This window comes from Magnolia sinica, unplaced genomic scaffold, assembly GCF_029962835.1.
Source record: "Magnolia sinica isolate HGM2019 unplaced genomic scaffold, MsV1 ctg119, whole genome shotgun sequence".
Lineage (NCBI taxonomy): Eukaryota > Viridiplantae > Streptophyta > Magnoliopsida > Magnoliales > Magnoliaceae > Magnolia > Magnolia sinica.
In genome coordinates this window covers 18,520-138,501 of record NW_026682763.1, presented here as the reverse complement: position 1 = coordinate 138,501, position 119,982 = coordinate 18,520, and the positions used below count along the sequence as shown (strand labels likewise).

General features: G+C 41.0%; 1 protein-coding gene, 1 long non-coding RNA gene and 1 other non-coding gene across 3 annotated transcripts; 2 read left to right on the top strand and 1 right to left on the bottom strand.

Annotated features, from left to right (window-relative positions):
* Nucleotides 1-15,696: 15,696 nt before the first annotated feature.
* LOC131236015 (calmodulin-binding protein 60 D-like) lies at nucleotides 15,697-58,254 on the top strand. The gene is made up of 5 exons (XM_058233107.1): nucleotides 15,697-15,769; nucleotides 15,905-16,398; nucleotides 18,304-18,458; nucleotides 18,833-19,036; nucleotides 57,763-58,254. The coding sequence occupies exons 2-5, from the start codon at nucleotides 15,921-15,923 to the stop codon at nucleotides 58,252-58,254; spliced, it is 1,329 nt and encodes a 442-aa protein (XP_058089090.1). The 5' UTR covers nucleotides 15,697-15,769; nucleotides 15,905-15,920.
* Nucleotides 32,771-36,998, bottom strand: LOC131236021 (uncharacterized). Its single transcript, XR_009166491.1, has 2 exons — nucleotides 36,302-36,998; nucleotides 32,771-32,911 (listed from the first exon to the last, which is right to left on the bottom strand). It is a non-coding gene; the product is annotated as an uncharacterized LOC131236021 (long non-coding RNA).
* Nucleotides 58,255-116,338: 58,084 nt separating the features above from the next.
* On the top strand, nucleotides 116,339-116,446 carry LOC131236023 (small nucleolar RNA R71). Its single transcript, XR_009166492.1, has one exon. It is a non-coding gene; the product is annotated as a small nucleolar RNA R71 (small nucleolar RNA).
* The last annotated feature ends 3,536 nt before the right edge of the window (nucleotides 116,447-119,982 follow it).

Sequence of the window (119,982 nt, the reverse complement as noted above, 5' to 3'; positions counted from 1 at the left end):
CTAACCTATTAATTGGGTCACATTGACATGGATGAAGGGAAAACACACATGTCAGCTTGATCTAAAACCTTTTTAGCCCCCAATAAATTTTTAACGGTGAACATTTAATTATTGTTGTTTTTTATGGTGCAATCCACTTGAGCTTTGGATGTGCCTCATTTTTGGGCTCATGCCCTAAAATTATTTGGCAAAATGAATGGACGTTGTGGATATAACACATTCATCACAGGTGGGGCCCAAAAAACTTTGACACGTGTGCTGCACTTTACATCTGAGTCCCTCCTAATTCAAGCCTTAAAAAATTGTACACGAGACATATATTAACTTAAAATTTGACAATTAAATTATGGACTGCAATTGCTAACTCACAATGCCAAAATCAAATTATTTGAATAGTTTTAATTGTTAATTTGTGAGCTTTTATTTTTTAAAATAGGGCCTTTAGATTTTTTTTATTTTTTTTATGATTCACTATCCAATAAATGTCCACTAATTTATAAGTGGGATAATGACAATAAATGACATGAATTTGAGGCTGATTTGGAGAATAGATTGGTCCTCCAAGTTAGCCCCAAATTGATAATGCCATCTACCTGAATTTAATTTTATTTTTTTTAAAGAACTATTGGGAGAAATGATATCAAGTTGTTAAGTATATAAATTACATATTTAAAAAAATTAAATATATGAATTTTATAGTCAAATTCAAGTTACCTGGTTAAAAAATTAATCAAACAGTCCAATACAACTTCTCACCAAAGAGTGGACCGTTACACCACCATAAACATGTTCCAATTTATAAATGAATGCATATTTGGAATGCTTAGAATATTCCGGATTTAATCAATATTTTTTCATATTTTTTTGGCAAAAAAAAAAATTACGCCTTTACAGGCCGTTACCCCTCCGTATCGCCGTTACGCCCCCGTATCCGTATCGGTTTCGGAGGGTACCGTTACGCCAACCGATACCGATACGGGACACCTTGGCTCGAGCTTATTACTTGGCCCTTAACGGACTTAGATGAAGCATATCAAGTCGTGCAGGAGTTAGAACAATATCTGAAGGCTCCTGTCGTTCGTCATTTTGAGTCCCGAGACTCCAGTGCTAGATCTAGTTCCCAAGGAACTAGACCTAATATTGGTAATCAACCTATGGCACAGGCGACCATTCCGCCTAGGCCTAGGGAAGACAAGGGCAAAGGGGTTCTTGGTGCCGGTCCTAGTAACATGAGCCAAGTGAGGTGCTATGAGTGTGGCAACCTTGGCCACATGTCTAATCAGTGTCCTACGAAGAGCCGTGGGAGAGCCTTAGTTATAGGCGAGTCCCACAATGGTGGAGATGACCAAGGTGATTATGAGGTTGAAGAGTATCACCCTGAAGGAGGACTTATTGATGAAGAAGAAGTGGATGGAGAAGCAACGCTTGCAGTAGTTAGGCGTGTGTTAGCTCAGTCTAGAAGTAGTCCTGACTGGCGTCGAAGCACTATCTTCTACACTATTGCCAAGTGTGGTGAAAAGAATTGTAAGGTGATAGTGGACAGTGGAAGTTGTCAGAATGTGATTTCCACTAGCACCTTAGATCGCTTAAAACTGAAATCAACACCTCATCCAGACCCGTATAAAGTTTCTTGGGTTGACAAGACATCCCTACATGTCACCCAGCAATGTCTAGTCCCCATCGAGTTTGGGTCATACAAAGAGTCCTTGTGGTGTGATGTTTTACCTATGGATGTGGAACATGTTATCCTAAGTAGACCATGGCTATTCGATAATGATGTCACGATCTTTGGCCGTTCGAATGCGTGTACTTTTATGTATAATGGTAAAAAGATCAAACTTAATCCCATGTCACCTGAGAATACACTAGGGAAGAAGAAGGATGAGAAGGCAAGTGAGCTTAGAGAAATGGGGAAATCCAAACCTAAGTCTTTACATATAATCAGCGCAAGAGAGTTTGAAAAAGAGGCTAAGGAGGATTCTATGGTGTATGCCCTTGTGGCTAGAGAAATTACACCTGAGGTTCCATCAGAGTTGCCCCGTGAGGTGACCTCGATCCTGAAGGAATACAGTGATGTATTTCCTGAAGACTTACCGAATGAGTTGCCACCTATGAGGGACATACAGCATGCCATTGATCTTGTCCCAGGGTCTACTCTACCGAACCTTCCTCACTACAGGATGAACCCTGCAGCGCATGCAGAGTTGAAGAAGCAAGTTGATGAGCTTCTGCAAAAGGGTTTCATCCAAGAGAGTATGAGCCCGTGTGTCGTGCCTGCATTGTTGACGCCAAAGAGAGACGGCACGTGGCGCATGTGTGTGGACAGCCGTGCCATAAACAAAATTACTGTCAAGTATAGGTTCCCTATACCTAGACTTGATGATATGCTTGACATGTTGGCCAGGTCCACTATATTCTCTAAGATAGACCTCAAGAGTGGATATCACCAAATCCGTATACGCCCAGGAGATGAGTGGAAGACGGCGTTTAAGACGAAAGATGGGCTGTATGAGTGGTTGGTCATGCCCTTCGGCTTGACTAACGCACCCAGTACTTTCATGCGGGTGATGACACAAGCTTTGAGGCCGTTCATGGAAAAATTCCTAGTGGTGTACTTTGACGATATTCTTATTTATAGTACCACTAAGGAATCACACCTTGAACATTTAAAGAAGGTCTGTAGTGTCCTTAGGAAGGAAAAGTTGTACGCTAATCTTAAGAAATGTGCATTCATGTCTAGCCAAGTTGTGTTCTTAGGATTTATAGTGTCATCTGAAGGGATGCGCGCAGACCCTGAAAAAGTCAGGGCCATAGTTGAGTGGCCAGAACCAAGGAACATTCATGAGGTGCGAAGTTTTCACGGCCTAGCAACTTTTTATCGTCGGTTCATTAGGGGTTTTAGCACGATCATGGCTCCCATTACTGAGTGCATGAAAAAGGGAGAGTTCGTGTGGTCTAAAGCCGTCGTCAAGGCTTTTAAAGAAATTAAGGGCAAGATGGTGGAAGCTCCTGTCATGCGTCTACCTGACTTTTCTAAAGTCTTTGTAGTAGCGTGCGATGCGTCTGGTGTCGGTATAGGTGGAGTGTTGAGTCAAGAAGGACACCCAGCGGCCTATTTAGTGAGAAACTGAATGAGGCAAAATAAAAATACTCCACTTATGATAAAGAATTTTATGCGGTAGTGCAATCCCTGAGACATTAGCGACACTACCTCCTACCGCAAGAATTCGTTTTGTTTTCTGACCATGAGGCTTTGAGATATTTACATTCTCAGAAGAAACTCAACCCAAGGCATGCTAGGTGGGTAGCGTTTCTTCAGGAATATTTGTTTGTTTTGAAACACAAGGCCGGGGTTGAAAATAAACCAGCGGATGCCCTTAGTAGGAGAGTGGCGTTGCTCAACTCCTTAAGTGTAGAGGTAGTCAGATTTGAGCAACTGAAAGATGAATACCCCATATGTCCTGATTTTGGGGGTACTTACGCGTCGCTCTCTAGTGACCAGCATATTATGGGTGAATATGTTCTTAAAGATGGCTTTCTTTTCAAGGGAGACAGACTTTGTATTCCCCGTATGTCCCTTCGTGAATTCCTCATTTGGGAGCTTCATTCAGGAGGGATAGCTGGCCATTTTGATCGTGATAAGACCATTACCCTCGTGGAAGATCGTTTCTATTGGCCAAGCCTCAAGCGAGACGTAGCCAAAGTTTTAGGGCAGTGTCGAACATGTCAGCTGGCAAAGCAAAGAAAGCAAAATACCGGACTGTACACGCCATTGCCAGTGCCACATGCTCCGTGGCAGGACATTAGTATGGACTTCGTGCTCGGGCTTCCCAAGACTATAAAAAAGCACGATTCCGTTTTTGTCGTTGTGGACCGTTTTTCTAAAATGGCGCATTTCCTCCCATGTTCGAAGACGTCAGATGCGTCTCATGTTGCTCGTCTCTTGTTTGATGGTGTGGTGCGTCTCCATGGGTTACCTAAAACCATAGTGTCTGATCGTGATGTTCGATTTACTAGCTATTTTTGGAAGATACTGTGGCACATTATGGGAACTCGTTTGCAATTTTCTACTGCTTACCACCCACAAACAGATAGTCAAACTGAAGTGGTAAACCGTAGCCTTGGAAATCTTCTACGTTGTCTAGTGGGTGAACATGTTAAGACTTGGGACCTAATTTTACCAACTGCTGAACTTGCTTATAATGGGTCAGTTAATAGATCTACAGGGTTGAGTCCTTTTGAAATTGTAAGTGGTTATAAACCTAGAATGCCCATAGATTTCTTACCTATGTCTGTTACCCAAAGGTCTTCTGAGTCAGCCGATGCATTCGCACGCCATCTTCATGATTTGCATACACATATTAGACAGTGGTTAAATAAAAGCAATGATGATTATAAAGTTTCAGCTGATTCTCATCGTAGAGTGTAAGAATTTCAAGAAGGAGACTGTAATGGTGCGAATAAGGCCAGAGCGATTCTCTCAAGGATTTGCAAAGAAATTACAAGCGCGTAGTGCTGGACCATTCAAGATATTACAAAAGGTTGGGTCCAACGCGTATCGGGTTGACCTTCCACCTGAAATGAGCATTAATCCAACTTTTAATGTGGAAGATCTAGTTCGTGCCCATACTCCCATTATTGATACATCGTCCCTTTTATAGCCTTTTTCTGAGTTTGCTACCCAACCCCTTCCACCCCCTCCTCCACCCATTACCCATAAAGAAGCAATTGAGGAAATCTTGGATGACGAGATAGTATCCACGAGAGATGGAGGTTTCCAAAGATATCTTGTCAAGTGGAAGAACAAACCATCGTCTGAATCTACGTGGCTGTCGGGCGACGCATTGCAGGGTATTGATCCAGATCTACTCGAGCGCTACAAAAGTTTCAACTCGTCGGAGTCGAGTTTTTCTCACCCGAGGGAAATTGATGCGGACACAAGCGCATTCAAGGTGTACCAACGAAGAAAGCGCCAACCACAAGTGCCGTCCTTATGGATAGGCGACTATTGAGGAGCTGATGACCTTTCACATGTGATTGGACATATAGAAGACCCCACTCAGGGAAGACACATGTGAAGGAAGATTGGAGAAAGAAGACCGAGCGCCCAAACTTTCTCGTACTTATGTTATTTGCGCGCTTTTGACTTAGTTAGGGGTCTTTTAGTAATTTTATACTTTATTTGCTTATTCTAGGGGTATTTTAGTAATTTTATGTCTTTATTTGCTTATTTAAGTGGGCTAAAGCCCTAAACTCGAATTTCAACTATTGATTAATGAAAAGCAAACCCTTTGGTTGCCTCATTCCTCTCTTCTCTCTAATGGTGCTTCTTCTCTTCCCTTGATCTTCTTCTTCTAATTTCTTCTTGTGCCCCTTCAACTTCTTCAAGGTAATAATTTTCTTCCTTCTATTTTCCAGTTTTGGCTAATCCTTCTTCGATCAAAATCTTGAGAACCGATCTAAACCCTAAATCCCCAAATTCTCAAATCCCTAATCCGAGAAACTTCTTGGTTCTTCAGACTAGTGATCTTCATTGATCGATTGGGTGTGACCATGCAAGATCGAGAGGTCTCATCCCTCGCCGGATCCAACCTAAGTAGTAATTGAATTCCATAATCCATGGTTGTAGTGATGGCCCGCTTTGCATGTTTCCTTTATGATTTTCTCAATTATGATGATTACTGTTAGAATTTTAGATCATTTATTCCTTTTATTTCCGCTGTTTAATTATGTCCATGAGCATGCATCATAATTAGGGTTGTCCTGCGTCAATATTGAACCCATATTATTATATGGCTTGTATTGGACAAATTTTATTTATTTATTTTTATGTGTATCCAATGGTGTATCGTGCTAGAGTGTTAGGTATGGCCCTTGATAGAGTGGACTGTCATAACAATATTCATGTAGACGACCCCATTGAATTAGGATAAGGCTTAGATGATGATAAAGATGTTTCAATGGTGTGTTAGACATTCTTTGATACGAGTGTTGCTTATCAGCTTATCTGGTCGAAAATCAAATAAATAAGGGTCTATTTGGTAAAACTTAATTTTGGACTTATCACTGAAATATTTTCAGTGATTTTGGCAATTCAGACCGTTTGGTAACTAAAAGAAATTAAGTACTTAATTGTAAATATCACTTGAAATTTCAGGGGTTTTTTTTTTTTTTTGTAGCGATTGCCACTACACCTTAAACTTATCACCAAATACGGTAAGTCATTTCCTTTTAAATCTTTTAACAAATTTTGATGAAAATGTCCCTACCAACTTTTGAAAATGACAAGATTACCCTTCGAAAGTTTTTGTTCCCATCTTCTCCCACAAGAACTCGAGGAAAAAAAAAATCTCTAAAGATCCGGAAGTGAAATCCTTCTCAAATCCCTCATTTCCTCCGGTTCATCTTCATTTGATTTAGAGTTTAGATTTCGATCTTTTTCTTTTTTAAAAAAAAGAAAGAAAGAAAAAAAAGACCTTCCTAGGCCCACCATGATGTTTATTTTCCATCCATATTGTTCATAAGGTCACATGGACCTAAATGAAGGGAAAACACAAATATTAGCTTGATCGAAAACTTGTGGCGCCCAAGAAGTTGTGAAAGGTAGAAATTTAATCCCATTGCTTTATGTGGTGTGGTTCCCTTAAGCTTTGGATTTGCCTCATCTTTGAGCTTGTGTGCTAAAATGATCTCGCCAAATGGATGAATGGTTTGGATATAACACATACATCATGGTAGGGCCCACAATACTTGGTGTCATCAACTGAAAGGGAGGTTGGTGGTGTGTGGCACACCAAACCAGACGTGGATTGCCTACTAACACTGGTTATTGGACAGTGCTTTGAGGGACCCACCATGATGATGTTGAGACACAAAAAACTTTTTCAAAGATGTAAGTTGCTCGACCGTGCAACAAGTATGAGTTGCGCGACCGAATAGAAGATAGAATCCAAGAAGGGAGATGAAGGGGAAATGGTTTGAGTTAATGAGAAGAAAACTATAGCGTGGCAACGCAACTAGGGTGAGCTGTGCGACCACGCAATCTTGGTAGAAGGTTGGTCCACCCACGCAACTTGGTTAAGTTGTGCGGAATTAGGGCATCACATTTACGGATGCCTGAGCATACCCCCTTCACCCTCTCATTTGAGTACTTTTTGAGAGTTCAGAGCTTCCTCAGAGATCTTATCTGAAAGGTATAAAGGAAAACTCACGCAACAACTCCTTCCCGGGAGTTATGCACTAACCTTAGTCAGTGTATCCCAGGGTTGGAAGAAATCAGAGAAGAATTGAAGCAGAAGGAAGACTCCTAATGAGTTACATGACCACACAACTCAGTAGTCTTGCGCGGCCCTGCAACTGCTCTATAGTAACATTCAAATGGAAAAGCTTAATTGCATTTACAAACTTATAATGATTTTATTCCTATTTTGGAGCATGTAGGGAGGGTTTTAAACTGGACAACTCTTCTGTCATTTCGATGGATACTCTACAGGAGCCGAGTGTTGCCGAAATTACTATCTTTAATTGTCATTTGTTATTGTACAATTGGTTGTATCCTGTTTTAGAATCAAGGGAAATGTAAGGAATGAAATAAGAACTCATATTAATAAAAATCTTTGACGATGAGCATTCTTCCATTTGATCTTTCCTTGTTATGTTAAAATATAGATATTCCAATTACCAAACTAAAAAAATAAAATTTTATTTTCCTAATAGTATGTGTTTTATCCATTCCGTCCATCCATTTTGGATAAAAATTTTAGGGCATGATCCAAAAAATGACGCTGAACCAAGTCTCAGGCTGTAACGCCCCAGTTCCCGAAACTCCAGTATACGACTCATTTTCCAAAACCCGAGTGTTAACCTTTAAAGATAGCCAAATTTTAGGTTTTTTTCTTTTCTTTTCAGAGTGAGCAGTTTAGCAGAAGAGAAACAAATCAAACTTAAAGGAAATTTGCATACACATTCAGGATATACGAGCGGCTGCCTATAGGGCTTATACAAACCAATGTCTCAATACTTACAATTAGAAAATGAAATAATTTTAGCGTATGAAACAAAATAAATTGCAACTAGTCTTGAGTTGCAAGATCACGCAACTTCTCTTGGCAAACGCAGCCATGCATCCCTGATAATTGTACCCTGCTCCTCATCAATCTGGACATGAATATCATTTAAATCACCTTCACTACTTGTATGGATATATATTTGATGAATGAGTGGTCAGCTCAGTGTGAATTCCCCTCAAGATTATGATAACTGAAGAATTTGGAGATTTCTTCTTGAGTTTTTCTACATTGCTTTAATCCAAAGTTGGGTTTAAATAACCACTATACAAGTCTATACGAGGAAGCCTATTCAGAGCTTCTCTATACATAATATATTACAACTAATGATAACCCATGACAACTCATATACATAATGTTCTCACACCCCCCCTCAAACTAATGTGGGATAATGAACCAACATCAGTTTGCCACGGAGAAACCTATGACGGGATGAGGTCATAGTTTTGGTAAATAAATCAGTAAGTTGTAGTTTTAATGTCACATGAGGAAGAGAAATGATTCCAGCTGTGTATTTTTCTCTCACAAAGTAGCAGTCAACTTCAATGTGTTTAGTGAGCTAGTGAAATACTAGATTGGAAGCCAGCTGAAGAGCACCAAGGTGGTCAGAATATAATGGAGTGAGCAAAGACGAATGAATCCCAAGATTTGTCAACAATCCCCGGAACCAAGTAATTTCACTACATGCCTCTGCTATTGCATAGTATTCAGCTTCTGTGCTGGATCTAAATACCGTGGTTTGCTTCTTACACTTCCAGCTAACCAATGATTGTCCCAAGAAAATACAATAGCCAGTAGTGGACTATCGTGAAATGGGACAACCTGCCCAATCTGTGTCAGAGTAAGCAGATAAAGGGCTAGGGTTGGCTCTATCAGCACCCAACAGCCGCTACTCTTTATCATTGACAACTAGGATGAAGTGGCTGCACTTCTCATTTTTTGTTTGCATGGGAACAATCCATCATGTGGGATGGATTCCTATCATCATGGCCAACTAGACGAGTGCCTGAGATTGGGAAATGGGGCCCACATCATCATGGTGGGTTTCTCGGCTAAACGGAGGAGTTGTTGCTCATGGCATGTTTTTATTCACGGCCAAAACTGATGACCCAAACCATCTGGATGGACCGGATGGGTGCACTGACTTCTTTGGGGCCCACTAATCCCATCAAAATCGCAATGCCCTACATCTCGAGAGATCTCTTCTACCGCGGCTATTTTCTCGCGCCAATAGATTTTTGTGGAAAGTTGGTTGCCCTAACGGCCAAGGTAACAACTTCCTTAGCTTGAACGTTCGAGATTAATCGAACAAAACTCCATCAATCGTTGGAATCACGCCAGCTCGCGCACCCAAAGTGGAAGGCATCTTTCCTCCTTTTACAAGCCACGGAAAAACTTTCCTTCTGTGACGCCGAATAGAGGGCTGAGATTGTCGCTGCATGGAGGGTTAAAATCATAGGGAGGCGACCATACGCGGATAGCCAGCGTGGAGGAAGTTTCCATCCCTCTCTCGGAAATTAACCGCACGTATCCTTGGCTTGGGCTGGGTTCGTGTGCATGTACATGTATCTCATCGATCGAGGACGGGCAGGGTTTGGTTAAATCTCCCGTCCGATCATGATGGACGGCTTGGATTAATGAGCATTGATGGTGGGCCATAGATCAATGAAGACGAACGATGTCCGTTCGTCCACTGTGGCAGGAAATTTTGAAAGGAGGTAGAGTCCCTACCCTTTTCGCGTTTTGTGGGTCAACTAGGTTTGACTGAGCTGCTCCGACTGGTGCAACGCATGTGTACGCCTACTGGCTACACTCACAACAAATGTGGGCCCATCACGACGAGATTTCGAATCTACACCATCCATCCACTTACGAGGTCCCATCCTGGGCCTCTGATTAGAGCTGAGGCAAATACATGGTCTAGGTGGGCCACACTAGGTGATTTGGGTCCTATTTACGGATTTCCATCAATCTAATGGTCGGATCATCTCGAATTTGAACATCAACGGTTAAAAGGGTCCTAAGGATCCTAAGGAATGTTCGAGTGTATTATAGAGGTTGATCTAAAACTTAGGGGGTTAAATTAGGGAAATCAAGTGTTGGGGTGATCGACGAAACATTGTAGATCTCTTTGTTCAGACTCCTAAATCTAAGATGAACGATTTGATGGTCGAGCTTGCAATTAAACAGGTTCCTAATCTGAACTAGTGATTGGTCTTATAACTGTATGGTTGGATTTGTACAAATTTGATTAGATTGTTAACGACCATGATATAAGCTGAACAAATAGTGGAGTGCGTGATCTAATGCCCGCGATAGACACTATGCGGTTCAATTGCCTAACAGGGTGGTTGAAATCCTAAATTATGTTTCTCTGATGACTTGATGATCTATCTTGAAGATCAATCGATGGATGGCTTAATATATGGATGGGGGTTGCTTTTAACAGTCGGATTTAGACAGGAAAGAATGTGAATGTCCAAATCAATTAGGTTGGTATTTATACTAAGGTCACACAGTAACACCCGAGTATTGAAAAGTATGGGGTATTACACAAGCAGTGTTCAAAATATCGATATCGCGTTATGTATTGCACCCTTGGGATGTGGATATGTATCAGTTATAGCATGGGATATATTGGTTGTCTCGCGTAATGTATCGCTATTGTTGGATACATGGGGAAACATTGGGAAATTGGTCGAATTTTTCAACGAAACTTCTGTGATTGTTAAAAAAGACATCAATACACACTTATAAGTCAAAACATTACAAAAAAAAAAAAAAAAACAAGTGCACATAATGGGATTTCTTTGTATGGGGTCCTAATCTATGCATTGTCTATCTAAATTGATGTAAGTATATTCAAGTCTATTCATGTAATTTATAAATGTAAGAAGATATGTGGAAACACAAGCAATACATTTAAAGCAAAAGAAGAATCACCAGATCAAGTTACATAAATAATTGATTTTATGTTTGGACATAAAGATTGCAACCGATTTATGAGAAATTGGGAAATTTTATTTTTTTTTCCAAATTTCTATAACTTTGCCCATCTCCAAATCTCAAAATTGAGTCTCCCAAGCCAGTTTTTTTTTTTTTTTTTTGGAAAAATCATGGATTTGTAAAATTTTGACATTGATTTAACATGATTTATGGAAAAAAGGGATTGAAAATCGAAAATGCTCACTGGATCGAACATTCGGGATATATCCCACTACTTACGTGTTTCATATTGTATAGGTGGGATACAAGATATATTGTGGGATATATTGGCCGATATCGTCGATATTTAAAACACTGGTCTCAGGTAGACCACACCATAGGAAAACAGTGGTGATTGAATGCCCACCATTAAAAACATCCTAGGGCCCATTGTAATGTTTAATCGTCATCTAAACAGATTTTCTATTACTTATAAGTACTTAAATTTAACACTTTTAAGTTTTTAGCACTTAAATTGATTTTCATACCTTATTTTTTCAGTTTACCAAACCCAAGTCTTAATTTAAAAAAAAATCAAGCATAATTTTGGGTCATAACACATAAATACAGCAAAATGAAGAAATTTGACGGTTTACACCTTCTGATACTTCCTATAAATGGTCCATTATGCTTCAATTTGTCGAAACTCACTCAAATCTTATGTTTTGAACCTTAAAATAGGCATAGGTCTAGTAAAATTAGTTTCTAAGCTTCCTTTATGGTTGAAACGAAGAAAGAAGTGGAAAAATGAGAGGAATTTTTTTTAAAATGAGGGCTTTATGGTAGTATTTGGTCTGTAGTCTGTATTGATGCAGATACAGAGCATAGCTATTGGTTCATGTGGGTTGATATGGCCCTTTTTTCTGTAACAGGCTGGTTCATCTTCATAAACAATGTAACAAGGGTGACCAATATCATTACACAACAGCTATCATGAAGGGGTATTTTCACACTGGGATCAAGTGGGGTGGCCTATGGGATGTAGGGGCACACTCGGGGTGGGCGGCCCATGTAAGGTGGGTGGCTCGTGTGAGAAAGAACTCATGTGATGTGGGGCCCACGAGGGGGTTCGACTAAGGACCTAACTCATGGGATGTGGGGCCTAGACTATGAGATAAAGGGATTGATTCACCACGCTTTATTAATTTGAGCTTTTAGAACAAGTGGTTGGTTGTCCTGCATCAAAGTGGTATCAGAGGAGGTCTTGTGTTCAAGACTCCTCACCAGGGGCAAGTGGCTCGTATGAGGTGGGTTGTGGGCCCCACTCGTGTCAGGCCAGTGGCTCCTGTGAGGTGAAACCCATGTGATATGGGGCCCACGATGGGGGTTCGGTCAAGAACTTAACCCATGAGACGTAGGGCCTGGGCTATGAGATAAAGGGATTGATTTGTCATGCTATATCAGTTTGAGCTTTTAGAGCAAGTGGTTAAAGTGGATATGGCTGTAATGTAACAGATATTCAAAACCATGCTAGTAGTTGAATTGTGCTCGTCGCAAAGTGTCATTGCTCAGGTTTAGGGTTGCTGGTTCAAGTGGTGCTTGTAAACAAAGTGATGCAGGACACATGATTTAATGCTAGCATGCAACATGAAAATTATGAAAGAGTTCATAAAGTAATTCAATTAACAAAAGATGCTAACCTATCAATTAATTAAGAGTAAACAATAGGAAATAAAATCTGATTTAACCTAAATCACATGCTCGCATGCTAAGAAATCACATAAATCAATTAAAACTAGGACTAATAGAATGATAAAACTTCCAATTTAGCATGGGCACATTCCACACTCAATGGACAGATTTGTAGGTTTCATGATTAAGGTTAAGGAAGGGGAAAATATGAAATTAGGAAAATTAAGGTTCATGGGAATTGGAGATTTTGGAATTAGGGTTTTTAGAAATTGGAGAAAATAGGAAATTGAAGATCTAGAGTTTAGAAGGTTGCAATGGGAAGGAAAAGAGGAAGACAAGAGAAGAAGAAGAAGAATACCTTGGGGAATCTACCACCAAACAAGTTTGTACCCTTCTACAAATCAATTGGAAGGGACGATTTAAAATTTATTATTAAAAAAAAATAAAAATAAAAAAATAAAAAATAAAAAAAAAACCTAGAAAGCAATAAGTAAAATTCCTTCACACAAGAGAGCCTCTCTCTCTCTCTCTCTCTCTCTCTTCTTAATAATACCATTAGGGTTGGAACTTCACCCCCCTGTGCTTTTATCATTGAAAATTTGGAATTAAAATCCAGCATAATTACAACTATGTCACTCACTTTAGTGAAGTGGCCCATCATCCAAAATAAGAAAACTAAAACATTTATTATCAATCTAAATCATCAAATAAATCTTAAAAATAACAAAAAACATAAAGAGAGCAAGAACAGAGTCCAGGGGGCCTAGATTAGGAAGTTCTGGTAACCCGATGGCCTGATTGACAAGATCCAATGGTTGGATCGACACGAAATAGAAATCCTATGACTAGAATGCTCTCCTAAGCAGCCCACATTCATCATCCCAAAGTGGGATCTTTCTGATGCACGTCTATTGCATGTGGAGTCTTCAAAATGGCCCAGCGGACCCCATCTAGAACTCGTCTCCCATTCACAAAGAAAGCTGCGCTGAGTTGGGTGGTTGTCTCCATCTCTGGTACATCCGAGTAGGTCCTCCAATATCCTCATCACAAAGTATCGAAGACTCGGTGATTATCTAAGATAGTCTACAGAGTAGCCGAGCTTTACGTCGTTACATGCCTAAACCACTACCTAAAATTACTTAACCCGATCTAGTTAGTAGAATGTGTGAGCAGTCTCACAGGCAACTCTTGGGCCCTTAGCCATGTGCCTCAACATTAGGAAGATGAAATTAAATGTCACTACTTTAATGTTCAATCACAATAGTCACGAGTGATGCATTCGAATTGCATGCACTGTTACGAACGCATCATAATTGATTATGAATACATATTTGCGTGGTGAAGATCTAATGATCGTGACACCATGGTCATAGGAATCTAGTACACACTTATGATGCTTACCTTTATGGGCTCTATTGAGCTTTTGTATTTGTTTTTGCCATGATTTTCAAATATTATAAGAATATGTAAATATCGTATTAGCGTATATTCAAAATTTTTGTTTGTGAAACAAGATTTACTCAATAAGTTGGATAAGTATGTACATGTTTTAGATTTTGATTCTAGACTAAGAGTCTATTCACCCGGTTTGGTCACGGTGGTATGAGGTAGCCATTACAGATCATGGGATGTTATGTCTAGGAAGATGGTGGCTTAATACACCACAATCTCTGTTATAGAGATAGTTGAATCCTGGATGATCACTTCAGATTCATGTGCGAGAGACTGGGTTTATCATCTAAACTTGAGATATTTGCCACCCCTGTGGGATCGAGTATGACATGGTGGATGTGGGACACTGTGAGTCACTTGTACTAGAGTGTGTGGATCCGACATTACATGTGTACCATGTTTGGAAATTTCATTGTTCCTCTCTTTTGTTGTTTTTTTTTTTCTTTATACCAAATCTACTCTCATCTCCACTTTCCTTTATTGGACAAATCTCTGCTCTTACTCTAAGTAGTGCTTTCTCAAAATCCTATGCGGAGGAATCCCTCTCATATTTATGAAAGAGAGAAAAGGAAAGAAGTGTTTGAAACAGAGGAAAAGATAGAAAATAATTAAAAACAAGAGAGAGAAAGTGCCATTTTCTCTAGTCAATCTTGTCCATTGATCAATTTTGACCTTCCCCTTTGATTACATCCACACTGTAGATCACTGCACTGCTCCATGGTTTCGGCTTTGCATGTGGTCTAATTATCTTATCATTGTTGTGGCAGTTTAGATCCAAAAGCTTCTGTGGTTTGCACAATGCCTCTTATCTCTTAATGTGTGATGGTATTTCGATATGGAAACAATTGGATGAAGCTAGGAACTAAATTATTTGCTCACTAGACATGTTATGCTAAGAAACTTATCTCTCACATGAAATGTTTAACTAAATATCTACGTTACTATTGAAGTCTTTGTACTTGCAAAGAAGGATGCAGTAGAAGAAATATTTGAGAAAAAGGTGGATGCAGTAAAGTACAAGAGAATCATCTTAGGCTCCTCAATTACAGTGATGTTGACAGCATAAGGAAGGAAGAGAAAATTAAAAATCAAAATTCTTCTTCCCAAGAGATGAAAGAAGCAATATATAAGAAGTATGTGACAAGTCATCCCAAATACCAATGCAACAAGAACATTAAATACCAGACAGCATTCTTCTCTTCGGTCAGTAGGGGAATTATTTATTTACAACTGTTCATAAAATTAATTTATCTGATACTCTGGCTTCACCATTGAATTTGTATCATTTTCAGTACATGGCTGGATGCAGAAGTCGAAAATCTTGCTATAAACTAGATGTTTGTTTTATTGCATGGAAAGTTGATGCTTTCCCATGTACGTGCTTGTTCCTTATGGTTTCATGCAAAAGCATCTTTCTTTACTTTGAGTCTGTACTAGTAGTGAACAATAGTCTATATAGAGTAAAGGCAAAAAAAAGGCAAAAAAGGAAGTAAATAGCAAACAACCTCAAATTCATAGATCATTGATTTTATTTTTTTAAATTTTTTTTTTTTTCAGGTAAAAAAGGAAGTAAAGAAGGAATTAAAAAAGAAATTCGGACGGTTTCTACGAAAGTACCGTGCTTCCAAGAAAGGGTAAGGACTAATGCTTGTTGGTGAAAATTAATATTCTGTAAGAAGCCAATGGAAAGAACCCTTGTTCATGCTTTAAAAAGTATGAGATAATAGTTATGGTCAATAACTGTTTTTTTTTTCCTTTCTTTCTTGCAGGCTTCATGGGAGGCAGATGCGCAAGTCGGCCTCAAGAACGTTACAACTCAAGTTTAGGAACAACATCTCTCTTCCAATCTTCACTTTGACAGAAATTGAAGGAAAGGACCCTTCTGCCTTAACTATAGCTCTAGTTGATGCTATGACTGGGCAAGTTGTTAGCTCAGGTCCCGAATCCTCGATGAAGGTGGAAATAGTAATTCTTGAAGGAAATTTTAAAGGCGATGAAGACAACAACTGGACATTTGAGCATTTTAGAGATAATATTGTAAGAGAAGGAAAAGACAATCAGACACTTCTTACTGGGGATGTGTTTCTGACTCTGAATGAGGGAATTGGTGTAGCAAGCAAGCTGAAAATTACAGATAATTCAAGCAGGACAAAGAAACGTAAATTCAGGTTAGCTGCAAGAGTTCCAGATGGTTATTTTAATGAAATGAGAGTGAAAGAAGCAATCACTGAACCTTTCGCAGTCAAGGAGCGTCGTGGAAAATGTGAGTATATTTTATTTGTGTTAATCTTTATCACTGTTTTCTTTTATAGAAAGGTGGGGAGCACACCACTGGAAATTTATGAAAGAAATAGAGAGATATCTCTGATATTATCTCCAATATTATCGAAATATCTCTGATATTATCTTTATCTCCAACTCAGCGATACCGATAATGCTGGCAATATTAGAAATTCCAGGTATTAGCAATGTATCACTAAGTATTGCTAATGTATCAATATCACTAATGTAATCACCAATATTTTTAACTATGTAAATTCTAGGTGTCGCTTGTATTGCCAATGCATCAATATTTTCGACTGTAAATTCTAGGTAATGCTTGTATCATAAGTGTATCGATGATATTTCAATAGTAAATTTTTATTTCAAATTTTTTTTTTTTCATGGGCACATGGTTTTATGTAGTGTTCAATTTGTCATTGATAATATCTTGATATTATTGATATCGCAACATGTGCAATATTGAGACCACAATCTTTCGTTTCCTTTCCAATTGTTAATGATTTCTCGGTGAAATATCATGTGTTGTTGATATTTTGCAATATTGATAGAAGGTTGGATGGTTAAATAACTGGATGGGATGGTTGGACTGCTTATAATAGCACATGCTTTTAAGGCCCCATTAAATGGAAACTTGTTATGTATGCATTCTTTTGGCAATTTTTATTTTTATTTTTTACATATGCAAATATGTCTATTTCTACATATGCAATTTTTTTTTAAAAAAAAATTTTGATTTCGATTATTAGCGATATTATCGGCGATATCGATATTGTTTCCGTATCCCTGGCTAGCGAAACTTTTAGCGATACCGATACTTCGAACACTGCCAACAGCATATAATACATTAATGATTTAGCTGACCAGTCCACCTTGGATGCTAATTACGTCATCTTCCATGAAAATAGAAAATTACAAGGATTTATTTAAACAAAGAAACTGTTTAAACACCCAAATCTTTACAACCCTTTAATTTCTCAAACCTAGAAAAATTAAAATAATCCATTAGTTATTGATTGCATCCATTCCATCCATTCATCACCTCACATAATTGTAATCATAATAGAAAAAAACCACCCCTTAAAATTATTACATATGCCCAAATTAGCCCATGATGCAATTTTGACAGACGGTGATACAGAAAATTGAATCTAGCGGATCCAATCATACAAAACCCTGACCTAGCTGAATTTGAAACTCATGTTGCTTAGAACATGCTCTTCAAATTACAAATCAATTTAAGAAAAGCTCATCATCTTTAAAAAAAAAAAAAAAAATACAGTCCAAATCAATTCAGGAAAAACGGATTCAAATGTATGAGGTCAAGAAACTAGATACCAAAGATTGTGCCTCTAAAACGGTTCTTCATGGTGTTTTAGAAAGACAAACATAAACATGATTCTTGTAATTATTCTCTTTAACCTGAATAAGGACCAACCCAATGTGTATATCTTGAATTTCTAGAACAGAACAAAAAATGAATGGCTCATATCATATACTTCAGAACAACGTAGCAAAGGACAAGATTGCTGATGTCATCTTCTTGGAATTGAAGAAGTCACTCTATGATCTATCCACAATGAAGAACGAATGCCCATACGAATCCAGATCCCGCCACAGGACTGCAATCTGTATCCAAGGGTTGGGAGCCACCCAAAAGATGGACCTCACTTTCATAAACTAAAACCATGAGTATTCATGGGTATCCTCATGTCAAGTGTATCATATAATTCCTCCTTATCAAAATGGTCAATCTTGTATCTACTATGGGGTTGTTCTTCATAAATTCTTCTTTGTAATGTGCATAACTTGTAAACCCAGTATCCTCAAGTAGAAGTCATCTAACAGTTGGAAGGTATAAAACCAAACCCCTGGTTTCTCTTTGCAGCATACATGAAGAAGCATCCCCCATCATTGGATGATAAAGTATGGCGCTTGGAGAAAATTGGTAAAGAGCTTAACAATCGTCTAAAGAGTGAGAAAGTCTATACTGTAAAGGACTTTCTGATAATGCTACATACAGATACTCCAAGGCTTCAAAAAGTATGACCTCATGTCACCTTCCTTGTAACTCACACCATCCGATTATGAATATACACGCACAGATATACACATGTGCATCTACATAATTGTGTCTGTGTCAAAGTTCTGATCCATTCATCAGGTGATACCCACCAAGTTGGTCCACTTATTTAGTGGGCAGCTGTGTACAAAATTAAATGGATTACTAAACCAAAACTTTTTAGCCACCCGTTAGTTACATATGCTATGGCCCACCTGATGAGCTGGTCAGTGGTCCGCCTGATTATTGGTCATGGACATCTCCACAATGTGGCTTGCTGATGTATGGATTAGATGTTCCATATAGGCACATGCATGGGAAAAGGAAACCTCATTGTTTAGGAAAACATGTGCAGGTCTTACGCCTTGGAATGAATGACAAGAGGTGGGAAGTTATAAAGAACCATGCAGAAGAATGTAATCCTGGTAGCGAAATGTGTGTCTACTACTCCAAGGATGAACCGGGAAAGGGAGTTGTCTTCAACATTGTGGGAACAGTGATAGGGTTCCTCCTCAAAGGGCAACTCATTCCCATCAACGAATTTTCAGAAATCCAAGAGGTACAACATTCTTCTATCTTTTTCATTCATGAAGTTTCTTTTCCATACTCAAGTGATTACTTATGATAACTAGAATCTTCAAGTTACATGGGACAATATGGGTATAGACGTGGGATCATGTGGCTCAACCTTACCGGAATATTTTACATTCAAGAACATATAGAGATCCATTGAAAACCAAGAAAGTACGAAATCAGCAAGTATTTCCATTTCTTGTGCTTGGATCCCTAAAAATAATTAACAATGGCTTTTGTTGGGATCATTCAAGCAAAAGAGGTATTTTTCATCTTTTTTCTTTCTTTATTTTCATAAAGGCTAGCTCGAAAATTTTAGAGAAATAGATTCCTTACCAACTTTCAGTTTTAAAGACTACCTCTCTGCACATGTTTTTTTTAATTTTTTTTTTCGAAAATCCAAAGAATAACTTTCCTAGTACCAAATCACACTAAGCACAATTCCACCTCCTAAGTTTATAGGGGGCTAAGAGTTGGGACGCTGACCTAAATTACACCTGAATATGCGTGGTTCTGTATTGAGGTTTTCTAATATATATCCCTAATGGCCCAACTTTTACCTTGATCAAAAGCTCTGGTGGGCTATGGCAAAAGGAAATAGATTCCTTCCTTCATTTGCCTCTCTCTTTCGTCATGGCCCACCAAAGTTTTGGATCAGGGTAAATGTAACGCTCTGAAAATCGATCGGGGGTCAAACAGGAGCCCAACTCCCGAGTTCCAACACATCACTTATGCAACATAGATAAAGATGATTAAATGTTGTCCGTATTAGTGCATTAAGCATGAGTGGGATTATACCAAATCAGCATATCATACTCCAGAGACAGATTACGCAGGTGGAAGACTGTGATAGACATGTAAAGCATATAAGTAGTTGTAAGTCCCCAGAGTATGAACATGCCACCAGGTCAAATAGTTACATGTATAATTCTAAAATATACAAAAAAAAAAATGATAAAGTGTAACATCATCTATCCATATCCCTGTACCCCCGATGCGCAACTCTAGGTCTACATAGACCCGCCAAAGAGTTGCATGTAGGAGAACTCTTCGTCGTCATCATAAAAGTCAGGCTCCGCCCTATAAGCATCGCCGTTATCTGAAACTAAAACAGGGTCTGGTTGGTGTTTTAAAACACCGTCCCAGAACATGGGAGTGAATGATCAACTCAGTGGAGTTATAAGACAAAGGTTAACATGTTATCAATTCAATCAAGCAGTAATGATAAAGCAATACAACAAGCATTCCTAGGTACTCTGGTTAATGCAAAGATGATATGAGTTGATGATGCATGCCCTTGCCTACACTCCCTCTGCAACATCATCTCACGATTGCGGCATGCACCCCTTTCTCTGTGCTCAACTCCAACGCCAAAGGCACATGCAAATGCGGTGCATGTACATGATTAGCCAAGTTCTTAATTAGACTTATTCATACAGCAAGTTTGGGAAGCTAAGGTACCTCCCTTGTATCATTTGCCCAAACAATGATCCATCTAGGGTCATCAATCCTAGTTAATCACATACGTTAGGCAAGTTCATGTCACTACTACCAACGCCCTACCAACTGACAGTATATTTTTGAAGGCTTGTCACCAACCCGACTGGGGACCACAGCCAGGCTGCGACAAGGTAGGCTTATTAATTCATACTCAAGGTCACTCCACCAACGCCCTACCAACTGGCAGTCTATTTTCGAAGGCTCGTCACTAACCCGACTGGAGACCACAGTCAGGCTGCGCCAGTGCAGGCCGACAACTCGAATACAGTGTCTCATACCATTGTATTCGGCTCACGAGTTTGGGTTGCTTACTGGTCACTACGGGGAGGCTCATCGCCTTAGTGTAGGCCGACAGTTCGACCATGGTGTCTCATACCACCATGCCTGGCTCATGAGTCTTAGCGGATCGTAGTACCATAGTTAAGACGAGTCTTTACATTGGTAAGGGGTACCTTAGGTTCAAGCAGTAATGTTCATACATGGTAAACACACAGTGGGCAAATCGGGTTACTTGACAAGTTCCATTGGTACGAGCGTACGCTGAATTAATCAACATGGAGCGCTAACCACTGTTGACTATCATTGTACGACTCGGATTCCCCAAACGCAACAAATGTGGTGAGACTAGCTCGGCCACTCAAACAGGAATTATTATCGATTAGATGACTACGTCGTAGTCTCGATCACAGTCAAATGCTAGAAGTAAGCATACATGATAGTCATACGGCATTTAACAACCAATTTCAACGTACATATCATTTGAGCATATTATTTAACACATATAACATGATATTCTACATATACATTTGCAACACAAACATACACTTGAAATTAAAGCTGTATGAAGAAAAGTACACATATAGCTAAGGTAGTTGAGAATGCTATCTCAACAACCCTCGTAATTACAAAGCATCAACCAATTACTCATGCAGGCATTTTGTCAAACACTTATACTACATATTACACATACGTGTAATATACTAGTTCCAACAGACATTAGGGCAAATCCTTTCACAAAGGAGCTGCCACTCATACAACGATCATATATTCTCAATTTACAAGCATGACAAGCACAAATCATATTTCCATAGTCATTCAGACATTTCAACAAACACATAGAACGCATTATACTCAACATAGTTTATATCTATATGTAATATATGGAAAACATCGTATCTAAGCACATGTGACAGCTATCAAGTCAGTCATAAACCATTACTGACATTGAAAGCCTTGAAAACCATAACCTAAACATTTATAGTCCGCACCTTTCACCGGTAGACTCGTAACGAACTCAGTTTAAACACTAAGTCCTCACCTACGGCACAACGACAACCTATAGCATGAAATAGGTTAGCTATTTCACCATTTACTCTACTTAAATCCCTAAAACAGATAAGGGTTAGGATTTCTTACTTAAGAACGGAGTCGGAATCGCCGGAATAGCAATACAGATAGGGTGGTTAAGCACGTGGAGCAATGGGATCGAATCCCAGGAACTCTCTCCCACTTTCTCTCTCACTTTCTCTCTCTTTCCTTCTCTCTTTGCTCTCTTCTCTCTCTTAGGGTTGCAAATTCGTATGTGAAGGGAGAGAGAGGATTTAAGGCACTTATATAGGCCCAGAATTGATGGGAATAGCCCCATGGCCATGGTATACTTAGGTTATAGCCAAATGATGGCCGTTTCGGTCCAACGAAGTACATCTGGAGGCCCCTTTTCTACATGCGGTCGGACTTAAGCTTCCTGACATTGGATCTAGGTCAGGCTAAGATCTCGGCCCAATCGGATTAGTGGATCGGCCGCGAGGGACCTGTTTCAGTTCAACGATCATCGATACTCGATCAGGGCCACGAGTAACTGACATGTGTTGGAAATTTTCCCTGATCCGAGGGTGTGATTGGGTCAGAATCTGACAGTCTGAAACCTCAGATTTGGCCTACAAGCGAACGGCTCAATTCACTTAAGTTTCAATTCATTTTCTAAAGATATTTGCGTTTCTCACACACTTCGCTTCGGGATCAAGTTGTGCATTTCTGGATACCTTTAGGACTTGATTTCCGAGATGGTGGTTAAGTCCAACAAGGCAGTCATAACCGTATAGTTTCGCAGTCATCGGACTTTCGACGCGTGGTCTAGGTCCGATACGGAATTTCAACGCGCTCCCAAGAGCAACTGGGTTTTGAGATTGATCCTAAGTTTTTACATTATATAGCGTTAACGGTTCTACTCGTTTTGGGTCTTACAGATCATATTTAAAGTGATTAGTGCTAATTTCACAGGTAATCTAGTTTAACACTTAATAATTTTCGTCTAATTTCTAAAGGGTTCGATCCTTAATGATCTTTGCTTGAGGTGGTACTCGGGTCTTTGTACGGATTTTTTTGGGACGTTACAATCTACCCCCCTTAAAGAAAAATTTCGTCCCCGAAATTGCCTAAGGGTAATAAGGTTTATTATTTCATTTGCTTAGCTCTGTTGGTTTCAGGTTTATATACGTGTTAGGGCATATAATAACTGCACTAGCCTAGCTCATACTGGTCTACCCCCCTTAAAGAGTTTCTACCTTTGAGGTTTGAAAACAATTGTCCAAATCATCATTATCGTGCTAAATGTTTGATGATAAAGTTTACCTAAGGGTTGTATAATCTACTCTTTATGATTAGGCTAATACAGAAAGACAATTGTGGTAGGCTCAAATCCAATACGTCGATTGTCCACCTGACCAGGGCAGACAACGTTGTATCTCTTCCTAATCCTGATGGATCCTGGTCTTCTGCTCAGTCAAAGCAGTGAGTCCTTTGGTAATCACCTAGGATTGAGAATCGAGTTTAAGCCGCGAATGCCCCGTAGGGATATGGTTCTGAATTTCCGAAATCTGATCATCCTAAGTATTTAAGGAGTATTATAATTCATTAAGAGGTTCAAGCCTCATGTTTATAAGGTTGTCCTTTGGGTCTTGTTCAATGAGAGTTCTTGTTTAACCTATGTTTAACTTGGTGGATAATAAGTTCTTCCATGGTGCTCATAATAAAAGATTATACTAGAAGGGTTCTCAATCTCTTAAAATTGTATTTGTATGTCACCATTTCGATCATACGGCCAGGGGGTTATGGACAGATTGCACTTCGGTTTCATTAACTTCGGGAGGGAAGGAAGAGTCAAGAGTTCTAAAATATTTCAGAAGTTTGGGGTGTTAGCAACATAAGGCCGCGGGAAAGGAAAGAAGAGGGACATCTCCTTGATGCGGTATAAACCTTGACTTTACAAGGGAATAAGAAACTTATAATATTTTACTGTAGTCCACCTCTAACATGAGCTTACGGAGTATCAAACTATGAAACTCAAATCATACTCGAGGGTCCTAATTTAATTGTACAAAAACAATTAAAAATATATATATCTTTACGTAATCAAATTTAATCATAGGATAATTCCTAGTATGATTACAAATAATTCCTAAAAAGACACCACATACTAAACTTTAATATGAAAAGATATGACCAGTCTATTGGTAACTCGAAGTTGTAGAAATTTTTCCGTTTCAACCTTTCTATTATTTATAACATATTTGTCACCTCTAGATACCATATTATTTTTATAATTTTTATAGTAATCCATTGTTAGGCCTATTCTTTCACATGAATTGGTTTAATACTTGGATCCTAATTGCTTTCCTTCGACGACTTCATTATTGACCTTCTAAGGAAGATCCAGCTCCTGCTTAGTGACCTAACCTTAATATAACTTAGATCAATTTCCTTCGATCCTGGGCCAGTGGGCTATTAGCCCACCAAGCTCCCGTCGCGCCTATGAGCAGTTAGACTATCAGGTCAATGTGCATCGTTCTGTTTCCTAAGTCTATCGGGCAATCCTTACAAGGTTTGGTAGTGTTGGAGAAGGTCCCTGTTGTAATAAGGACTCTCAACACACCCATAAGGGTAGTGTTTAACCCCAAACGCTTGACTATAGAGCATGACACTATCAAAATAATTGACCCAATGCTACTAATAGGAATACAGGTGTACCTTGACCATGGGCAGTGACCTCAAAAGTCAAAGGCGCTGCAGTTGCTAACTCAGGTGTTCAGCTACAAGTGCATGCACATGGGCTTGTTGAGGATAATTTGGTTGCGCTGCCATAGGTCGTTGAGGTGGCCTATTCTGAGGTATAGGCGATCGGTAATATGGTTGCACTGGTGGTGCAGATTGTAGAGGTGGAGTCGTTATACCACTTGGTGGCTGACGGTCAATCTTCTGAGGTGGTGTGATACCATTGTCTTTCATCTTGGTAAAATAAAAGGGGTCAGTGTGTCCCCCTTTGTTGCAATATGTACACTAATGTTTTATTCGCCTTTGCTCGGTCGGCGGAGCCACGAGCCTGGGAGGCGAGTCTACAGGTGGCCTCTTACCTAGGACTGGCGGGTGCTACAATTCGGGCTGAGGCCTCGGGCCCATTGGAATACGTGTCTGAGAATCTCTGTCTCTATCTTGTTCTGCTTATAGAGATATATTGACTAACTTAGCATAGTTGGAAATGCTAGCACAACACATCTTAGCGCAGATTTCAAGCCGCAGACCATCTGAAAAACGCCGCATTTTCATCGGCTCATCTACTAGAATCAAAGGAGCGTATTTGGCTAGCTCCGTGAATTTGTTCTCATATTCTGACACAGTCATCCCTTCCTATCGGAGGCGAAGAAACTCTCCCTCTTTCTCATGGCGATACGTGAGGGGGAAATACTTCTCGTGGAAGCGTGTCTCGAAGGCCTCCCACGTCCATACGTAACCGACAGCAATGGTCCGAAGAACGCTATCCCACTAGAGGTTGGCCTCCTTCTCAAACTTGTGGGTGACCAACTCCACCTGCTCTGCCTCAGTGCAGTGCAGCGGCTTCAGCATCTTAGAAATGCGATTGAGCCAATACTCGGCCTCCTCAGGTCTGTAAGAACCTCAAAAGTAGGAGGTCGAAAGCGCCAGAATTGCTCAAATAGGCCACTAGCGCTCATATTGCCCGCAGGCTGCACAAGAGGTACAGGTGGAACCACACCCATGCTCTGGGCAAAGACCCCTGCGATGGTGGTCAAAAATTGTTGCTGCTGTTGTTGTTGCTGCATCAAGAGCATCATCTGCTCCAACCTATCAGTAAGGGGAGTCGACTGAGGCACGTTCGACGCCGAAGTAGACTGTTTTGCTCAGGAACTGGTGGTGCAACAAGTGTCGGCCCATTAGTGGGGCCAGTGGCCGGCTGAAAATCCGGCATAGGGCCCGAAATGGGGTCCGTCTGGCTATCACTTAGGGGAGGTGCCCTGTCAATCGAATTGCCAAGTGTGAGATGTGTCGTACTCCGTGTGGCCTTAGGTAGCATTCCCTATATACAACTTAGGGTGCAACCCAGGTCAGATTCAGCATACTCACAAACTCAACTACACAGCATTCACCTTTCAGATCAAAGAAACTCCATGCATTTCATTTAACAAAATTGTCACAGTACATGAGATACAACATTACATGAATCATGACAAAAGATGCATGTGAGCTAATCTAAGCAAGGTTCCTTACATTAAAACCTACAAACTGCTCTACCACCTTACTAAGCCTATCAAGGCTATACATGGAAACAAGCAAACAAGCAGCAAAGCAAACTAAAAGATGACCGCATGTATGGCTAGTCGTCCGAATCTGGCGATGGTGGAGGTGCATCCTTGTCCTGCACACAGCATAGGATAGCCCTCAGGGTGCGAGACACCTTCTTGAATTTTCGTTTCATGAAGGCCTCGTTCTCTTCAAGCTTCTGCTTCACTTCGGCCCGAGTCTCCTGGATCTCCTGTCTCAGGGCGACTTGGCCCTCCTCGAGTTGAGCCAAGCGGGCTTTCATGGCAGCCCGATCATTGTCACACACCTGCATAGTAGGAGGAGAGCCCTCATCAGTGTCCTGGGCTTCCTCTTCTTCTTCCTGCTCTCCTTCTTCCCTTATCTCATCTCCTTCTTCATCACTCTCCTCTTCTTCGCTCTCTGTCTCATCCTCACTCTCGTCGAGTCGGGCTTGACGCTGTCGTGGCCCAATCTCCATATTGTTGAGAGTAGTGTCGTTGATGAAATGGATCAGCACAGGAACTTCTGCGCCAAGTCTGTAGCCGAATTCACGTGCAAGCTTGCATATGAGTCGGTCGAATGGGAGTGAAATGGTCGTCCTAGTAGAGCGTGCGGTCAGAATAATCTATCGTAGTACATACGTAGGCACGCACAGCTTCTCTCCCTGCCCAGCATGGTACAAATAGTCTACCATCAGGTGCCTACATTCGCTGCGATTGCTCCACTTGGGGTACATATTGTACGTGAAGATTTAGTGGAGCAGGCGGAAGTCGTCGGTCATATTGGACGCTAGGAGGCTATTGTTTGGATTCCAGTGGGCCAGTTGGCCACAAAGGAATCGCGTAGGACGATCCCTTTCATGTGCACTCCGAAGACTCTTCTCACTAGTAACTGGGTTTTGAGATTGATCCTAAGTTTTTACGTGATATACAAGGTGTCCCATATCAGTATCGGTTGGCGTAACGGTGCCCTCCGAAACCGATACGGATACGGGGGCGTAACGGTCCGTAACGGCGCAAATTTTTTTTTTTGCCAAAACAATATGAAAAAATATGGATTAAATCCAGAATATTCTAAGCATTCCAAATATACATTCATTTATAAATTGGAACATGTTTATGGTGGTGTAACGGTCCACTCTTTGGTGAGAAGTTGTATCGGACTGTCTGATTAATTTTTTAACCAGGTAACTTGAATTTGACTACAAAATTCATATATTTAATTTTTTAAATATGTAATTTATATACTTAACATCTTGATATCATTTCTCCCAATAGTTCTTTAAAAAAATTAAATTAAATTCAGGTAGATGGCGTTGCCAATTTGGGGCTGACTTGGAGGACCAATTTATTCTCCAAATCAGCCTCAAATTCATGCCATTTATTGTCATTATCCCACTTATAAATTGGTGGACATTTATTGGATAGTGAATCATAAAAATTTCAAAAATCAAAAGGCCCTATTTTAAAAAATAAAAGTTCACAAATTAACAATTAAAACTATTCAAATAATTTGATTTTGGCATTGTGAGTTAGCAATTGCAGTCCATAATTTAATTGTCAAATTTCAAGTTAATATATGTCTCGTGTACAATTTTTTAAGGTTTGAATTAGGAGGGACTCGAATGTAAAGTGCAGCACACGTGTCAAAGTTTTTTGGGCCTCACCCGTGATGAATGTGTTATATCTACACCATTCATCCATTTTGCCAAATAATTTTAGGGCATGAGCCCAAAAATGAGGCATATCCAAAGCTCGGGTGGATTGCACCGTAAGAAACAATAATAATTAAACGTTCACCATTAAAAATTTATTGAGGGCTAGAAAAGTTTTAGATCAAGCTGACATGGGTGTTTTCCCTTCATCCACGTCAATGTGACCCAATTAACAGGTTAGATTGAAAATAAACATTACAGTGGACTTTAGGAAATTTTTAATGGTGAGCATTCTATAACCACTATTTCCTATGGTGTGGTCCACCTGAGATTTGGATATTACTAATTTTTTGAATCCTGACTTAAAATGACGTTGCAAAATGGATGGACGATATGGATAAAATATATACATTATGGTGAGGCCCACTCGGGTCTGATATGATTGGATGGAAAATAAACGTTACGTGCGCCCTAGAAATTATTTAACCGTGAAAATCATTATCCCTGCTGCTATTTTTGGTGTGGTCCAGATGATCTCTGGATATAATTCATTTTTTTAGCTGGTGCTCTAAAATGATCTCTGAAAATAGGTGAACGGTGTAGATGTAATAAATACATCACCGTGGAGCCCATATAACTTTGATCTCCTTTGAACCGTTCGTACAACTCGGAGCTCGAGGAGTGTCAGCGCTCGTCTTTGCGTGACACGTACCGCCGTCAGCTGCGGCAAATAAAAAAAAACGGAGAGAGAGGGAAACGAAAAGAAAAAAAGAGGGAAAGATAGAAAAGAAAAAAAGAGGGAAACGGGAAAGAAGAGATTGAGAGAGAGACAGAGAGAGAGTGAGAGAGAGAGGAAGAAGAAGAAGAAGAAGAAGAAGAAGCTCGAGAAGAAGAAGAAGAAGAAGAAGAAGAAGAAAAGAAAGGAAAAAAAAGGTAAGGTTTTTTTTTTTGTTTTTTGTTTTTTTTTTTTTTTTTCAGGGCCCGTAATAGCCGTTGCGGGTCTGTAACGGCCGTTATGGCCCGTAACGGCCGTTACGGTCACAGAATTCCATAACGGCTGTTTCGACCCCATATCGCGTAACGGGTCCCACCGTTACCATTACGTATCGCCGTTACGGCCGATACGTAACCGATTTGGGATACCCTGGTGATATAGCGTTAACGGTTCTACTCGTTTTGGGTCTTACAGATCGTATTTAAAGTGATTAGTGCTAATTTCACAAGTAATCTAGTTTAGCACTAAATAATTTTCGTCTAATTTCTAAAGGGTTCGATCCTTAGTGATCTCTGCTTGAGGTGGTACTCAGGTCTTTGTACGGATTTTTTTGGGACGTTAAAATCTACCCCCCTTAAAGAAAAATTTCATCCCCGAAATTGTCTAAGGGTAATAAGTAAGGTTTTATTATTTCATTTGTTTAGCTCTGTTGGTTTCAGGTTTATTTACGTGTTAGGGCATATAATAACTACACTAACCTAGCTTATACTAGTCTACCCCCCTTAAAGAGTTTCTACCTTTGAGGTTTGAAAAAAAATGTCCAAATCATCATTATCGTGCTAAATGTTTGAAGATAAAGTTTACGTAAGGGTAGTATAATCTACTCTTTATGATTGGGCTAATACGGAAAGACAGTTGTGGTATGCTCAAATCCTACACTAAACATGGAACAATTGTAAGAGTCATTAAACAAGTTGTCTCAGAAGTCGGAGTCTTTGATTAAGCGCTTGGAAATGGACTAATGCTTTGAACAGCTTGATGTACGCATTACCCGACTAAAGACTATCGCCAGGACAAACCCTACCATTGGGGTAGATGTCCAATCTCAGGCAGGTAGCCTAAAGGATAGACCAATGAATGGAGTTGGTTTAGGAATCAATTATGGGTGTGCACCCGTGCACCCACCCCATGAGAGACATCAAGACCACTATTTTGAGGGGTACGTGTGTGGCCTTGTGGCTGGAGAGAGTGCACCAGAGGCTAGTGTAGAGTTACCCACTGAGGCGATTCCAGTAATGGATGAGTTACGTGATATCTTTCCTAATGATCTACCGAATGAGTCTCCCCCTAGGAGAGATATAAAACACACCAGAACATGGGACACCGTAATACCTATAGCCGAGTTTGCGTTTAATAGTTTTGTCAATAGATTCACTGGTCTCAGTCCTTATGAAGTCGTTACTGGTTATAAACTTAGGAAACCTATTGATCTTGTCCCTATGTCACCGTCCCATAGGTCGTCAGAGCCTGCGGAGTCTTTTGCACATTACATTCATTCATGGCATCAAGAAATTAGGCAGAAGATCATGACTAGTAATAAACATTACACACTTTTTGCAGGCCAACATAAATGTTTCAAGGAATTAAATGTAAGGGACTGTCATGATCCGCATCAAGTTAGAGCGGTACCCTCACGGAACCGTTCGTAAGTTACACGCGCTTAGCACTGGACCCTTCAAAATTATAAAACGAAACGGTCTCAATGTGTATGAGGTAGATCTTCTATCTTCCATGGGAATTAGTTTCACATTCGATGTTGAGGATCTAGTTACTTTTTAGGAGACCATTGATACTTTGTCCAGCCCTTCGTCCACCCATCCTGATTCTCCATATTTATCCCTTGAACCATGGCCCCTTCCTGACCCATTTTCCCAGCCTCTACCTCCCATACCCAGTCTTCCTGACCTTTCTTCCCAGCCTCTACCTCCCATACTTACTCGTCCTGACCCATTTTTCCAGCCTCTACCTCCCATACCTACTCTTTCTGACATTTCTTCTTAGCCTCTGCCTCCCATACTTAACCTTCACACACCTAGAGAGGAAATAGAAGATATCCTAGACCATTAGATAGTTTCAACGTCGGACGGTGGGTTTCAGAAGTACCTAATCAAGTGGAAGTCAGTCCAGCTTCAACCAATACGTGGCTCGCTGAGGAGGAGCTTCAGAGACTTGATCCTTACATCTCGGAGCGGTTCAGGAGTTTTATTTCGCCAGTGGCGAAATCTTCGCAGCCAGCGAGAAATGATGGGGACATCCCACGTACGCCGTCCACACGTGCACGCACACCACCCCCCTACGCTCGTACGTAAAAAGGAGGGCCCCACCGTTGATCCGAATTGATGACGACGTCTAGGGAGGGCCTCCTAGCAAGAAGATGAAGTTTTGATTCAAAAGAGTGAGCCCGTTAGTTAAGAAAAGCCCATCATGGGATCTCATGATCGTGGTCGGCCTACTAGTCAGATTGATTTCATATTTTAGGTTTTGCTTACTAATATTATTTAGGACATCATGGACGCTTTAGATTTCTTTGATTGGTTTTTATTTTAGTTTACTTCATCGTCAAGTAATAGGTTGCGCACATGGCGCGAGTTTTGAGGTATGGGATTTTTTTATAAATAGGCACCCCTTGTAGTTTTTTCATTCATTGAAGATTAATAAAAATTCTGCATTTTCCTACTCTCTGAGTTGTGAAATTTAATTGGGTGTGAAGCCCTCCCTTCATCGAAGAGTTAACTACCGTAGTGCGAAGCTACATCTATCCTGATTAGCCCCCATCCATCGCCATTTCTACTGCCCATTTTCTACTATCCATTCTTCTCACCTTACCCCATCATCTACACTTCAAATCAATTATCTATTGCAGCAATTCTCCTCCCCACATCAGAATTTCAGAATCTGGCCCTACAGGAGGGCTGAAACTTCGGCGGAGCACCACACACTAACCGTACATCGGATCGAGCTGAGATTTGGGAGTTTTGGAGTCCACCCCTGGCTGACCATGGCTAAGGTAGCCTTCTTCTAAATAGTGGGCCCCACACACGTGCGGCCGTGATCACATGCACATGCGTCTGGGCCATTGTTGTTGTCCACACGTGCGGTACTTCTCTGGTTTCTCTCTCTCCTCTCTGTCACTCCGCTTTCACCCAAAATCCCTAAACTTAACCCTAAATAATTCAAATTTCTAATTTTATGCTCCTTTTCTCACTCTAGGGTTCCCTGAATTGGAATTTCTGAATCCCTTGGATTAGGGACTGATTACCATGCATGTGTGGATGATTATTTCTTATCTTTGAGTATCGTTTGGTTCATAATTTTTATTGATCCAGCCCTATCATGTGTAGGCCTAGACTCGCATAGATTCCCCTTAATTGAATGTTTGGACTTTCATATGGGATATGGAATTTGTGTAATTGTTTATGAACTAACTTGATCTTAAGTCTGAAATCTTGCACATTTCATGTCCTGCATCAAATTTGGTATCAGAGCCTTGAGTTCTTGTAGGGGAATTCATTACATGTTTAGGGTTTGGTTGTTTATGTCCATTACACATCAATTCTCATCATATATGGATGTTTAGAGGTCCATAAACCCTGACATGAGCTGCTGAAATTTTCTGTTATCCTCGTATTTGAATTATTTTAGAAATTAACTTAGCTTTCTATTTCTAGGTTTAGAAACTTTCCTTTTCTGTTTTTTAGCAACTAATTTTTTAGAAACTTTCTTAATCTGTTTTTAGAAACTAATTTCCTTTCCTTTTTCTTTTTTAGAAACTAGTTTACTTTCCTTTTTCTTTTTTAGAAACGAACTTACTTTTTATTTTTAGAAACTTTCCTTTTTCTTTTTCTTTAGAAACTAGGTTGTTTTTTTTAGAAACTTTTCTAATTTGTTTTTTTTTTAGAAGCTTTCCTAATATGCTTCTTTAGAAACTTCCCTAATATGTTATTAGAAACTTTCCTTTTTCATTTTTAGAAACTAGGTTACTTTTCTTTAGAAACTTTCCTAATTTAATTTTTTAGAAACTTTCCTAATTTGTTTTTTTTAGAAACTTTTCTAATTTGTTTTTCTTAGAAACTTTTCTTTTTCGTTTTTAGAAACTAGGTTGCTTTTTTTTTTATCAAAACTTTCCTAACCTGTTTTAAAAACTTTCCTTTTTCGTTTTTAGAAACTAGGTTGTTTTTTTAAAAAATAAAAATAAAAAATAAAAAAAATAAAAAAAATAAAAATTCTTATATTTTGACAACTATATTGCTGAATTTTGGTTGGCACCCTACACTAAACATGGAACAATTGCAAGAGTCACTAAACAAGTTGTCTCAGAAGTTGGAGTCTTTGATTAAGCGCTTGAAAATGGACCAATGCTTTGAACAGCTTGATGTACGCATTACCCGACTAAAGACCATTGCTAGGACAAACCCTACCATTGGGGTAGATGTCCAATCTTAGGCAGGTGGCCTGGATGATAGACCAATGAATGGAGTTGGTCAAGAAATCAATTATGGGTATGCACCCGTGCACCCACCCCATAAAAGACATCAAGACCACTATTTTGAGGGGTACAACATGTGCGGCCTTGTGGCTAGAGAGACTACACCAGAGGCTAGTGTAGAGTTACTGAGGCTATTCCGTTAATAGATGAGTTACGTGATATCCTTCATGATGATCTACCGGATGAGTCTCCCCTTAGGAGGGATATAGAGCACACCAGAACATGGGACACCGTAATACCTATAGCCGAGTTTGCGTTTAATAGTTCGGTCGATAGGTCCACAGGTCTCAGTCCTTATTAAGTCGTAACTGGTTATAAACCTGGGAAACCTATTGATCTTGTCCCTGTGTCACTATCCCATAGGCCGTCAGAGCCTGCGGAGTCTTTTGCACATCACATTCATTCATGGCATTAAGAAATCAGGCAGAAGATCATGACTAGTAATGAACATTACTCACTTTCTACAGACCAACATTAATGTTTCAAGGATTCAATGTAAGGGACTCTGTCATGATTCGTATCAGGTCAGAGCGGTACCCTCAGGGAGCCGTTCGTAAGTTACACGCGCATAGCGCTGGACCCTTCAAAATTATAAAACGAAACGATCTCAATGTGTATGAGGTAGATCTTCCATCTTCCATGAGAATTAGTTTCACATTCGATGTTGAGGATCTAATTACTTTTCAGGAGACCACTAATACTTTGTCCGGCCCTTTGCCCGCCCATCTTGATTCCCCATATTTATCCCTTGAACCATGGCCCCTTCCTAACCCATTTTCCCAGCTTCTACCTCCCATACCCATTCTTTCTGACCTGTCTTCTCAGCCTCTACCTCCCATACCTACCATTCCCAACCTCTACATCCCATACTTACCTGTCCCAACTCATTTTCCCAGCCTCTACCTCCTATACCTACCCGTCCCGACCCATTTTTCCAGCCTCTACCTCCCATACCTACTCTTCCTGATATTTCTTCTTAGCCTCTGCCTCCCATACCTAACCTTCACACAACCAGAGAGGAAATAGAAGATATCGTGGACCATCAGATAGTTTCAACATCAGATGGTGGGTTTCAGAAGTACCTAGTCAAGTGGAAATTACGTCCAGCTTCAACCAATACGTGGCTCGCTTGGGAGGAGCTTCAGAGACTCGATCCTTACATCTCGGAGCGGTTCAGGACTTTTATTTCACCAGTGGCGAAATCTTCGCAGCCGGGGAGAATTGATGGGGACATCCCGCGCACACCGTCCACACATGCACGCACACCACCCCGCTATGCTCGTACTCCAGAAGGAGGGCCCACCGTAGATCTGGAACGATGACGACGTCCAGGGAGGGCCTCCTAACTAGAAGATGAAGTTTTAATTCAAAAGAGTGAGCTTGTTAGTCAAGAAAAGTCTATCATGGGATCTCATGATCGTGGCCGGCACACTAGTTAAATTAATTTTATATTTTAGGTTTTGCTTATTAATGTTATTTAGAACATCATTGACGCTTTAGATTTCTTTAATTAGTTTTTATTTTAGTTTACTTTATCGCCAAGTAATAGGTTGCGCACATGGCGCGGGTTTTGAGGTATATTGTTTTCTTATAAATAGGCACCCCTTGTAGCTTCTTTCATTCATTGAAGATTAATAAAAATTCTGCGTTTTCCTACTCTCTGAGTTGTGAAGCCTAATTAGGTATGAAGCCCTCCCTTCATCGAAAGGTTAACTACCGTGGTGCGAAGCCACATCTATCCCAATTTGCCCCCATCCATCGCCATCTCTACTACCCATCTTCTACCATCCCTTCTTCTCACCTTACCCCATCATCTACACTTCAAATCAATCATCTATTGCAACAATTCTCCTCCCCACATCAGAATTTCAGAATCTGGCCTTACAGGATGGATGAAACTTCGGCGGAGTACCACGCACAAACCGTACATTGGATCGAGCTGAGATTTGGGGGTTTTGGAGTCCATCCCTGGTCGACCATCGCCAACGTGGCCTTTTTCTAAATAGTGGGCCCCACACACGTGCGGTCGTGATCACATGCACGTCCGTCTGGGCCATTGTTGTTGTCCACGCGTGTGGTACTTCTCTAGTTCGTCTCTCTCCTCTCTTTCACTCCGGTTTAACCCAAAATCCCTAAACCTAACCCTAAATTACTCAAATCTCCAATTTTATGCTCCTTTTCTCATTCTAGGGTTCCCCAAATTGGAATTTCTGAATCCCTTGAATTAGGGACTGATTACTACGCATGTGTGGATGATTATTTCTTATCTTTGAGTATCGTTTTGTTCATAATTTTTGTTGATCCAGCCCTATCATGTGTAGGCCTGGACTCGCATAAATTTCCCTTAATTGAATGTTTGGACTTTCATGCGGGATATGGAATTTGTGTAATTGTTTATGAACTAACGTGATCTTAAGCCTAAAATCTTGCACATCATATCTAAATTTCATGTCCTGCTTCAAATTTGGTATCAAAGCCTCGGGTTCTTGTAAAGGAATTCATTACATGTTTAGGGTTTGGTTGTTTATGTCCATTACACATTAATTCTCATCATATATGGATGTTTAGAGGTCCATAAACCCTGACATAAGCTGCTGAAATTTTTTGTTATCCCCTTATTTGAATTATTTTAGAAATTACCTTAGCTTTCTATTTATAGGTTTAGAAACTTTCCTTTTCTGTTTTTACAAACTAATTTTTTTGAAACTTTCTTAATCTGTTTTTATAAACTAATTTCCTTTCCTTTTTCTTTTTTAGAAACTAGTTTACTTTCCTTTTTCTTTTTTAGAAACTTACTTTCTATTTTTTAGAAACTTTCCTTTTTTTTTTCTTTACAAACTAGGTTGTTTTTTCTAGAAACTTTTCTAATTTGTTTTTTTTAGAAACTTTCCTAATATGTTTTTAGTAACTTTCCATTTTCATTTTTAGAAACTAGGATGCTTTTCTTTAGAAACTTTCCTAATTTGTTTTTTTAGAAAGTTTCCTAATTTGTTTTTTTAGAAACTTTCCTTATTTGTTTTTCTTAAAAACTTTCCTTTTTCGTTTTTAGAAACTAGGTTGCTTCATATATATATATATATATATATATATATATATATATATATATATAGAGAGAGAGAGAGAGAGAGAGAGAGAGAGAGACTTTCTTTTTTTGTTTTTAGAAACTAGGTTGTTTCTAAAATAAATAAATAAATAATTCTTATATTTTGACAACTATATTGCCGAATTTTGGTTGGCACCCTACACTAAACATGGAACAATTGCAAGAGTCACTAAACAAGTTGTCTCAGAAGTTGGAGTCTTTGATTAAGCGCTTGGAAATGGACCAATGCTTTGAACAGCTTGATGTACGCATTACCCGACTAAAGACCATCGCCAGGACAAACCCCACCATTGGGGTAGATGTCCAATCTCAGGCAGGTGGCCTGGAGGATAGACCAATGAATGGAGTTGGTCAGGGAATCAATTATGAGTGTGCACCTGTGCACCCACCCCATGAGAGACATCAAGACCACTATTTTAAGGGGTACAACATGTGCGGCCTTGTGGCTGGAGAGAGTGCACCAGAGGCTACTGTAGAGTTACCCACTAAGGTCATTCCAGTAATGGATGAGTTACGTGATATCTTTCCTAATGTTCTACCGGATGAGTCTCCCCCTAAGAGGGATATAGAGCACACCAGAACATGAGACACCGTAATACCTATAGCCGAGTTTACGTTTAATAATTCCGTCGATAGGTCCACAAGTCTCAGTCCTTATGAAGTCGTTACTGGTTATAAACCTGGGAAATCTATTGATCTTGTCCCTATGTCACTGTCCCATAAGTCGTCAGAGCCTGCGGAGTCTTTTGCACATCACATCCATTCATGGCATCAAGAAATCAGGCAGAAGATCATGACTAGTAATGAACATTACTCACTTTCTACAGACCAACATAAATGTTTCAAGGAATTCAATGTAAGGGACTCTGTCATGATCCGCATCAGGTCAGAGCGGTACCCTTAGGGAGTCGTTCGTAAGTTACACGCGTTAGCGCTAAACCCTTCAAAATTATAAAACGAAACGGTCTCAATGTGTATGAGGTAGATCTTCCATCTTCCATGGGAATTAGTTTCACATTCGATGTTGAAGATCTAGTTACTTTTCAGGAGACCACTGATACTTTGTCCGGCCCTTCGCCCACCCATCCTGATTCCCCATATTTATCCCTTGAACCATGACCCCTTCCTGAACCATTTTCCCAGCCTCTACCTCCCAGACCCATTCTTCCTGACCTTTCTTCCCAGCCTCTACCTCCCATACCTACCATTTCCGACCCATTTTTCCAGCCACTATATCCCATACATACCCGTCCCGACCCATTTTACCAGCCTCTACCTCCCATACCTACCCGTACCGACCCATTTTCCCAGCCTCTACCTCCCATACCTACTCTTCCTGACATTTCTTCTCAGCCTCTGCCTCTTATACCTAACCTTCACATATCCAGAGAGGAAATAGAAGATATCCTGGACCATCAGATTGTTTCAACATCGGACGGTGGGTTTCAGAAGTACCTGGTCAAGTGAAAGTCACGTCCAGCTTCAACCAATACGTGGCTCGCTGAGGAGGAGCTTTAGAGACTTGATCCTTACATCTCGGAGCGGTTCAGGAGTTTTATTTCGCCAGTAGTGAAATCTTCGCAGCTAGGGAGAATTGATGGAGACATCCCGCGCACGGCTTCTACACGTGCAAGCACACCACCCCCTACGCTCGTACGCCAGAAGGAGGGCCCCACCGTCGATCTGGATCGATGACGTCATTCAGGGAGGACCTCCTACCTAGAAGATGAAGTTTTGATTCAAAAGAGTGGGCCCGTTAGTCAAGAAAAGCCCGTCATGGGATCTTTTGATCGTGACTGGCCCACCAGTCAAATTGATTTCATATTTTAGGTTTTGCTTATTAATGTTATTTAGAACATCATAAACACTTTAGAATTCTTTGATTAGTTTTTATTTTAGTTTAATTCATCGCCAAGTAATAGGTTGCACACTTGGTGCGAGTTTTAGGGTATAGGGTTTTCTTATAAATAGACACCCCTTGTAACTTTTTTCATTCATTGAAGATTAATAAAAATTCTGCATTTTCCTACTCTCTGAGTTGTGAAGCCTAATTGGGTATGAAGCCCTCCCTTCATCAAAGGGTTGACTACGGTGGTGCGAAGCCACGTCTATCCTGATTCGCCCCCATCCATCATCATCTCTACTACCCATCTTCTACCATCCATTCTTCTCACCTTACCCCATCATCTACACTTCAAATCAATCATCTATTGCAGCAATTCTCCTCCCCACATCAGAATTTCAGAATCTGGCCCTACAGGAGGGCTGAAATTTCGTCGAAGCACCACGCACTAACCGTACATCGGATCGAGCTAAGATTTGGGGGTTTTGGAGTCCATCCCTGGCCGACCAGGGCTAAGGTGGCCTTTTTCTGAATAGTGGGCCCCACACACGTGCGGTCGTGATCACACGCACGTGCGTCCGAGCCATTATTGTTGTCCACTCGTGCGATACTTCTCTGGTTCGTCTCTCTCCTCTCTTTCACTCCGCTTTCACCCAAAATTCCTAAACCTAACCCTAAATTACTCAAATCTCCAATTTTATGCTCCTTTTCTCACTCTAGGGTTCCCCAAATTGGAATTTCTGAATCTCTTGGATTAGGGACTGATTACTATGCATGTGTGGATGATTATTTCTTATCTTCGAGTATCATTTGGTTCATAATTTTTATTGATCCAGCCCTATCATGTGTAGGCCTGGACTCGCATAGATTCCCCTTAATTGAATGTTTGGACTTTCATGTGGGATATGGAATTTGTGTAATTGTTTATGAACTAACGTGATCTTAAGCCTGAAATCTTGCACATCATATCTAAATTTCATGTCCTGCTTCAAATTTGGTATCAGAGCCTCGGGTTCTTGTAGGGGAATTCATTACATGTTTAGGGTTTGGTTGTTTATGTCCATTACACATCAATTCTCATTATATATGGATGTTTAGAGGTCCATAAACCCTGACATAAGCTGCTGAAATTTTCTATTATCCCCTTATTTGAATTATTTTAGAAATTAACTTAGCTTTCTATTTATATGTTTAGAAACTTTCCTTTTCTGTTTTTTGGAAACTTTCTTATTCTGTTTTTAGAAACTAAGTTCCTTTCCTTTTTCTTGTTTAGAAACTAGTTTACTTTCCTTTTTCTTTTTTGAAAACTAACTTACTTTCTATTTTTAGAAACTTTCCTTTTTTTTTCCTTTAAAAGCTAGGTTGTTTTTTTTTTTTAGAAACTTTTCTAATTTGGTTTTTTTAGAAGCTTTCCTAATTTATTTCTTTAGAAACTTTCCTAATATGTTTTAAGAAACTTTCCTTTTTCATTTTTAGAAACTAGGTTGCTTTTCTTTAGAAACTTTCCTAATTTGTTTTTTTAGAAACTTTCCTAATTTGTTTTTTTTAGAAACTTTCCTAATTTGTCTTTCTTAGAAACTTTCCTTTTTCGTTTTTACAAACTAGGTTACTTATATATATATATATATATATATATATATATATATATATATAGAAACTTTCCTAATTTGTTTTAAGAACTTTCCTTTTTCGTTTTTAGAAACTAGGTTGTTTCTAAAATAAATAAATAAATAATTCTTATATTTTGACAACTATATTGCTGAATTTTGGTTGGCACCCTACACTAAACATGGAACAATTGCAAGAGTCACTAAACAAGTTATTTCAGAAGTTGGACCCTTTGATTAAGCGCTTGGAAATAGACCAATGCTTTGAACAGCTTGATGTACGCATTACTCGACTAAAGACCATCACCAGGACAAACTCTACCATTGGGTAGATGTCCAATCTCAGGCCGGTAGCTGGGAGGAGAGACCAATGAATGGAGTTAGTCAAGGAATCAATTATGGGTGTGCACTCGTGCACCCACCCCATGAGAGACATCAAGACTACTATTTTGAGGGGTACAACATGTGCGGCCTTGTGGTCTGAGAGTGCACCAGAGGCTAGTGTAAATTTACCCACTGAGGCCATTCCGGTAATGGATGAGTTACGTGATATTTTTCCTGATGATCTACCGGATGAGTCTCCCCTAGGAGGGATATAGAGCACACCAGAACATGGGACACCGTAATACCTATAGCCGAGTTTGCATTTAATACTTCTGTCGATAAGTCCACAGGTCTCAGTCCTTATGAAGTTGTTACTGGTTATAAACCTGAGAAACCTATTGATCTTGTTCATATGTCATTGTCTCATAGGCCGTCAGAGCCTACGGAGTCTTTTGCACATCACATTCATTCATGGCATCAAGAAACCAGGCAGAAGATCATGACTAGTAATAAACATTACACACTTTCTGCAGACCAACATAAATGTTTCAAGGAATTCAATATAAGGGACTCTGTCATGATCCGCATTAGGTCAGAGCGGTACCCTCAGGGAGCCATTCGTAAGTTACATGCGCGTAGCGCTGGATCCTTCAAAATTATAAAACGAAACGGTCTCAATGTGTATGAGGTAGATCTTCCATCTTCCATGAGAATTAGTTTCACATTCGATGTGGAGGATCTAACTATTTTTCAGGAGATCACTGATACTTTGTCCGGCCCTTCGCCCACCCATCCTGCTCCCCATATTTATCCCTTGAACCATGGCCCCTTTCCGACCCATTTTCCCAGCCTCTACCTCCCATACCCTCTCTTCCTGACATTTCTTCCCGGCGTCTACTTCCCATACCAATCCTTCCCAACCCATTTTCCCAGCCTCTACGTCCCATACCTACCCGTCCCGACCCATTTTCCCAGCCTTTACCTCCCATACCTACCTGTCCCGACCCATTTTTCCAGCCTCTACCTCCCATACCTACTCTTCCTGACATTTCTTCTCAGCCTTTGCCTCCCATACCTAACCTTCACACACCCAGAGAGGAAATAGAAGATATCCTGGACCATCAGATAGTTTCAACGTCGGACGGCGGGTTTCAGAAGTACCTGGTCAAGTGGAAGTCACACCCAGCTTCAACCAATACGTGGCTCACTGAGGAGGAGCTTCAAAGACTTGATCCTTACATCTTAGAGTGGTTCAGGAGTTTTTTTTTGCCAGTGGCGAAATCTTCGCAGCCGGGGAGAATTGATGGGGACATCCCGTGCACGCACATCACCCACCTACGCTTGTACGCTAGAAGGAGGGCCCCACCGTCGATCTGAATTGATGATGACGTCCAAGGAGGGCCTCCTAGTTAGAAGATGAAGTTTTGATTCAAAAGAGTGGGCCCGTTAGTCAAGAAAAGCTCATCATGAGATCTTATGATCGTGGCGCACTAGTCAGATTGATTTCATATTTTAGGTTTTGCTTATTCATATTATTTAGAACATCATGGACGCTCTAGATTTCTTTGATTAGTTTTTATTTTGGTTTACTTCATCGCCAAGTAATAGGTTGCGCACATGGCGCGAGTTTTGGGGTATAGGGTTTTCTTATATATAAGCACCCCTTGTAGCTTTTTTCATTCATTGAAGATTAATAAAAATTCTGTGTTTTCCCACTCTCTGAGTTGTGAAGCCTAATTGGGTGTGAAGCCCTCCCTTCATCAAAGGGTTAACTACCGTGGTGCGAAGCCACATCATCCCGATTCGCCCCCATCCATCGTCATCTCTACTACCCATCTTCCATCATCTTTTCTTCTTACCTTACCCCATCATCTACACTTTAAATCAATCATCTATTGCAGCAATTCTCCTCCCCACATCAGAATTTCAGAATCTGGTCCTATATGAGGGCTGAAACTTCGGCGGAGCACTACACATAAACCGTATATCGGATCGAGCTGAGATTTGGGAGTTTTAGAGTCCATCCTTGGCCGACCATGGGCAAGGTGGCCTTTTTCTAAATAGTGGGCCCCACACATGTGCGGCTGTGATCACATGTACGTGGGTCTGGGCCATTGTTGTTGTCCATGCAAGCGGTACTTCTCTGGTTCGTCTCTCTCCTCTCTTTCACTCCGCTTTCACCCAAAATCAATAAACCTAACCCTAAATTACTCAAATATCCAATTTTATGCTCCTTTTCTCACTCTAGGGTTTCCCGAATTGGAATTTCTGAATCCCTTGGATTAGGGACTGATTACTATGCATGTGTGGATGATTATTTCTTATCTTTGAGTATCGTTTGGTTCATAATTTTTATTGATCCAGCCCTATCATGTGTAGGCCTGGACTCGCATAGATTCCCCTTAATTGAATGTTTGGACTTTCATGTGGGGTATGGAATTTGTGTAATTGTTTATGAACTAACGTGATCTTAAGCCTGAAATCTTGCACATCATATCTGAATTTCATGTCCTGCATCAGGCCTTGCACCCAAACATTCCAATAACGTCGCATAATCTAACAATTTGTTGATGGCATAAAACAGTAAGGGTAGGTATAGACTATTTAAGATGAAGATAGAGAGAAAGTAGGTGTGGAACATATTTACCTCGTTACCAAAGGTGCCTTTACCCGAACAATGGGGGAATAACTTATAATACACCCAACACACACACACACACACACACACACACACACACACACACACACACACATATATATACCTCATTACCAAAGGTGTCTTTACTGTTATCACCGGCTAGCGAGACAAAACCCATCAAAAGTCAAAACCCATCAAAAGTCCTAGAAATAATTTATATATATATATATATATATATATAACAGATTTTTTTTGTATCGTGTGATATATCATACAATATCGCACATTTTTTTGCGAAATCCCCAATATTAGCAATACTATCGCACATTACAGAGCCAACAACCATTGGAGGAGAGAATTCCGACAATAAAAGGCCGGGAATGTCGGGTTGGCAATATTATCAAAAAAATTTATAAAAAAATCCAAAAAAAAAGTGGAAAATCTATGTAATAGAGGGGATTTCGGTACCTGCAGAAGATGTGAGTGTGATTGGAAGTTGAATCTGGTGGGCCACTTGATCGAGAGGTAGTGGTGCACCGTAAGTGCAAAAAAAAACCTCGATTTTCCTTTTTTTTTCGTCGAATAGGAGAGATTTTCTGCGAAATGGAGATTTCAGCCAAAATCGTAGGGATTTGGGATTTGGGATTTGAGATTCAGGGTTCCGGAAAGACCCAAACCCTTTCTTGCTACAAAATTGGCTTCTGATGCCATTTATGGAAGCAGATCGGGTGGCGTACCGCACACCAACAACCTGGCTGGTGAGTTGGCTAGTTCTGTGGGCCCTACCATGAGGTATATGTTATATCCAAACCGTTTGTCCATTTTCATGAGATCGTTCCAGGAGCTGACCTAAAAATAAGACAGATCCAAAGAACAAGTGGACCACACCGCATTAAGTAGTAGGAGATTAAACGTCTACCATTGAAACTTTCTTGGGGTCGCAGGAGTTTTTTATCAATCTGATATTTGTTTTTTCTCTTCATCTAGTGTGGCCTTATGAATAGATTGGATGGAGAAGAAACATTACGGTGGGCCCTACAAATGTTTTAACAGTGGGAATCATTGTCTCGCTGCTATTTGTGATGTGGTCCACTTGAGCTTTGGATATGACTCATTTTTGGTTACTTGCCCTAAAATGATCTCGCCAAATGGATGGTTGGTATAGATATAATAAATACATCATGATGGGGCCCATAGAGCTTTAATCCTCTTTCCATCGTTCATACGTACGTACAAACAATGCCTCTGGTGTGCGGTACAACAACTAATTCGCTTACTTTACAAACGGGCTTTGTGGGGTCCACCTTGATGTATATGTTTTATCCATGTTGTCCATCCGGTTTTTCATATCCTTTTAAGGACGTTAGGCCAAAACTTCAGCAGATCCCAATCTCAGGTGAACCACACCATAAAAAGTGGTGAATAACCATTAAAAGCATTTTATAGGCCACGAAAGTTTTAAGTTAAGCTCATCTTTGTATATTCCCTCCATTCACTTCTGGTTGACCTTATTAACGGGTTGGATGACAAATAAACATGATGGATCTACTTAAAGTGGGCTTTCGTATGTTTTTATTGGTGAACGTTTAATCATCGTTGTTTCATGTGGTGTGGTCCACTTAAAATTTAGATGTACTTAATGTTTGGGACAACATCCAAAAATGAGTTGAAAAATTGGATGGACGGAGTGGATATACAACATATCATCATGGTGGGCCCTACAGTAACACCTAATTCGCGCTTCTAAGGAGTTTGGATTATGCACTCAAGACAGTGCAACCCTTACAGTGGGGCTCGCATTTATGTATGTATTGTCTATCCATTCTGTCCATTCATAGGGAGAGAGAATTTTATATCATGAGAAGAAAAAAAAATGTGTCAAATCCAAAGCGCAAGTGGACCCCACCACATAAAACAATGGGGATTGAATGCCTACCATTAAAAACTTTGTGAGGGCCATAGAAGTTTTCGATCAAGTTGATATTTGTGTGTTCCCTTTGCCCATATCTACATGAACTTATGAATAGGATGGATCTCAAATAAACATCATGGTGGGCCCCACATAAGTGGTTTAAAGTTTCAACAGTGTGTGTCATTGTCCCCACTGTTTTCTGTGGTAGGGTCCACTTGAGTATTGGATCGGCCTCATTCTTTGGCTTGGGCCCTAAAATGGTCTCTCCAAATGGATGGACAGTGTGGATATAACACATAATGGGTGGGGCCACAATCAAGGTTCAACGCACATCATTCTCTGGCTCATGCTCTAAATTGATCTCTTAAAATGGATGGATGGTATGGATAAAATACATACATCATGGTGGGCCCATAGTCAAGGTCCACCCTCAGTGCGGCCTTGAGAAGTTTTTAATGGTGGCATTCAAGAATCACTGTTTCCTGTGGTGTGGTCCACATGAGATTTGAATTTGCCTCATGGTTCTATCGGGCCGTAGTGGGGCCCACCATGATGTTTGTGAGAAATCCACTATGTTCATCCTTTTTTTTAATGGCATATTAGTTGTCCATTATGTATCATATTTGAATATAGTTAGTTGTCTTAGTTCAATCGGACAATGCATAGCTTAGGACCCTATACAAAGGAAACCTATTATGTGCACTTCTTTTTCAAGATTTTATAATTTAAAAGTGTGTATTAAGGTATTTTTTAATAATTCTTGAAGTTTCATTGAAAAATTCAACCATTTTCCCAATGTTTCCCCATGTTTCCCAAAAAGTGCAATAAATTACGCGATACAAATGATATATCCTGTGCGATAACTGATACGTATCTGTATCCCAAGGATGAGATACATTGCGCGATACCGATATTTCAAACACTGTATACAACCTTCTTCAATTATTGTCTTTGTAGAATCTCCGGTTGTAGTGGCACTTGGGATTCAAGAAGTAAGTTGAAACCCAACATGATATAAATATTTACACATCCCTACAATAAAATAGCCATACATGCTACGTGAAGAAATAACAAAGTATTGAAACATATAAATAAAAAAATAAATCATGTAACAACTTACCAGCCTGATGAAATGGGTGAGAAAGAGTCATTGTCCGATGGTAGTTGATTATTGTTGCATCCATTTATATAACATGGAGGCTTTATCATGCATGGTGTCTTTCATCAACTGTGTGGATGCATACAACGATCTCATCGACGAATATATCTCATTATTGACCGTCCTTAACACTGCATAAATAGACTCCAGAATAGCCATCACATTGCACATGCGCTCCTAGAATGCATTGCTCAACACAAGCTCCTCAATTCTCCAAGCTACTCTCTTTTCATTCTAACTCCAATATCTGCATTCCCAAGAGCCAAAAAGCTCACATAGGCCCTGCCTATGTTTAAGGAAGCTATTTAAGGCAATATAATTTCTGGTGAACCGCTTTGTCCCGGGACGTACTATATCCTCACATTACCTTCCGCATATCTCGAATAATAACCATGAGTGGTTGTCTATAAAAGCCATGATGCATCGTACGCTGGTAATAATGGCTTTCAATAAAGGCCTATCCCCCGATCACCTCCAATATAAAATCTATGCAATGGGCTAAGGGTCCAATACATATAATACTTACTCATTATATCCTTCCATGTCCTCACAAATGCACTCCCATTGTCTATAATAAACTGCAAGATGTTCCTCCTAACATTTTTCATGACATAGTGCATCAGTTTCTAGATGTAATCTGTGTTTTCAATCTGATTACTTGCATTTATGGACTTTAGGAACACCGTCCGTCTCCTGTAGAAGATCATAAAATTTATGATCGACATCCTTGTTGGTTTGGTCCAACTGTCACACATCACAGTGCAGCCATACATCTCTCATGGATGATAATATCCCTCCACATAATTCTTCATCTCTGTGTACTCATCATCCAAGTATTTTCCCATGATCTCACAATTAGTGGGCAGCACCACACCCCAACCTCATGTTGCACTTCACTTGTTATATTCTTGAAGTGTGGACTCGTTGCAACATTCATGAGGACGTGGCCATATAATTAACAAAAAAAAAAAAAACTTTGTTAGCACTTTGAAAATATAGCTAACCTCATCTCTTGATTTCATCAAATAAATCCATTTTAGATGATATGCATGATCAATAAATGAAATAAAGTATTTAAATCTATTAAAAGACAATAGAACTAGACCCTAAACATCCAAATGAACCAAAGAAAAACTTCTACTAGAACGTTTCTCCACAGGTGGATAGACATACTTATAGTTATAGCGTTTGGCTAAAATACAAGCCTCTCACTTTAAATTTTTAACATCACTAGACTGAACTAACACTAGTAATAGCGATTGCTATAGTAGAATCAAACATACAATGCCAAGAGATAAAGGTCTACAATGTTAGAGATAAAGGTCTTCATTCTGGACAGTAAAACACTTGAAGCATTACAAAAAAAAAAAATGTATAAACCATACTTCTCATGTCTATCACCAAGTAGCTTATTCGTCTTTATATCATATAAAATACAATGATTATGATAAAAGGTCACACTACAATTCAAATCCTTGGTTACCTTGCTAATTGATAACAAATTAGACGACATATTTAGCACTAATAGGACAATTGACAAGGAAAAAATGGGGGAAACAAAGATGGTACCCTGGCCTCTAATAAGAGCTAGAGTAGCATCTACTAGTTTCACATGTCCTAAACTAGAATTAGGAGTAACTGAAGAAAAAAGCTAGATGTACTTGTCATATGATCAGTAGTCCCTGAATCAATAACCTAAGGGCTTGACGGAGATGTAGAATGAAGGGTAGTGGATGTATTACTTAGTCAAAAAAGCAGATGGTGAGTCCTTATTCTGAGTGGCATCTCTTAAAAAAGTATCATCTTCATATTTTGAGAGATAAATAATATCCCCAGTCGATGGAACCATAGGTAAAACTAAGGAACCATGTCCCTAGCAATAGTTTAAGAATCTCTGCCATCTAAAGCAACTCAGCCTAGATGTCTACCACGAATAACCCATCAATAATCCACTGTATGTCCCTCTCTACCACAATAGGTACACAATCCATCGATGCCATGATCACAAATATGGCGACCATGACCATACCTGCCATCATGTCCTCCTCTTCCTGACTTCAACTAGTAATAGCATTGTCAAAGTTTCGAAAACTTGTCACTATAACAGATTTTTCCCTCACAGTCGATCCTATAGCAGTACGATGCTTCTTATCATGTAATTATAGTGGTTAAATGCTATTAAGTGATGATCAATAAGGTGAAACAAGAATTTAGGCGTGAACTGGTTCGAACTCTGTATTAAGGTCCACCAATAACCTAAAAATTATTTCTTCTCAATGCTTTTTTATATGCCTTTGCTTCTATGGAACAAACGACATGATGATCTTCCAAAAAGGATTATTCTTACCACAAACCACGCATCTTAGCATAGTAATCAAACACTAATCATTCTCCTCGTCTTAGATTTCTAATCTCCTGATAAATATTATAAATATGAGCCATATTATTTTGAGTTGCATACAGTTCATGGGTAGTCTGCATATCTTAAGAGCATTAAACAGTAAATAAATAAACATTCGCTAACTTCTGGTTCCATCAAATTTAAAAGCCAGGACATGAACAATTAACTGTTTGATCTTAGAGTTAACATGATCAACTGTCTCAAAAGTCGACAAATCAAACATATATACTCTAAAAAAATTGTGAGAAATCCGAGGATAAAAGCAAAGACTGGAGAAATAAATCAGAAAAGAAGCCCAAACGACAATATTGCCAGCAAACTCTTGTTGTTGCTAACCAAATGTTGAAAATCTAGAGAAAAAAACAACCTAAAAAAATCGTCAAACCTAAATTTCCAACAATATCTTCAACCATTCAGCAAAAAATAGCAAATTCCTCTGAAAAAATCTTCAAAAAAGGAATAGAATAAGAATTTCCAACCACATCTTCAACCGGACAACAAAAAAATCAGCAAGGGCTTCAATCACTTATGAAAGACAGTAAAAATCCAGCAACACATGATTCAAAAACCCTATAAAAAATCCAGCCGCAAGCCACCCCTCCTCATGGATCACAGCGAGTCAACAAGGAAAATGCCTCACAAATCTCAAAAAAAAAAACAAAAAAAAAACACACACAAATAAGAAGAAGAAGAAGAAATAAGGGAGATGGGAAAAGAAGAAAGGAGGAAAGAAATAAAAGAATATTAGGAAGGGAAGGAAGGGAAACACTACTTGCTGAGAAAAAAGAAGAAGAAGAAGAAGAAGAAGAAGAAAGAACGAAGGAAAGAATGAAAAGAAGATTATGAAGGGAACCCTGTAAACCGAGAGGAGCTGAAAGCTTTTGTGTATTTGAGACAACCCAAAGGGGTTGAATATATAGAGATTACAGCATCTATACAAGGAAAGAAATAAAATCAAAATCCTCTACCTATGGAAACCAACTATACAAGGTATGCTAGCTATATAAGGCATATTTCAGTCTGTTTAACATCCCCCCTCAAACTAATGCGGGTCATCGACAAGTAATAGTTTGCCAACGAGAAATGAGTGACGTGCAGAAGTTAGGGACTTGGTGAGAATGTCTGCAATCTGATCATGGGATGCAACATGTGGTAGAGAAATGAGCCCAGACTGAAATTTCTCGCGGATAAAGTGACAGTCAACTTCAATATGCTTTGTCCGTTCACGAAAAACCAGGTTAGAGGCAATCTGAATGGCACTGAGATTATCAACATGGAGTGGAGTAGGATTCTGCACAGGAATGCCCAAGTCGGAAAGAAGTCCATGTAACCAAACAAGCTCACTACACGCAGCAGACATCGCCCGATACTCGGCTTCTGTACTTGATTTGGAAACAGTGGCCTGCTTCTTACACTTCCAAGAGATGAGAGAAGTGCCGAGAAAAACACAGTAGCCAATGGTAGATCTTCGTGTGAGAGCGCAACCAGCCCAATCAGCATTCGAATAAGCACGAATGTCCAGAGTCGAGGTGGAGGAGAAGAACAGTGATCGATCTAGATTTTCACGTAGGTACCGTATGATGCGTAACACCGCAGTCATATGAAGAGTCCGAGGAGCAGAAACAAATTGACTGACAACTTAGACAGCGTAGGCAATATCAGGGCGAGTCATAGTTAAGTAAACCAGACTCCCAACCAAACGGCGGTATAAGTCGGGCTGTGCAAGTAGATCACCATTATCGCGGCCATAATGAATGTTAAGTTCTAAGGGAGTCTGAACTGTTTTTTGATCTGTCAATAATGCCAAAGCGAAAAGATCCTTGGCATATTTACGCTGGCTGACCAGGATCCCACGTTTAGAATGTGAAATTTCAAGCCCAAGAAAGTATGTGAGATGGCCGAGGTCTTTCATCTTGAAGGAGGATTGCAGAACTTCCTTTAAAGCCGAGATGCCAGTAGCATCAATACCAGTCAGGAGGAGGTCGTCAACATAAACCAGAACAATGACAATTCCGTGAGCAGTGATGCGTAAAAATAAGGATGGGTCATGACCACTTTGAGTAAAGCCAGCACCCGTAACAACATCGTGAAAGTGTTGGAACCATGCCCGAGGTGCCTGTTTGATGTCGTACAGGGCTTTCTTTAGGCGACATACCTTATTGTCAGTGATTAAAGAGCCAGGAGGAGGTTTCAAATATACGGTTTCTTAGAGATCTCCATGAAGAAAGGCATTTTTCACATCCATCTGAGCGAGTGGCCATGAGCAAATAGAAGATATAGTCAGAAGAGTACGAACAGTTTTCATCTTGGCCACGGGAGCAAAAGCCTCATCATAATTAATTCTGTATTCCTGTTTGTATCCTTGAGCGACAGGTCGAACCTTGTATCGATCCAATGATCCATCAGACTTGAGCTTGACAGAATAAATCCATTTGCTACCAATTAGCTGTTGGTCAGTAGGTCGAGTGACAATGTCCCACGTATGATTATCATCTAATGCTGCAAGTTCTTCTGCCATAGCCTTCTTCCAACAATCATGAGTGGCTGCCTGAGAGTATGAAGTAGGAATAGAAACAGTATCCAGAGTAGCATTCATGGCAGACATAGAGCATATCAACCGATCAGGCGCTCGATGTTCACGAGCGGAACGACGTATCGAGGTAAGTTCGGGATCTGCAACAGGTACAGTAGGTTCGGGTTGAGTAATAGGTGGTGGATCTGTACGTGGTCGACGTGAGTAAACCTGCAACGGATGAGGGAGAGTACTTGAGGTAAACGGAATTTCTGAAAAGGCAGTTAGACTAGGAGAGTTTGGAGTGTGTGAAGGAGGAAGAGATGAATGAAAGGCAATGTGTTCAAGAAAAACAATATGTCATGAAACCCAAACACGACGAGAAACTGGATCATAACATCAAAAACCCTTTTGAGTTTTTTGAAATTCCAAGTACATACATTTGACCGATTTTGGAGATAGTTTGTTACATTCACGTGAAGCTAGGTAAACATAACAGATACAACCAAAAATACGAAATGTGAAATATGTAGGAGGTAAGCCGGTGAGAACAAAGTAAGGAGATTTACTGTTCAGAACTTTGGTTGGCATCCGGTTAATCAAGTAGAAGGAATGTAACATTGCTTCCGCCCAAAAAGAACGAGGAACACTCATATCTGTCATCAAGTGTTGACAGTTTCAACAATATGATGATTTTTTCGTTCAGCCACCCCGTTCTGTTGTGGAGTATCAGAACAGGTGGTTTGATGAATAATCCCATGCCCTTGAAGAAATGTACGAAAATTAGTTGAGAGATATTACCCCCCTGAGTCAGAGCGGAGAGTTTGAACTGAAACCCGAAATTGAGTCTCCACCATAGAATGAAATAACTTGAATTTTTCAAAAACCTGTGACTTCGATTGCAGAAAGTAAATCCAAGTGTAACGTGTGAAATCATCAATGAATATAACATAGTATCGTAACCCAGAGAGAGACATAATTGGTGAAGGACCCCAGACATCCGTATGCACAAGTTCAAACATAGAAGATGATTTTGTAGTACTTAGGGAAAATGGAACACACTTACTTTTTGAAAGACAAAAGGAAGAACAAGACTAATCCAAATCATTTTTATTAAGAGAAATATTCCCTAACATGCCAGACGAAATTAACTGAAGTAACCGATCGGAATGTGGATGACCCAGGCGAAAGTGCCATAGTTTCCACAATTTATTTGCCGAAGAAATATCTGATGAAGAAGGAGAAAAGAAACAACGAGCCGGAGTGATAGATGGATCAAAATCCAGCATGTACAAACGACCATGCTGCCTACCCCTCCCAAGTACCTTCCCCGTCGTCAGATCTTGCACAAAACAACAGTTGGGAAGAAATATGACTAAGCAGTTATTTGATGTGAGTTGACCAACTGAAATTAAATTAGAGGAGAGGTTAGGGACATGAAACACATCACGAAGGGTGAACTTGTGATGAGCAGAAGGAGAGAAAGTCAATGATCCAACAGACTGAATAGGTAGTCTAGTGCCATCCGTAGTAGAAATAGCCTGATTGCCGGTGTAGGGACGAATGTCACGAAGATAGGATACAGCACCGGTCATATGATTGGAAGCACCCGAATCGAAGAACCATGTAGAAGATGGGGATATACCTGACATACCGGCCGCAGAAAGGGCCTGAATGATTTGCTGGAGCATCGCAGGAGTCAACGGAGATGAAAGACCTTCAGCAGAAACAGTAGATGTAGAATCACTAACAGTCGGCTCGGAAGAAATAGTGGCAGCAGTAGCAGAAAGAGCACGACCACGACCACCACGTCCACGGCCGGAAGAAGATGCATATGCACATGTACGGCAGTCTTGAATACCATGACCAGTTCGTCGACAATAAGCGCACCATTCTTTGCATTGAGCGACAACATGACCCACCTTGCTGCAGCCGCGACAAGTTAAAGGAGAGGAGCCACGTGTTGGTGTAGTGGTGGACACAGCAAGCACCATATCAGATGATCCCGGAGTCGAGGAAGGAATTGATAGAACTTTCAGTCGTTGTTCCTCAGCCAATAGATCATTAATAACCGAATTCAATGAAGAAGTAGGGCTACGGTTCAAGAGAGCAGCACGACAATGCTCGAATTCTGGACGCAGTTTCATAAGAAATTGGCGAACTTGCGCACTCTCACGCATAGTTTGGAAAATCCTGAAGTCATTAGGAAATATTGGATCCATCAAGGCCATCTCAGTCCAACTTGTGACAATTTTAGAGTAAAATGATTGGATACTGTCGTCACCCTGAGTAAGGTTAACGAGATCCTGTTCCAGACGATATGACCGGGTCGCATTACTTTGTTGATAAATTATCTGAAGATGCTCCCACATTGCCTTAGCCGTGCGATGAGGTGTGAGGCCAACAACAATGGACCGATCAACCGAATCGAGAATCCAGGTAATAATCCGTCCATTGTTCATTTCCCAATCAGCCAATTTATCGGCATCCATGGAAGTGAGAATAGTAACAGATCCATTAATTAGTCCCCACAAACCACGACCCTGGAGGAAGTTTTGAAAATAGATGGCCCATGGCGAATAGTTGGTACCATCAAAACTACACCTTGCGGCCTCTGTACGTGATGTATTCTTGTCCATCAAAACTACACCGTGGTGTACCGTACAGCAGGAGATACCCAAGGGGTAGCAGTATCTGGATCTGGCGGAATAGGAACATCAACAGGAGCTCTGGATCTGGAAAATGTAGATCTGGATCTGGCGGAATCGCAACAGCAATAGTGGATCTGGATCTAGATAAGCGAGATCTGGCGTTGGATTGGGATAATCGAGATCTGGCGACCAAGCAGCAGTAACAACAGATCTGGATGGGAGCAACAGCAATAGATTTTCAACAGATCTTCAACAGATCTGGATGGGAGCAACAGATCTGGATGGAGTTGCTGGAACTCGAAGAGAACGAGCAATAGAGGTGACCGGGCGATGCTAGACAAGTAGAGGGGCGACGCTGGACGAGCAGAGGGGCGATGAGACGAGAAGGGGTGGTCGGACGAGCAGGGGGTGGTCGGATCTGCAGCAGGGGGCGGTCGGATCTACAACAGTGGGCGGTCGAACGAGCAAGGAGTGGTCGGATCTTCAATAGGGGGCGCGAGACGAGCAACAGAGGGCGCTGGACGAGCAGAGGGATGGTCGGACGACGCAGGAGTGGTCGGATCTGACAGGTGATGCCGGATTTGGATCAGTGAAGCTCTGATACCATGTAAACCGAGAGGAGCTGAAAGCTTTTGTATATTTGAGACAACCCAAAGGGGTTGAATATATAGAGATTACAACATCTATGCAAGGAAAGAAATAAAATCAAAATCCTCTACCTATGGAAACCAACTATACAAGGTATGCTAACTATACAAGGCATATTTCAGTCTGTCTAATACTACCAAGGATTAGAAACAGAAGAACGGAAAACACCACTTGATGAGAAAGATTGGAAAAATAAACTCATAGAGTTAAGATGAATAAGAATGAGAGAGAGAGAGAGAGAGAGAGAGAGAGAGAGAGAGAGAGAGAGAGAAGAATAAGAAGAAGAAGAATTTAAGAGAGAAAAGAAGCTCATAGGGCTAGGATGTCTAGTCCTACCTTATTTATGCTAATAGAAGAAAGAGGACAATTACATATATTCCTTTACTAGAAGGGAAAAAAGACAAGGGACAAATAAGAAAAGCATAAAAATAAAGATGAAAAGAGGAAATGCTAAGACTAAGGCCCATAACATATAAGACCTAGTTGTATATACCTATGGGCATAGTCATAGGCTCAGATGTACATATACGTACACAAATTATGCAGTAGTTCGTGATAAATCAACCACAAGTTGTCTTCTCTTTAGCTCATAGTGAAGTTTGTTGGATGTCAAAATTATAATCAGTGGCATGGTATTTAAAACCATTTTTGTTATGGCCATAGCAACCATTATGCAATAGTGACGGTGGTGCATGTTATGCGATACAGGGCCACAATGCCTAATTTGAGAAACATGACCTATAATTGCCCGATACGGGACTAATATGGGGCCAATACATTTTTCCTCCAAAATTGTTTTACTATTACAGAGCCATAATGACCGCTAGAGTTGCAGCTCATATTCATAATGGCTATAAGGCTGGCCATGACAACCATCATTACTATTATTGAATACCTTGGTCAATAGTAGCCTTATTGATTGTAGAAGCAAACTACATGTTAGTTACACAAGCATGCAAGAAAGGTATTTGGTTGAGAAGGTTGTTAGAAGAATTGAAAATTAAGAAGAAAAAGCAATGATGGTTCATTGTGATAGTCAGAGCGCGCTACACTTAGCTAAAAGTTTAGTATTTCATGCTTAGACCAAGTACGTTGATGTATTGTATCAGTATGTTCATGACATAGTGGAAGACAAGCATATCTTATTATAGAATATTTACACCAACGACAACATAACGAATATACTAACAAAGCCTTCTTTTTTCTTTTTTTCTTTTTTTTGTTTTTTTTTTTTTTTTTTTGTGTGTGTGTGTGTGTGTGTGTGGGGGGGGGGGGGGTGTTAGCTTGTTAGTACACACCTATGTCAGTACACTCACTCCATGTTAGCCTCCCCCACTAGGGATCGATACCAAGACCTCCAGTGTCGAAACGAGGTATTTCCACTCAGTCGGCCAGTTGATCTATGGATTTGGGTGGGGACGAAGTTTATTGTAAAGGACTTCTCTTGACCTTGTTGGACGGTACCTATTGTGGTGATGATTGACCAATTACTATTAGGAGTCTTTTACACACTATTAGATAAACTAGTCTTTAAGTTGAAGGATGTTAAGGAGGTGTCCTTGTATAACCAATACGTGGGAAGCCTAGTTTGGGTTGGGTTGGGTTTCCCAATAGGAAACCTTGCCCTCTCTATTTCTTCTTTTTAACCAATACGTGGGAATCCTAGTTTGGGTTGGGTTTTGGTAAATGCTCTCTTTGAGGTGTGTTGACATAGGTACTGAGAGGGTGATGTTCTTGGTTCTTCCTTGGTGATAGATTTTCCTTATATGATGTAATAGTGGGAGAGGTAAGCCTTGCATTCTCTGATTTATCTTGTTTTAATAAAGAAAAAAGCCCCACGTGGCTGCCTCATAAATGTTGTTATATTCCCGAACCATATAAATCCCTACGCCTCTTGTCTTTTTGCTATTTTCTTCTTCTTCTTTTCGTTTCGTTTTGCTTATATCGATTCTGTGCAGGTGTTTTTTCACAACCCCAAGAGGCTCTTCAACATTATGATTTTTAAATTTTAAATGAAGTATGTCAAGAAATATTTTAATAATGGAAGAGGCCGGTTCCACTTCAAGTCCTTTAGAATAAGCTTAATCTAGAAGTGTTTCTCTTAGGGCCCATTGTGATGAGTGTATGGCATCCCACCTGTCCCACGGGGTCACCCCACCATAAAAGTTGGGCACCTCAAAAAATAGGCTAATCCAACCATCATGTGAGCCACCACATGAATTTGGAGGTTTATGGTCTAGCCCACATAATGATTGGATCGCCTGATTTTCGGTGAATCCCATCATCATGCTGGGGCTCACTGAATGGATTAGATGGCATACAAAAAACAAGGTGGGCCATGCATAAGCGATAGTGTATGAGCAAGTGAATGAGTAGTGAATAAACTTCAACACTCGGGTTAGTAACTCTTTACACACGGATGGAGTACTTGTGGAATAATCTTATTCTGCCAGAACTTGCAGAGGAACCGGCCTCCTAATAGAAAGATTAAGTTCTCTAAGATGGAACTTCGTGTTCCATAGAGCTTGCAAATGTGGGTCCCATGGTTTAAACTGTAGAATTAATACAACGAATCCTATAATGGATGGACCATGCCCTTAAAATCTCCTCGATTGATCTACCTTTCAAATCTAGATCTACAAATCCATGGTAAGATAAAACCACCAATAGTGAACACTAAACAGAAAAACGGCCAAAGTTTAGGACCTCAACTTGAGAAAATTTTAAGGTGTGCCATCCATTATGGGGGCCGTTAGATAACAAATAAATGGATTGCATGGGCCCCACATTTACAAACTGCCTCAACACTAGGGAGTTTATTTATTGTTCACTAATAAAGAATTCTCCTTTTAGAAAGATCGAGTTCCCTGTTTGCAACGAACATAAAGTTCACTGTTGTGCACCGAGTATGTACATCTGGTGGTGATGGTTGGTTTATCTAAGCCATTGATCTTACGGCCCTCGTCATAGATGGATCATGCCCTAGAAATCTCGTGAATTGGTTAACTTTAACATTTCCATTGTTGTCATGCAAATACATGATTAAAAATAAATGCACCAACAACCCATTCAATGGAGGAAAGACTAAAGATTCAGTAGATAAGATCTTCCAAGTGTTTTGGACATGATAAAACCATCCTTAATGGGGGAGCTAGGTCAATGTCTTTGAGAAACCCAAACAAAGGCGCACATGTACAAATTCAGTGAATTGCACTGAAGTTCATAACTAGAGAGAGAGAAATGATCACCTACACACCCGTACGCATATAACCGTTTGCGCACCTTAGTATTAACAGTCAAATATGAAAAATGGCTGAGATTGAAAAGGCAATTCTGAGTCTTTCGTATTCAATGGAAGCGTGACGAGAGAGACTTGCTGCTCTCTTGCACACCCGGAATGTCTCTCTCAACTCTCATTCTCCTAAGTTTTGTGGCCCCACCATGATGTATGTGTTATATCCACACAGTCCATCCACTCAGTGAGATCATTTTACATCTTGCGCCCAAAAATAGGCAGATCCAAAGCTCAAGTGCACCACACCGCATAGAGCAGTGGGATGATGATGCCTTCCATTGAAATCTTCTCAGGGCCCACCATGATGTTTATCTGTCATCCAAACTGTTCATAAGGTCATACAGATCTAGATGAAGGGAAAATACAAAAATTAATTTCATGCTTGTTTTACCCCTAGCCACACACACACACACACATATATATATAGGGTGCATACATCATGTAGGGTCCCACGAGTGGCCCCACTTCCACGCCCCTGGCTGGGCGTCTGCCCGCTCAGGGTGCTGGAAGATGCCCTTTATATATATATATATATATATATATAGCGAGAGAGAGAGAGAGAGAGAGGTCCACTCATTCACCCCACTAACATATCTAGGTAACTTGTATCAGGTGGAAATGCAGCAGATGATCAAAGTTGCATATGAAAACTGGGGAGAAGTAGTCCCTTGTGTTGATGGGGCCATTCTTGGTAGTTCCTCAAACATAGCCATCGATTCATTCCCATGTGGTTCTACGAGGCCGGAGAATCCAACCAACATTTGTTCAAGCTCTCAACATTCTGGTGGACTGCCTTTACACCAACTGAACGTTTTATCTCCCCCTGTCATGGCGAGCTCAGATTATAACACTTTGTCCCATGTTGAAGGCATCGAACCTGTAAATTATTCTGATCTTCTGATCTACGAAGATACCCGACATCACATTGACTTGGATGCCATTTTGTTGGAAGCAGAACAACTGAACAACACCAGCCACTTCTTCAACGTGTCGGTGCAGTCTGTAGCTGCCAATGATAAAGCTCATCCAACATGGAAGACGTTGATAACTGTGCTGAAATTCTCCATCCTGATTGGAGGACCCGAATGCATAAAATGCTTATAAGATCCTAGACCTAAAGGTATGCACTGTGTACTTTTGAGTTTTCAGCTTGTTCAAGTGGGGGGACTATTGTTCTATGATCCAGACCATTTTTCTGCTGGGGCCATGACTGCACCGGAGATAGGTATCTTCTCAATGGGCTAATAATAAACTTTCAACAGTTTGGATCTACAAACTGTGGGCCCCACTTGTGCAAACTGAAAAACGAGAGTATTATGGGTGTCCTTGGGTCGAGGATAGCATAATTCCTCTGTTGTGTATGAAATAAAGCGACAACATTATTGGTATTTCGTTAAAATTTGATTGGATTGAAAGACCACGGTTTGAAATTTCACTCTCCTTTTATACATGATGATTAATTTAGTTACGTTTGTAAGTACATGTTTTGGGATGAGTGGAATGCTATTCTTCTGGTTATTAAGTTTGTGTTTGGAAACAGAATTATTTTAATTAGTATTTGAACATGAAAGAGCATTTGACAACTTTGTGACTGAAAATCAAGTGTGAATTGTATTTAGGCCGTTTGCCAACGATGCTATAAAAATTGCAGTTTTTTGTTTTAAAAAAAAAAAAATATTTTTTTAATCTGAGGTGGAAAACATCCCTTTAGGTTTTGTTTCCTTACCCACACCTCAACATATTCAACCAAGTACTTGTCATCGTTATCATCTAAGCCTTGTCAAATTAATTAGGGTTGGCTACATGAATCATGTTCCCTCGTTCCACTCTATCAAGGGCTATATTAGACCATATTTCATCTACCCTTTTGTTACTACTTCCAACCATATCTCCGTTACACAACCAAATCCTAACCTAGTTTCACATAACCTATTGGTGCTACTCTCAAGTTTCTATAATGCATTCGCTTTATTCCTATCCTTTCTTATCTTGCATCTCAACATTTTCACTTCAGCTATGCATTCTATGAACATATTGTTCCTTAACAACCCAACATCTTGTCCCATAAAGCATTGCTAGTCTTATGACTATCCTATAAAATTTCCTTTTCAGTTTAAGTGGTAAATGATGATCATGTGAAACTCCATTCCTTCAGCCCAGCTCGAATTCTATGGGCAACATCCTTAATCTCTCCCCACTCCTTCAACATAAACTTGAATGTAGTATCTTGAATTTTGGTTATTTCATTGTTATAGTGGAAATAATCAAATTGCAAATTTCCTTAGCTTGTGGGCTCATCCCAGGCCAGCTCATATACACCCCTAACCAAGAGTAGGTAAGCTTTAGAATGATCTTGCTGCGATCTTCTCAGCGACCACAGTTGTGGTGTTGAGCTGGATCAGCCTTTCGATGAGCATCTTTAAGGCTTGGATGAACTCGCCACAAAAGGAGTGTTCATGCCTGACTACCAATTGACTAGTAGAGGATGAGACGGGCCAGGTTTGCATGAGTACATCCAAATGCACAATATAAACTGGGATTCGGATCAAAATGCCTTTAGGCATCAAACACTGCATTTAATGGTGCATCCAAGTGGACCCTTAAGGCTATAGGTTTTGTTCTATTGTGCACAGAGGGACTATATTCCAAAAAAAAGTCATATACTAGTTTGACTAGAGAATAAAGCACTTGCAACGGAATTTGTTAATTCACAAGATTGCACAAATTTAACCTTATAGTAGTCTTACTGATTTGCGGCGGTGTTATATTCCCACCTGTGATGTTTCGAAATTTCACAAACCATTAAATGTGTTCCATATTGTATAATTGTTTGGTATTCCATAGATTTTTTTCCCTGCCCCATCTGTTTATAAATCAATTCTAGTCCACAATCAATAACATCTTCCCCATCTGTAGTAACTTTGAGTCGAATAACACCAGATACTGATGGGTGGTGAGAACCCATATTGATTATCATGAAGTTTTTTTCTTGTTTCCCATATAGCCATATATAAATTTTCTTTCATGATTCACTATTCCATGATTTGTCCAAAATGAAACAAGGTTCATCACTCTTCGAGATCTAGTAAATCAAATAATCAAGGGAATATTCAAATTAATGAGTTTTTGGTTCCTGAAGATCCAATAATTTGTGCTCTTTTTTTTTCTTCTTCTTTTTTTGACGAGTAATTGAGTAGGTGTTGACGTCTTTCCATAACTTTATGCAAAGCTCTACGAGAGAAATAGTCTTTTTTGTATAATTCCAGTGCAAAGTCTCCATGCCTAATTCAACAAACAACCAAAGAAGAAATAAACTGTTGGACATAGGCCACCAATGAGTGGGTCCCATGATGTTTCCCTCTGCTTTTTCTTTTCTTTAAAAAAAAAAAAATGTTTTTTCTCTCCGTCATTTGAATTTGAATTACAATTTCAACTTTAAACGTACATGGCATAAAGAGATAGGGTGAGACCGGATAATCTCTAGCCTCATCCAAACTCCTAACCTTCCCTACAAATGGGGAGAGGTTTTCTCGTGAAAATCATCCCGAGAAACCAGGAGAGTCCAGAGAGAATACAAAGAAGTTTATATTGTCCTCTTGGCCCGTGCCTTAAATAATTCAAGCCGTAGATCGTAATCCGAGACCATCCTTATTGTAGAATTAGAAAGGGTGATCAGACCCATATGCTCTGGTAGTAGTTAGGCGGACCGCTGGACGGGCGTCATTCATTCTCGGCTCTGCAAAGGTTCCATATCGTGTAGACTGTTAGATCCTATGGGCCCCTCTTCTGGGATGACTTTTAGTGGTATTATAGCAACTCAACAACGGATCTCTGATTTTAACGTTGAATGGATCATATTAAAGTAGGCAGGCATTTATATTTAAATCTAAGATTTTATCATCAATGCTTTTATTTTATTAAAATATATCGATCATCTACATAATTATATTATTATTTTTTCTCTCAAACTTCTCTATTCCAAATTGAGGAATAAGGAATTAATAAAAGAGAGAATAATATTGGTATATTCGAAAATTTTGATTGCAGTTGGATGATAAAAAAATTATTAATCTAAATTAAAATTTAGAGATTGTGGATTTGATAAAGCCTTAACATATCAGCGTGTAGCGGGTGGCGACATGGTTTGAGCCTTTAATAATGTTGTGGTAAACACCAGCCACTGCCAACAGCGAGAAAATTTTTAAAACCTTAAGAGATTGAGAAAAAATAAACAACCGCACCCGGTGGAAAAAGCTATGGGCGCCACTCGAGGTGGTGGCCATGGCCATCGCTAGAGACAACGATAGATGATCTCTCTCTCTCTCTCGCCCCCCCCCCCCCCCCTGTGGATCTACTGCCTATGGTAGCCATGACAACGATAACCTGTGAACGCTGGATCTTGGATGGAATCGACTTATGGCCACGTGTGCCTCTCTCAAGGGCCTCTGGGGTTGCAATTAAGAGGGTATTATTTTGAGTAGAGTCACCACCAACCAATTACTTCAAAACTACAATCAGTTAGACCTTGTAGAAGCACTTAGGATTAGGAATCCAAAGATCCTTCGATCTTAGATAACTGTTGATTTTGTGTTCAGAGATTATGCATAAGGGATTACGGTTACAGAGAGGGAAGGTGTTAGGCACCTACTCTTCTTGTATGAACATATGGTCTCTACTTCACAAGATATGGCTAATTTATGAGGGATAAGACTAGTTCTCACAAACATATTTTAATAGGCCACAATATAGGAAACAGATAGAATGGAACGCACAAAAATAGTTGTCTAGGACCGGCTAGGTTTTTTCTTAAAAAAAAAAAAATTCCATCCAATCCATTCATCTGATGTACCTCATTTGGATGAAAGAATAACCACCTAAAATTACAATATTATAAAAATTAGGTAGCTTATACCACATGAATTTAGATGTTATAGGTCTAATGTTTTAGCTCAAATCATTTGATCCAATGATATGAAATGCTCTGAATCAAGTGCCAATGGTCAGAAACGTTTTGCAAACATTATGAACCATTGATGACCACCTAGCAATGGTCCACTCTTCTGATGCCTATATAAACTAAACCATCCTGGTCCAAAATCATTAACTCCAACAGATCCCAGTAGAATTCATCTGATCTCTCCAAAACATTTTCTTTCTAAAAAATTGTCAAATAACTACTAATCCAGTCTATCAAATGATGAGTTGTGTTTACCAAGTTCCTAAGTATGATCCCTTCATAATCGCTACATACAGGATCTAGAGAGAAGGTTTGTCTTATCCTAGAAGCAATTCACATGTAACCCATCAGTAATGGAGCAGGGGGTGAATCAATCTTTAAGGACAACGTATTTATACATGAATCAGCCAAGTGTTAAAATTTAAATAATTTTATTTTTGATTCAGTCAGAACAATATATTTATCCGTGATCCCTAAGATGCCTGACACGTATGAAATCGCTGCACTACTTTTTCCACATCTCGTTTCAACTGTGGCCAATAGTAACGCTCCTCCAAGAGAGTTATATCTCGTCTCACCCTAGGTAACTGCCGAGGCCACCTCTATGTAGCTCTTGGATGATACACTCTCACAACAAACTCCTTGGAATACACAAATGATTTCCTTTGAAAAGGAAACCAACCTGAATATGGAGGTCACTAGAGTGACCCTCCTAACATCTAATCCTTGCATCCTTGAAGATGTTGTCTTTGGCATATAGGTCGTTGAGGTACTCGAAGCTGACAATCTAATTGCTCATGGTAACTAAAAAGGTTGCACGTTAGCTAAGCACATCTACCAACTTGTTTTGTTGTCTACCCTTATGCTTCAGTACGAACGTGAATTCTTGCAAGAAAAAATCCACCTAGCATACACACGGTTAACGTTAGCCTAACTGTTAATAAACTCGAGTACCTTGTAGTCCATATAGAGTACAAACTCTCGCTGAATCAAGTAATGCCTCTAATGTTATAAGGCTTGAACCACTATGTACAATTATATCTCATACGTCGACCATTTCATACGAGCATTGTTAAGTTTCTCACTGTAAAAGGCCACCGATCTACCCTCTTTAGATAACACACCCCCAATGTCAACATACAAAGTATTGCATTCAATTCAAATAATTTGTCAAAGCTGGTGAGGACCGAAGTAGTGGACAACCTCTTCTTAATTATAGTAAAATTCTATTGGCCTCATTAGTCCACCGAAAATGTCCTTTCTTCACGCAGTCAGTGATTAGTGTCACGATGGTATTGAAGTTACTCACGAACTAACGATAAAAAGTCACCAACCCATGAAAACTTCACACTTCATGAATTTTCATCGGAATCAGCCATTCTCCGATGGCTTTCACCTTCTCGTCATCTACGTAGATGCTCGTAGACATTACAATAAAGCCCAAAAACAATAGGCTCTCCATAAAAAATAAAAAAATAAATAAAAAAAAGGCACACTTCTTCAAATTGAGGTACAACTTGTTCTCTATGAGCACTCGAAGCACTTATTTGAGATGTTCCGCATGGTTTGCCTCGTCTTGACTGTATATCAAGGTGTCGTCAAAATAAACCACCATGAATATACCAATAAATGGTTTCAGGATATGGTTCATCACCCTCATAAACATATGAGGTACATTCGAGAGTCTGAAGGCCATGATCAACCATTCATATAGAGCCTCGATCTTAAATGTTGTCTTTCACTCATCGTCTGACCGAATACGGATCTGATGGTAGCCACTCCTCAATTCCAGTTTGGAAAGCAGTTTCACCACCTTTAGCATGTCTAACATATCGTACAACCGTGATATAGGAAATTTGTACTTTATGATTATTTTGTTCATTGCATGGCTATCAATACACATGCACCAACACTCTTCCTTCTTAGATGTCAATAGAGCCAGTACGACACATGGACTCATACTTTCTCGTACTATTCCCTTATGAATCAATTCTTCCACTTGTCCTTGTAAAATTTCACACTCTTTCAAACTCATCTGATAATGAGGGCGATTGGATAAGCTAGCCCCTAGGAAAAGATTGATATGGTGCTGAATATCTTGCATGGGAGGTAGCCCATCGGGAAGTTGCTCGGACCAAATTGCCTTAAATTCTTGCAATAATGGTTTCAGTTTCTCGAGAATAATGGAGGGCTCTACCTCTTCACACTTTGCAATCAACGCATAAATGTGTCTCGTCACCTTAGATTCCTTCACAAAGTCCCATATGGTTAGGAGAGAACACCCCTCCCCTTTAGAAGTTTTCGGTTGTTCATCTAGGTCCATAGGGCGAGATAGCTTTCCGGCCATCCTTGACGAAAATATATACATGATTTTGTCCTCTATGAGTGGCGCCTCGATTTGATTGCCACGACCGACTGAGTAATTTGTGGCAGGCATACATGTCAACTACATTGTATACTACTTTGTTCTTATAATGTTTACCAATTGAAATAAATATAGTGTACTGTCTAGTTACTTTTATCTCGTTGACCTTCTTAATCTAGTTGATCATGTATGGGGAGGGATGTTTTTTTTTCATTTTTAGCTGCAACTTCTCCACCATGACCTTGGAGATGATATTATCGCTGATCCCATTGCTTATAATCATATCGCATACTTTTTGACTCGCCGTACACCTTATTCAAAAGATGTTATGTCGCTATGGGTGTACCTCCTTCTTTAGCGCATAAAATAGTCATCTCACTATTAGGAATTAGCCATGATGTCACGCCCCAAACCTGGAAATCGAATTCACAGGAATCCCGATCGCCGAATCCAGTGTCGACGGCCTCCATATTACCCCATTCTCGACTCCCAACGCTCATATGCCAGGTTCCGATCCTGAGATCATACAAGGAGGATTTTTCAGCATACATTTATCTTCTAAGAAGCATAACCACGAGTTTACCCAAATTACAAAAGTAATGACATCATCACATATCCACTAATATAAACTTTGAATACAATGCTGAAAGGGAAATACATATGTCAAAATAAAATCAAAGCTCCAGAAGACAGCTGCACGCTCCTTGCTCAACACTGCTACAACCTAGCATTACCTGCACGCATCTATCGTGCATAAGCTTATAGAAAGCTTAGAGGGTGGTGAAAGTATGTGCATAAGATAAGTGTCAAGTATACAATACAATGCCATAATCATACAATATTAGAAATACTAGCAAAATCATAAATCAAACAGTATCAAAGTACGTAATACAGTTCAACTATACAAATGAGGAACAATATCAGAATACGCGATACAGATTAACTATACAAATGAGGAACAATATCAGAATATGCGATACAAATCAACTATACAAATGAGGAGTCATAAAGAGTAAAATATCAGATGTCGTATCTAAACCATATATATGCAGAAATACAGGTAACCCAAAATGCCATATGCTGCGGATGTAATACAATATGCGGTGCGATTAGAATGACTATACTGGAGTGTGAAGTCGAGATGATAGTACGTAGTATCGCAGGTTATGGGGTCCATCACAAGGGACTTCTATCCAAACTAGTCTCATACCTAAATTTGGATAATCAGACTCAATGTGGTAAACTCCTGATCTCAGGTTAGTCGCGCGCCCCAACCGAAATCCTGGACATTACGAAGGTACACGTAACAAATAGTTGCGCACCACCAGCCCGAGTGGATAGTGAATGAATGAATGAATGAGTATGCAACTCCTACTCAATAAGTCCACATATCAGTATTGTTCATCTCTGGGATCATCACCGGGATTTAGTACACTCCAAATGGCACTACCTCTCTCCCAACAGCACAGTCCAAGTGAGCGTAAGAAACCTTACTATCCATCTAGCCAATAATCTGTCAATATCTATCCGGCACGTCGATAGCGGACCCATTTACGAGCTGGTCAAACTCAGCCTAGCTATGCCCCCTACCCTCGAGCGAGTAAGGCCACACCCCCTCCCAACCAACTATGACACAGTGGAAGACACGGCCTCCTGGTATTCGGCACTCGAGCACTCATGTATCCACTCGGTCTCGACGTTGGGACGTCCTCTGGTACCAAGAGGGTTTAGAGATCTTCACTTAGGGCTATTTATGGCTGCCCGATGCAAGAACAAATTTTTGGTGTCCCGTCTGACCATCCACAATATGCCTATGGAGGCTACGGCCCTAATGTCGCTAGGGCGTACAGTAATCATAATGTAAGATGCATGAGTCATACAATCCAGTCATTCATCAATCTTGCGCATACCATGCATTCATGTGAGATAACCTTCGCCTATCACGAAGTCTCATAATAACATGCTCAATGACATATGCAATGATCAACCACATCTCATAACAAATATGTAGATGATGCATATGGGCATATATCATGATGCTATGCTGTCACATACTCATAATCAGTATCAATATCCAGCACCGATAATCATCGACAATCGGCCTCAACAATGTGGACATTTAACCAACATTACCCCCAAGGAGTGACCCACATAGAGCCTAACATATAGTGGACCCATGGCCTCACACAAGGGCCAAATATATACAACACCATGGGCCTCACTCAAAAGCTTAACACATCACGATGAGCCTTTTGCATGGGCCTAACATACATCACAATGGGCTACATCGCCTAGCCCTCAAATGCATCACAATAGGCCTCATCACATAGGCCTCATATTCATCACATTAGGCCTTAAACACGGGATGAATACACATCACAATGGGCCTCAAATATGGGCCACATATACATCACACAGGCCGAATACACATCACAATGGGCCTTAACTATGGGTCGCATAGACATCATATAGGTCTCCACAATCGGCAATCGGTCACGACAATCGGAATTAATCGATAATCAGAATCAGCAAATCGGTCACGTCAATCAGAATCGGCAATCCGTCATGACAATCGGAATCGATCAATAATCAAAATCGGCAAATCGGTCACGTCAATTAGAATCGGCAATCGGCCACGATAATCAGAATCGATCGATAATCAGAATCGACAAATCAGTCACATCAATCGGCAATAGGTCACGACAATCAGAATCGATCGATAATCAGAACCAGTAAATCGGTCACGCCAATCGAAATCAGCAATCGGTCATGATAATCGGAATCGAACGATAATCAGAATCGGCAAATCAGTCACATCATTCAGAATCGGCAATCGGTTACGACAATCGGAATCGATCGATAATCAGAATCAGTAAATCGATCACGTCAATCGGAATCGGCAATCGGTCATGACAATCGGAATCGATCGATAATCAAAATCAGCAAATCGGTCACGTCAATCGGAATCGGTAATCGGCCACGACAATTGGGATTGATCGATAATCAGAATCGGCAAATCGGTCACATTAAACGGAATTGATCGATAATCAGAATCGATAAATCGGTCACATCAATCGAAATCGGTAAGAATGGGCCTAACAAAGCCTAATAGAAGGTCACAATGCGGATATCCAACCGTCATTGCCCATCAATGTGGACATTCAACCAACATTGCTCCCTGGGAGTGGCCCACATAGGGTTAAACATATAGTGGGCTCATGGCCTTACGCAAGGGCCTAATACACATCACGACGGGGCTCACTCATGGCCACACATACATCACAATGGGCCTCGGCACATGGGCTATAAATACATCACATCGGACCCCAACACATGAGCCGGGTATACATCACAATGAGCCTCAACCCATGGGCCCCAAATACATCTCAATGGGCCTCGACCCATGGGTGTCCTATACAACAAGTGGGCCGCACTACTTGGGCCTCATATATGATATAATGGGCCGCAAATATATCACAATGGGCCATGTCATATGGGCCATAAATACACCACGATGGACCACAATCCATGGGCCTCAATACTTCACAATAGGCTACAACCCCTAGGCTTCAAATACACAACATGTGGGCCCTGCGCATGGGCCACAAATACATAATAGGTGGGCCCCATTACATGGGCCTCAAATATATCACATGGGCCTCGAACACGAGCCACATAAACATCACAATGGGCCGCAGATCCGTGACGCATATACATCACTATGGGTCTCATCATATGGGCCACAATTGCATCATAGTGGGCCTTAACAGATGGGCCACAAATACATCAAGATAGGCCTCATGGATGGGCCACACCAATGGGTCACAAATACATCCAGGTGGGCCCTATGGATGGGCCATAAATACATCAAGGTGGGCCTCAAATATACATCACAGGTGGCCTTGCAATTGTAGTAAGTACATAGCCGGTGTGAGGGTACTCCAGCCCTCATATGCATCAAGGCAAGTCCCACCGTCCAAGGACTGGACGGTGGAGATACATACATTACGTGGGGTCCACGGACATGGCCTGTCGTTAGGACGAGCCGGTCAAATGGATAAACGGTTTGGATGTACTATATACATCATGGAGCGCCACATCCCAGCTTAGCTGGACGGTGGGGACCCCACACGTCTGGCTGGGTGCCACCATCCAGCAAGTGGACGCACGGTGTAAATAAGACCCATATCTCACGGTGGTGATGCCCCACGTCCAGATCGCTGGACGGTCTGGATCAACGGATGGACGTAGGGGATATGCAATACATACCCCAGGGTGGGTCCCACGTGGTGGGTCACCCACTCCATTCCTCTCCCTTAAATATATAAATATATATTATAATATTATATATTATATTATATCATAACTACCTGCATAATATAATGTAATACAATATATACTATAATATTATATTATATCATTAACTATGGACGGTTGATACAAACATCACGGTGGGCCCCACCCCTGACACACGTGCAGGGTGGGTCCCACACGAGCCATCAGCTCTCTATAAATGGTTGCACGGTAGGGATTTAACGCCTACCTCAAGACAGGGCCCACAGGCCTTGCTGACGTCCTTGGGCAGCAATCGTTGCCTGCTGTATGGACGATCTAGATAAAACTTATATCCCAGGTGGGTCCACACGATCTGGACGAACCAAATCAACACACACCTCACAATTAGGGCCCAGAAAATTTGGTGACGCCAATGCAGCAGCCATCTTGCTGTTGTACGATGGAGGGACAGTGTGCTGCATACATCAGGTGGAGTCCCACCTTGGATGGACGGTGTGTGTATAAAATACATACATCCACGCCCCACAGCAATGTGCAAAATCGTCCAGCACCATCCAGATCGTCTGGACAGTGTGGATGAACAAATATATCACGATGTGGCCCTTCCAGCAATGGGCGGTTTGGAGAAACACATGCCTCATGGTCAGCCCATAGCTGTTGATGTCAACAGCAGCATTAGCTGCTGGACGGCTCAGATATTCAACACATCATATGGTGGGCCACACACATCAAAGGAGAGAGAGAGAGAGAGAGAGAGAGAGAGAGAGAATGGTGGAGATGGGAGGGACCCCACCACTATGGGTCCCTCTCCTAGATACAATACATACATCAAGATAGGTCCCACCATAAGTGGGCCCTAAAATCATCAAAATCAATTCATAAATCACCCACCTTTGATCTTCTTGGACTCCTTCCATCAACGCAACCTAAAGCTCCAAATGGTGCGATTCAACGGTCGAGATTGATTTTAGAGGGTGGGATTAGGTGGTAAGGAGTGGGCCATGCCAAGCTTCTCTCATGGAGCTTGGACGATGGACTCTCATGGGTTGCTTGGGAGAGTGAGAAAGAGAGATAAGAGAGAGAGGTGTAAGAGAGAGAGAGAGATGGGTGTGATGGGTGTGAGTGAGTGATGTGTACTTGTGTAAGAGAGAGTTGACTTTAGGGGAGGGGTAATTGTATTTGGGGATGGGTGAGTGATGGAGTGTGATGTGTACTTTGATTGATGGGATTGATGTGATGGATTCTTTCAAGATTGCAATGTGTGGCGTTTTCCTCGAACTGAATGCGGGCCCACATCTCCTGGCCCGGGAATCGCCTTGGCACGTGAGACGCGGCGTTGGAACCACGGGAACAGCCCGGTCGCAATGATACAAGTCTCAGGTTGAGCCGACTCTAGAATACGAGACACGACTCAAGGTTACGCGTAGCTACCAATAATAGATCGCGAGTTGTCGGATTCGACCGGGAGAACCATGGAACCCTAGGAAACAGAACGGGATAGGATACGGGCCTCACACATGATCTTGCGAAACCCAATCTACTTCCTTTGCTTCATCATCCACGATGTGTTTTGCTTCATTAACATTCGAATCTTTCTCTGTGTTTTCTGTGCTTCCATCATTAATGACAAGGTTAGCAACTTGCCATTGAGGACAAGTATTTGATAAGTGCCCCAGTTGGCCACATAAATAGTAATGGTCTAGCCTTAACTGACCACAGGGGTTCAGGTGTAACATCCCGAATTTTTTCGGCCCAAGTACATACTTGTACCGGAGAATTCTGAGTGTTAATAATGTATAAATTGGATGCTTTAAAAATGACACCTTTTTTTTCATTTATATCACATCCAGTTACATTCACGAAGGTAACCATTCATAAGAATAAAATAGACTATATTTATTAATCCATTAAAGTAAAAGAGTTCAACTAATTTTTTAATGCCCTCTCAATGAGAGCTTATTATACTGTCTTAAAGTAAGAAGAAGAAAAACAAATAAAAGCAAATCATGTGATATTCTTCTTTGTTATTCGAATATATTTTTCACAGAACGGTCATCATCTGTATCATCAACCTGTAATTTACATGCAACATCTGTATGGTTGGAGAGGGTTAATGGCCTACTCATAGTGACGGTTGTCCTTTAAAGTTTACAATGATTAAAGTAATACATAAGAATAATAAAAGGGTCTTGATACATCTCATACTCTACAAATATAAGTGGTATCGGTATGCGCAAACATTCTACATGAAATGCATGCCTAACAAATTATGTGCGGTCCACACACTCAGCGATCATCACAATGTAGAAAGTAGTTCAAAAGTGTCCGGCTCGCCCCATATCTCATACTATGGAGATTTGTCGACATGTCCAACGTTAACGTAGATTTATGTGAACATTTTAAAGTGACACAACACAGATCAGATGAATTACATTACATGATTTATTCATGCAACGACTATTTGCGACATCCAATCTCGGAAGAAATGTAACACGCATTGCTGATTACTTACATCAATTTGTGTACCATTACCCAAAATTCATGGAATTACATGTCGACCAAGAGGGTTGCTACCCGAAAGGCATTACATCCACGATGATATATCGATCGCTAGGGTGGGATTTCCAACATCACACTTGCATGACAAGGTAATAGTGTAATAATTCAAACTGTGTAATAGTCATTCATAAGGTGACGATTCATAATAATAAAACTCGAAGCATGTAAGCATAAGATAATCAAATCAAATTATTACAAATTTTAAAGGAAAAACCCTCACCTCTAGAACTCGATCACACTCTAGATTTGTGATTTCGTTCTCAATTATATCATAATTAACTTGTTCTTATGATTAGACTATTTATGGATTGTATGGTTAGGATTAAAGTGAATTTCCAATTCTATTAGGAGTGATGGACATAGATACTTCCTTACTTTGATCAGCCCGACAACCCCTCGATTAATGGATTTGTTTGCTAAGTCGACTCGGTTGACGAGTTGTTTAGGCATATGGATGCAAGGTTTCTATTAATACCTTGAATTGGATTAAGGGCTAGGATTGAAGTAAGTAGTTTTAGTGCTAACATTTAATTGCTGGAGGCCTGGGTTTGGACGTCACTCACAACTCAGTAAGTTGCGACAAGCTCTTCTTCCACGAAGGCTGCTCCTCTCTCTTGCACTGGTTGTTTACATACGGTTTGAGTCTTCCTCTTTCTTGTTCTTTGTTTTTTCTTTCTTTTTACGTATCTCCTTACATCAGATTATTTCGGTCTAGTGTTGAATGGCCATTTTGGATCTTGAGAATGGGGGTCAGCGAATGGTCAGGCTTTCGACGAGGAAGGTGACTCATTGTTAATGGTGGATTCTTAGTTGTTGCATATTTCTTTGGTCTAATGGTTGTAGGTGGTTCGGATGGTTCATAGAGAGCCTGTGGGTCCCACAAATCCACTGCCCCAAGTGCTTTGATCGATGGTTATCACAGAGTCATGTTGTGTGTAGTTTTCCGCAACCGGGTCTGAGTATCTCGGCCTATTCAGTGTGGTGGAATATTGTGAATTGCCCTAGAACTCTTCCCTTGGAGTCAGAATTCTCTCTTTGGCTGGTTGGACGGCTCAGATCTCATCAAACGTCGGAAGTTTCCGAGTAAGGAACTCCCTCTTTCGAACTAGTTTTATCAGCCACTGTTATAGTGGTTGAACTTCCACTTCTAGGCCAATTTTCATGATTTGGTGGGGTCCACTATCATGGTTTTTAGAAAGTCCATTCCCTTCATTAGTTTCGGGATGCAATGTTGGCCCATGGGCCAAAAGATGAAGCAAATTCAAGTCTTTGGTGGGACACAACACATTTGATAAGTAGATAACACCAACGATTAAACGTCCACGCTAAAACCACGTAACAGAGGTAGCGTGATTAACTGTGGCATCAGGTGGGCCCACCAAAATATTTCTTTCGAGAATCCACTCCATCTATCTGGTTTGTTACAACATTTTAGGACACGAGGTTGAAAATAAAGTAATTTTGTTAATCAGGTGGATCGCATAGTCCAACCGAGTATCGAGAACACTCACCATTAAAACTTGAATTGCAATTCTCGTCCAACAGTGCCAATGCATTTGGAATTATCTTTTTTACAATTCTACCCATTTTTTGTCCAAACTTCCGCCATCCGTAATTCATGACTTCGCCGTCCAAATGTGATGAGATTTGGCCGGTGATCTTTATTTTTCACGCCCTTTCTATCGCTCCAGTTTGAGCCTTGATCGCCTCCAGATGTCTCAGATGTCTTTTTAACAGATAATACCACTCCGAGGTCTAAAACGATGTTTTTATACATCTAATAGGGAAGTTACCTGGTAGTTGTAGTATATACCCTACGATTTTTAAACTGGGTAGTTTATTATGATATTTAAATGACCCGTTTGGCTGATCCAAATATGATGGACGGTAAGATGACACGCTAAAAATATGAAAACTCGATGCTTAGTACCTTGATCATGTATGTATGTAGGTGGGTGTTCAGTCAGTTTTGTAAACAGATGAAAACAAGTGGGTTATTGGAGTGATCAAGAGGTAGAGCATGGGTACCATTAGATTCGAGTGACTTGTTCACATGTGTCACTTCCTCATATTGTAGTTCTTATGGTGAGTTAAGCATATTCATAAGTGATGAACAAGATGAACTAATCAAAATCTCAAATTGATGTTTACGAGTGGATGTAGAGATCAAGTAGCTAGTTTACTACAATCGGATAGTATAAAATCAAAGTGGATGGTTAGATGTCTCTATCTAGCAGTGCATATTTGACTAAGCAGATGGTTATGATGAACATGCGAGGATACTTAGATATATGATGGTCCTATCTTAAAATCAATGGTCGGATGGCTTAATCCATGGATGAAGATCATTCCCGACGGTCAGATTCATATTGGATGCTTTAAAATTTAATCTTGTTTTTTTCTTCATTTAGATCACATCCAGTTACATTCATGAAGGTAACTATTCAAGAGAATAAAATTGACTGCATTTATTATTCCGTTAGAGTAAAAATAATTCAACTAACTTTCTAATGCCCTTTCAATGAGAGCTTATTACATTGTCTTAAAGTAAGTAGCGAAAAAATAAATAAAAGTGAATCGTGCACTATTCTTATTTGCTATTCGAACATATCTTCCACACAACAGTCATCGTCCGTATCATCAAACTGTAATTTACCTGTAACATCTATATGGTTGGAGAGGGTCAATGCCCTACTCATAGTGGTGGTTATCCTTTAAAGTTTACAATAATTCAAGTGATTTATAAGAATAATAGAAGGGTCCCAATACATCTCATACTCCACAAATACAAGTGGTATTGGTATGCACAAATATTCTTCATGAAATGCATGCCTAGCAAAGTATGTGTGCTCCATTACACTCAACGATCATCACAATGTAGAAAGTATTTTAAAGATATTTGGCTCGCCCCGCATCTCATACTACGGAGATTCGTTGACGTGTCCAACGTTAATATGGATTTATGCAAACAACTCAAGGTGGAACAATACATGGATCGGATGAATTACGTGACACGATTTGTTCATGGAGCAACAATTTGCGGCATCCAATTCCAGAAGTGATGTAGCATGCATTGCAATTACTTACATCAATTTGTGCACCACTACCCAAAATCCATGGAATAACATGTCGATCAAGAGGGTGACTACCTGAAATGCATTACGTCCACGATAATATATCGATTACTAGGGTGTGATTTCTAAAACAATACTTGCATTGTAAGATAATAATGTAATGATTTGAATTATGTAACGATGATTCACATGGTGATGATAAACAGTAGTAAAAACATGAAACATGTAAGGAAAGATAGTCAAATCAAATGTATTGCAAATTTTAAAGAAAAAAAAACCCTCACCTTTTGAATTGAATTGCTTTATAATATTATCAGAACTTGACGTACAAGTTGTAGGGTGGGATTTTACCATGTTTAACATAATTCCTATAGTTAGATTTCAACATTATACAGTTAAGATTAAAGGCTAGGGTTTAGCATAGATATAGATTGGGGTGGAGATTGAAGTGGTTTCCAATTTAATTAAGAATTTCAATTAGAGTGGAGTGTAGATATATATGTCTACGTGTGCGTATAATTAACTACACGAAAGCGAGGCGCTACAATTTACCCCCCTTAAAACGAGAATCTTAACCCCAAGATTTATATGCATATATTTATTTTATAAATTTATGTATTAAATTTTATAGAATTTTACATATTATTTCTCCCACCACTTAATAAGATTTCCTTCCTTTTTTTTTTTTGTTCCTAGTATTCAGAACCATATGAAAAAACGGTTATAGTATGGCTAATCATGATACATTGAACTCTTACTTGGCTAGGGAGGTGAGTTCTTTGGTATCATTCATTCCGAGTAAATCTCAAACTTCTACTTGATCAAAGCATTGAGTTCATTGGCAAGTGACCGGGATTTGGTATTTGGATTAAACCGCTTATAATTTGCTTAAATGTGGTTCTGTAAGTCCGTGGTCCCGATCGTTCTAAATCCTTAGAGAATATCATGTAACTTTTTCATTCTACCATAAAAGTACCCTGGGTTTCATAAAGTATAAGCCCAAATTATTTATTCCTTATTGAACCTAAGCTTTGGTGTTATCCTTTACATGAATAGTTGTAAATTCCCAAAATTGTTTTATATTGACAGCCTACCACTCCCAGAATTTTAATTTCTAAATCATATATCATAATGAGAAGAAATTTAGGAATTAGGTTCTTAAATTATTTTTAAAACTACAAAAAAAAAATGAAATAATATTCCATAGTTTGGTTAGTGTTCCACCCTTGTAAGTTGCAAAAAGGTCTGCTGTCCAGCAACAATTTTTTTCTACTATTAGATTTTTTTTATAGAATTTTGTACAGATCTAATTAAGCTAAAATTTTAGAGGAGAGTTTCTGGAGACTGAGGTGATTTTCTCAAAAAGTTTCAAAATTTTCCGATAAGTCCACCCACAGAAATCAGATTCAGTGCTTCCATCATTAATGACGAGGTTAGAAACTTGTCGTTGAGGACAAGTATTTATTAGGTGCCCTGGTTGGCCACATCAATAACAATGGTCTAGCCTTGACTGACCATAGGGGTTCAGAATCCTACTTAGACCAACAGGAGTAGTCGTGGCCCTTTGAAGTCTCTCCTACCCACTTCCTGACTCTCGGTTTATGGGTGTAGGAGGTTGAAGGCGCCCCCTTAAGGATTTTTTCACCTTGGCCCGTGGTGCTCCCTAGAAAGGACTCGTAGAGTATACTCTATTAGCAAGATAGACCCATGTGTTAGATCACTCAAGATGTGCTTTTGCTCAAGTGGCTAGCTTAATCGCTTCATTCATCATCCAAATGGGCTTCATCTAAACTCGATCCTAGATTGCAACACATAACCCGCCGTTGAATTGGGTGGCTTGTTGTGATTTAGTCTCAACTAAATCATTTTGTTCTATCAAATGGTAAAACTCCTCTATGTAATCTCTCACCGTTGGACTACCCTAGTGACAATTTTGGTATTATTGGAACAATACCTGATCACAGTCATTTGGGAGGAATCACACATGCATTAGTTATTTCATCCGCTACCACATGCGGATTAGTGCCTTTATCTGTCTCATCTGTGCGAGCTTAAGTTGCTCCCACCAAGCCAAAGCTCCACCCGTCAATTTGTGAGCCATAAGTTTAACATTCTTCTCTTCAGAGATGTCCATGTAGTCGAAGAACCGCTCAACTTCAACCTACCAATCGAGGAAGTCCTCAATGTAGAGTTGACTGTTGAAACTGGGAGGATTGACTTTTATCCCAAAATCTTGATTCGTCCAATTTACCCAATCATTGCCTCAGACGGCATGTTGGAAGATCATATCATTGACCTCCTCGTCGTTGGATCCCACATCCTTAAGCATGATCCTATCATTCTTCGCTGGGATCGCCCCGCGATTAGTACGATTGTGAACTCTAGGGCCTATGGGAGGCAAATTATCACCACGAACATGGAGTTGCCCTAAGGCCTCCATTATGCGGTCGAAAGCAACCTCCATTCCTTCTATGACTTGTCGATTCTCCCAATTTATTAACTCAAAAGCCGCTGCTATTAAATGATAATTTCTTAGAGCATCGTCCATGGGATTGTTGCCTAATATGTCCTTAGAAGCCATCAATATGAGGAAAAGCCTCTCTTTGATACCAACTGACATAGGGAAGAGCGTGATGAGGATGAACAGCATTTTCCTCAAACAATAAGTACCTTGAATCCACAAAGCCCTCTTAAATCTACAAGAGAAATTTCTTGAATCTATAAGAGAAATAAGGGAAATTTTGATTAATGTATTAAAAAACTATATAAAATAACGATTTTACATGCTTAAATACCCTTAAACAAACCCTAGGACATAATTAGAGAAGACCTAAATACATAAGAAAACAAAACTAAAAAAATGCGCAAATTTTCGCATTCTGTTTATCGATCAGAAGGGCGTAAAAAAACGTCAATTTTTTTTCCAATCAATCAATCAGGTCGGTCGGTTGATCAAACGAAGTAAAAATTGTCCAACAAGAATTTCATCTAAATCCAAATTTCAACTGATCAATCGATTCGATTAATCAAGATCGATTGATCGATGGACTTGATCGGTCTGCTCGATCAACCCTCGATTGATTGAATTGGCTAAAACTTGTTGATGTTTTCTTGGACTTGTTCTAGTCCATCTATGATAGGCCTATATCATCGAGCCAACAACTGATTTCATCCATTTAAATCCTCCATATCCAATGACTTCCTCCCTTCTAGCACTGACACTAATCAACAACCAATCGTGTAAGTCCCCATTCTGAGAACACCATCTGGAAGCAAACTCATGCGTGCAACAGCCGTAATATCCAAACAACGATACCACTGATAAAAGTGATCTAAACCCTCGATTTCTATTGTCCTCGTACCATACGACACATCTAGACCCTCCATCACCGACCGTTCAAAGAAAACCTGAAAGTATCAAAATCCATCTTTAGAGCTCCATCACCCTCAACCAAGAACCCGCCACTAGAAACTTGTTTAAAACTCATCCTTCTGATTTTAAACATCACATGAGGCCCACCTAATCAAGCTACGATCATCCAACAAACCAGATCAATACATTATTTAGAGATAAGAAACCCTGAGTGTAACTCTATCTCCGCATGCAACTCATTGCAATGAGCTCCCACATGCACTCGATATTAGAAGCTCTCAAAAACCTGCAAACTCCTCCAGAAGAGAACCAAAATGATAAAAGAGAGTGAGAACCTGATTGAGAGAGTGAAGAAGACAGATCGATAATAGAGAGAAAAGCTGACCAGACTAGACCCACTGCTGAATTTCATAACTCGCTACCTCGCCTGGTTGCTACCAACTATTGGACGTTTGGAAGAGGATGATGATCAGAGAAAAGAATATAAGAAAGACAGAAGAGAAAAAGAAGAAAGAAGGAGATTTTAAGAAGGAGAGACCAAGAGCAGTTGCATCAACTGGTGCTGAGTCGACTCGGTTCTTGTCGAAATCCAACTCTGTTTTGTTAAGACCAGGTTGATCTCGAGACCTGGACAGCCCTTCGTAAACACCTTGAAGAGGTTTTGCCAATATTTGTCTTGTCACAACCAAGTGCGTTTTGTTGGAGCAACTGAGTTGAACTTATCCGAAGCTGGGTAATCTTTAGAATCATCTTTGTGAAATTCATTCACACATATGATCGTCTCTCACGTACATTTAAGTGATCTTCTTGGTTGAAAACTCTACATTAAGTTGTAGATTAAATTCCATTTGATTAATTATTTACATATTATAGAGTTAATTTATTTCATTTTGTTTTAAGTTGTAGATTGATTTTATTTGATATTGTAGCATGTATTTATTTAATTCTTTTACATGTTATAAAAGGAATTTATTTGATTTTCTTTACTTGTTGATGAATGAGTTTTATTTTATTATTGTTACATGCTTTGGAATGGATTTGAGATTGAGATTGGGATTGTAAAACTGTCATGGTCGCGGTGCAATGTCTTGGGATCTTCTTGTTGTGTTGTCAGATTCCCTAAAAATGTCATAGTCAGTGCATTGCTATGGGATATCCTTAATGTATGTTGTTCGAGCTCCTAAAACTATCTTGGTCAGTGCACTACCTTGGATGCCCTGAGATCATTTTAAAACTATTTTGGTCGGTGCACGGCCTTGGACGATTCTCCGTATGGACAAGTGATTGTATATTATTGGGTGCTCTACCTTACCAAGTCTAAAAAGGATCAAGAAGAGCTATGTTGTTTTCGTTTAATTCGTGATATAATTACAATTGTTGTGATGGATATGTGAATGCCAATTTATTACATTCTCATATTTAAGATTGTAGATATCTAAATATAATTTAGGTGCACATATTTGTGGGCCATGATCCTCAATAGGTATGGGACTATTCAGGATTAGGAGTTTATCATCCTGGAATTAATTCACATGTTAGGTATGGGACTAACATGAATTGTGACCCTTGGTTTAAGACCTCTACCAACCCACGATACTACCAACTATGACTCGACCATTTATTATTTACTCTTTTGTAATGTGTTTACTTGTGATATCATACTATTGAGCTATACTTGATCTCAACGTAGAATTTTCAATTTGGAAATGATATGACATGACGAGCCATCACGCTGACACCCTCTTAAACAACTTTGTAGGTACAAAAAATTGAGCATGAAGAACCAGTCGGATAATGTCGAAGATTCTATTTTGCTGATATAGAATTAGTTTGAATTTTAATATTTTGTTAGTTGACTTGATTATCAATGTAACAAGTTTAATTTAAGATTAGATGGTTGGAAATGTATAAGAATGATTTACTATGTATGTTTATTTAGTTTGGCTTTGAATGTGTTTAGAATGGATGGAAACTATGTGATTGCCATTCAAAGAGACTGATAATAAGTTCACGTTTCCAGAATTCGGAGTCAAGGCTAACCAACTTGGACTCAAAATTCAAGGCATGGCAAGCTACTTTCAAATAAAATAATAATACGGAACTGTTGATGCAAGAATCCGGAACACCTTCCACTGTGCCCTGGTCCTGCACAAAGTGGTCAACAAAGGAGGCCTTGGCTCAAATAGGGGATCCTCCAATGCCAAAGTTAGGCTAGGGAAACTGGGTCTAAGTTATGTGGAGTAGATGGGAGGTGCGAGATATTGCATACCTGTTGTAATGGGTTTCCCTGATATTTATACTTATGAGACGAAGGGATCATGGCCGTCAATCTCGGCACAATTTACTCAATCAAGTGAATGTCGCGTGCGTGGAGATATCGACCGTTATCCTTTAGATCATGTTTTGGATTATTCTCTCATATGCCTTATTAGGCTGAGCTCTGAATGTGATCTCTGGCCACGTTCTCATCAGAACTAGTCTTGCAACTCAGAGCTGAGCTTGTGGTGGGACTAACCTTACTCGGACCTCCGACTTACCACAACCGAACCTATGATCGGATTTCATGGATTCTGTGGTCGGAGTCTGTGATCAGATCTTGTGATCGGAGTGTCCGTCTTGGTCTTGATCTCTGGCTTGAAGATCGAAGATAGGGCTCGGACCGGCCAATCCAAGGCTGTAGTTCTTCAGATGAGGGTTCCAGTCGGCTAATCTAGGGCTGTGACTCCTTGGAGGAATACTTGGCTCAGTCGACCCAAGTTTATAGTTCCTTGGAGAAGAGCTCGGCACGACCAACCCAGGATCGTAGTTCAGAATCTTGATCGGTCTCGATGTAATATTTCCCTTCCGAAGCCCTATGAATTGGTTCGGTTTGCCTAGGTCTGCCCTCAGTGGGCTACTCGGATTTCCCCATAACAGAAGTGCCCTACTCTCTTGGTCCGAACTCGGACTTAGAGAGTAAATACCTGGGGAAATGATGCGCCTCTCCTATTCATGATGATGGGTCAGGTTATCCAAGCGCAACCGTCATGATGATTACGCTTCGAGGTACGTGCGCAGTATGGTGGCTGCAACTTTTCAAATCCTGACCTCTAGGCGAGGGACGCGTGGCGGCAGTTATGAGTTGTAATCAACGAGGCAGGGGAAGTGATGCCACGTGTTTATAGGGAGGTGAGAGGCTGCTCGTGCCATAAATGACATTTAATGCTAATGGTACTCGGACTTGGGCACATGGGCCTGAGCGTATCGTTTCCTTCCACATATCCCAATAGGCTCAGTTCCAAGCCGCTCCTACTTCTAACACAGTTGTCCGCAATGATGGCATTGGGCTAGTGAAGGTTATATAAACCCTTCCCCAACCCTCACTTGCATTCTCTCGTGTTTACGTTCTTGCTCTCTCGCTCTCCATTTCCTCTGCTTTCCTCAAATCGCCTTCTTCCAAGAAAAAGGGTTTCTGCTGCCAAAAAAAGGGATTTTACTAGTTGGAGAGGGGATTTTGCATGGAGGAAGTAGCTGGAGAAGAGAGGACTTTCGCCAGAGTAAATCGCCTAAAGCGCTGTGAGTCCTCCACTGCTTTAGTTCTTTCTTCCATTATGTCAAGTAATTCGGACGAAGTCCAAGGGGTCTGAGGGACGTATGTGGACACCGAGCCAGAGGCCTCAAACTCGGAGCTCGGGGACTCCGAGGGTTCCCTGGAAGCTATACCGATATGCTCGCCGACTAAGAAGACTGCGGGCCCACAAGCCATGAGTCGAGGCACGAGGCCGAAGATGGAGCCTCAGGACCTGGTGGGAAGGTCCAAGGCCGGTCCTTTAGGAGGTAGACCTGAAGTGACAGTCCTTAGGGGCTCGGTTTTAATTGAGTCTCAGATGGCTCAGATCCGCGTCGACTACCAAATTCCTAACTCGGTGCATATCTGAGCTCCCTCTCCTCTGGATCATCCGGGTGCCCCTATTGATGGGGAGATTGCCATATTCATCTGCACCATTCAGTGTGGACTTCAATTTCCCATCCATCCGTTTGTGCGTCTAGTAACCGTACAATTGAAGTTGGCCCCGGGCTAGTTTCCTCCGAACGCTTGGCGGATCTTAGTTTCTACCTTCATTCTTTGGCATCGGGTGAAGAATTAGCACCTGATGCCAAACGAGTTTCTGTACTTATAGATGGCCAAATATGACAAATCTGAATCGGCCTGGTATTATTTTTCGGCCAAACCCCAGTGTATCCCGGGTCTTATAACCCGACTTCCTTCCTCCAACAAAGATTGAAAAGGTAAGTGGTTCTGGGCCTTGGGGGAATGGGAAGCACCTGCCGTTGAGCTCGGTAGCCTGCGGGTCCGAGTTCCCACAAAATTCTCCAATCTAGGTTGAACATCTTTTTATTCTTTGTCACATTTTTACATCTGACTTGTCTTTCTATGTTCTAATTTGTCTTCTGCCTCTACTTGTAGTCCAACTGGAAGGGCTCCCTGATCTTACTCCTCTCCACCAAGCCCAGGTGGCTAGAGCTCTTGTGCTCGGTGAAGAACAACGCATTTGGCACGACCTCATTAGTGAGGATAACCTTGTGTCATCAGGCTTCTGTAGTTTTTTGCCTCATCCTTTTGCTCTAGGTAAGCGAGGTAAGTGTTATGACTGTCTAGGGATTCCTTCGTAGATTTTGCTTGGACTGACTCCCTTCTTCTTTTAGGCAAGAATGGCTAAAGCATCTGGCTCTAAGAGAAAGAGGACGACCATAGTGCGCCCTCTCACGAGCATGGTCCTGGTTGTCTAGCTGAGGACGAAGGTGATGGCCAAAAGGAAGAAGGCTCCTACTGCAGAGCCTGCCCAAGCCGAAGTCGAGCCTACACAAGCCCCCGAAGCCCCAGCCAGAGCCGAGCCCATAACCATTCTGACTCCAACTTCTGAGGGGCAACCCTCCAAGGCTCCCCCCACAATTCCTACCTGCCCTCCTGGGATTGGGAGAGAAGTTGTCGTAAAGACTCCTGATGCTGATTTTTCCCATCATGGGGGAGCCTCCGAGGTCCCTGCTTGCTCTACCGCCCGTCTTACTGCTGCCGAGGTTGATTTCCTGGTCAGTAGGACTAATGCCTTGGTCGGATATACTGTCATGACCGATGTTAAGGCACAAGCCTCCGAGACTAGCGAGGTGGGGAGGACGGCTGAGCCTACCCCACCAGAGACTTTTCCTACCGGCTACCACATGTCGTTGCTGAATGAGTGGGCAGCCAAACACGTGTTTGAGTCGTCCATTACAAGCACCCTCTCCTGCGCTTATAATTCGTTCATGAGTGATTACACCTCGGTCTGCTATCAATCGTTGCCGATGTTCGTGGCGGTCAAAGATAGGCTGAGGGAGATAGGTTGGCTTGAAGTGGACGAGGCCGAGTTTGAGAAGCTCTTAGAGGCTTCACCAGCCGGCAAGGTCAAGCTCGAGAAGCTCTTAGAAGCTTCAGCTAGCAAGCGGGAGGAGCTAAAGAGGCTAGTGGAGGAAGGTCAGGCGAGGGGGCTAATGCTCCAAAGCGAGGTCAACCAACTCCAAGCTAGCTTGGATGTAGCTGAGCCTGAGCTCGTGCATCTGCAAGGTGTTGTTGAGCACACGAAGGCTTTTATCGAGCATGTAGAGGTGGATAATGCACAGCTCTTGGATGACCTCAAGAGGGAGAAGCTTGAAGCTGCCCAGGGGCTGACCTAGCAGAGGGCTGTCCTTGAGGCTTGGGCTACTGCGAAGCTGGACAAGCAGTGGGTGGAGCTCGAGGCTTTGGTAGCCTCTCAAGTTGTTGCAGTAGTGGAGTACAAGGAATCTTTGGAGAGATCCGGAGAATTGGATAAATTGTATCTCCACACCTATGACACTGCTTACGACGCCTGTCTTGCCAATGTTCGAGAGTTGCACCCTAACTTCAACCTCAATCCTTTGGTTGCAGATGGGGTCGAGGAGGCTGAAGCAGCTCCGACCAATGCGTAAGAGGCCGAAGACGCCCCAGTTATTGTTGAAAAGGCCTCCGACGCTCAACCCCTTAGCTCAGCAGCTGGCCCCTCTACTTGGAGGGAATGAAACATTTTTACTTTTTTTTTTACAATGGATATTTGGATGATGATTTTTGACTTTTTAATCTGTGATTGATTATTTTTGCGGAGTTTGTAGAATGACAGGCCGACCTCTTCTTTAAGGGGTCGGCTCATCGAAGGATATCATTTCTTCACATGAGAAATGGTCCTTCGTAGCGTACTCGGATGTTGTGATGATAATTTAGTAGATAATCTGAAGTAGTAAGTAGAAAATTCTTTATTAAAGTAGAAAGTAGACAATCTAAAGTCGACACAGCAAGTCAAGCCGACCCATACATTGCTTTACCCTCAGGGGTAGTAGATTTTCAGGTACTCGGCATTCCAAGGGTGGGGTAGTGATCGTCCCTCCAAATCCTTCAGGCGGTAAGATCCTGGCTTTGCCTAACCGACTACCCGGTAGGGTCCCTCCCAGTTCGGGCCCAGGGACCCTACTCCGGGTTCCGTAGTGTTCTGGAAGATACGACGAAGGACTAAGTTTTCTTGTCGGAACTACCTTGTTCAGACTCTAGAGTTGTAAAAACGGGCAACTTGCTGATGCTAAGCCACAACTCTGAGTTTAGCGACGTCTCATGCTTCCTCAATCAAGTCAAGGCTTGCCGCAACTTGCTTGGCATTCTGGTCTTCCTGATAGTTCCTTACTTGCACAATGGGGAGGCCTATCTCGACAGGGACGACTGCTTCCGAGCCATAAGTTAGAGAGAAGGGGGTTTCTCCCGTGGATGATAGGGTTGTGGTCTTGTAGGCCCAGAGGACGAATGGGAGCTCGTCGGCCCAGTTACCCTTGGCATTCTTGAGCTTCGTCTTGAGATGGTGTTTAATGACTTTATTCACTGCTTCCACCTGCCCATTGGACTGAGGATGATGAGGTGAAGAGTAAGCATTTGTGATGCCAAGCCCCCGGCACATGCCTCAAAATTTGTCATTGTCGAACTGTTTCCCATTGTCGGACACGATAGTGTGAGGGATTCCAAACCGACAGATGATGTTCCTCCACCCAAAATCTGTTACCTTCTACTCTATAATTTTTGCCACTGGCTCAGCCTCAGCCCACTTGGTGAAGTAATTGATCACCAAAATCGTGAATTTGGTCTATAATTTCCCAGGAGGTAGTGGTCCGATGATGTTGATCCCCCACTAAGCAAATGGCAAAGCCCGCTTATAGGGGTCAGCTCTCCAACAGGTTGCCTAGGCATGGCAATAAACCTTTGACATTTATCACACCTTTGCATGAAGTTCTTTGAATCTTCTCAAATCGTTTGCCAAAAATACCCCTCACGTAGTATCTTTTGAGCCAAGGCCCAATTTTTAGAGTGGTTTTCGCAGATCCCTTCGTGGACTTCTCGGATCACATAATCGGCCTCGTCGGGTCGGAGACGTATGACTGAGAGTACCTTTTCTTGTATAATGTGTCACCCATCATGATGTATCGTGCTGCTCTGACTTTCAAACGCTGAGCCTCCAACCTATCCTACGGGACCTCGCTAGTAATGAGATACTTTGTGAATGGATCTATCCAGCTCAGGGTCATCTGTACTGGATTGATCATCTCTTGGTCGGCTCGGTCGGCTCAGTCAATGCTCAGGTTATCTAGGAACTCCATGGGGATGACCCTCAGGATCTTCCCTTCCATAGCTGAGGCCAGCTTTGCAAGTGCATCGACCCAAGAGTTCCCGACACTCGAGATCTAACTAATGACGTAGTTCTTGAATTTTCCCATCAGTTTTCGAGCTTCGGTTAAGTAAGCAACCATCATTGCCTCCTTGGCCTTATACTCTGCCGAAATGTGGTTGACGATAAGCAAAGAGTCGCATCGCACATCGAGGAGCTGGACTCCTAGATTAGCGGCTAGTCTGAATCCAGCTAGTAAGGCTTCGTACTCCGCTTCGTTGTTGGAAGCCTTGAAACCGAGCCAGATGGTGTATTGAATGGTGGTCGAGTCAGGTGCTACTAAGACGACCCCTACTCGTTTCGAGTTAGATGACCAATCCACAAATAGGGTCCATCTATCACATTCTGCTTTCATTTCAGCCTCCTCAGGAGGAGGTAGAGCTAGAGGGATAGTTGACATTGCTTCTGGATTATCCGATGTCTCCAATTTCGCCGCTCGGAGCTGTAAACTGGGTTATGAAATCGGCCATGACTTGACCTTTGATCGCCGTCCTTGTCCGATATTGGATGTCAAACTCTCCGAGTTCTATTGCCCACTTAGTAAGCCGTCCAGACACCTCGTGCTTTTGGAGGACCTGTCGGAGAGAAGAATCTGTGAGGACAATGATGGAATGTGCCTGAAAGTATGAACGTAACCTCTGAGCAGAGACGACTAGGTTGAGGGCTAGCTTCTCCATGATCGGATACCTGGTCTCAGCTGAGACCAAAGCCTTGCTGGTGTAGTAGATTGGACGTCACCTCTCGGATGAGCGTCGAGCTAACAGCTGAGGCAGAGACCGCCAAATATAGAAATCGGGGCTCACCCTTTTCGGGCTTGGATAGTAAGGGAGGTGACCCCAGGTACTATTTCAGCTGTTGAAAAGCCTGCTCGCAGTCCGAGGTCCATTCTACTTTCTTATGGCCCCTTAGCTACTAGAAGAATGGCAGACACTTGTCTATGGCTCTGGATATGAATCGTCTGAGTGCTGCGACTCGTCCGGTGAGGTATTGAATCTCCTTCATCGTGCGAGGCGAGTTCATGTCAAGCAGAACTTTGATTTTTTTGGGGTTCACCTCAATGCTCCTCTGGCTGATTTGGAACCCAAGGAACTTGCTTAAACCTACACCAAAAGCACAATTGGTAGGATTCAGCTTCATTCGATATTCTCTAGAAGGTCTCTCTGAAGTCTGCAACATGGTCAGATGCTTTGATGCTTTTGACAAGCATGTCATTGACGTAGACTTCCATTATCCGACCAATCAACCTGGCAAACATCTAATTTACTAGTCTTTGGTACGTTACCCCAGCGTTCTTCAGGCCAAAGGGCATGACCCGGTAACAGTAGAGTCCCTTGTCCGTGATAAAGGTCGTCTTTTGCCTATCTAGGGGTGCATGGCTATCTAGTTGTATCCAGAGTATGCGTCAAGGAAAGTGAGAAGCTCGTGTCCGGCCGTGCTGTCAACTAGTTAGTCGATCCGAGGTAGGGGAAAGCTATCCTTAGGACATGCTTTGTTCAGGTCTAAGTAGTCTACGTAGACCCGCCACTTCTCATTGGCATTCTTCACGAGGACCACATTTGCAATCCAGTCCGTGTAGTGGACTTCTTCAACGAAGCCTGTGCTGATGAGCTTCGACACCTCTTCAGCAATGGTTGCATACCTTTCGGGTTCGAATGCCCTCCTCTTCTGCTTTACTGGTTTATGCTCAGGGTCCACATTCAGCCTGTGAACCATGATCGTAGGAGGGATTCCCACCATGTTTTCGTGCGACCATGCGAAGACGTCCTTGTGCTCTCTGAGGAATTTCAGCATCTATGCTTGTTGCTCAGAATTCAGCAACGATCCGAGCTGAACGGTTCTGCTTGGATCAGCCTCCTCAAGCGGGATGGTTACAAAGTCTTCTATGAGTGAATTCTCCGCAAGATCCCTAGGGTCGAGCAGGTTAATCGCTAGGGCTTGCTTTGCTAAACCCTTCCTAACTGCCACTGAGTAGCATCTGCACGCCTCACGCTGATCTCCTCAGACATACCCAACTCCTCAATCGGCAAGGAATTAATTTTCATCATTATGTGGTAGGTAGGTACGACTGCCCTCATTACGTTAAGGGACGGTCGCCCTAAGATGAAGTTGTGCACCAATGGCACGTTTACCACTAGAAAGTCTACTAGCAAAGTCACTTGACTCTGCCCTTCTCTTGCTGTAACTGGGAGAGAGATGATGCCCTCAGAGATCACCTTATCTCCGACAAACCCGTGCAATGGAGTCTTCACGGGTCGGAGGTGCGACCTGTCTATGCCCATCTTATCGAACGCCTCGGAGTAGAGTACGTCAGCTGAGCTCCCGGTGTAGACTAAGATACGGTAGATTTTGTGATTAGCGATCTGTATTGCCACCACAAAGGCATCGTCATGCGGGTGTTGTATGCCTCGCGCGTCGTCCTCTGTGAATGTGAGGCTGCAATGACTTACTTTGGGCTCCTTCCTCGATCAATTTGCCGAGCCGACATAATGCTCGCGATCAATGCTTCTTGAATGGGCCTTGCGGGGCCTGTTCAAGTCTCCGTCGCCTGACAGACCACCAAAGATTGTCCGGATCTCTGGGGTCTCGTCTTCAGCCTTCCACTATTGTTCATCCTTTCGAGTTCACTTCTCTTCCTTGACATACTAACACAGATGGCCCTTGTGGATGAGCATCTCGATCTCATCTATCAGGTCGATGTAGTCGCTGGTATTGTGGTCGTGGTCACGGTGGAAGCGACAATACTTGCGTTTATACCATTGGTCAGCGTCTGTCTTCATGTAACTCGACCAATACAACAACTTCTGGTCTCGAATGTCGAGCAAGATCTGCTCGGGGGACTTGTTGAGGGGAGTATACGAGTGGAACTTCTCTCTGGCTTCCTACTCGGCTTTCGATCTCAGGAAGTGTTGTCATCCGACCTCCGCTTGTCCGAGTGTGGCACCTCGTCCCTTTGTCTCTTCCCCTTCGATGATTGTTGGGCAGCTTGATTGTTCTTATGAGAACTAAAAAACTCTTCAGCGTTCATGTATTTCTGGGCTCGGCTCATGAGTTCGCCCAAGGTAATCGGGGAATTTTTTCCTATGGAGAATAAGAATTTCCCTTCCTTGAGCCATTGATCATGGCGGACAACACCATCTTGTTGTCATAGTCATCTACATGTAGGGCTTCCTCATTGAAGCGGGAGATGTAATCCTTCAGTGACTCCCCACTCTTCTGTTTAAGGGTAAGGAGATGAGTAGACGGTTTGCAGCTCTTCTTGCCGATGATAAATTGAGTCAGGAATAACCTGTTGAGCTTGGCAAAACTATTGATGGAGCTCGGCTTGAGCTGTCGATACCAGTTCCTTGCCGACCCATTCAAAGTTATCAAGAAGGCTCTGCACATCATTGCCGTCGAAGCTGACTGGATCTGCATCCAAGATCTGTAGGATTCGACATGTTCGGTTGGGTCCCCTGACCCCGAGTACTGGATGATAAGAGGCATCTTAAACCTCGAAGGCAACGCCTCGGCCATAATTCTGGCGGTGAAGGGAGGTTCGGTCTCTGCCATCATCGCTTGTATAGTAGTTGGGACGTCAGTCGATTGTTGGTTCTGCTGTAATGTTTTAATCTAGTCGCGGAGCTCCTTAAGCTAAACTTCCCACGGGTTTTGGTTCTCCGCCACCGCTTCCTAGGGAGCTTCTACCTTAGGCATTCTGTCCTGTCTTCTCCTCTCTAGCCGATGGCGGAGGTCAGTTGGGGCCAGAGCCGAGGTTGCGGACACGTAGGACAGTTCTACGTTCTGAGTAGGCTCTAGGACTTGGGCAGATCGATTCTGGGATGCTACATTCCACATAAGATTAGGAGCTCAGACAGATTGATTCAGTGACGTAGCATTTTGCGTAGGACTGGGAGCTTAGGCGGACTGATCTTGGGACACCCTGACCCAAGAGTTTATTTACTATGGTGGTTCCTCGGGCATTGGGGCTGCTTCCACCAGGTTGAGAGGTGGTTGTCGACTTTGCTCCATCTTCATCCGATTGATCTCATCCTTCAGCATCTGAACTTCATTTTGCAGCGCTTTGTATTTCCCTCCTCGACTCCGAGTTCGCTGGGACGGCCCTATCGGAGCTAATTCAGTATGCAACAGTGAAGACGATTGATGCTGCCTGCTCGGCTCGAGTTCCACTGCTATCACCTTCTTCTTTCCTCTCGCCATTTCTGGTAAGGCTTTTTAGCTTTTCATTCCTTATCCCACAGATGGTGCCAAAATGTTGATGCAAGAATCTGGAACACCTTCCACCGCGCCTTAGTCCTGAACAAAGCGGTCAACAAAGGAGGCCCTGACTCAAACAGGGGACCCTCCGATGCCAAAGTCAGGCTCAGGAAACTGGGTCTAAGTTATGTGGAGTGGATGGGAGGTGCAAGATATTGCGTACCTGTTGCAATGGGTTTCCTTGATATGTATACCTGCGAGACGAAGGGATCATGGCTGTCAATCTCGGTACGATTTACTCAATCAAGCGGATGTCACATGCATGGAGATATCGACCGTTATCCTTTAGATCGTGTTCCGGATTATTCTCTCATATGCATTATCGGGTTGAGCTCTGAACGTGATCTCCGGCCACGTTCTCATCCGAACTGGTGCAACTCGAATCCGAGCTTGTTGTGGGACTAACCTTTCTCGGACCTCCGACTTACTACATCTGAACCTGTGGTCAGATTTCATGGATTCTGTGGTCGGAGTCTGTGATTAGATCCTATGGTTGGAGTGTCTGTCTTGGACTCGATCTCTGGACTGAAGATCGAAGATAGGGCTCGGGCCGGCCAATCCAAGGCCGTAGTTCTTCGGATGAGGGTTCCAGTCAGCCGATCAAGGGCTGTGACTCCTCGGAGGAATACTCGGCTTGGTCGACCCAAGGTTGTAGTTCCCTGGAGAAGAGCTCGGCGCGACTGACCCAGGATCGTAGTTCAGAATCTTGATCGGTCCCGATGTAATATTTCCCTTCCGAGGCCCTATGAATTGGTTCGGTTTGCCCAGGTCTGCCCTCAGTGGGCTGCTCGGATTTCCAAACCATGTTATCTCTAATTTCAACCTCTCCCTACACTTCGAGTACATGAGCAATGACTACAAACATTGGAGTGATTTGATACCTGGGGATTGACTTTCTTTGTTTAGTCACGAGGTGCTTTGTTTTTGGTTTTTATTTTCCCCACTGAATGAGCACCCAGTAGATCCAATTATCAGGTGGATCATACCATAAGAACACTTCAATGTTTTTGAAGTGTTTATTTAACATCAATAAATTTAACATCAATAAATCTATTGATAAGGTCACCTAAGCCTGGATGAAAGGAAAAAAAAACAAATAGTAGCTTGATCCAAAACTTTTGTGTCCCATTAAGGATCAATCACCACCATTTCTTATGGTATGGTTCACCTGATAATTGGATCTGCTTTATTTTTGAAATAATTCTTTAAAATGACTTTTAAAAAACAGATGGATATACATGAACACATAATACATGCATCCACGTGGGCCCCACAGTAAGGGCCTCACGGCCCTCACCGACGTGGATTCCTCGGAAGTTCCTGTGCGTTGGGAACTTAGGTGGGCCATGGTGATGTTTTTGAGAAATCCACTTGATCCATCCGTTGTGTGAGCTCATTTTAGTGCATAAGGTTAAAAATGAGCCGGATCCAATACTGAGGTGGGCGAAAACCCTGCGCGGATTGAACGTCTACAGTTGACATATTCATGTGGCCACAGAAGCTTTGAATCAGGCTAATATTTGTGTTTTCATTTCATCCCACTAGGAATGACGTTATAAACGGTACAGATGGCATGTAAACATTACTGTAGATGCCGGGAACGTATGGATGGCATGTAAACATCACTGTAGACGCCGGGAACCTTTCAATGGCAGGAATTTCCTACACACATTTTCCTTTGATGCGGACCACTTGATTCTTGGATCTGCTCACTTTTGGTTTCAAGTCCTAAAATGAGCTCACAAAATCGGATGAACAGGGTGGATTTGGGCCCCACCTAAGTTTCTAGCGCAGGAACTTCTGCGAAAGGCTCTTGCAGGAAATCCGCGTCGTCCGCGGGTGAGGCGGGGTCTCACTAAATGCCAAACCAACTATACAATTCGTCTTCTTTTTCTTCTTTAAAATTTAAGTTTTTGTTTCGTTAGTAAGGAAAACCACGCGAGGAACTTACCTTTACTTGGAGTATCTCTCTCGCCCAACAATCATACTGGTCCACACTTCAGACATGCCCATCGTGCATGTTATCTCGACTGGTGGTCAGTTTCCATCAAACATCCATCCGTTTCATTTGTACACGTCTACACTACCAAATGAGCGGATAAACCTGATTCAAGTGGCCCACCCGATGAGCGGCTTGGATCTTGCTCATGTGGGCCGGCCACACTGTGTACATACAGCTGGACCAAAAGTCAGGTGGGTTCACTTCTCTTGATAGACCACACTAGTATAAAATTCCTTCTATGTGCCACGTGGTTGACTTACAACTTATCCAGTCGGCCCCACACGTTGATGGCCGAGCTCTCACGCGTTTTGCCACATCAGCAGTGTGAGTAGATTTTCCTCCATTTCACGCCAGTGGATTAGCTACCTGTTACCTAGGAAACACCTTAGTGGCCGTTATCCTTACCGTGGGGCCCACCTTGATGAATGTGCTGTATATCAAAGCCATCTATTCATTTTTTCAGCTCATTTTTGAATGAGGTCCTAAAATTTAAGTGGATCAAAATCTTAGGTGAACCACGCACGCCACAGGAAACAGTGGTGATTTAACACACACCCTTACAAACTTCTCATATCCCACCGTAAGAAAATCTGTAATTTTTATTTTTCATTCAATTCCTTGAAAAGGTAAGAAAAACTAATCCAGAACTTCCAGTATCTATAATGATTATTTATCACTCTTTATTAATTTGGTCAAAAGGAGATATGGATGAAATGAGTTGAGAAAATAATAGACAGGTTTATACAATACATTCATCGAGATGGCCCCACACGGTAAGGGTAAGGTACCTAAGCCACTCCCCCATTTCACACACTCGAACCTGTGTAACAGTCCACTCACGTAGATGGTTCTGTGTAAGGAACCCAATCTACTCCCCCATTTCACCTACTTGCTCCTGGGTTACATTCCACTCACATAGATGGTTGACCGTGTTAGGGAGGACTAGGATATCCAATTATGTGGGGCCCACTATGATATATGTTATGGGGAAAATAGACCGGCCAATAGAAAAAAGGTCATGTTAGAACCTTACACACTTAACCAAGCAAATAATAAGCCATGCCTGTTCTCCTCTCTCCGGCACCAGAAATTACTGATGGATGGAGCCTTCGAATTCGATGCAGCCAGCTCCAACGAAGAGATAGATAGGGAAGGAGAGAGAGAGAAGAAGCTTGGTTGTCATTTGAGTTCGCTTCCTACTCAGAGTCCGTGGCCGAGGAACATGTCCGCAAAAGCACCACCTCCATCGATTCCCAGATCTCCAGAGATCGTTAGGAACTCTTTGTTCCTTTGTCTGGGAATGATGACAACGATGATGAGGAAGACGACAGTAACCGCGGTGCATCTCAACCGGACAAGCGATTCCAAAGCTGACAAGGAAATGAGGTCGAGCTCGACATCCCGCCAGCAGCCCTGAAGGACCCCAGACCTCAATGGAGCCCAACCGCTCGACTAAGGAGACAGGTCAGCACGTTCCAGGTCAGCACACTTCAGGTCGGTGCAACCCACCTCCTATCAAATGCCCAATCACATCCACCCGAGATACTAGCTGAAGATCTATGAAGCTTATTGCAATACTGATTTGTCCGAGATCTCAGCCAAGAATCTTTGACGATCACCAAGATTCCCAATAGGACTCTAATCCTACCGCGGGATATCTGATTAAATAAGGAAACTCCTCCTACACCACCACCTCTCCTAAATTATAAATAGAGACGTCTCTAATGGTGAAATGTATGCAAAATCTTTAGCTGTAAGCCTTCAATACTCAACTAGACTCAGATTCTTTTCCCGACTTCGGCATTGGAGGATTCCGTCTTCCTTATCCGTTAACCAGATTTCTACGTCAATAAATATATGTTTTTTTTATCCATGTGTCATTCATCCATTTTCTAAGCACATTGTAGGCAAAGCCCAAAAATAAGACGATTCTAGAGCTCATGTTGACCACACCAAAGGAAAGAGTGTAATTTGAACACCTGCCCTGATAACTTCTCATGGGCAACGAAAGTTTTGGATTATGATGAAATTTTTGTTTTCCATTCATTCACGTATGCATGATCTTATCAATAGGTGGGATGGCAAATAAACATTACGGGTGTCCGTGGAAAGGTTTCCACCGTGGCCTCCCTATTATTTCCATGTTCCATTTCAGCTTTGTATCTAGGATCATGCCCTAAAATGGCCTGAAAAAATAGTTGGACTGCATGGTTAAAACACATACATCACGGTGGCCCCACATAATCAGGTCAGCAGGCAATCATCGTCCTCTCAGGCATCGCTAGGTGAAAGAGGAGCGAAAAGATGGAAGAGTAAAATTTGTATACTCTCGCAGTGTGATGGACGTACCTTTTTCATACGTGCATATAAATAATTAAAATGAAATCAGCCAAGTTGTGAGGTACCTGTTTAGATGTACATGGCCTAATAATTAATTAAGCTTATTTTATGATATGAGAATGAGATTAGTAGATATTTATTGGACGGTTAATATTGAAAATATCCAGTTTTCCTATAATTTAATGAATAAGTGCCAAAGAATCAGAGGGCTGGATTGTTCAAGCAACGTAAATTTTATTCTGTAACTCAGAGAGATTGAGTTCCACAATTTAATATGTTTAATTAGAGTTTATATATGCTACATATGTTATTTTTAATTGCCTAAGTTAATATAAGACTCATATGATTTTTTAATTGCCTGACATATCGGATGTGCTTCATTTTTGGGACCATGCCATAAAATGATCTGGAAAAACTGATGGACAGCGTAGATGTACAAAAAATATATCAAGGTGGGTCCCACAGTCAGCGAAACACCCACCAACGTGTTATCCGAGTAACACCTAATCCGGTCGGAATTTTCCTCTCTTTTTTCTAAATTTAGTATGGAAATTTCCATTGGGCGTGTTGCTTGGGTTGGATGTGCGTATAATATGGGCTGTTTTCAGTTAAAAGCACCGTCTTTCCTTCAACTGTCAGAAGCTCCGAGTTCATTTAATCACCGTGAAACATGTCCGGGAAGCGGCCACGTCATGACGATGAGCAGGCTCGATCGGACGGCAACAACCTACTCGTTCGCAAGCAAAAGAAGGGCCGTATTCGTGGAAGGTGAGAGCACCGATTTTTTCTTTTGTCACCTCTTCTGCTTGTTGTCGATCGGTGGTTAGGACCGTTGATGTGAGTTTGTACCAGTGGGGTACATGAGTATGTTTCAATGGTTTTATGGCCATGAGGATTCAGTTTCATCGGATATTCTAGGAGGATCTAAAAGGTCTCTCTGAGGTTTGCAACATGGTCAGATGGTTTGATGCTTTTGACGAGCATGTCATCGACGTATACCTCCATTGTCCGACCAATCAACCCGGCAAACATCTAATTTACTAGTCTCTGGTAAGTTGCCCCAGCGTTCTTCAGGCCAAAGGCATGACTCGGTAACAGTAGAGTCCCTTGTCCGTGACAAAGGTCGTCTTCTGCCTATCTGGGGGGTGCATGGCTATCTAGTTGTATCCAGAGTATGCGTCAAGGAAAGTGAGAAGCTCGTGTCCGGCCGTGCCGTCAACTAGTTGTCGATCCGAGGTAGGAAAAAGTTGTCCTTAGGACATGCTTTGATCAGGTCCGAGTAGTCTACGCAGATCCGCCACTTCTCATTGGCCTTCTTCACGAGGGCCACATTTGCAATCCAGTCCGGGTAGTGGACTTCTTCAACGAAGCCTGCGCTGAGGAGCTTCGACACCTCTTCAGCAATGGTTGCATACCTTTCAGGTTTGAATGCCCTCCTCTTCTGCTTTACTGGTTTGTGCTCAGGGTCTACATTTAGCCTGTGAACCATGATCTCAGGAGGGATTCCCACCATGTTTTTGTGCAACCATGCAAAGACGTCATTGTGCTCTCCGAGGAATTTCAGCATCTGTGCTCGTTGCTCGGAATTCAACAATGATCCGAGCTGAACGGTTTTGCTTGGATCGGCCTCCTCAAGCGGGACGGTTACCAAGTCTTCTATGAGTGAATTCTCCACAGGATCCCTAGGGTCGAGCAGGTTAATTGCTAGGGCTTGCTTTGCTGAACCCTTCCTAACTGCCACTGAGTAGCATCTCACGCTGATCTCCTCAGACATACCCAACTCCTCTTTCGGCAGGGAATTTCATCATTAGGTGGTAGGTGGATACAACTGCCCTCATTACGTTAAGGGACGGTCGTCCTAAGATGACATTGTGCATCGATAACACGTTTACCACCAGAAAGTCTACTAGCAAAGTCACCTGACTCTGACCTTCTCCTGCTGTAATTAAGAGGGAGATGGTGCCCTCGGAGATCACCTTATCTCCGGCAAACCCGTGCAATGGAGTCTTCATGGGTCGGAGGCGCGACCTATCTATGCCCATCTTGTCGAACGCCTCGGAGTACAGTACGTTGGCTGAGCTCCCGGTGTAGACTAAGATACGGTAGATTTTGTGATTAGCGATCTGCATTGCCGCCACCAAGGCATTGTCATGCGGGTGTTGTATGCCTCGCGCGTCATCCTCTGTGAACGTGAGGCTGCAATGACTTACTTTGGGGCCCTTCCTCGGTCAATCTGTCGAGCCGACGTAATGCTCGCGATCAATGCTTCTTGAATGGGCCTTGCAGGCCCTGTTCGAGTCTCCGTCGCCTGACAGACCACTAAAGATTGTCCGAATCTCTGGGGTCTTGTCTTCGGCCTTTCTCGATTGTTCAACCTTCCGAGTTCGCTTCTCTTCCTTGACGTACTAACGCAGATGGCCCTTGCGGATGAGCATCTCGATCTCATCTATCAGGTCGATGCAATCGCTGGTATTGTGGCCGTGGTCACGGTGGAAGCGGCAATACTTGTGTTTATCCCGCTAGCTAGCGTCTGTCTTCATGCAACTCAGCCAATACAACAACTTCTGGTCTCGGATGTCGAGCAAGATCTGCTTTGGGGACTTGTTGAGGGGAGTATACAAGTGGAACTTCTCTCTGGCTTCCTGCTCGGCTTTTGATCTCAGGAAGTGTTGTCGTCCGACCTCCGCTTGTCCGAGTGTGGCACCTCGTCCCTCTGTCTCTTTCCCTTGGATGATTGTTTGGCAGCTTGATTGTTCTTACGAGAATTGAAAAACTCTTCAGCGTTTGTGTATTTCTGGGCTCGGCTCATGAGTTCGCCCAAGGTACTCGGAGGATTTTTCCTTATGGAGAATAAGAATTTCCCTTCCTTGAGCCCATTGATCATGGCGGACAATGTCATCTTGTTGTCATAGCCATCTACATGTAGGGCTTCCTCATTGAAGCAGGAGATGTAATCCTTCAATGACTCCCCGCTCTTCTGTTTGAGGGTAAGGAGATGAGTAAACAGTTTGCGGCTCTTCTTGCCAACGATAAATTGAGTCAGGAATAACCTGCTGAGCTCGGCAAAACTGTTGATGGAGTTCGGCTTGAGCTGTCAATACCAGTTCCTTGCCGACCCATTCAAAGTTATCGAGAAGGCTCTACACATCATTGCCTTCGAAGCTGATTGGATCTGCATCCAAGATCTATAGGATTCGACATGTTCAGTTGGGTCCCCTGACCCTGAGTACTGGATAATAAGAGACATCCTAAACCTTGAAGGCAACGCCTCGGCCATAATGCTGGCGATGAAGGGAGGTTCAACCTCTTCCATCATCGCCTGTATAGCAATTGGGACGTCAATCGATTGTTGGTTCTGCTGTAACGTTTTAATCTGGTCGCGGAGCTCCTTAAGCTAAACTTCCCACGGGTTTTGGTTCTACGCCACCACTTCCTGTGGAGCATCTACCTCAGGCATTCTGTCATGTCTTCTCCTCTCTAGCCGATGGCGGAGGTCAGTTGGGGCCAGAGCTGAGGTCGTGAACACATAGGACGGTTCTGCGTTTTAAGTAGGCTCTGGGACTCGGGTAGATCGATTCTGGGATGCTACATTCCACATAAGATTAGGAGCTCGGACAGATTGATTCTATGATGCAGTGTTTTACGTAGGACTGGGAGCTTGGGCAGACTGATCTTGGGACACCTTGACCCAAGAGTTTATTTACTGTGGTGGTTCCTCGGGCGCCAGGGCTGCTTCCACCAGGTTGAGAGGTGGCTATCGACTTGCTGCATCTTCATCCGATTGATCTCATCCTTCAGCATCTGAACTTCATTTTGCAACGCTTTGTATTTCTCTCCTCGGCTCTGAGTTCGCTAGGACGGCCCTATCGGAGCTGATTTAGTATGCAACAGTGAAGATGATTGATGCTGCCCGCTCGACTCGGGTTCCACTGCTATCACCTTCTTCTTTCCTCTTGCCATTTTTGGTAAGGCTTTTTAGCTTTTCATTCCTTATCCCACAGATGGCGCCAAAATGTTGATGCAAGAATCTGGAACACCTTCCACCGCGCTCTGGTCCACGACGCCCTAGTCCTGCACAAAGCGGTCAACAAAGGAGGCCCTGACTCAAACAGGGGACCCTCCGATGCCAAAGTTAGGCTAGGGAAACTAGGTCTAAGTTATGTGGAGTAGATGAGAGGTGCGAGATATTGCGTACCTGTTGCAATGGGTTTCCCTGATATTTATACCTGCGAGACAAAGGGATTATGGCTGTCAATCTTAGTACGATTTACTCAATCAAGCGGATGTCGTGTGCATGGAGATATCAACCATTATCCTTTAGATCGTGTTCTGGATTATTCTCTCATATGCCTTATCGGGCTGAGCTCTGAATGTGATCTCCGGCCACGTTCTCATCCGAACTAGTCTTGCAACTCGGATCCGAACTTGTGGTGGGACTAACCTTGCTCGGACCTCCGACTTACCACATCCGAACCTATGGTTAGATTTCGTGGATTTTGTGGTCGGAATCTATGATCAGATCTTGTGGTCTAAGTGTCTGTCTTGGACTCGATCTCTACACTGAAGATCAAAGATAGGGCTTGGGCCGGCCGATCCAAGGCCATAGTTTTTCGGATGAGGGTTCCAGTCGGCCGATCAAGGGTCGTGACTCCTCGGAGGAATACTCGGCTCGATCGACCCAAGGTTGTAGTTCCCTGGAGAAGAGCTCGGCGCGACCGACCCAAGATCATAGTTCGGAATCTTGATCGGTCCCGATGTAATATTTCCCTTCCGAGGTCCTATTAATCGGTTCGGTTTGCCTAGGTCTGCCCTTAGTGGGCTGCTCGGATTTTCGAACCATGTTATCTCTAATTTCAACGTCTCCCTACACTTCGATTACATGAGCAATGACTACAAACATTCGAGTGATTTGATACTTGGGGATTGACTTTCTTTGTTTAGTCACGAGATACTTTGTTTTTTGTTTTTATTTTCCCCATTGAATGAGCACCCAGTAGATCCAATTATCAGGTGGATCATACCATAAGAACACTTCAATTTTTTTGTAGTGTTTATTTAACATCAATATATCTATTGAAAAGGTCACCTAAGCCTGGATGAAAGGAAAAAAAAAAAAAACCCAGATAGTAGCTTGATCCAAAACTTTTCTGTCCCATTAAGGATCAATCACCACTATTTCTTATGGTATGGTTCACCTAATAATTGGATCTGCTTTATTTTTGAAATAATTCCTTAAAATGACTTCTAAAAAACAGATGGATATACATGAACACATAATACATGCATCCAGGTGGGGCCCACGGTAAGGGCCTCACGACCCTCACCGACATGGATTCCCAGGAAGTTCCCGTGCGCTGGGAACTTAGGTGGGCTATGGTGATGTTTTTGAGAAATCCACTTGATCCATCCGTTTTGTGAGCTCATTTTAGTGCATAAGGTTAAAAATGAGCTGGATTCAATACTCAGGTGGGCCAAAACCCTGCGGATTGAACGTCTACGGTTGACATATTCATGTGGCCACAGAAGCTTTGAATCAGGCTAATATTTGTGTTTTCATTTCATCCCAATAGGAATGACGTTATAAACGGTAAAGATGGCAAGTAAACATTACTGTAGATGCCGGGAATGTATAGATGGCATGTAAACATCACTGTAGACGCGGGAACGTTTCAATGGCAGGAATTTCCTACACACATTTTCCTTTATTGCGGGCCACTTGATTCTTGGATCCTGCTCACTTTTGGTTTGAAGTCCTAAAATGAGCTCACAAAATCGGATGTACTGGGTGGTTTTCTCACAAACATCACGGTGGGCCCCACTTAAGTTTCTAGCGCAGGAACCACTGCGAAAGGCTTTTGCAGGAAATCCGCGTTGTCCGCAGGTGAGGCGAGACCAAACCAACTATACAACTCGTCTTCTTTTTCTTCTTTAAAATTTAAGTTTTTGTTTCGTTAGTAAGGAAAACCACGCGAGGAACTTACCTTTACTTGGAGTATCTCTCTCGCCCAACAATCATACTGGTCCACACTTCAGACATGCCCATCGTGCATGTTATCTCGACTGGTGGTCAGTTTCCATCAAACATCCATCCGTTTCATTTGTACACGTCTACACTACCAAATGAGCGGATAAACCTGATTCAAGTGGCCCACCTGATGAGCGGCTTGGATCTTGCTCATGTGGGCAGGCCACACCGTGTACATACAGCTGGACCAAAAGTCAGGTGGGTTCACTTCTCTTGATAGACCACACTTGTATAAAATTCCTTCTATGTGCCACGTGGTTGACTTACAACTTATCCAGTCGGCCCCACACGTTGATGGCCGAGCTCTCACGCGTTTTGCACATCAGCAGTGTGAGTAGATTTTCCTCCATTTCACGCCCGTGGATTAGCTGCCTGTTACCCAGGAAACACCTTAGTGGCTGTTATCCTTACCGTGGGGCCCACCTTGATGAATGTGCTGTATATCAAAGCCATCTATCCATTTTTTCAGCTCATTTTTGAATGGGGTCCTAAAATTTAAGTGGATCAAAATCATAGGTGAACCACGCATGCCACAGGAAACAATGGCGATTTAACACACACCCTTACAAACTTCTCAAATCCCACCGTAAGAAAATCTGTAATTTTTATTTTTCATTCAATTCCTTGAAAAGGTAAGAAAAACTAATCCAAAACTTCCGGTATCTATAATGATTATTTATCACTCTTTATTAATATGGTCAAAAGGAGATATGGATGAAATGAGTTGAGAAAATAATAGCCAGGGTTTATACAATACATCCTTCGAGATGGCCCCACACGGTAAGGGTAAGGTACCTAAGCCACTCCCCCATTTCACACACTCGCACCTGTGTAACATTCCACTCACGTAGATGGTTACGTGTAAGGAACCTAATCTACTCCCCCATTTCACCTACTCGCACTTGTGTTACATTCCACTCACGTAGATGGTTGACCGTGTTAGGGAGGACTAGGATATCCAATCATGTGGGGCCCACCATGATATATGTTATGGGGAAAATAGACCGACCAATAGGAAAAAGGTCATGTTAGAACCTTATACGCTTAACCAAGCAAATAATAAGCCATGTCTCTTCTCCTCTCTCCAGCACAAGAAACTGCTGATGGGTGGAGCCTTCGAATTCAATGTAGCCAGCTCTGACGAAGAGATAGATAGGGAAGGAGAGAGAGAAGAAGTTTGGTCGTCATGTGAGTAAGCTTCCTACTCAGAGTTCGTAGCCGAGGAACATGTCCGCAAAAGCACCACCTCCATCGATTCTCAGATCTCCAGAGATCGTTAGGAACTCTCTGTTCCTTTGTCTGGCAATGATGACAACGATGACGAGGAAGACGACAGTGACCGTGGTGCATCTCAACCAGACAAGCAACTCCAAAGCTAACAAGGAAATGAGGTCAAGCTCGACATCCCGCCAACAGGCCTGAAAGACCCCAAACCTCAATGGAGCCCAACCGCTCGAATAAAGAGACAGGTCAGCACGCTTTGGGTTGGTGCAGCCCACCTCCTATCAAATGCCTAATTGCATCCACTCGAAATACTAGCTGAAGATCTATGAAGCTTATTATGATACAGATTCGTCCGAGATCTCAGCCAAGAATCTAGGACGATCACCAAGATTCCCAATAGGACTCTAATCCTACTACTGGATATTTGATCAAATAAGGAAATTTCTTCTACACCACACCTCTCCTAAATTATAAATAGAGACGTTTCTAATGGTGAAATGTATGTACAATCTTTAGCTATAAACCTTCAATACTCAACTAGACTCAGATTCTTTTCCCGACTTCGGCATCGGAGGATTCCTTGTGCTAACCAGGGTCTTCTTTATCCGTTAATCAGATTTCTACATCAATAATATATGTTTTTTTTTAATCTATGTCATTCATCCATTTTCTAAGCACATTGTAGGCAAAGCCCAAAAATAAGATGATTCTAAAGCTCATGTTGACCACACCAAAGGAAAGAGTGTGAATTGAACACCTACGTTAAAAACTTCCCGAGGGCAACAAAAGTTTTGGATTATGATGAATTTTTTTTTCCCCGTTCATTCACGTATGCATGATCTTATCAATAGGTTGGATGGCAAATAAACATTACGGGTGTCCGTGGAAAGGTTTCAACAGTGAGCTCCCTATTATTTCTAGTGGTGTGTTCCATTTCAGCTTTGTATATTAGGATCATGCCCTAAAATGACCTGAAAAAACGAATGGACTGCATGGTTAAAACGCATACATCACGGTGGCCCCTACATAATCAGGTCAGCAGGCAATCGTCGTCCTCCTAGGTGAAAGAGGAGCGAAAAGATGGAAGAGTAAAATTTGTATACTCTCGCAGTGCGATGGACGTACCTTTTTCTTACGTGCATATAAATAATTAAAATGAAATCAGCCAAGTTGTGAGGTACCTGTTTAGATGTATCATGGCCTAAATTTTAATTAAGCTTATTTTATGAAATGAGAATGATATTAGTAGATATTTATTGGACGATTAATATTGAAAATATCCAGTTTCCCTATAATTTAATGAATAAGTGCCAAAGAATCGGAGGGCTGGATTGTTCAAGCAACGTAAATTTTATTATGTAATTCAGAGAGATTGAGTTCCACAATTTAATATGTTTAATTAGAGTTTATATATGCTACATATGTTATTTTTAATTGCCTAAGTTAATATAAGACTCATATGATTTTTTAATTGCCTGACATATCGGATGTGCTTCATTTTTGGGACCATGCCATAAAATGATCTGGAAAAACTGATGGATGGCGTAGATGTACAAAAAATATATCAAGGTGGGTCCCACAGTCAGCGAAACACCCACCAACGTGTTATCCGAGTAACACCTAATCCGGTCGGAATTTTCCTCTCTTTTTTCTAAATTTAGTATGGAAATTTCCATTGGGCGTGTTGCTTGGGTTGGATGTGCGTATAATATGGGCTGTTTTCAGTTAAAAGCACCGTCTTTCCTTCAACCGTCAGAAGCTCCGAGTTCATTTAGTCACCGTGAAACATGTCCGGGAAGCGGCCACGTCATGACGATGAGCAGGCTCGATCGGACGGCAACAACGTACTCGTTCGCAAGCAAAAGAAGGGCCGTATTCGTGGAAGGTGAGAGCACCGATTTTTTCTTTTGTCACCTCTTCTGCTTGTTGTCGATCGGTGGTTAGGACCGTTGATGTGAGTTTGTACCAGTGGGGCCCATTTATCGGTGGTTAGGACCGTTGATGTGAGTTTGTACCAGTGGGGTCCATTTATCGGTGGTTAGGACCGTTGATATGATGAGACACGGCGTGAGCAGCGAATTCCCCGGATTTGAACGCCGCCGCCGTTCCTTTAGTTTGCTGATATTGTGACACTCCTCTATTTTCTTCTTGACCATCTATTTGCAGCATCTAAATCCAAGGGTTAGAATTTGTTCGTCTGGAATTCTATTTGCGAATTCCCTCATACTGGGGCTATTGAGCAACGGTCCTGATCACTACTCTGTGGACCCTACTTTCACAATCTCAGGCTCAAGGTTCATGGATTACTCTTTGGGCGGAATTCCAAACCAAGGGCCGAGGTTATGCATCGGTCTTTTTTGGACGCGGATTTCCTGCTTCTGCGCAAGGATGCTGGGTGGGGCGCACCGACATGTTTGTGGGAAATCTACCCCGTTCATACCTTTGGGAAGCTCTTTTTAGGACAATCAACGAAAAATTAGTGGATCCAAGAATCAAGTGGGCCACACGAGAGGGGAATTTGGGGAAAGAAATACCTACCGTTCAAACCTTACTGGGCTCCACCTTGATGTTTATATGCCATCCAAACCTTTTATAATGTCATTTATACTGGGATGAAGTTAAAATACAACAAGTTAGCCTGAAACAAAGCTTTTATGGCCGTGAGAATGTTTCAACGGTTCTCACTGAATCCCCACTGTTCCCTCTCGTGTGGCCTACATGAGTTTTGGATCCACCACATTTTGGGGTAGAATGTCCTAAAATGATCTTGCCAAACGTATGAACGGGGTAGATTTCCCAAAAACATGGCAGTGGGCCCCACCCAGCATACTTGCGCAGGAAATAAGCGTCTGTCTTTTATCGCATCTTCATTTTGTACAACTGGGTCCCATTGTAGGGTGATCCGGGCCGTTGATCTGTTCGGAATCACGGTAGATGGATAAAGCCCCAAAAGCATCCCCCGGATTGGAAGATTGTAGCCGTTAATCTTAGGCTTTTTCTCAACCCGAAATCACCCTCGCCGGATGATAGCAGTCAACCAGGACAAAGGCTTTCAAAATGGACGGTGAGATCCCTTAAGATCTCCTGCCAGGGAGATTCGAGGGCCCTGTACAATCCAAGGTGGGCTCCGATGCGTTGGGCTCCTCTTTGGCGCCACCCAAAATTTATGCCCGTGAAATGGGTTTGGTGGCCATGATGAAAATCGAATGGGCTGACTCATTATCTTGCTGAATTGAAGGGGTTTGATTGTCTCCATTGTTCTAAAGAGCTTTGGCAAGCCGACATGCGTGTGCATGGTAGCTCATATAGGGCTATCAATGGGCTGCGGTTCGGGGGCCGGGTATAAGAGTACCCGTGCCCATACCACTTATACCGAGGGCGAGTCATTCATACCCGTGCCCTTTAAGATGTTGGCGTACCCATTAGGATATCAGTTACTCATTTATAATTAGAGACAAAACACACACACATGACATTCACTTAAAAAATTCATTTTATAAGAGAAATTAAAAACATAGAATATAGCATGATAAACATGTTATTTTGTATTGAAAATAAAAAATTGTTGACCCTGTTTTATGTTGTTTTTAATCCATCACATGATTAAAAGTTAGAAACGTTTACAGTGAAATTGCATACTTGGAGTACAAGAGTTTCAATATAAACCGTCCAAAGATTAGATGTTGAACGAAAATTTAAGGTTGAACATCTGCTTATTGGATTGGTGAACATTTTTTAGATGGTTATAAAAGTGAAAAATATTTTATGCCCTATTTCAGCGAAGAAGTGTTTACAAATCAAAGCTTAGGATCATTCAACCAATCTGATTATATGATCTGTTACTTAGAGTTAGTGATTTCTACAATTTACTTGGTTTAATTGAGTTATTGTTTACCACGTGTACAATTTATGAGTGCTTGTGTATCAAGCATGTCTTGAGTGTGTGTGTGTGTGTGTGTGTGTATAAAATAGGTTAATTTGGACATATACAATAATTGGCTTGTATGTTGTTTTGTTGTCTGTCACAATCTGCACCACATTCTCCTCTCTAAAACTCATCTACCATCTTAACTATTAGGGAAAAAACACTGCCAACATTTTTTGTTTCTTACAATGCATTGATTCATTAGTGGAACACCATTCCAAGTGATAATATATCATGAATTTGATCATGCTATGTCTCGTTGGACCAGTCCAACCATCGCATATAATAGTGCATCCTCTATTTGCCGCATGGGTCTAAATGTAGCCATGTATGCTCTTATATCTTGATATTATGCTTGTCCATTTTCCCTCTATCTTTTTAGTTGTGAGTGCCTTCACTCCTTTGCTTGCTTCTGTCATTGCATCAATTGCCATTGGTTAGTACAAGAAGCTGACAACATTTGGAGCTATGTTACCATATTCAAATAGCTTGGTTGTTGCATATCAAGTTTCTCAACGGCAGTTCTAGTCCATATTTTTTTTGTTCTTACTATTTTGTTGTCTCCTTTCTTAAAAGAATTATATCACCCAAGGGTCTCTTGGGCTCCACCATATCCACATCATCAGCTATGGGGAGAACACATGAAGAAGTCTCCTTTTGAATGAAGGCATGTTGTAATCCACTCAACATACCCCCACACTTAATCGCACTCTAGCCCCACTTGCATTCCCAGTATCACTCTCACTACCCCTACATCGAGTACGGACCTCCTCTCACCAAACATGTGCCAATGTTTTTCATCTTCAGGAGTGGTGCACACGTTCTCTTTTCTAGCCATCGTGACCTCCCAATCTAAATACTCTCTGCACTCAACATTTTTGTGTTCAACAATGCCTGTATAATTAGGACCAAACACATCTTGTTTAGCCCCTCAAGAGCATCCTACTTTTTCTATATGACAACATTTTCCCCTTTAACTCTCCTAAATTTTGTTGCATCATGTGCATTATCTCTCTTGGCATGTTGTTGCATGACAAAGTAACTTTTTCTATGTGCCAAATGTTGTTTAAGTTGCGTGATTCACCAATTATCATTCTACCACAATAGCTACACTTCATTTAGTGTATACCACCCATCCTTTCTCAATGTTGCTATCCAATATCCTCGTTGCTATCCAATATCCTCGCTTCCAATTCTATTTCCAAATCCTAATTAGCAGGCCATTTTCTTGCTACTCCCTATTAGTCTAAAGAACACTAGTGTGTAAAGTGTAAACAAAAGTCTTACATGACTCCAAAGCCTTTAAAACGAAGAATCAAGCCCTTCACTAGCTCAAAATATAAACAAATAAATATAATTATTATACATACAAATATTATCAAGACGAAGTTAAAAAAAGCAACAAATTTTTCAAATGTTTATTCATGATCACTATTCATGCACCTAACTCGGACAACTCGGCCAAGTCTCGACTAACTCAGTATCGAACAAATGGGTCCAAAAACCATTAATTTTGTATTGAAAATATACAGCAACAATACAGATAGCAGTTTGAGACTCCAAAAAGGGATTTGGTACACCATTCTAGACCATGGCTCCCCCAAAACAAGTTGTAAAATAATGAAATAGGTAGGTTCCTTATCAGGTGCATTGAAGTGGGATGTGCTCAACTTCCTCAAGCTGCTTGTGAATGCTTACTTGAGTTGACTTGCAATTTATAGTAATTGGAACTTGGGAGTGCCAGCCCAAATTTAGTCATTTCGCCCCTTTATTCAGTTAAATGATCTCAATTCAACTTGACTGAGCATCGCAATGCATCCTAAAGCACATTTTCTTTGACATCAAAAACATTATCTGATTTTGCTTAGACACTTGAGTTCAGCATCCTTTGTTTGATATTTCTTGCTCTCTCTCTCAGTGTGGCAGTTGAAGCTAAAGAGGAGCTGCTTTCTTCAATGAAGTCCTTGCTTCCTGAACTGCTTCCTGAACTTGTGAGTTCATCTTTTTCAAATGATTTTGCAGTAAGGATGAACTCTTATACGTCGTTTGAATTGATTGTTATTGCACCAATCTGAGCATAAACCATTATTCATTTGTCTTTTTTTTTTTTTTTTAAATGAAAATTATGTATAAGCTACGTATGTGTGTACATGTGGTCGATATGTGCACACACATGTATATATGTATTCATATTTGTGTATATGCATGGGAAATGTTAATGGCCCAATATTTTAAATGATACAAGGGACAACCAACCGTTGATCCAAATTCTCCATTCATTCATGCCACTGCTCACAATCTTTCTATAAAATTATCACATTGATTGGAAGATACTAACCCTCTAAATGTGGTCCATTGTGACAACTATATTTTTTATTGAATGTGTGTGCTTTGTAAATGTAATTTGATCTTGTTTATTGGAACTGGGTCATCTAACTGACATAAGGTGATGAATGGCTTATTTTTTTTGTCAATTGTTTATGGAAACTTGGAAGTATGTTTAGCAGGTTACAGTAGATTCCTTTACAGGGTTTCTCTAGTAAGCCCCTAGTAAAATAATGAAGTGGACACAATACCCATGGCTAAGGGAGAGTTGTGATACCACAGTTGTTGAATACCCTTAAGTCCATAATCACTCTATCAGGTTTGGGCTACCGATGATTAGTTTGTGATTATCTTGTGTGAAGTGAACTGACGAGGACTTTAGTTGGCTTGATATCCACCATCGAGCACATAATCGGCTATGTTGTTCACCAAGCGGGAGTGTGAATCTTATCTGCATTGGATGGATCACATTAGATCAGTTACCAAGAGGACCATCGTGCTTGGTATGGTTGATTTGATCATGCACCAGCTTGGACTTAGCTTAAGGTTATGGAGGAACTTCATGGTCTTGGTGTTGACAAACCTTTTCAATGCTACAGAAGTGGTTGACAGAAGTGTTATAGGGTACATGCATTAAGGTTTGGTTGAAGCCAGATGTATTCTAGTTGTGGTTCATTAGTCGCTCGAGACTTAGTTTGTGGATGATCTTTCTTATTAGGCACTCCATTTTATATACAACTAGCCAGCATCTCCAAATGTTTTCAAAAGGTTTTATGAGCAATGTCAATCATTAGATCTTTTAATTTCATTGTCAAAGTGTTCTTATCAAGCTTGATGGAATTCTAAAAGCCACGTATTTTTGTAGTCCACCTCGTGCTAGAATCGGACTTTGGGCCAAGAGTGGATGATACTGATAATGGAAGGGTTTAGGTTCATTTGGGTGCATGGGATAGGCAAGAACATTGACTTTTAATGTTGTAGGGGCATATCAAAGTCTAGGGGTTAGGAGTACCTTACAGTTTCCTAACGGTACTCCTTGCTAAGATACCCGGTTACCTTCTATATAAGATCCTATCCCCAAATGGATAGTCAAAGTCAAAGAGTCACACGCCCCCTCCTTGCTTGGATGCCCGAAAAAAAAAAAAAAAAAAGAAAAAGAAAGAAAGAGAAAAGAGAGATATGCTCCCTTTAATACTATTTATTGTGTAATTCACCTTATGGATGGTTCTTGATCTCCTCTTTTTCTACAACCTTACAGCATTGTAAGAAGAGGCCTCTGTACTGTCCCTCAATGGAGATGGATCATGGAGAAACCTTCATGTGAAGGAACTGCAATGGCCCATCATAAATATCTTATAAACATGCAAAGTAATAATCTCAACCATTTGTTTAGATCCTTTTAGAAACTTGATCACATATACATGGAGACAGTGTTCGAAATATCGATACTATCGGCCGATATATCGGCCGATATTATCAGTATCGGGCCCTAGCGAGACGAAACTCCTCCGATAACTCCCGGAAGATACCGAAAATCCAAAACTTCAAATATAGGCCGATATTATCGTCGATATCGCACCTGGGAGAGCATCATTATCCGAAAAAAATGAAAAAATAAAAAAATAAAAAATAAAAACTTTCAACGGTAGATTTCGGTACCTGTAAAGAAGATTGTCCTGATCGGAAGCTACGTTTGATGGGCCATTCGAATCCAAGTCTCTGATTTGGAGAGATTTGGGCACGAAATCGAGAGAAATCCTCCAAATCCCGACATTTGGGAGAGATTTTAGGGTTCCGGCATTCCGGAACCCTCTCTGCTTCGAAAAAAAGGGCCTCGAGCCCTTATTTACAGGAAGCGGATGGGTTGGTGTACTGCACACCACGGACTTAAATGGTGTGTTGACGTCACCAAGTTCTGTGGGTCCCATCGTAAGTTATATGTTATATCCAAACCGTTTGTCCATTTTACGAGCTCGTATTAAGTCTTTACCCAAAAAATAAGACAGATCCAAAGATCATGTGGACCACACTAAAAATAGTTGTGGGACATTAAACGTCTACCATTGAAACCCTTTTAGGGTCACAGAAGTTTTAGATCGATATGGATTTTTTTTCCTCTTCATCAAGGTCTTTGTGACCTCGTGAAAACATTGGATGGAAAATAAACGTTATGGTGGGCCCTACGAATGATATAACGGTGAGAATCATTGCCTTCACTGCTATTTGTGGTGTGGTCCACCTGAGATTTGGATATGACTCATTTTCGGGCTCATGATCTAAAATGATCTCTCCAAATGGATGAACGGTGTGGATATAATAAATACATTATTTTGGGGCCAATGTAACTTTGATCTCCTTTGAACTGTTTGTACAACTCAGCTCGAGGATCCTCAGCGCCATCTTTACGGACGGAAATGGATTGGCTACTCCCCCTGCCACCAGTAGCAGGGGCTCTGTGGGCCCCATCTTGATGTATGTGTTTCATCCATTCCGTCCATTTATTTTTCTAGATCAATTTATGTTGTTACACAGAAAATGAGGTATATCCCAGTCTCAAGTGGACCACATTACAGGAAACAGTTCTGAATGAACTTCGACTATTAAAATTTTTTTGGGGACCATAAAAGTATTGGATCAAGTTGATCTTTGTTTTTGCCCTTCAACTGGGTCTTTATGACCTAATCAATAGATTGGATGTCAAATAAACAGTATAGTAGGCCTTAGGAGGATTTAAATGATGGATATCCAATCACTATTGTTTTCGTGTGGTGTGGTCCACCTGAGATTTATATCCCTCTCATTTTTGGGGTAAAGACCTAAAATGATATTTAAAAATGGATGAACGGAATGGATGAAACACATACATCATGGTGGGGCCCACAGAGCACTGACCACCGGCCATGGCGTTGGTGTCATGGGGAGGATTTCCTGCAAAAGTCTCTGCAGGAAGTTCCCGCGCTGGAAACTTAGGTGTGCCCCACCATCGAAAACTTCCTAAGGTCCATTGTGACCATCCAACCCATTGATAAGTTCACACATACTTGGATGAAAGGAAAACACAAATATCAGATTGATCGAGAAAATTTTTTGGCCCACAATTTTTAATGGTCAATAACTACTATTTTGTGTGGAGTAGAACACATCTACCTGAAATTTGTAATGTCTCATTTTTTAGGCCAACCCTTAAAATCAGGTTGCAAAACCAATGGACGATGTAGATATGTCGTGCATGCATCAAGGTGGGCCTTATTGTTTTCGACGGTAGCATCAATTCCAACTATTTTCACTTGCGTGGTCCACATAAGTTTGAATGAAGGGAAAAAACTATGATCAGCTTGATCCAAAACTTTTGTGGTCACTAATGGTCAATCACCATTGTTTCTTATGGTATGGTCCCCATGATTATTGGATCTGCTTCATTTTTTGGATGATGTCCTAAAATGACATGGAAAAACGGATGGACGGGGTGGATATTGAATACACACATCATTGATAGGTATGTTTTCTAATTTCTAATGTATCTTTTGCTTTTAAATGCATTGGTTATGTTTTTATACACTTCTTTATACAATTATAAATGTTATGCATCATATTTGAATATATTTACCTTAGTTTAATTAGATAACGCATAACTTAGGACCTTATACAAGGGAAATTTATTATGTGCACTTCTTTCTTGAGATTTTATGATTTAAAAGTGTGTATTAAGGTCTTTTAAAATAATTCCTGAAGTTTCATAAAAAAAATCAACTGTTTTGCCAATGTTTCCCCATGTTTCCCAAAAAGTGCGATAAATTACGCGATACAAACGATATATCCCATGCGATAACCGATACGTATCTGTATCCCAAGGTTGCGATACATTGCGCGATACCGATATTTCGAACACTGCATGGAGATAGGATCTATGGGTTTGAAATATTGATTTTATCAAGTTTACTCGCATTTCTAATCCATGATTTTTATAAGCCATAGATCAAATGATTAGCATCATTAAATTAAAGTGCTTCTTTAGAGGCCTAAGCTATCCATGGTGGGGCCCTAATGTATAAAGATGGATGATTGGACCTCTTCCTTGAATCTTGACCGTTCATTTTTCATGTCATTAATGTTTATCGTATTATTGGTTAGATGGTTAGGATATCCGATTGGCTGGAATTTTGCTCCATGCCCCTAGTTGTATGAAGGAAAGTCCAAATTGACAATCAGACATCTCATCTCACGTATCATTTAAAAGTTTTGAGGGTGTTGCTAACCTCCTCATAAAAGTGGGAAGATTAGCATTCCCTATCTATCTATACATATGTACGTATGCATGTAAGTAATGAACCGTTCTCAATGTGTTACATTAAAACTCAAAATTCCAATGAGTATTCGCAACAAACTATTAGATTGCATCCAAGTAGAAAATTCAGTTCGGCAGTCAGTCAATCACCTTCCCTGTGTAAACAAAATAATAACTTGTTGAAGATAAAAAAAGAAGGTAGATGGTTTAGTTGACAAAATTCAAGGCCTGATTAATAGCAATAGGTTCATTCAAATTCAGGGTATGGGTTACGAAGATATGTTCTTTCTTAAGATGTGATTATCCTATATCAACATAATACATATTGTCCATAACCGTGTACTTGGACTAAAAGTTACACTAGATGAAAACTAAGGATGCTTTTCTTACCATTATTGATCTTGAGGAGGGTATGAATATGCATTAACCTCACAGTAATGTCGAGTTAGGACTTCTATAGGCTAGAGCAATCCTATACGGTGTTTCTTACTTAACAGTCGCCTCATTTGGTCTTTTCAGTAGCTAGTTAGTGATAGGTAGACCAATAGCTAGTTAGTGATAGGTTGCAGAGAAAACAAGAAGAAATCACCACATAGAACAAAACTCTAGATTGGTGATGTTTTCCCTAATGCAAAACTCTCAAATAAATCAACATATATATATATATATATATATATATATATATATATATATATATATATATATATATATATATATATATCTATATATATATATATATATATATATATATATATATACATATCAACTTTAGAAAGGGAACAATGTACAAGAACACCCCTATATAAACCTAGCTACCCAACATGGGACAAGGGTTAAAAGAGAAAAAATATATTACAAACAATAATTAAGACTTAATATAAACAGATGAGGGGATGGACCCCTACACCACGACCATCCAACCATTGGGCCCAACAATGTATGGCACGTGTGACATGGGCAATCATATGTGTCTAACAATTAGGGCAATTAAGTATAAGTTAAGTGGTTTAATAATCATTGTCTAATTCTATCCTATATGTTGCTAATGGTTTATTCAAGGGAAATGACATAGGATTATTGGCGTAGCTGATGGAGTTGACTTTTGTCAAACCTTGAGTCGAAAGGTACAAGAGGTCAATTTTTAGTTGAGAGTTAAAACCACGAGGGACTATTAATCAAACCCAAGGGTTGACAACCCCAAGTGTGGGGTTACGATGTAGTTTTACTCAGTGAGATTGAGATCAAATACTCGGGGAATGGGGAACACAGCCTAGAATTAATCTAAAGGTAATGGGTTGTATGGGTTTTAATCCAACTAATAGGTAAAAAGGGTTTAAAATAATAAATAAAAGACTATAGAACCAGGAATCCACTCATAACAATCATAATATCTTATTTATTGATTCAATTCTTATAACTTAATTAGAATCGAAGTCCCATCTTATCCAATCAGAAGATAATTCTATTAAACCAATCATCAACACCAAAAAGATATAATTTCGATTAAACAATTCTCTCATGAAGCACTCGAATCTCAATTGCAAGGAATTAAAAGCATTCAAGGCACCCTTAGGCGACAATGGACCAATCAATTATACAGATTGAATCAGTCTTTAATCCAGGTTAAACAATTGTTAAATCAAAGCATTCATTGTACCCACAGTGCATAACGAATTTAGAAATAAACAACTCAAAAACTTCAAAGTAAACCAAATCTATTTCAATCTACTATCATCATTCAAACCAATGTTATTGAATTAAAGAAACTAAATATTGTAATTCAACTATAAGCTTTATTCCTTAGCCTTAGCTAAGAGATTAGCTTAGCATGGCTAATATCTTATAACAAAAAACAAAAGTAAAACATAAACGACAAACTATAGAATTGAAGGATTGAAAAAGAAGGACGACTCCGTGGAAGCTCCTCCACCCCTAGTTCTTTCTTCCAAGCCTTAATTCATACTTAGGAAAGCCTAAAACACCCATTTGAATAGGAAAAACTCATACCGACTTGGAACTAACTTCAAAATTCCAAACTTTTGTTACGCTTCAGTTGCACTGACTGTAGCCTTTAGTCACACCGAACATCACTTCGGTGACACCGAATGGGTCTCTCGGTCATAACCGAATTTTCTTAAATTTCTTTTGAAGTCTATCTCCTTTAGGTCACACTAAACCTCCCTTCGGTGGCATTGAATGTACATTCGGTAGGACCCAAGTGTCAGGCCGAATTAACTCTGAAAATCACAGTCATTGTTGGACTGCTCTGTGCACATTTGGTTGGACCGAGCCAACCTCAGGTGGGACTGAGTAGTCTGTTATTTCTGTTAATGCACTGCATAATTTTTCCGGTCTTTTCTCCATCCTTTGTGCTTGATTTTCTTGGATATTTAGCACTTGAAATCTTCTATATTGTTCTCCAAATCTCCAATTCTTCATCACCTTCAGCTTGATCTCTTTTTGAGCTTTAATTTATCCTTTTAAGTATATATTTTTCTTTAGGTCTAAAATCTCCTCGCATGTAGAAAACATATATTAATGAATTAATTTAGCACTTAAATATAAGGAAAGCTAATGTAATTGAGAGGATAAATATTCAATATTTAGGAGTTGTCACACACCCCAACTAGCATTTTGCTAGTCCTAAGCAAAACACGCGAATGATATCTCAAAATCAAATGAATAATTTCCTATAAATTCAAATAATTCTAAAAATAATCCAAATTATATAAATCCAAAGCACATTAATGGAGAGCACTTCCACCTAAACTCTAGTACATGGTAAATATCCTAATTAAGTTCAAAACATTAATTTATAATTAGAAAATTTCTAAACATTAAGTTCCATGGGTGCACAATAAAATCTAGACTTATCACAAACAAAAGTTCATTTATCTACTTTCATAATAACATTGATAATCAAAAGAGTATTTAGGAAAATCAAAGCTTAAACCAAAACTTGTCTTAAAGTTCAACACTCTACTCATCCATCTTTCAATTTTTACATCGACGACTTTCACACTATTATCAAGCTTTTTCTTCTTTCTATCCATTCAAAATTCTCTTTCTTTGAATTTTCATGTAATTTTAATCGGTAGCCCTTTTCGACGACAACTATTTTTTTTAGATTGGTATTATTTTTTTATTTTTATTTGTTTCCACTTCTTTTTATTGAACATGATGAACAAATTCCCCAAGTTTGGTTCATATCATTATCAATAATAATCAAGTTAACAATTTAGTATCAAACTTAAGACTTTAATAATGTGAGCTAGATATGACATGTGAGTTACATGGCTTAATAAATGTTTAAATTTTCAATTAAAGATTAATAACTTCGGACTTAACTTTGAAATGTATCTTATCATTATAATATCTAGATTATCTTCTAAATCACTTAAATTCTTAGAAAAATTTTTTAAAAAAAATTAAAAAAATTTGAAATTTTTTTAGGTCAAAAGTTCAAAAATTCAACACAAATGAAGATATTTCCACTTAGTCGTTTTGATGAGGCAAGACGTTGGGGAAATGGGGTCATAGGCATAGGCTCATGCTCTGGCTCTTTGTCATATGGAGCATAGCTAGTTTCACCATCATCATTTGAATCTTTGGATTCCTCAGGTTTCTCAACCTTCTTAGGAATCTCCTTGTTAATTTCTTTGCCACTTCTCAGGGTGATGATGGATTTAATATGTTCCACATATTGGGCTGAAGAATTGGGATCACTTATCTTGAATTGTCCCTTAGGCTGAGGTTTGGGTTGAAAAGGTCCATTTCTCCCTAAAATTTAGTTGTGTCTCAATTCTTGCAACCGAAGTTTTAAGTTCATTGATAGCTTGTGTTTTCCTTTGTATGAATGCATTCAATGTATCCTCAAGGATTCTCTTCGGTGGGGGTCCAGTACATAGCCCTTGAATATTATTGGGTGCATTTGCAATTAGTCCATTCCTCAAATTGAAATTCGGATAATTCCGCCAATCGGGAGTGTACGTGTTAGAATTTGGTGCACTGAAGGGGTGTTAATACACGTTCATAGCATTCACTTGAGTATGCAACACCTTCTGAAAAGTAGGGATTATAGGACAATCCTAAGTTATTTGAGCATCGCTCTCGCAAATACCATATACGGTTTGAATGGCCTCAATGGGTTGAATTGCTTCCTTCCTAAGTTACAAGGCCTCAATCTTCATTGTGAGATCTGCCAACCTTGCACTAACATTATCCTCCTCTTTGAGCATGTTTATTCCCTTCCCTTTTGGTATTACCATGGGATTACTAGCTTGGTTGGATGTGTCCCATGATTGGGTGTTTTCAGCTAGCATGTCAAGGTAATCACAAGCATCATCTGGATCCTTGCTCATAAATTCTTCCTTACACATCATCTTTATGAATTAATGCATCTTTGAGCTTAGTCCATCATAAAAAAGCTAATCACCTACCAAATCTCATAGCTATGGTGTAGGCAAGTGAGAAGTAAATCCTTAAACCATTCCCAACACTGGAAAAAAGTTTTCATCTCCTTTTTGGGAGAATTTCATAATCTCACCCCTGAGAGTGTTGGTTTTATGAGCTGGGAAGAACTTTTAAGGAACTCTCGGGTTATCTCGACCCATGTGCCAATAGATCTCGGTCATAAGGAGTGAAGCCATGCTTTGGCCTTCTCTATGAGAGAGAATGGAAATAACTTTAGTCTAATCACACCAGGAGGAATGCTGTTAAAGTGTGTGGTTGCGATAATTCCTTTGAACTCTTTTTTATGCGAGTATGGACTTTCTGAATCAAGTCCACAATTTAGGGAGTAATTGGATCACCCCTGGTTTAAAGTCCACATTTCCTTCATTGGTTGGGTAAATCATGCAGGAGGGGGTACTTGTTGTTGCTGGTTGTGTATAATCACGCAAGGTCCGAACAGGTGGAACTTGGTGTGCCTCATTCTCATCACGCACTATCATAACTGATGGTGTGTTATGCATAGGATTCTCATCAAAGTATTGTTCAGTTTTAACCGTATTTTCATATGATGTTTTAGGAGTATTTTAGGTGTTTTCTAACTAATCGATGGATTGCGAGCCTGTCGACCAAACCTCCTTTGCTCAGAAGTCTCAATGTATGGTCCCTTACCCACTTAGGCATGAACCACATAAAACCTAATTCTCACCCTAAGTCCTAACTCCTATAGCAATTAAGAAAGTGTTGAAAATTGATGTCTTAAATTTGTAAATGTGTTACTCGATCGGTCGAGTGGACTGCTCGACCGGTCGAGGGGGCTGCTCGACCAGTCGAGGCCCGCTCGACTCGAAGTCCAGAGGCCATTGATTTTACTATTCCGCGCTGCTCGATCAGTCAAGGGGCTTGATCGACCGGTCGAGGGTCCGCTTGACCAGTGAAGCCCTCCTTCAACTAGTCGAGGGTTACGTAGATTCTGCGCAGATTTTGTCAGGACTGTAAATTTGAGGGAGTTTCGCAACGATGCGGAAGGGGAGTTTCCTAAGCTATAAATAGCGGTCCCTAAGGCTATTCTAAGGTATGCTAAGGCTTCCTAAAGGGGTTCCAAGGGTTCCTAAAGGGTTTTAGGGTTTCTAAAGGGTGTAGCAAGGGTGAGATTCGAGGTTGTTCGAATCGGTTAAGTCATTTCGTTTTGTAATTTATGCTTTCATAGTAGAATTTTGTCGCTTTGTGCCATGGTTTTTTCCCGCAAGGGTTTTCCACATTAAATCTTTGTGTTCTCTTGTGATTGCTTGTTGCTCTTGGATTACTATCCTAGATCTTGATCTGTGTGATTCCGCAACACAAATCCCAACAAGTGATAACAAAGCATTCGTTGGGGCACAGATCTAAATTTGAGGGATTAGCATTAATGGGAAGCACTAGGTATAATATTGAGAAGTACTCGAGGAAAAATAATTTTGATTTATGGAAGATCAAGATGATTAGTTCCTTAATCAAGCAAGGCGAAGATGGTGCTCTTGAGGAGCGAAAGTCTACTATGATTAATGATGAATGGAATACTCTTGATAAGAAGGCTTTATCATTGATCCATTTATGTCTTACGGATGAGGTTCTCTACAATGTCATGAGGGAGAAAACTGGAGCTAAGTTATGGGCAAAGTTAGAGGATGTCTATGCGAAAAAATCTTCTAAAAATCACTTATACTTGAAGCGGCAGTGGTATAACTTCAAGATGGCAGAAGGTGGAGATCTGGAGGCTCACAACAGCAACTTTAATAAATTGGTTTGCAAATTACTGGATATGGATGAAGTGATGAAAGATGAAGAATAAGCTTGTATGTTGCTGAATTCTCTTTTGGCATCGTATAAGTCATTCAAGGACACAATGTGCTCCACGAATAAAACCCTGAGTGTCGACACCGTTATCTCAGCCCTTCAAGGGAAGGCTATGAGATAGCTTAACGTCGACACGGGGATATCTTTTGAGGCACTGCTTATAAAGGGTAGGAACAGTGTTCGAGTTGTCGGTATCGCTACAAGTTTCGCTGGCCGGAGATAAAGATATAATATCGTTATCGCCGATAATATCGCCGATAACCGGAAATGCAAGGAAAAAGGGGAAAATGATGGAATTTTTCGGTGAAACTTCAGGACATGCCTAAATACACATATTTACATATTTAGGAATGAAAATTTTGCAAAAAGAATGCATTAAATTAGAAATTTTCATTTAATGGGGGCCAAAAAGTATGCGTTGTCATAAGAAATCACTTAAATAGTAACCAAAATTAGTTTATATAATACAAATGCAGCTGGTATACAATAATTAAGACATGTAAAAGTAAATGAACTCAAAGATGCCAAATCAAGGATGGATTAGATTATCCAATCAGTGTGGTATTTGATACTTTGGCTGTGTATGACGCTTGATACCTAACATTTGAAAATGGTACATGTGGCAAATTTTAACATAATCTAAACAATGTTTTCGCTTCATCAAGATCTGTGTAACCTAATCATGAGGTTGGATGGCAAGAAAAAAAAAACCATTACAATGGCCTATGAAGTTTTTAATGGTGAGCATTTAATCGCCACTGTTTCCTTTAGTGTGGTCCACCTGAGATGCAGTCATGCAGATCTGTCTCATTTTAGACTCGTGCCTTAAAATTATCTATCAAAATAAATGGACAACATTGATAAAATATTTATCATTATGATGGCCCCACATAACATTGACCCATCAATCCACGGATACAAACAAGTGACACGCGCGCACCCTATAAATCAGTACGCTTATCACTGTGTGGAGCCCATTGTGATTTATGTATTTTATCCACCCCATCCATCCATTTTACAAGATAATTTTAAGGCTTGATCCCAAAGATGAAGCATATCCAATGCTCTAATGGACCACACCACAGGAAACAATGTGAATTGAACATGCCTACCATTGAAAAATTATTAGGGCCACAAAAGTTTTGGATCCACGTCATTTTTGTATCTTACTTTCATCCATCCCCGTGTGATCTTATGAACGACTTGGATGACAAATAAGCACCACTGTGGGCCATGGCGCCTAGGAAGGTTTCAACGGTAGGAATCATTGTCCCCATTGCCTTGGCAGTGTGGTCCACCCTAGCTTTGGATCTACCTCATTTTTGGGTTCACTACCTAAAATGGTCTCGCTAATTGGATGGACCATGTGGATATAACACATACATCATGGTGGGGTCCACAGAACTTGGTGACGTTCACACACCACTTATGTTAAAAGGAAGAGCCGATTGCGTACCGAGTAACTCAATAGGTTAAGCGTGCTGTGTAAACTCTGTGGGTCCACCATAATTTATGTATTTTATCCACTCCGTCCAACCATTTTAATAGATAAATTTTGGGCTTGAGCCTAGAAATGAACTATATCCAAACCTCAAGTGGAACACATAATGGGAAATAGTGTGAATTGAACATCTACTGTTGAAAATTTCTTGGGGGCCACGGAAGTTTTGGATCAAGCTTGTATTTGTGTTTTCCCTTCATCCATGTCTGTGTGATCTCATGAACAGGTTGGATGACAAATAAACATCACTGTGGGCCCAAGAAATGTTTCGATGGTGGAAGTGTTATTCCAACTGTTTCCAATGGT

Bases quoted from the DNA above. Each gene is read 5' to 3' on its own strand.
- LOC131236015 (XM_058233107.1), top strand. From the start codon at position 15,921: ATGCGCAAGTCGGCCTCAAGAACGTTACAACTCAAGTTTAGGAACAAC. The intron at 18,459-18,832 runs GTATGACCTCAT...AAACATGTGCAG, and splicing joins ATACTCCAAGGCTTCAAAAA to GTCTTACGCCTTGGAATGAA. The intron at 19,037-57,762 runs GTACAACATTCT...AACTTGTATCAG, and splicing joins AATTTTCAGAAATCCAAGAG to GTGGAAATGCAGCAGATGAT.